This window comes from Spinacia oleracea, chromosome 6 (assembly GCF_020520425.1).
Source record: "Spinacia oleracea cultivar Varoflay chromosome 6, BTI_SOV_V1, whole genome shotgun sequence".
NCBI lineage: Eukaryota > Viridiplantae > Streptophyta > Magnoliopsida > Caryophyllales > Amaranthaceae > Spinacia > Spinacia oleracea.
The window spans coordinates 66,626,524-66,770,702 of NC_079492.1; the positions used below are offsets into that span (position 1 = coordinate 66,626,524).

General features: G+C 36.8%; 5 protein-coding genes and 4 long non-coding RNA genes across 11 annotated transcripts; 7 read left to right on the plus strand and 2 right to left on the minus strand.

Annotated features, from left to right (window-relative positions):
• Positions 1–33,762: 33,762 nt before the first annotated feature.
• LOC130462442 (uncharacterized) lies at positions 33,763–35,135 on the plus strand. Its single transcript, XR_008922661.1, has 2 exons — positions 33,763–34,001; positions 34,360–35,135. It is a non-coding gene; the product is annotated as an uncharacterized lncRNA (long non-coding RNA).
• A 505-nt stretch (positions 35,136–35,640) lies between these two features.
• On the minus strand, positions 35,641–36,210 carry LOC110793644 (uncharacterized). The gene has a single exon (XM_021998536.1). The coding sequence runs from the start codon at positions 36,208–36,210 to the stop codon at positions 35,641–35,643; it is 570 nt and encodes a 189-aa protein (XP_021854228.1).
• A 9,217-nt stretch (positions 36,211–45,427) lies between these two features.
• Positions 45,428–47,262, plus strand: LOC110793639 (uncharacterized). Its single transcript, XR_008923173.1, has 2 exons — positions 45,428–46,770; positions 47,014–47,262. It is a non-coding gene; the product is annotated as an uncharacterized lncRNA (long non-coding RNA).
• Positions 47,263–50,290: 3,028 nt separating this feature from the next.
• LOC110793643 (uncharacterized) lies at positions 50,291–50,698 on the plus strand. The gene has a single exon (XM_021998535.1). It carries the CDS (start codon positions 50,291–50,293, stop codon positions 50,696–50,698), a length of 408 nt encoding a protein of 135 aa, XP_021854227.1.
• A 23,366-nt stretch (positions 50,699–74,064) lies between these two features.
• LOC130462430 (uncharacterized) lies at positions 74,065–75,938 on the plus strand. Its single transcript, XR_008922617.1, has 2 exons — positions 74,065–74,185; positions 75,329–75,938. It is a non-coding gene; the product is annotated as an uncharacterized lncRNA (long non-coding RNA).
• Positions 75,939–91,617: 15,679 nt separating this feature from the next.
• LOC110793642 (uncharacterized) lies at positions 91,618–92,325 on the plus strand. The gene has a single exon (XM_021998534.1). The coding sequence runs from the start codon at positions 91,618–91,620 to the stop codon at positions 92,323–92,325; it is 708 nt and encodes a 235-aa protein (XP_021854226.1).
• A 1,894-nt stretch (positions 92,326–94,219) lies between these two features.
• On the plus strand, positions 94,220–98,500 carry LOC110793640 (uncharacterized). Of its 3 annotated transcripts, none has more exons than XR_008924258.1 (6): positions 94,221–94,449; positions 94,545–94,600; positions 95,298–95,489; positions 95,629–95,710; positions 96,216–97,095; positions 98,195–98,500. It is a non-coding gene; the product is annotated as an uncharacterized lncRNA (long non-coding RNA). The 3 variants fall into 3 exon arrangements; XR_002534744.2 differs by having other exon boundaries at positions 94,222–94,449; positions 95,629–96,303; positions 96,904–97,095; XR_008924257.1 differs by having other exon boundaries at positions 94,220–94,449; positions 95,629–97,095.
• Positions 98,501–107,602: 9,102 nt separating this feature from the next.
• Positions 107,603–108,088, minus strand: LOC110793641 (uncharacterized). The gene has a single exon (XM_021998532.1). The coding sequence runs from the start codon at positions 108,086–108,088 to the stop codon at positions 107,603–107,605; it is 486 nt and encodes a 161-aa protein (XP_021854224.1).
• A 5,021-nt stretch (positions 108,089–113,109) lies between these two features.
• On the plus strand, positions 113,110–115,210 carry LOC110793637 (uncharacterized). Its single transcript, XM_056833456.1, has 2 exons — positions 113,110–113,268; positions 114,828–115,210. The coding sequence occupies exons 1-2, from the start codon at positions 113,208–113,210 to the stop codon at positions 115,079–115,081; spliced, it is 315 nt and encodes a 104-aa protein (XP_056689434.1). The 5' UTR covers positions 113,110–113,207; the 3' UTR covers positions 115,082–115,210.
• Positions 115,211–144,179: the final 28,969 nt, after the last annotated feature.

A 144,179-nucleotide genomic window follows, 5' to 3' on the forward strand; every position in this document is an offset into this window, starting at 1 on the left:
TCTATCAAGCCTCGTCCGATGCTAATTCGTACGATGCGCTTCCGATTAAATTCCCGGTTCCGGAATTCATTTCCGATACGAACAATATTTAATATTTCCGATTCCGGAATTAATTTTCGTTTCGAACAAATATTTAATATTTCCGTTTCCGGAATTATTTTCCGATCCCGATAATATTTCCGATTCTGACAATATTTCCGTTTCCGGCAATATTTCCGATTCCGGTAATATTTCCATTTCCAATAATATTTTCCGATACGTACCATGTTTCCGTTTCCGGCAACATCTACGACTTGGATAATATTTATATTTCCGATACGATCCATATTTCCGTTTCCGGCAATATCATCGTTTCCGGAGTATTCATTTCTTTCTTGTGACGATCTCAGCTCCCACTGAAACCAAGATCCGTCGATTCCGAATATCCATAGATGGAGTATTTAATGCCATTAAATACTTGATCCGTTTACGTACTATTTGTGTGACCCTACGGGTTCAGCCAAGAGTAAGTTGTGGATTAATATCATTAATTCCACTTGAACTGAAGCGGCCTCTAGCTAGGCATTCAGCTCACTTGATCTCACTGAATTATTAACTTGTCAATTAATACTGAACCGCATTTATTAGACTTATCATTTAATGCATACTTGGACCAAGGGCATTATTTCCTTCAGTCTCCCACTTGTCCTTAGGGACAAGTGTGCATTTCCTAATTCCTTCGTCGCTCGATGCTTGCTCTTGAACATAAGGTAAGAGTTGTCATCCTTATTATGTCCAGAGGTGTTTCTCGGTTTCAGAGTTCAACTGATCAAATAAAACAGATAATCATAGCCTATGATTCATCTGAGCACGGCCATGCATTTTACAGTTTCTAGCTCTCCGAGTGGCCTTGTACAACTTTCAGCATCTCATCCCGATTTATGGGAGGACAATCCCAATCTTGCGATCTTGAGATTAGACTTCGTTTGATAGGTGATTGCATGAGCGTTGCCTTTATAGCCTCCTTTTACGGTGCGACGGTTGGTCAACGTCAAAGCAACCAGTTCTCAAACAAGTAATCTCAAATCACTCAGGTATTGAGGATTTAGTGTCTAATAATTTTAATGAAATTTACTTATGACAGATTTTCATCTCTTACATTAAAGTTTCATAGGTCTGTCCGATACTAGTCTTCCCAAAGTAAGTATCTATGCAAATGATTACGACATTGCCATGTCCACATAGTTCAAGAAACAGAACTACTAGTCATCTTGCATTCCAGTCGTCTAACGTTTTCTATGCGTCCAATTTTATAGAAAACTCCGACTAATAAAGGTAAAAACTAGGTCGTTACTAGTCTCTCCTAATCAAACAAATTACCTAAACTAACCACTAAACACAAGTAAAGCGGTAAGCAAGGGTCGGAATCCACAAGGACTATGGTGCGCTAATTTATGCTAATCGAACAACAAGCTAGGTCGGAAAGGGGTTTTGAAAAATCACTAATCGAATAAAACAAATTAAACTAAACTAAGAAATCAAAGCTTAACGAGATTAGGGAATGGGTCAAACAACAACAAATCATGGAATGGACATAAAAGAGCTAAAAACGGGGAAGATTCACGAGCACTACATGAATAGGCGTTGAATTCACAAATAGCTCCAACTATCTCCCGACATGCGAGCAATTTCCCTAAGCATCAAGGACGAAGTCCCGTTCTACCCTATCATACCCGGGGTAAATCAAAATCCAATTCAACCAAATAGTCAAGTTTAGGTCTTTAATCCCTTTCCAACCCAACTAGACTACTCCAATCAATCATGGAACACTTAATTGATCAAGTTAAATGCAACATGTATCGGAAATGCTTAAACATGTAATAATTTAATCATGAAAATCCCTAATTTCTAATCACAAACACCCAAACCAATCAATGTTGAGTTTTCACCAAACCTTAATCAATAAACTACTCCATAATCATAAAAACACAAAATTTATGGAAATTAACAACTAAAAACATGATTCTAAACAATAACAATAACTAATCTAAACATGGATAATTAAACTAAACATGAACAATTAAACTAAATAAAACAAAATAAATCAAGCAATAAATGAAAACAATAAATAAGGAGAGAGAGTAAGAAATTGCTCATTGATTAATTGGTTGATCCTTCAATACAAGTTGTCACCCTTGAATTTCAAAAGCCCCAATTTTTCATTAATTTTCCTCACTTTATCTCTCTAAAAGCTAAACCCTAAACCCTAAGAAAAAGAAGAACTAAGACTAATTATGTACATTATGGTTATCAAGTTATGACCTCCAAATTGGGTATTTATACTCAAGGCCTAAAAAGAAAATAAAGGAGGAAAATAATATTGGAAAAATAAAATCAGAAATTAATTAAAAGAAATAAGAAAAAAAAATGAAGAAAAAAAAAATAAGATAAGAAAAGAAAATGAAGAAAAGAAAACAAGAAAAGAAAATGAGTTAGAAAAAAAAGAAAAGAGAAAAAGGAAAAAAAACAAAAATCAAAATAGAAATAGAAATTAAAAGAACTCCTCCCACCAACTTATCAGAACCCCCTTTTCAAAACCAATCTGACGCCCCTCCTCCTTTCATCTTTGTGCTCCTCGTTTCCTTTTTTTTTTTCGCTGCGGCAAATTAAGGAGATGCGATCTCCTGCTTCGCAGCTCTCTCTCCTCTCATCAGCCGCTCACAATCATCGCCCATCTTCATCAGCAATCAACCATCATCCATCGATCATAACCGTTCACCATCAATTAAAAGCCGATCATTATCATCACCGTCCATCATCATATAATCCCAGCCCAATTCGTGCTCAACATCAGTCCAATCGCAACTCTCAAATTCGAACAGTACGGCGGTAAATCAAGGCCACCAACAAACACCAAGGCAAGCCGGCACGTGACCTTCATTAATTGCATACAAAAATCGAGCGCCCAAAAGTTCGGTCGAACGTTAATGGAGGTTCGAACGAACCCGTTTCTAGTTCGGGCAAACTCCGTAGTGGTTTGGGCGAACTTCAAATTTAGTAGCTTCTGTAAATTCCGAGTTCGGTCGAACTCAATTCGTGTTCGACCAAACATATTTGCTCTGTTTTTGTGGGTTCGGTTTTGATTGTATTTTGGGTTGTTGCGTAATTGACGTTGTTGTGTTGTTTTGGTGTTGTGGGTGGTGTCGCGTGTCTGCAGGTGTGGGGGATGGTTATGCTTGGTGTTACTGGTTTTGAGTAGGCTGGCAGGGGATGTGAGCTGAGGTGGTGTAGGATAAAGTGGGAAGGTGGTGTAGGCTAAGTTACTTGGTAAGGGAACTTTAAAAAGTTGATAATCAATGATATATGAAGTACTCCAGAATATAGGATAGATTTGAAGTTGTTACATCTTAGACATCAAAGCATCACCTTTCCAAACTCCAGTAAAGATACTTGTAAACTATGCCATCCCGATCACCTACACACAAAGAGACAAAGACAAGGGGAGAAACACGGAATAAAACTAAAATAAAACGAAAAATAAATAAATCAAATAATAAAAATAAAAATAAAAGTGATTAAAATGAAAATAAAATAGAAATTTAATTACAAACACCAAGTTAAATTAACTATAAAATTATTAAACAAAATAAAATAAATAAATTACAAAAATAAGACTTAAAATGCTAATAAAAATCGCTAAAATACTTAATTAATCTATAAAATATAAAAATACAAATAAAGAGAAAAAATGATAAAATTAGTTAAAATTATGAAAAATAAAGTCAAGAATAAGTTAAAAAACTACCCCTAGGAGTGACATAAATGTCACTCATCAAACTCCCCCAAGCTAAGCTTTTGCTTGTCCTCAAGCAAAACCAGATGAAAAACGGGAAGAGAATGAGATTTATTCAAATAAAACGAAAATAAAGAAAATCAAGGATGGGAATATACACTAACTCACTGTCGTAGGAATCACGATTGCATTTAAGCACATGCAATAAGCTCTTTAAACCCCTAAGTTGCTCTAGAGGGCAAGTGAGATCTCGCAAGGGTTTCCCACAAGATTAACCCATAACTCTTATTTAGCACAATTAAGACATTTCGCCCAAAGTCATCTCATCAAGCATGGTTCACCAAACACGGTCGATTCAAACAAGCTTTCAATTCATAACCATCATCAAGATGCATCCACAAGTTAGGAATATAGGGGATAGACTAATCTAAGGTGCAAGAGAATCACAATCAAAGCATTGAATCATCAATTAGGTTCACTAAGGCATCGAAAAGTCAAAAATTATTCTCAAATGGATAAATACGATCACGACCACCTAAAATGCACATTGACTTCCCCAAACTTGACTTTTGGTAAGAGAATCTTGGATTGTAAGATTAAAGAATTTGAGTAGTGGGTCTAGAGTCTCGATTCTTGAGCCGCAATGACATTCATCATCACTAGGGAAAACTTTACTTAATAAATCTTCAAGCTCCCACTCAATCATCTAAACTAACCCACTTTCTCAAGGACTTGTGGTATTTACCACTTATTGACTCTTTTTTTTTTCTTTTTGAAAACTTTAATAGGCTTATTATGCCTTGTGGGCTCATTGGCTCACTTATTGGACTCGAAACATTAATCACAATCTTTTTTGTTTTACCATCCAATTAACTCTTAGCATTGGTCTTACCTAAGGGAATGAAGTGTGCATCAAAGGGAATTAAGGTAGCAAAGAACATCCAAAAGAGAACAAAATTAACTCTTTTCAAACCAAAGATCACCATTAGAATTATCGAAAACTTTTTCAAGTAGAGACTCAAGCAACAAACATTAAGCTATCCATAATCGCCCTAACTCACACATGCAAATATCCAACGGAAATACATCTAATTGATTATCCAAATGACAAGCAAGGGAATCCACATTAAAAATCATCGAGATTCTTTCTTTGGACGAACAAATCATTTTTAGTGCTTTTATTCAATAACTTGAGACTTTTTTTTGGATTTTTTTTGGATTTTTTTCAAAAGTTTGAAAGAAAAGATAAATAAAAATAAATAAATAATGAAAATATTTTTGGATTTTGAATTTTATTAAAGAAAAGAAAATAAAGAAACGAAAAGAATGAAGCCTCCCCCAAGCTAGCGAAAAGCTATCCCCCCAAGCTAGAACTAAGCATTGTCCTCAATGCTTGAAACAAAGACTCAAGGGAAGGGAGGGGGGGAAAAGAAAACACGCATTCAAACAATATACATAGTTCCGCAAATCACAACACATTAGAGAAAGAGAAATGGAGGCAACCGAATCAACATTTTCAACCATCCAACCTCATGCCTCATCAATTCATATGCCCAATCAATCCATGGAGTAATAAAAAGAGGGAGAGGAAGGACACTACCGGATAGTAGGTGGGTGTAAATACCCGCAAATGATCCAATTTCTCCATTTGTAGTCAACTTTCTACAAAATCGTGTTTTGCTTTCCATATCCTATCGAGAATGAACGTTTATTCCACTTAGGTACCTAAAACAAAAATTGAAAAGAAACATAAGTAAGAACAAAAATAAAGAAAATGAAAGCAATAAAGCACGGGTTACTTCCCGAGAAAGGCTTGTTTAAGGTCCCAAGCACGACCTTTCTAGTAAATAACCCGACAAAGAACGCAAGAGTTTGTCAAATGCATCGGCACACATTTCAAGAAATAAAACATATGCAATGCTCAAAAGAAAAGCATGCACAAAGATTAGTGCCATTCTATGCCAACAAGGAGAAGGATGCCGAAAAGAAGTAGGGTCGAAAGGGAAAACAAGAAAATAAGAAGAAGAAAAATCAAAAGAATTAGAAAAAGAAGAAATAACCGGCAAACTCTCCTCAACAAACTCTTTTTGGGGGGCAATCTCACTCTTTTCCTTAAACATGATCGAATTGGGAACTTTGAGGACCATGGAGGCAAGATTATCATCTAATGGAGATGGTTTGAGAAAAGAAAAAGGGATTGAGATGGGAAATGAAGGAACTAGGCCAAGCTTTCTTGAAAATGGGACATAAGGGGAAGGGGTAGAAACAAGAGTTTCACAAACAACTTCTCCCGCATCACAAGACTCCAAAACATAAGCTTTTTCGACCAAAGGGTCCTCAATCAAGGATCTTTCCTCCAAATCACCATCATTCGCCTCAAAAACATCCTCAACCATCAAATAAGATGTCTTACTTCCACATTGACCAAAGAAATCACTCAAGGAAGAGGGGATATGAGAGTATTGATGCTCTAAAGATAGCGGAAAGGGAGTGAAATTAAGGTCACTTGAGATAGGAGTAAGAGACTCAAGAATCGAATCATCAATCAATAAGGGCTCATGATTTTCTACACCCTCAACTAACCAATCTCCAAAAGAGGCTACCTCACTCTCCTCAACATCATGCTCCTCATCTTCATCATCCCAAAAACCACCATCAAGATTTAGACTACTCTTTCCCAATTTATTTTCATTCTCAACATTCATCAAATCATCGTCAATAATAGCAAAATGATCTATGGGTTTCCGAATAGCATTGATTTTAGCCTCAAGAAAGGTCGTGTGATCGGCTATTTGGTTGGCCCTAGAATTAAATTCTTTGATGCAATTCTCAAGAAGAAGCTCTAAGTTAGGTTCCGATGATTTTGAATGCATAGAATTTTGAAAATCAACAAGAGAAGAAGAGTCACAATCAAGCATATGAGGGAGATCATGCGAATTCTTGCAAATAATTGAAGGACTTTGATAAGAAGCATAAAAAACATTTACATTAGAATGCAACTCATCAACATGAGAATAAGGGGAAACGGGATTAGAATCATGCATATTTGGCTCACTATTGAAAGCATGGGACATTTCAAGGGAATTCATGCAAAAACTAGAATCAACATTAGAAACATGAAAATCCCTAACACATGTCCCATGATTGGTCATTTCCCAATCATAGGTATCTCTAGCTAACCAATTATAAAATTCCAAGCTTCATCCAATGATTTAGCCCGAAATTCACCATGAAACATATTATCAACCATTCCCCTAGTACGTTCATTAAGACCATCATAAATCATTTCACATAACTCCCACAAATCAAACCTATGATCACTTCCAAGAGATTACTCAAGTCTTTCAAAATGCCTCCAAAACGGTTCACGCTCAAATTGAGGAAACGAGAAACTTGCCATTTTTTTTGAATTTTTCAAAATAAAACAAATAAATAAGAAAAACAAAAATAACTATGCACAATGACCTAGACTCATCTAACTAACACAAACTAATGCAAACCGTAGTCCCCGGCAACGACACCATTTTGATAAAGGTAAAAACTAGGTCGTTACTAGTCTCTCCTAATCAAACAAATTACCTAAACTAAACACTAAACACAAGTAAAGCGGTAAGCAAGAGTCGGAATCCACAAGGACTAAGGTGCGCTAATTTATGCTAATCGAACAACAAGCTAGGTCGGAACGGGGTTTTGAAAAATCACTAATCGAATAAAACTAATTAAACTAAACTAAGAAATCAAAGCTTAACGAGATTAGGGAATGGTTCAAACAACAACAAATCATGGAATGGACATAAAAGAGCTAAAAACGGGGAAGATTCACAAGCACTACATGAATAGGCGTTGAATTCACAAATAGCTCCAACTATCTCCCGACGTGCGAGCAATTTCCCTAAGCATCAAGGACGAAGTCCCGTTCTACCCTATCATACCCGGGGTAAATCAAAATCCAATTCAACCAAATAGTCAAGTTTAGGTCTTTAATCCCTTTCCAACCCAACTAGACTACTCCAATCAATCATGGAACACTTAATTGATCAAGTTAAATGCAACATGTATCGGAAATCCCTAATTTCTAATCACAAACACCCAAACCAATCAATGTTGAGTTTTCACCAAACCCTAATCAATAAACTACTCCATAATCATAAAAACACAAAATTTATGGAAATTAACAACTAAAAACATGATTCTAAACAATAACAATAACTAATCTAAACATGGATAATTAAACTAAACATGAACAATTAAACTAAATAAAACAAAATAAATCAAGCAATAAATGAAAACAATAAATAAGGAGAGAGAGTAAGAAATTGCTCATTGATTAATTGGTTGATCCTTCAATACAAGTTGTCACCCTTGAATTTCAAAAGCCCCAATTTTTCATTAATTTTCCTCACTTTATCTCTCTAAAAGCTAAACCCTAAACCCTAAGAAAAAGAAGAACTAAGACTAATTATGTACATGGTTATCAAGTTATGACCTCCAAATTGGGTATTTATACTCAAGGCCTAAAAAGAAAATAAAGGAGGAAAATAATATTGGAATAATAAAATCAGAAATTAATTAAAAGAAATAAGAAAAAAAAATGAAGAAAAAAAATAAGATAAGAAAAGAAAATGAAGAAAAGAAAACAAGAAAATAAAATGAGTTAGAAAAAAAAGAAAAGAGAAAAAGGAAAAAAAACAAAAATCAAAATAGAAATTAAAAGAACTCCTCCCACCAACTTATCAGAACCCCCTTTTCAAAACCAATCTGACCCCCCTCCTCCTTTCATCTTTGTGCTCCTCGTTTCCTTTTTTTTTCGCTGCGGCAAATTAAGGAGATGCGATCTCCTGCTTCGCAGCTCTCTCTCCTCTCATCAGCCGCTCACAATCATCGCCCATCTTCATCAGCAATCAACCATCATCCATCGATCATAACCGTTCACCATCAATTAAAAGCCGATCATTCATCATCACCGTCCATCATCATATAATCCCAGCCCAATTCGTGCTCAACATCAGTCCAATCGCAACCCTCAAATTCGAACAGTACGGCGGTAAATCAAGGCCACCAACAAACACCAAGGCAAGCCGGCACGTGACCTTCATTAATTCCGTACAAAAATCGAGCGCCCAAAAGTTCGGTCGAACGTTAATGGAGGTTCGAACGAACCCTTTTCTAGTTCGGGCGAACTCCGTAGTGGTTTGGGCGAACTTCAAATTTAGTAGCTTCTGTAAATTCCGAGTTCGGTCGAACTCAATTCGTGTTCGACCAAACATATTTGCTCTGTTTTTGTGGGTTCGGTTTTGATTGTATTTTGGGTTGTTGCGTAATTGATGTTGTTGTGTTGTTTGGTGTTGTGGGTGGTGTCGCGTGTCTGCAGGTGTGGGGGATGGTTGTGCTTGGTGTTACTGGTTTTGAGTAGGCTGGCAGGGGATGTGAGCTGAGGTGGTGTAGGATAAAGTGGGAAGGTGGTGTAGGCTAAGTTACTTGGTAAGGGAACTTTAAAAAGTTGATAATCAATGATATATGAAGTACTCCAGAATATAGGATAGATTTGAAGTTGTTACATCTTAGGCCTTATTTGGTTGGGAGGAATTGGAAGGAAAAGAAAAGAAAGGAAAGGAAAAATAATGTTTTCTGTGTTTGCTTTTAAAAGTTATATGGGAAGTGGAAGGAAATGAAAGGAATTGGAAGGAAAGCCCACTTAATAAATCTGTCACTTTCCTTTCCTCCCAAAATTGAAGGAATTTGGAAGGAAAGAAAAACCTTAAAATCTATCAACCCACGTTTTTACCACAAAACCACCTTCCACTTATATATGCAAACCTCAACTTCTCCCTCCCTCACGTTCCTTCTTCAACCTCTGCTTCATCTCTGCTATATCACGTAGCTTTATCACGAGGCTGTTTCATTATGCTTTCATTTGTGTTATTGGAAACAAAGGCTATGGTTTTATACTTTTATGATACATGTATATCCATGCTCCAATAATTCGATTAAAATTTAAAAAGATTTTGTTCAGCTAGATTTACAGTATTTAGGTATAAATTATGCTGAGAATGCTTTGGTAATTGCATTTTGGGTTCATATGCCAACATCAAATGTCACCAACAGTTGCTTTTATAATGTAATAATGCGAAGTACCTTGCCATGTAGCCGAACATATCTGCATTGTGCTGTTAATGGTTTGAGATGGAGAGGATAGGCAGGGGTGGGGGATGAGAATTACTTTGCTCTAATATTTTGGGCAAATTTGAGTATAATGTAAATTATATCGGTTGTAAGTTATTTTTCTTTTTAATTTTAATTTTAATTTTCTTTTCTTTCCCTTCCCTTCCTTTACTAGTATTGTACCAAATAAGGGATTCCTATCACTTCCTTTCACCAAACCAAACATGGAAAATATAATTTATTTCATTTCCTTTCTTTTCTTTTCCCTTCCCTTCCTTTCCCTTCTCTTCCTTTCCTTTACTAACATTGAACCAAACAGGGCCTTAGACATCAAAGCATCACCTTTCCAAACTCCAGTAAAGATACTTGTAAACTATGCCATCCCGATCACCTACACACAAAGAGACAAAGACAAGGGGAGAAACACGGAATAAAACTAAAATAAAACGAAAAATAAATAAATCAAATAATAAAATAAAAATAAAAGTGATTAAAATGAAAATAAAATAGAAATTTAATTACAAACACCAAGTTAAATTAACTATAAAATTATTAAACAAAATAAAATAAATAAATTACAAAAATAAGACTTAAAATGCTAATAAAAATCGCTAAAATACTTAATTAATCTATAAAATATAAAAATACAAATAAAGAGAAAAAATGATAAAATTAGTTAAAATTATGAAAAATAAAGTCAAGAATAAGTTAAAAAAACTACCCCTAGGATTGACATAAATGTCACTCATCACCGACCAGGGACCATTTTCAACCTTTGACATTCAAGTTCACTTGATAGACATTTCTTAGTCACACGACTGGTCCTGACAGTCTATCTTGAATATATCGTCAAATTGAAGGGACTCATCATTTAATAAACCACAAATTAAATGGAAAAATGAATTCTATTCATTTATTGTGAATGATTAACCAATAATGTTTTGCAAAGAATTAAACTCTAAAACTTTAAAACATTAAATAAGGACATCAAAGCCATTCTCCAATATGCTTGATTCCCGTAGCTGCAGTGTGCGAGTTGTGCTTCGCCTGCGGCAGAGGTTTAGTCAATGGATCTGATATGTTGTCATCAGTTCCAATCTTTTTTATCTCGACTTCTTTTCTTTCAACGAACTCTCGTAGAAGGTGAAATCTACGAAGTACATGCTTGACTCTTTGGTGGTGTCTAGGCTCCTTTGCCTGTGCAATAGCTCTGTTATTATCACAATACAGGGCTATTGGTCCTTTAATGGAGGGGACTACACCAAGTTCACCTATGAACTTCCTTAGCCGTATAGCTTCCTTTGCTGCTTCATGTGCAGCAATGTACTCCGCTTCAGTTGTAGAATCTGCAATGGTGCTTTGCTTAGCACTTTTTCAGCTTACTGCACCTCCGCTGAGGCAGAAGACAAACCCAGACTGTGATCTGAAATCATCTTTGTCGGTTTGGAAACTTGCGTCCGTATAGCCTTTAACAATTAATTCATCATCTCCACCATAGACCAGGAAGTCATCTTTGTGCCTTTTCAGGTACTTCAGAATATTCTTGGCAGCCGTCCAATGTGCCTCTCCTGGGTCTGACTGGTATCTGCTCGTAGCACTGAGTGCGTACGCAACATCCGGGCGTGTACATATCATAGCATACATTATTGAACCAATCAATGATGCATACGGAATCCCATTCATTCGTCTACGCTCATCAAGTGTTTTTGGGCACTGAGTCTTGCTTAGAGTCATTCCATGAGACATGGGTAGGTAGCCTCGCTTGGAGTCTGCCATCTTGAACCTATCAAGTACTTTATTGATATAAGTGCTTTGACTAAGTCCAATCATCTTTTTAGATCTATCTCTGTAAATCTTGATGCCCAATATGTACTGTGCTTCTCATAGATCCTTCATCGAAAAACATTTCCCAAGCCAAATCTTGACAGAGTTCAACATACGAATGTCATTTCCGATAAGTAATATGTCGTCGACATATAATACTAGAAAAGCAATTTTGCTCCCACTGACCTTCTTGTATACACAAGATTCGTCTGCGTTCTTGATGAAACCAAAGTCACTGACTGCTTCATCAAAACGTATATTCCAGCTCCTGGATGCCTGCTTCAATCCGTAGATTGATTTCTTTAGCTTGCATACCTTTTTAGCATTCTTTGGATCCTCAAAACCTTCAGGTTGTGTCATAAACACAGTTTCTGTTAAAACGCCGTTTAAGAAAGAGGTTTTGACATCCATCTGCCATATTTCGCAATCGTAATATGCAGCGATTGCTAACATTATCCGAATAGACTTTAGCATTGCAACTGGTGAAAAGGTTTCATCGTAATCCACACCGTGGACTTGCCTGTAACCTTTTGCAACCAATCTAGCTTTGAAAACTTCAAGTTTCCCATCCTTGTCTTTTTTCAGTTTGAAAACCCATTTGCTTCCAATGGCTTGGTAGCCATCTGGCAAATCGACCAAATTCCATACTTGGTTTTCAGACATGGAGTCTAATTCAGATTGCATGGCTTCTTGCCATTGCTTGGAGCTAGGGCTCGTCATAGCTTGCTTGTAAGTCGCAGGTTCATCACTTTCAAGTAATAGAACATCATAGCTCTCGTTCGTCAAAATACCTAAGTACCTTTCCGGTTGAGATCTATATCTCTGCGATCTACGCGGGGTTACATCTCTAGATTGACCATGATTCTCACCAGATACTTCTAAAGATCTCTGAGTTTCATCTTAAATGTCATCTTGAGAATTCTCTAGAGTTTGTTGTTCGACTCGAATTTCTTCGAGGTCTACTTTTCTCCCACTTGTCATTTTGGAAATGTGATTCTTTTCCAAAAAGATACCATCTCGAGCAACAAACACCTTGTTCTCAGATGTATTGTAGAAGTAATACCCCTTTGTTTCCTTTGGATATCCCACAAGGATACATTTGTCAGATTTTGGATGAAGTTTGTCTGAAATTAATCGCTTGACGTATACTTCACATCCCCAAATCTTAAGAAAAGACACATTTGGAGGCTCTCCAAACCATAACTCATATGGAGTCTTTTCAACAGCTTTAGACGGAGCTCTATTTATAGTGAGTGCAGCTGTATTTAGTGCATGTCCCTAAAATTCTACTGGAAGTTTGGCCTGACCCATCATTGACCTAACCATGTCTAGCAAGGTTCTGTTCCTCCGTTCCGACACACCGTTCCATTGTGGTGTTCCAGGAGGAGTCAATTCTGATAGAATTCCACATTCTTTCAGATGGTCATCAAATTCATAGCTCAGATATTCACCGCCTCTATCAGACCGCAGTTCTTTAATCTTCTTGCCTAATTGATTCTCTACTTCACTCTGAAATTCCTTGAATTTGTCAAAGGATTCAGACTTATGCTTCATTAGGTAGACATAACCATATCTACTGAAGTCATCAGTGAAAGTGATAAAGTAGCTGAAACCACCTCTAGCATTTGTACTCATTGGTCCACATACATCTGTATGGATTAAACCCAATAGTTCAGTTGCTCTTTCTCCAACTTTAGAGAAAGGTTGCTTTGTCATTTTGCCAAGTAAACATGATTCGCACTTACCATAATCCTCTAAGTCAAATGGTTCTAGAATTCCTTCCTTTTGAAGTCTTTCCATGCGTTTCAAGTTAATATGGCCTAATCGACAATGCCACAGATAGGTGAGATCTGAATCATCCTTTTTGGCCTTCTTGGTATTTATGTTATAAACTTGTTTGTCGTGATCTAATAAATAAATTCCATTGACTAATCTAGCAGATCCATAAAACATCTCTTTAAAATAAAACGAACAACTATTGTCTTTTATTAAAAAGGAAAATCCCTTAGCATCTAAGCAAGAAACAGAAATGATGTTTTTAGTAAGACTTGGAACATGGAAACACTCTTCCAGTTCCAAAACTAGCCCAGAGGGCAACGACAAATAATAAGTTCCTACAGCTAATGCAGCAATCCGTGCTCCATTTTCCACTCGTAGGTCATTAACTTTCTACTTCTTCTTAGTCCCTGTGGATTGGAACATAAGTGTGAGCCACAACCTGTATCTAATACCCAAGAAGTTGAATTAGCAAGTATACAGTCTATAACGAAAATACCTGAAGATGGAACGACTGTTCCGTACTTCTGATCTTCCTTTAGCTTCAAGCAATCTCTCTTCCAATGGCCCTTCTTCTTGCAGTAGAAGCATTCGGATTCAGAAGTGGGTTGACTGACCTTCCTCTTTTCAGACTTAGCGCCAGTTTGCTTAGTTGGGCTGGCTTTCTTGCTACCTTTCTTAGCATTCCTCTTCTTTCCAGATTTCTTGAATTTGCCCCCACGCACCATAAGCACATCTTGCTTATCACTTTTGAGCGTCTTTTCAGCGGTCTTCAGCATACCGTGAAGCTCAGTCAGCATTTTGTTAGGTTATGATACATATGACAATTCATAAATCATGCGGAAAAACCATAAAGCCAGGAAAACATATTATTTACACATAATCATTTAGCATAGTTTAGATGCGTACTCTTTGTTGCGTGCCTTCCCTAGCTGCGCCCGAACCGAATATGAACAAGTCTTTAGGACTCCAAGTGTCGTCCCTCCGTAGATAGTCCACAGCACGTCCGGATCCGCCTTAAGATTGACCAACTAGAATCGCCCTTAAGGTACTACTTATTTTCGGCTAAATGGGCAAGAGTTATGGCTGATTTTTCTGCTTAAAAATCCTAGTTTTGAATACTTGAAAACTTGTATATAAATAATGACCCTAGGCCCTTATTTATAGAGGTATGGAAAAGGAATTGGAATCCTATTAGGATACTAATTTATTTAATTAGAATCCTGCTAGGACTCTATTTAAATAAACTTTATCTAATAGGTTTAGGATTTAATCTTTTATCGAATCCCGATAGCTTTAGGATTCGCACACGAGCATCGCACGAGCACCGTATACCCGCGCAGGCCTTGCGGCCCACGCTGAGCGCACAGCGCTCGGCCCATGCTACTGTCCGCGCGCGCCCATGGCTTCGGCTGGGCCTGGCTTGCGCTGGGCCTGGTCGAGGCTTTGGCGTGTGTTGGTGATGCGTGTGGCTTGCTGAGCGATGGCCTGGCTTCGTGCTGGGCCTTCGTCTAGCGAGCCTCGTCCGATGCTAATTCGTACGATACGCTTTCGATTAAATTCCCGATTCCGGAATTTATTTCTGATACGAACAATATTTAATATTTCCGATTCCGGAATTAATTTCCGTTTCGAACAAATATTTAATATTTCCGTTTCCGGAATTATTTTCCGATTCCGATAATATTTCCGTTTCTGACAATATTTCCGTTTCCGGCAATATTTCCGATTCCGGCAATATTTCCATTTCCGATAATATTTTCCGATACGTACCATGTTTCCGTTTCCGGCAACATCTACGACTTGGATAATATTTATATTTCCGATACGATCCATATTTCCGTTTCCGGCAATATCATCGTTTCCGGAGTATTCATTTCTTGCCAGTGACGATCTCAGCTCCCACTGAAACCAAGATCCGTCGATTCCGAATATCCATAGATGGAGTATTTAATGCCATTAAATACTTGATCCGTTTACGTACTATTTGTGTGACCCTACGGGTTCAGTCAAGAGTAAGCTGTGGATTAATATCATTAATTCCACTTGAACTGAAGCGGCCTCTAGCTAGGCATTCAGCTCACTTGATCTCACTTAATTATTAACTTGTTAATTAATACTGAACCGCATTTATTAGACTTAACATAGAATGCATACTTGGACCAAGGGCATTATTTCCTTCAGTCTCCCACTTGTCCTTAGGGACAAGTGTGCATTTCCTAATTCCTTTGTCGCTCGATGCTTGCTCTTGAACATAAGGTAAGAGTTGTCATCCTTATTATGTCCAGAGGTGTTCCTCGGTTTCAGAGTTCAACTGATCAAATAAACAGATAATCATAGCCTATGATTCATCCGAGCACGGCCATGCATTTCATAGTTTCTAGCTCTCCGAGTGGCCTTGTACAACTTTTAAGCATCTCATCCCGATTTATGGGAGGACAATCCCAATCTTGCAATCTTGAGATTAGACTTCGTTTGATAGGTGATTACCTGAGCGTTGCCTTTATAGCCTCCTTTTACGGTGCGACGGTTGGTCAACGTCAAAGCAACCAGTTCTCAAACAAGTAATCTCAAATCACTCAGGTATTGAGGATTTAGTGTCTAATAATTTTAATGAAATTTACTTATGACAGATTTTCATCTCTTACAGTAAAGTTTCATAGGTCTTGTCCGATACTAGTCTTCCCAAAGTAAGTATCTATGCAAATGATTATGACATTGCCATGTCCACATAGTTCAAGAAACAGAACTACTAGTCATATTGCCTTCTAATCGTCTAACGTTTTCTATGCGTCCAATTTTATAGAAAACTCCGACTAGGGACCATTTTCAACCTTTGACATTCAAGTTCACTTGATAGACATTTCTTAGTCACAGGACTGGTCCTGACAGTCTATCTTGAATATATTGTCAAATTGAAGGGACTCATCATTTAATAAACCACAAATTAAATGGAAAAATGAATTCTTTTCATTTATTGTGAATGATTAACCAATAATGTTTTACAAAGATTTAAACTCTAAAACTTTAAACATTAAACAGGGATATCAAAGCCATTCTCCAATATGCTTGATTCCCATAGCTGCAGTGTGCGAGTTGTGCTTCGCCTGCGGCAGAGGTTTAGTCAATGGATCTGAAATGTTGTCATCAGTTCCAATCTTGTTTATCTCGACTTCTTTTCTTTCAACGAACTCTCGTAGAAGGTGAAATCTACGAAGTACATGCTTGACTCTCTGGTGGTGTCTAGGCTCCTTTGCCTGTGCAATAGCTCCGTTATTATCACAATACAGGGCTATTGGTCCTTTAATGGAGGGGACTACACCAAGTTCACCTATGAACTTCCTTAGCCATATAGCTTCCTTTGCTGCTTCATGTGCAGCAATGTACTCCGCTTCAGTTGTAGAATCCGCAATGGTGCTTTGCTTAGCACTTTTCCAGCTTACTGCACCCCCGTTGAGGCAGAAGACAAACCCAGACCTTGATCTGAAATCATCTTTATCGGTTTGGAAACTTGCGTCCGTATAGCCTTTAACAATTAATTCATCATCTCCACCATAGACCAGGAAGTCATCTTTGTGCCTTTTCAGGTACTTCAGAATATTCTTGGCAGCAGTCCAATGTGCCTCTCCTGGGTCTGACTGGTATCTGCTCGTAGCACTGAGTGCGTACGCAACATCCGGGCGTGTACATATCATAGCATACATTATTGAACCAATCAATGATGCATATGGAATCCCATTCATTCGTCAATGCTCATCAAGTGTTTTTGGGCACTGAGTCTTGCTTAGAGTTATTCCATGAGACATGGGTAGGTAGCCTCGCTTGGAGTCTGCCATCTTGAACCTATCAAGCACCTTATTGATATAAGTACTTTGACTAAGTCCAATCATCTTTTTAGATTTATCTCTGTAAATCTTGATGCCCAATATGTACTGTGCTTCTCCTAGATCTTTCATCGAAAAACATTTCCCAAGCCAAATCTTGACAGAGTTCAACATAGGAATGTCATTTCCGATAAGTAATATGTCATCGACATATAATACTAGGAAAGCAATTTTGCTCCCACTGACCTTCTTGTATACACAAGATTCATCTGCGTTCTTGATGAAACCAAAGTCACTGACTGCTTCATCAAAACGTATATTCCAGCTCCTGGATGCCTGCTTCAATCTGTAGATTGACTTCTTTAGCTTGCATACCTTTTTAGCATTCTTTGGATCCTCAAAACCTTCAGGCTGTGTCATAAACACAGTTTCTGTTAAAACGCCGTTTAAGAAAGCAGTTTTGACATCCATCTGCCATATTTCGTAATCGTAATATGCAGCGATTGCTAACATTATCCGAATAGACTTTAGCATTGCAACTGGTGAAAAGGTTTCATCGTAATCCACACCGTGGACTTGCCTGTAACCTTTTGCAACCAATCTAGCTTTGAAAACTTCAAGTTTCCCATCCTTGTCCTTTTTCAGTTTGAAAACCCATTTGCTTCCAATGGCTTGGTAGCCATCTGGCAAATCGACCAAATTCCATACTTGGTTTTCAGACATGGAGTCTAATTCAGATTGCATGGCTTCTTGCCATTGCTTGGAGCTAGGGCTTGTCATAGCTTGTTTGTAAGTCGCAGGTTCATCACTTTCAAGTAATAGAACGTCATAGCTCTCGTTCGTCAAAATACCTAAGTACCTTTCCGGTTGAGATCTATATCTTTGCGATCTACGCGGGGTAACATTTCTAGATTGACCATGATTCTCACCAGATTCTTCTAAAGATCTCTGAGTTTCATCCTGAATGTCATCTTGAGCATTCTCTAGAGTTTGTTGTTCGACTCGAATTTCTTCGAGGTCTACTTTTCTCCCACTTGTCATTTTGGAAATGTGATCTTTCTCCAAAAAGACACCATCTCGAGCAACAAACACCTTGTTCTCAGATGTATTGTAGAAGTAATACCCCTTTGTTTCCTTTGGATAGCCCACAAGGATACATTTGTCAGATTTTGGATGAAGTTTGTCTGAAATTAATCGTTTGACGTATACTTCACATCCCCAAATCTTAAGAAAAGACACATTTGGAGGCTTTCCAAACCATAATTCGTATGGAGTCTTTTCGACAGCTTTAGACGGAGCTCTATTTATAGTGAGTGCAGCTGTATTTAGTGTATGTCCCCAAAATTCTAATGGAAGTTTGGCCTGACCCATCATTGACCTGACCATGTCTAGCAAGGTTCTGTTCCTCCGTTCCGACACACCGTTCCATTGTGGTGTTCCAGGAGGAGTCAATTCTGATAGAATTCCACATTCTTTCAGATGGTCATCAAATTCATAGCTCAGATATTCACCGCCTCTATCAGACCGCAGTGCCTTAATCTTCTTGCCTAATTGATTCTCTACTTCTGAAATTCCTTGAATTTGTCAAAGGATTCAGACTTATGCTTCATTAGGTAGACATAACCATATCTACTGAAGTCATCAGTGAAAGTGATAAAGTAGCTGAAACCACCTCTAGCATTTGTACTCATTGGTCCACATACATCTGTATGGATTAAACCCAATAGTTCATTTGCTCTTTCTCCAACTTTAGAGAAAGGTTGCATTTACCACTGTTAGGTTATGATACATATGACAATTCATAAATCATGAGGAAAAACCATAAAGCCAGGAAAACATATTATTTACACATAATCATTTAGCATAGTTTAGATGCGTACTCTTTGTTGCGTGCCTTCCCTAGCTGCGCCCGAACCGAACAAGAACAAGTCTTTAGGACTCCAAGTGTCGTTCCTCCGTAGATAGTCCACAGCACGTCCAGATCCGCCTTAAGATTGACCAACTAGAATCGCCCTTAAGGTACTACTTATTTTCGGCTAAATGGGCAAGAGTTATGGCTGATTTTTCTGCTTAAAAATCCTAGTTTTGAATACTTGAAAACTTGTGTATAAATAATGACCCTAGGCCCTTATTTATAGAGGTATGGAAAAGGAATTGGAATCCTATTAGGATACTAATTTATTTAATTAGAATCCTGCTAGGACTCTATTTAAATAAACTTTATCTAATAGGTTTAGGATTTAATCTTTTATCGAATCCCGATAGCTTTAGGATTCGCACACGAGCATCGCACGAGCACCGTATACCCGCGCAGGCCTTGCGGCCCACGCTGAGCGCACAGCGCTCGGCCCATGCTACTGTCCGCGCGCGCCCATGGCTTCGGCTGGGCCTGGCTTGCGCTGGGCCTGGTCGAGGCTTTGGCGTGTGTTGGTGATGCGTGTGGCTTGCTGAGCGATGGCCTGGCTTCGTGCTGGGCCTTCGTCTAGCGAGCCTCGTCCGATGCTAATTCGTACGATACGCTTTCGATTAAATTCCCGATTCCGGAATTTATTTCCGATACGAACAATATTTAATATTTCCGATTCCGGAATTAATTTCCGTTTCGAACAAATATTTAATATTTCCGTTTCCGGAATTATTTTCCGATTCCGATAATATTTCCGTTTCTGACAATATTTCCGTTTCCGGCAATATTTCCGATTCCGGCAATATTTCCATTTCCGATAATATTTTCCGATACGTACCATGTTTCCGTTTCCGGCAATATCATCGTTTCCGGAGTATTCATTTCTTGCCTGTGACGATCTCAGCTCCCACTGAAACCATGATCAGTCGATTCCGAATATCCATAGATGGAGTATTTAATGCCATTAAATACTTGATCCGTTTACGTACTATTTGTGTGACCCTACGGGTTCAGTCAAGAGTAAGCTGTGGATTAATATCATTAATTCCACTTGAACTGAAGCGGCCTCTAGCTAGGCATTCAGCTCACTTGATCTCACTGAATTATTAACTTGTTAATTAATACTGAACCGCATTTATTAGACTTAACATAGAATGCATACTTGGACCAAGGGCATTATTTCCTTCACGTTTTGTCCAGACTATTCATACTGTAGTTCAGTTTGAACTGATCATACCCGTTATGAAGAGAATGGAGGATGGTGTCTACAGCCATTTCCTGAGAGAATTGCTGATCCAGCCGACTCATATTCTCAATGAGTCCAATCATTTTGAGAACATGTGCACTTATGGGCTCGCCTTTCTTAAGCTTGGTCTCAAGAATTTGCCTATGAGTCTCGAATCTTTCGACTCGAGCCAGATCTTGGAACATGTTCTTTAACTCACTGATGATCGTGAAAGCATCTGAGTTGATGAACGTTTTCTGCAGATCTGCACTCATGGTTGCGAGCATTAGACATTTCACATCCTTGTTGGCATCAATCCAACGATTGAGAGCTGCCTGAGTGACCCCGTCGCCTGCGGCTTCGGGCATCGCCTCTTCCAGGGCATACTCCTTTTCTTCCTGCATAAGAACTATTTGCAAGTTCCTTTGCCAGTCAAGGAAGTTTTTCCCGCTCAACTTCTCCTTTTCGAGAATTGATCGAATGTTGAATGAATTGTTGTTTGCCATAATTAAAACTACAATTGAAAAAGAATAAACAAATAAATAATCATTCACAGTTTCTCTTAATAAACTTAAATTCTAGCATACATGCATAATTGAATGTTCATTAAGCATTTTATTCAAGTTATGTGTTCCGGCAGGTGTGAATAAAATGATTACAAGATCCTAAAACCCATTGAAGAATTAAGCACATTATGTATTTAGACTCAATTCTAAAATCTTTTAGGTAAGCAAAAGCCTTTTTCTAATAGTCTAGTAACTACTCTTGGTTGATAGGTACGTCTAAGAACTTATTAGGTAAACCTATCGATTTTGCCACGACATAAAAGGACTCCTTACTTATATCGTTGAGTTTCACCAAAACTAACATGTACTCACAATTATTTGTGTACCTTACCCCTTTAGGACCAATAAGTAACACCTCGCTGAGCGAAAACTATTACTAGATTGATGTAAAGGATATCCAAGTAAGTATTTATTTTGGCATGGCACCTTTTAACTCAATTTTAAAGTTTGGAACTTAAGGCTCTTACTATGTTGGTTAGATTTTAAGTGAACTAAAATCCTTAATCATGCAACATAATCAGGCCACAATCTCATGCATAATTAAGACATATTTAAAGCAATAAATAACTTAAAGCATGTATAAGATAAATGTGATCTAGTATGGTCCGACTTCATCTTGAAGCTTCAACTTCAAAGTCCGTCATGAAAATGGATTGAAAACTCTGTCTTGAATTTCACCGTGGGAGGCGCCATTTTCTTCAAATAAGATAAGCTATATTTAAACTAATTACAACTATTTGATGGTACGCAGACCATATTTAAATTGAAAAACAAATTTGGTGCATTAGACCAATTACATTCAAATTAATGGTACGCAGACCATATTTTCTATCCTATTTGGGCCATACTAGTCACTCCATAACCTGCATAACAGTACATATACAATATATACCATTCATCAATTCATTATCATGAATGGCCCACATAGCTGGTTAGTGCAAAACATAAATATTTGCAGCAATTAATCAAGGGCACCAATAATCTACCAATTATTCAGTCCTTATTAATTCTAATCAAGTTGTTTAACCTTAAAGGATTTGTAGACCTAATCAAGAGTTTATGACTAAACGGCTCCCACTTAAACCAATAAATTCATATGCTTTACTAATTTTAAACATAAAAATGTATTTCTAGTCTAACCGGAAACATACAAATTTAATTAAAATTTACAGCTCATATATAATTTATAATCGAATCCATTAATTTAATTTATTTCAGTTGAATTAAACGAATTTAAATTAATTCAAGGTTTAATTTTAGTAAAATAATTAGTATAAATAAAATTTATAATAATTATAATATTCAAAATTATAATCCGAGAAAACAATTTAAATTATTAATTTTAAAATTAATTAAAATTATTTCCGAACTGAAAATTCATAATTAAATTTGAAACGACTCAATCGAGACACGACGAGGCACTTGGGCTTGCGCCCCAAGCCCCATCGAGTGCACGAGGCTTAGCGCCCCTTGATTGTTCGTACAACAACACGCAAGCAACCACACGCAACGCAACACTGCAGGCCACGCTGCGCGCGCGCTTGCTCGCACGTCGCGCCTGCAGGCCACACGCAACGCAGCACTGCAGGCCACGCTGCGAGCGCCCGCTTGCTCGTCGCCTTGCGTCTGCTTGCTTGCTGGGCGTGGTAGCGCGCGCTGTGGCGCAACACGCTTGCTGCCCACACGCGTCTGCCACTGGCTTGCGCCTTGCCCTTCGCCCTTGCCCACTCGCCCACATGCGCACAGCACTCGACACAGGGCAGCGTTTTTTCGAGTTTTAAAACCCTAATCTAATTGAAAAGGATTTTCTAAGATCAACTCATGTGAACGAAATTGCAAAAACAGGCCTCTAAGTGTCGTTTTTTGGGCGTTTTTGTTAATTTTTCATTAAAAATTAAAAGTTTCGGAAAGTAATTCAATTAACAGGTAAACCTAAACTACTCGGAATTGCTTGAAATTTTGACACAATGTTTCTGGGAATATTCTTGATCTATGGTAAAATTTTCAGATTTTTCCGATAAGTATAACCCCTAAAATTCAGAATTTTAATTAATTTTGGTTTAATAATTCGGTTAATTGGGAAAGGGGATATAATTTCATGGATCAGTGGCTAATTTTAAAAATTATTGGATTAAAATTTTGAATGGTTTCGTTAATTTTAATCGCACTTAAACCAAATTATTAAAAATCTGAAATTTAAATGTTAATGAACGATTTAAAGCTTCGGATTTTATTAATTAAAAGTTCAAACTTTAATGTTGATTCGTTCGTTCTTAAAAGTTTGAATAATGTTAGCCTTTGATTTAATGTTTTACGAAATTGGATTGTCGTTGGAATTTATTAAATCGTTAAAAATCGTTGTTTTTCGAAAATAAAAATCGTAACTTTTTTGAAAAATAATATTAATGCAAGTTCGTGAAATTAAATTTATTTTTAATTAAGTTGGTCCGTATCACGAACCAAAGGCACGGACACAAGTGTGATGGACGTATGGCTCGACGAGCCATACGGGCTACTATGCGATGGCCGAGCCGCAGCGACACGGGCAGCAGCAAGCGTGTTGCGTGCCTCGTGCGCGCTGGGCGAGGAAAGGGGCAGGCATATGCTTGCGGGGCTGCGACGAAGCAAGGCACAAGGCCCTACGACGTCCAGCACAGCGACGCACAACACGCAGCGCAGGGGCAGCGATAGTTGCGGGCACGCGCGCGCGCGAAGGATACGGGGTGTGCGAGCTTGCTCGTCGCCTCGTAGGCCACACGCAAGGGGTATGGGGCTGGGCGCAAGCCTAGCCCAACTACGTAATTGAAATTTTTCGTTGAAAATTGTTTATTTCGTTGGGCTTCGCATATTTGCATTAATTTGGGCTAACGGGATATTTAATTTAATATTTTATTTGTTTGGGTCGAGCCGCGAGTTTTAATTTAATATTTCATAATTAATTATCCAGAATAATTATTGGTTTGAGTAGGAGCCACTAAATGAAATTAAAATGAAATAATTATTTTCGTAGGTCGCATTATTTTAATTAAATTCAATTTTAATTAGAATAAAGTCTAAGGATTAATAATTTGGAAATTGATTAATCTTTTTGGACGCGTTTATGTGAACGTGAATTTTAATTAATTCACGTAAATGCTTGCATATTTACATGGGCCATTCGTTTTAGCACACGAATGGGTGAATGCATAGAATATATATTTTATGTAATGCAGGTACTCCAAGTGACTAGTATGGCCAATTTAGGATAGTTAAATACGGTCTGCGTACCGTTCTATCTTTGAATGTAAAGTTTTAAATATGGTCTGCGCACCATGGAAATTTTGATGTAATTTTATTATTTTCAAGTATTTCTAAATTTAGAACTTTAAGTTAGCAATTGAACGAAGATTCAAGACGATGCCAAGCTAACAAGGAGGTGATGAAGATTGGATGCTTCAAGACAAGATATTTTGGGCCATACTAGATCACCATTTATTTATGCAATTTGATATATATATATTATGCGTGAATGTATGAATGTATGTATGCTTTGCATGAATAGGTTGTTTCATATGACTCGATTAGATTAAGTTCACTAAATAATCGAACCAACATAGAAACAATTAGGTCCAAAGTAATATTGAGTTTAAAAATTTCCTTCCAAATCAAGCACTTACAAAAAATCTAAGGATCTAAGATAGTAGGTTTACGCTAAAGCGAGGTGCTATTTTAGTTGACTTAGGTGGTAAGGCGTCCTAAAGGAGCACGTTGATTGTGGTTTCAACTCAAACAACAATGGCATTATGTTGTGGCAATGGGATAAATTATGGCATTAATTTATTAACCAAGAGTAATTTGGAGATTACTAGCAATAGGTTTTGCTTACCTAAAATCTTAAACTACTTAAGACATGCTAAAGCTGCTTAAGGATTTAGGACTTTTGGGGTCTTGGAATCGTTTCATTCATTTTGGACCATGTTTTATTTTTTTGCATGAATGAAATGTTTAATAGCTTTGATGATTGCGTGAATGCTTTTATTTCAAGTTATTAATTATGATAAATGTTTTCTTTGCTAGTTCATTTTGTAGAATCGTAAATCTTCAACTTTATTGCGTTCGGACGATAGAACTGCGATATTTCCTCGGTCGATTGATAACTATTTTGAGAGCAATTCTCAAAGAAAAGGAGAGTGAGAGCGTATCTTGAATGCTATTTTCTTATAGTGATCTTCATGGTTGTTTTCAAACTAAAAATTTGAATGGTAGACCAATTGGACCTCATATATTCAGAATACTGGGTAGTTTTGAAATAATGAAGTATTGAGTTAAAGACTCATGTATAACCAATGGTTAACAACCAATTTTCTTTTGATTCGATAATGAACTAGACTCATTGGATGTGGTCATTCAAAGTAAATAAAAGAAAGGGACTTTGTACGCATAACAAAGTAAGAAGATCAAGCAAAGAGTAAAATCTTTAGGACTATAAGAAAACGTGCTGGAAAGGATAGGAAAGGGGAACAAAAGAAATGAATTCAATATTCAATTTCTACCTAAAAGTTTGTGTTAAAGAGAAACGACTTAGCAAATAAACTCCTATGGTATTAGATTACCGCTTGAGGTTCTAAACTCTTGTTAAGAACTCAAATTCCGGGAGCTAAGTCTGGTAATTGACCTACAAGTAGGAAATGAAGCAAAGATTGTGCTACATTAATTGTAGGGTCATTGTGTTTGTTTTAAAGTCCTTCTAAAGGCTGGAACTTAATGGTATTATGTTCCATTAATCATCATAATCAATTTCTGTTTGGACAACGGAAAGACTCACATTCAAAGTAAACAAAAACATTCGTTGAGTGTTTATTTGAATGAAATGGTCATTTAAGGGTTAAGTCATATGATTGATTAATAAACAAACGAATCTCTTCACACTCAAACTTCAGAAGGTTCAAATCAAACATTTTGATTTGTGTTCCACATGTCTTTGGCAATGTCATACGACCATATCAACAAGACAACATTTTAAGATTCCATGGCAGGATTTCAGAAAGTTGGTCAATTTAAGACACGTGGGTCTTGCTTGTTGAACATGACAAAGAAATGGACTATTGTTAGAAGTTTCTAGACAATGAAGTTCATGGGCCAAAGATGGATTTTATGACCTACCTATTTCACAAGAATTTGAGAAAATATGGCTATATTTACTCAAAGTGAAATATGTGTAATACTTCAATGTAATTCACAAAAGAGTATAAAATCAACTTGGCAAGAATATTGGAACATCTAGGCTGGGTCAGGGTGATGTTTGCATGAGCCAAGAAAAATTATCTAGATTGTTTATATGGCATTATGACAATCGAAGCTCCATAAGAATATGGTATGTCCAAATGGAGAAATCGGAATCTATTCGATTAACGATAATCACGACTATTTTCCTATATCTAATTACACTCTCAAGTGACTTTCACACTAAACAAAGTTGTCAAAGCTAAGGATAAGATGTCATAAGGATTGAACTTCGGTTCAGTACATCTTTTCAGTACATATATATCTAGGGTTGTCAAACCCAGTGGGAGTTAGTTTTTACATCAAACAAACTCAAGTATAGATATATGTTTCTTTATGAGTGACTCATAGAAACAAAAAGTATTAATTCTACCACAAATCTGAGAACATATGGTTGTTGCTCTAGATAATGTCTTTTAGGAAACCATCATATTTCCAAAAAGGCAAGTGGGAGAAAAATGACCTCGAATGAACTTCGAGTCAAGCAACAAACAAATGTAGGATACTTAGAAGCCTTTGGAAGAGCTTCGGGAAGACTTTAGAAGTGCTTCAAAAGAATCCTAATACTCAAAGGACTTGAGTAATGTCTTTATAGATACTAACGTTTGATGTTCAATACCTAGGTAAATCGTATAAGAAATAGAATTCAACCAAGATAGATACATAGATATCTTGAGGAATGAAAACTATGAAGACTTTGGAAAGTGCTTCAAAAACATACGACTTACAGGTTAGCTACGATGAAATAAAATTCCCAAGTATGGTTTGAGGCCATCAAAAACATAAGTATGGTTCGAGGCCATACAAAATGGTTTGAGGCCATTTCATCCAAAGTACCTTCATCTTGAAGAATCAAATCTATGATTTGGTTGATTTGCATAAAGGGTTCACTCCCATTAGTTGCAAACATGTTTTCTAAACATACAACGTTGATTTGCATAAAGGGTTTACTCCCATTGGTTGCAAACATGTTTTCACAACATACAAAGATGATATTGTATGCACATACAAAAGAGAAGCTAGATTGGTGGTTAAAGATTGTAAACAACTTCACGGCGTTGATAATGTTGAAATCTTTTTCACCAAGTCGGAATGCTTGAACTATTTTGGATAAATCTAGGAATCATTGCGTATGGAAATTGGAAAACGAAACACCTTACTCAATTGGACTTGTAGAAAGGAATTGTGTACATCACACAATATAAAAGTTTTGGATGCTAGATAAAAGAGCAAGCTTAAGAAATCTATTCGTAGATTAAAGCATGCAAGTGAGAATTGGACCATATTTGTCTAAAAGGCTATTGAGCAATCATAGCTTTATGAAAATATGGATCATCTTATAGATGAGGAGTTTAGTGGGAGCTAAGTCCAGTTTATTGGTTCTATATATGAGATACAAATCTCTCTATTGAAAATGACATTCAAATTCTAAATGGTTAGATTAAAAGTGTTTTTCAATATTAGAACCATGGCGAAACTTAGAACATACTGGGTTAAAGATCTATTCGATAGGATCTAAAGAGTTGTTTGAATTCTGTAAAAGTAATTACTAAATCAAACACAATGGAGAGACTCAAAAGAGACTCTCAACTCATATGAGTAAGTCTAAGTTATGAATGCTTTAACTAAGTATAAAGCTAGGCTGTTATCACTAGAGTTAAGCATGAAGGACCTTGAAGAGGTGCCTTCACCTTATATCACATGGTAATGCAAAGATTTTAGCAAGATAAAAGCTAAAAGTCACATGGATGGATTCAAAATGCGAATGGTTTTTGCATTACAATCAATCATGTATGATGTGATATATTGATCACCAAGATAACTCGTGAACATTGGATCGTGATGAGTTTATATCAATCTCTATTGATCTGGATCAAAGATCATTAGAACAGTATCAAGAACATCCAATGCATTTGGATATGTAGGATGAGCACTTGATAAGAGGAAGTGAAGATAACTAAAGTTTTATGCTACATGCATTTGCCTAAGCAAAAGTTGAATCTTGTTGTTAGGCAAACCATAAACAAACACGGGCAATTAGGCGTAGTGATTAAAAGGTGGTTACATAGGTTCTAAACCATATGTGATGCATGGGAAACTGAATCAATGATTAGTGTCCAAGTTCTCAGTTGAAATATGTATCTCCCACATCTATGTGAACTGGTTGGAGTATTCCAAAAGGAAAGCATCATTTGAAATTCTACATAATTAAAATGAATTCATTGTTGCCTAAGAAGCAATAAAAGGGAATTGTTTTTAGCGGGAGTTCTTCAATCATTCTAAACAGCAACGAAAGACTAGATCATTCTAGAAACATATTCAAAGAACTTTTCATCTTACATCGAAAGGCTTTCGATAGAAAAGATACTAAGGATAGCAAAGTATGATAAACTAAACCTCTGCATTGAATAATACACAACATTTATATGCAGATATGGAATCAAGTTTGAGTTCCATGAATGTTTTAAGTATTGGGTGAAAGGCCTATATCTGTAAAACATTAAATGCTTGATTTTGGGTTAGATGCCCACAAATTGGTAAGCATTTGGTTTAAACATTTATCATTTATGAAATTATATTTCATGGTTCATTTAATCTTGGTTTAGTATTAAATGATAAGTCCATGTGATTCAAATCATTCAAATGGGATGTCCAGATGGATTCTTCGACAAAGAAACACCCATAAGTGAACTTGAATATTGAAATCACAAAAGGATCCCTAATCCAGGTCATTGAAAGGTGGACGACCAATGACTAATGAAGATTAGATTGCAAGTAGATTTTTTAGTTCTGTTTCTTGAACTAGAGTGACTGGATGTCAGAATCTTTTGCATAGATACTTATTGGATCTTGTATCGGATTGACCATGAGAACACTTTAAGAGATTAAAGTCATGTCATAAGTAGTTCTCACTAATGGTGATTAGAACCATTCCTCAGAACATGAGCGATTATGTCTGCTCGGTTGAGAATTAGTTCGCTTTGATGCTAGCTAAACGTCGCACCGTAAAAGGAGGCTATAAAAGCAGTTATCAGGCGTACTATGAATCAAAGTGAGTGTTCATAGATTGCAAGAATGGATTGTCCTCCTATTTGATAGGATATGGTGTTGTTGTGTAACAAGGCCTCTCGGAGAGTTAGATACTGTAAAATGCATGGTCATGCTCAGAATGGTTAGGCTTAACCTTCTGCAAAAGTTTGACAGTTGAACTCTGTAATCCGAGAAACACTTCTGGACCTAATAAGGATGGCTTGGATCTTACCTTATGTTCAGTAAGTAACACTACGTGACAAAGGAATGTGAATGCACACTTGTCTGAATGACAAGTGGGAGATTGAAGGAAATATGTCCTTCACCCAAGGTGCATTAAGTCTAATACCAAAGGTTCAGATTAATTGCGAACAATTCATTCAGTGAGATCAAGTGATCGGAACAGCTAGCTGGAGCAATGCTTCCGATCAGTGAGTTCTAATGGATATTGAACTCACAGCTTACTCTTGACTGAACCTACAAGGTCACACCAATGACACGTAACAGATCACCAGATTAAATGAATCGGAAATTCATTTAATAGCTTTTCGGGAATTAGTTGGAAAACGTATTATACGATACGACCTTGCATCAGAATCGTATATCGTATCGCGAATATTCGTAAGCTAGGCGAAACGAATAAATCGTATCGTACGACGGTGATTCGTCGTATACGAAACGATAAATAATATATCGGAAATATATTTAATCGCGGATACTAAGAGCGGCCCATGAGCCGAGTTCACGAAGCACTCAAGGCCCATGGGCGCGCGCTGGGCAAGCAAGCAAGGCCGCGGCAACACGGCAGCGCTGGCCCATGGCCGAGCGAACTGCGCGTGTTCGCGTGGGCCGAAGCAGCGACACAGCCACAACAGTGAGGCCCATGGCCCAGCTCGCTGTGCTTGTCTCACGCGGGGCTTGCTGGCCGGCCTTGCCTTATGGCTTGGTCGGTTAGTAAGGTTATGTTAATAACCTTCTAACCCCTTTTCCAACATAACACAATTCATACACACAACCCTAGGAGAAAACAGAAAACCCTAATTCTCTCTGTGCCTCCAAAGTGTGTTCATCCCAAAAGCACAAACTCTTGATCGATTGTCTAAGCTACGATAATCAAGACGGATCTGATCGTGTCGGTGAACCAAGTAGAGGAACGACAACTGGAGTTCTAAGTTCGTGTTCGTTGACAGATTATTGTGGAAAACATGCTTCGAATGTAAGTTTGCTTAATCTGTGCTTTATACATGCTTCCTGGCTTTGGGAATTGTTTCCGCACATGTTATTATGTTTAACTGTATTCCCCTACAGGTTATACTTTGGTAATTCCTTTATTTTAAGTTGGAAAATGGTTTTATAAAAGCAAGGAATTATTAGGGTATTACACAATAGTCGTAGGGGCAATTTCTAACATATTTTATGTAATTGGATTCTGATTTTCAAAATGTTCAAACGGATTCAAATCAATTATTCGATCTTGGAATTTGGCTCCCCTTTGGGGGCGGGATCGCAAAAATCAAGTAAAATCCAAAGGTCGGATTCTTTAATACAATTGTCCAAGTTTATGCACCTGGCATTCCAAATGGAATGTGTCAAGTTCCTGAAACTTACATTTCGAAAATTGGAATATACAAGTGTACAAAATACGATAGAAATTCAAAACCTATTCGAGAAAAATAGCCCCTACTCATACACTAAACATCGCTTTTCTATATGGCATATCACTTCGAAATTTAGTGGTTTTCACATTTGCTTTATGCGGTAAATATCAAGACTAGTGAAAAGATTTTTACATGCCCTATAACTTAGAGAAGATTGAGGATTTTGAGAGGCAATGTCCCTTTGTTGTTGGAAAATATAACTTGCATGAAAATAAACATGTAACGGGTTTGCATCAGATCAAATAATTTTGGGCGCCATCCTATCTTTGTTGTTACAATTTCGGAGGCATGAGGACTACAAGATGGTATGAGTACATTAATGGTTCCATCTAGATATTTTTGTCGTCTACTTCAACATTAATAGATCTGAAAATAGGTTGGCGAAAACCTTTTTTATAAACAATATGGTGGAAATAAAGATAGTTTCTTCTTGTTCTAATTTATTCATACAGTATCATCCTTTACTATTTTGGCTTTTACATTGATATTAATCACTAATTTGATTAGGTGGATGTTGCAATTCGAGAGATTATTCAAAGACAATCACATGATAATATGTTAACTGTCACTAAGATAAGTGTTCTAAAATACAAGTCACCTTTGGAGAAACAAGCATGAGGACTACAAGATGGTATGAGTACATTAATGGTTCCATCTAGATATTTTTGTCGTCTACTTCAACATTAATAGATCTGAAAATAGGTTGGAGAAAACTTTTTTTTATAAACAATATGGTGGAAATAAAGATAGTTTCTTCTTGTTCTAATTTATTCATATAGTATCATCCTTTACTATTTTGGCATTATCATTCATTTTAATCACTAATTTGATTAGGTGGATGTTGCAATTCGAGAGATTATCCAAAGACAATCACATGATAATATGTTAGCTGTCACTAAGATAAGTGTTCTAAAATTCTCACTCCATTTGCTTTAAAGAAGTTTAAAGAAGAATGTTCTAGATCAACTCAATATTCAATCAGGTATTTTGATGGTATAATTTCATAGTTACATATTACGCGGGTGAAAATTAAGTAGTCTAATGTCACAATGTATTTTGGATGGAAAACACTACAACGTGCTCTTGCAAGCAATTTGAATTTTCAGGCATCATTTGCAAACACATTTTGCGAGTATTTCTTCAAATGGATTGTCATGAACTTCCACCAGTTTACTTGTCTACTCGATTGTGTCTTGATAAAATCACCATCATGACTCATATTTTAGGTTAGCAAAATATGAAATGTGATGAGTTCATTGATAATTTTTTAGTATTAATTGTCCTTTAAAGTAAAAACCAAAGGACATCCAGAGAATAAAGGACAACATGGAGGGAAAATTTGGCAAAGAAAACAAGACATTGTTCTAGATGCAAGAAACTCATGCATTGTGCAAATAATTGTTGGATATAAGAAGAATGCTACAGTATCTAAGATATACCAAAGAAGAAAACCAAAAATGGTACATCTAATGAAGATTTAAACCTTATTTTTTAAATCAAATTATAGATAATTTATTCCCTCAATTTTTAAACTTTTAATTCATTTGTTGTCTTAGAAACCGAAATGTTGTTTTGCTTTGTAGCTCGTACTTGATATAATATGTGTTTGACTTCTGTTTTTCCAATTGTCTTCATGCTCCTCAGGAGGCCCTGATTTGAAAGGATCCTTTTATCATGTGGAAATTTCTTCCTCTATATATTCTTTGTATCTCTACCTTCTGCCATTGATTCATCATGTACATCTTCCTCTCCCCGGCTCCCTCTATACTCATCGTTGGTAACCTAGGAAGCAAAAGGAATATGTGTGTAAATTTTCTAGCTTTATAGTTTCTTCTGGGGGCATGTCCCCTCTTCTTCACAAAAAAATTTAATTAATTGGGAAATGCTACATAAAAATTTTAGTTGTTATTTAAAGCCCCGAGGCGCTCGTTAATAATAATTAACTAGGTAACTATATATAAAATTATACTCCGTAGTTCTTATCTAAGACCGGTACCCCGGGGAGTTCACTAGAAATAATTAATTAGGTAACTATATACAAAATGATAGTTCTTATATAATGCCCTAGGGGGGCCGTTATCGGGTTGTTGTAAACTTATGTACCCGATATCTTAATTTTCTTTTTGAGAATTTGTCCATATTCCAGCTTACGTTTTATAACTATAGTTTTTGTATATTTTACTCTTATTTGAGTTCTTTGCCGAGTCTCAAATTTTGCTTCATCTTATTGTTTATATTATAGTATTTGGAAAATGTCTTATCGTCTTCACAAAATGAAAAATCATTTTAATTTTAAAAATTTGTGCAATTAAATAGGTCTGATATATATATTAACCTAATAAGAAATGAATTTGAGGCATGTGTTTGTTTTTTTACATTAGTGTTTTAATGAACTCGCATGCCTATCTCAATTTATTTACAGTGGTTGTTCATGAATGTGTTTTTATTATTTGAGAAAAAATTGCTTTCTAATTTTTTTTTTCTCTTGAAATTTATAATTCCTCCGTTTTGTAAAAATTGCAACACTTTACTTTTTGGGAAGTTTCAAAAAATTTGCAACACTTTCCAAATTTAGTAAGTATTTGTATGTAAATTACTATATTACCGTTATTTATGTTTTCACCCAAATCATTAAATACACACTAACTACTTCTCATAAAAGTGGTCATCTCCCGTAATTACTCCCTCCATTAAATAAAAAATTACCCCCCTAAAACCTTATCTCTTTTAGATTCATCTTACCAGTAGTTCCTCCTTCTTTCTCTTTCTTAGTGTTCTTGATATCCTTTTCTCTTATCAATGTTCACACATCATCCATGAAATTTCTGCCACTAATGTATTCTCCATCAAGTTTCTGATCGTATCTAGCCTAAACTTGTTCCATTTTTGTGTGATTTTGAAGTTATTCGGTCGATCTGATCTGGGTTGGTTGGATGTAAGCTCGTGTGTTGGGTTTGAAGGAAACCCATAATTGTCTCTATAAACATTCAATTCAGGTTAGATCTCATCTTCTCCCTTTATTTTCTCTTGCCTTTAGTTTAATTTTTTTTCCCTCCATGGATCTTATCCTCAAACCAGTGTCAAAGCTAGCTTTCTTAATTAGGTAAAATAAAAAGTTTCCGTTTTTTTTTACTTCATGATCTTGTTTACCAAAGTTTCTAAAAATTAACATTGTAATTTGAGAGATTAATTTCGTGTATTTTTGTTCTTTTTTTTTAGATTTATTGATTGATTTTTGGTTATTTTAATTTTTCTACCTAAATTTAAATGAAAATGTAGGTACTTCATTTCTTACATCTTGGTGTGTGGGAAAATTGTGTTAATATTGTCTGAATGTTGTTGTGACTTATGTAGGTACTTCATTTCTTCAGTTTGAGGGATTATTTCCATGGATAAACCCCTTATTGCCCTAGAAACCTATGAAGACTATTCAATGTTGGCCTCATCAATGGTGGTAGACATATATACAGAGAGTGATGAAGCTTATTTTTCACCACTACCTTCATATACTATAGTCCCAGAAACTTGCAATTATTCGTCGCCACCACCGCCAGATAAGGTGATCCCAAGTGTATATGCTCAGAGTAATGAAGTTGATTTCTCCGACTTATCTGACCTTGTGGTTCCAGAAACACCAGAACATGTATTTACTGAAGTGGAATGACAAATTCCAAGGAGCGTGTTAGGAGATTCGGTGAACTACCAAAGAGTGATTTCTCCAAGTTGGTTGATCAATCCCAAGAAAAAACCCCTCATGAGTCCACATTTTGAGAGTAATTTTGAACGGTGTTATGGTAATTCCGAGTATCTGGTGATGGTTGACTATCAGGTGTTTTGGAAGCACCAAGATTTCGTCTTGGAATATTATAAGTTGATGTGGCCAGAACACTTCCCTGGAGATTAATCTGAATAAGTCATTATGTCTCTCATTTTAAATTTAATCCTTATCTTGTCGTTTATGGTTGATTAAACATGACTATCCGTTAACTTATGGGGTTTAACAACTCTTGTGTTGTGTGATACTTTGTGTGTTCTTATGGGGTTTGTCAATGGTCTACATCTCAAGGATATTATGTTAGAGATGAGTCTTTACATAGAACTATATTAATACAAACTTGCATATGTACTCACCTTACAAAATGTGACCAGTTTCAATTTACCTAAATTTTACATGTCATCTTTACAGTAGTTTAAATGACTATTTCATTTCAGTACACAAAAGATTAATGAAATGCTTACAAATGTAGTTAGTTCATGCACAAAAGTGTTAATAACATCAGGCTAAGCTCTCAAATTAATTCCTTCACGTCAAAGTTTTTTTTATTGGTGCCTCCCATTTTGATATGGGTCTTCAACTCTCGCTCCCATATCATTCACTCTCTGCCTAAATTCATTGATATTTATTTGACCCTCCTGCATGTATTTCCGAATTGAAGTTAGCAGATCCTCTGGCACTTCAACCATGTCTGGTAATAACCCAAGATTGTCCATCTTAGCCTTCCCCTTGTGAGGGCTTTTGTAGTTATTACCCCCTTTCACGCCTAATATTTCAAGCATCACATATTGAAGTTGCAGCCATGTGTAGTTTATTAACTTTGGGTCATATGCTTCGTATGCTTCTTTAACCGCATTGACTCATGCTTCAACATCCCTTGGGAACTTTTGGTGTTGAAGGGATTGAATAGCCCTGAAAAATCCTAGGTCAAGGACATTAAACTCTGGGGATTGTGGGGTTTGGCATATAAGTTGAATATTAAACCCCTCTTGAGTGGCAACATCTAAAAACTCTGCATCATTTGGATTGATGTGTGGCCTAGCATTGTCTTGTTGAATCCAGATATCTTTGCTAGCAAACCAAGGCCATCTTCTTCTGATTGCTGGAAGCAACTCATCAATAATTTTCCTTCTCATAACTTCCTTTGTGACAGGTGTTATTGCTTTTATTTCAATTTTTCCCCTTTCCCTATTTTTACTGGATCTTTTTGTTGGAACCTCCTCTGTGAATGAGAAAATACCTAATTTTCCATCAAACAAAACTTCACCATCATACCCAATAATAGGTCTAGCAATACCACAAAGAAACATGACTTTGACTAAATAATTGTTGTCTTGAGTTGCTCTGTATGGTTCTTCTTCTCCTGTCAGTAGGTAGTATCTTTGTTTTTTTCTGCTCATATAGAACCATTTCTCTTCGATATGTATCATATTATAAAGTGAGCTAAATTTAGAACCACTATGCACAGTTCTTGGAATAATTTTACTCAATATCCATTGTATCCTTTGAGTCTTGTGTGCTGTCGTAACAGATGATTTTATGCTGTTTGTATGTGGTCTAAGAATTCCCTTCTTCAACAGTCTGTAAATGGTGCTTGGACTAGTTTGTAAAGCAATAGCAAAAGACCTTAGTGTGGTCCCATGTCATTTTGGGACATTCTTTATAAACTCCTATGTGAACTCTCTTGCTTTCCTCCCAACCCTTCCTTTTTTTTGTCTTCTTAGGCCCTGTTCTTTAGAGCTGAACTGAACTGAACTGAACTGAATATATTAACGAAATAAATAATAAATAATAAATGATAAATGATAAATGATAAATGATAAATGATAAATGATAAATGATAAATGATAAATGATAAATGATAAATGATAAATGATAAATGATAAATGATAAATGATAAATGATAAATGATAAATGATAAATAATAAATAATAAATAATAAATAATAAATAATAAATAATAAATAATAAATAATAAATAATAAATAATAAATAATAAATAATAAATAATAAATAATAAATAATAAATAATAAATAATAAATAATAAATAATAATAATAAATAATAAATAATAAATAATAAATAATAAATAATAAATAATAAATAATAAATAATAAATAATAAATAATAAATAATAAATAATAAATAATAAATAATAAATAATAAATAATAAATAATAAATGATAAATGATAAATGATAAATGATAAATGATAAATGATAAATGATAAATGATAAATGATAAATGATAAATGATAAATGATAAATAATAAATAATAAATAATAAATAATAAATGATAAATAAAAAATTAAATAATAAAAAATGTTAACTAATAACTAAATAATAATTAATAATTAATAATTAATAATTAAATAACTATATAACTATATAATAAATAATAATAAGTAATATAATAATATAAATATGAATATAAATAATAATATAAATATAATAATATAATAAGTAATAAGTAATACAATAATATAAATAATAATATAAGTAATATTAATAATAATAATAATAATAATAATATTATTATTATTATTATTATTATTATTATTTATTATTATTATTATTATTATTAAGTTAAATTGAATTGAATTAAACTGAACTGAACTGAACTGCCAAATAAGTCCTGAAACTGAAATTAAGCCAAAAAGAACAGGGCCTTACATCAATAACATCTTGTTGCATTTGATCTTTGGCCCTTCTCTAAATTCCGTGAACCGTGCTCTTATCTACACCATATTCAATAGCTAACTTCTTCGCTACACCCCATGATAATGTCATGTCTTCATTGGCTAATAACATGAGCTTGGCTACCATGACTGCTCCTTGACTGTCACGTAGCTCAAATGTTTTCTTTCCATGATTACGGTTAGTATTTGAGGTTTCACTTGGTTGCATGTTTTGAAAGTAAGTAGAAATTATGTCACTATGAATATGCTTATCATAAATATTATGCATAGCTTCATTTTCATATTCATAATCAAAATTATTATCATCATCACTCAAATACCATACCTCTACTAGTGAAGCATCCTCATCATGCAACTGATTCATTTGTTGCTCCATTGACAGAAAATCTATGGTTGGGATATTAACATCTAACAAGTCATCATCAGAAAGCTGTCCAAATTCCAGCAACTCTTCAAGCAATAGCAACTCTTCAAATGTGGGTGGTTGGTCGTCATCCTCTATAGCAGCAATTTTTTGTGTTTGGTGATGTATTTTGTGTTTTGTTGGATGAAGAACAGAATAGTCCCCCTCTTTTTTAGTTTTAGTATGGTGGTAAATCTTTCCTCCCATTTGAAATGTAAATTTTTAAAATTTAAATTTTCATGAAAAAGGTTGGAGGGAAAGTTGAAATATAGCCTAATTTTGCTGTTCAGAACCGTGGAATGACAAGTTGTGGGGACCATGTTCCTTCTTTTAATATCTTGCTTAAATACTCTAATCACATGGGTCATTTACCCTTGTAAATTCCTATGTATTTTTATTAATTTGCGTGCCACACAAAAATGTTGCAATTTTTACGAAACGGAGGAAGTAAATGCTATGTTGTCATGTTGTGTAAGTACTAATTTTTAATTTAGATTATTCACAAATCTTCCGAACTTGAGTTTATGTATTATATTGTCCTAATTTTCAAACTGTCTAATCTCAATTTCACTCTACTTAGCTACATTCAAAATTTTGAAATTGTGGATTTCTATCCTTACAATACCCCAATATCTTAACAATTATTTTGTTTATGTAAACAGTATAAGGGATATTATTTAACCCTTTGGCCTTAATAATTTTTGCTCCTATATTAGAATTCTAACATAAAGTTCTTAAACTTGTTTGTTCTCATAATATTAATAGACTATTTGACAAAGTTTTATTATCTGATGGCCGGTGGTTTAAAAAGAACGAGCCAAGAGATTTATTTCTACGATATTTATAAGTATCTCTTACCATTCCCTCGATACATTTTAAAAAATGAGTCAACTTTTGTTTATTGTTATTTCAAAATGTTTACGATGGGCATAATTTGAATGACATATACGTTAAATTTATTTTTTTGCGATAATACATTTTGATTTATTTACGAACTTTAATTTCAGGAGATACTGATGTAGCATCTTATATTTTGAAAACAAAACTTTTATTATATTTTGGTAGAAAAATATGAAATTCCTATCTGAAGTCAGAATCCAATATTTTCATTTTATTGTTTGGTATTCAAACATTTCAAACTTTTGGTCAAAACTTTTCAATTTATTGAATTCTTATGTACGTGAACTCCAAATTTTAATGCTTTTGAGGATTATTTTGTATATCAATTTAATGCTCTTTTATAAAGCATTTTAGAGGATTACTATGTTAGTAGTAAAATATATTGTCTTTTTTATGTTTCACTTGCTTTTTTCCGAGAAAAAAATACTAATAAGTATTTCTTGTTGATTTGATGAAAGTATACTTAGTTTTCAAAAGAATTACATGTTCCAAAAATCACTAGGAGTAAACTCTTCTAATTGGACTACCATCAAAATTCTAGTAGCCTTCTTAATTGAAAGTCAAATCCAATAAAACCGAGTACCCAACCAATAATATTTGTATAAGACCAGAATAGCTGAAAAAATAATGTTGACTTTGATTAATTGAAACCACAAAAGAAGTAAAAAAAATTAAATAAAAAAAGCTCTAGTTAGGGGCGATGGAAGAACCATGTTGATACACAACCAAAATAGTTGTTTTAAGAAAATTGACATGATTCAATCACTTCATATATCTCTCCATCCTCCTTTTCCTCTTCCTTCTTGTTCTTATCATCATCTTCATCCTCGATGAACCGAATGAAGTCCTTCAAGTATCCACTAAGATATACGTTACCCGTCTCATATGGAGAGAGCATCCTCATCGCATAACCAAAGTTGTTTTTTACTATAGAAAATTTACGACACCCTCTGCTTTTTTAACAACTTCTAAACTTATTTCCCCACCATGTTTAATAAAATTCAAACTATTGTATATGTCCTCCAATGCATGGTTAACATGCTCATCTTTATTATACAGTAGTCCATGATCATAAAATTTTTGAAGTGAATATGCCAACAAAACCAAACATTGGTGGGTGATGTCATGATCCACTAGATGAATTTTGTATAACTTACACTTTCCAACTTCATTTACTGTGATTACGAATCCAAATGGGTTGTCGTCATATGTGGAAGTAAGCAACACAAGTCTTTGATTTGTAAAAGATAAATGTAATTGATGGCTAGTCAATGAGAGTGGAAATCATAGTTTATCCCAATTCCTAATGGAGTTTAGTGAACTACCACAAAGGCACATGTAACAATTTCCTACCAACATCCTTCCTCTAACATGATCATCAAATTAAATACTTAGATCGGTTGTTGCTATTCATAATATTTGGAAAAATCTCTGGCTTTAACGTACATTTTTTTTTTATCATTGTCGTCTTATTAGGCACAAAATGGTAGAGTTTGTGCATCAAATTAATTTAGGCATCGAGAGACTTTGCTCCAAACATATTCTATCCAGGTGTAGAAGCGTTTTAAAGGTTGGCCACTAACTAAAAAACTTATGATTTGCAAAAACGTGGTGTGCATAATCATTGGCTGAAGCACGATTAGTAATTAATATAATATTTCCCTCCTAAAAAAGAATAGACTTATCTACAATGACCTTTACTCCAAGAGGATTATCTCTAATTAGCTCATCATTTTCTTCCACTTAGCCATTTCTATTTATGATATTGTTGAATGTCAGCACCAATTTTATCTTGATAAAATACGTTGATATTTTGAAGTTCAATAACGAGGTCTTCTAAACTACGTTACTAAATGACAGAGGATTTTGGTTCCATCTGACCATCCAATTGGTATTTTAATATCCTATTATGAAACTTTTTGTTGAGTTGGGAAATTGCAAGAATGGTAAACGCTCATAATCTCTATGCTCCAATAAAACATATATCATCAATTAAATTATGGTATTACATAAAAAAATGTATTTCGTAAATGATTTCATGTAACTTTTCTAGTTTGTAAATATTTTTATATATAGTTGTTACTACGTATTTCATAAATAAAAAATTATTATTATTATTGATATTTTGTTTTATACCAAACAAATGATTTAACGTAATTTGTTTTTTTTTTCTTGAAATTTTTCTTGCGTAAATGATTTAAAATGAAAAATGAATATGAAGATTTTTTTCTCATTTTTTAGCAAAAATACTCATGTATGTTAATAGAAGAAGAATACGAGACATCTCTCTTGTTCCTTCTTTGAATGCAAACCATACAAAAGCTTATATACTCCGTCCATATTTAATTAAAATATACACTTCCTATAATTATCCGTATTTAATTAAAAGATACACTTTATATTTTTGGTATGTCATGGTCCCCACTTTCAATTATATAATATTCTTCTCCCTCTTGTATGTAGTCTCAACACTTACTCACGTCCCCTTTTACTACAATAAAAAAATTTACTCACTATCAATTTCTTTACAATAAATAATAACTCAATACCCACTTTCATCTTATTTTAATAAATTTAACTGAGTTATATCAAAGATACAACCGGTAGTTATGACCCATTGCAATATCCTCTATTATTTCCATATGGTTCTTACAGTTGATATTTAAACAAAAAGTTAACATGGCAAATTTTTTATTCATACACGTTTCAAGTGCATATCTCTTATAACTCTTTTTGTGCATCTTAATCCTTAAAACTTTATATTCATACCTTTCTGTCCAAAAAAATTATTTTGTGATATAGACGCGACAACATCTTAATTCTCTAATCTTAAGAGGCGGTCGTCTACTCCAACAATTTGTTGTCGATAATTGTGTCAAAATGCAAGCATCTAATTTGAGGTGGATTGCACTCAACAAAGATTAGATACGTGCTTATTTATACATGGGTTTAGAGGATTCTTTAAATGTTGTAGAGCATAACACATGTTCATTTTGATTTAATTAAATCGACTGTATTACACTCACTATTGCATAAATTTTTTCTTACATGCAATAAATTTTGTATTCTTAATGTCCATTTGTAAAAAATGTTTGACGACTGACCATACCACCATATTCATTTGTAGGAAGTCCAAGAGATATGCACCATAGGTATCAAGATGCCATGGCATCGGTTCATAAGTTTGGAAAGGCCGATATGTTTCTTACAATGACATGCAATCTGTCTTGGCCAGAGATACAATAAGAATTATTTCCCAGTCAAGTTCCAAATGATTGTCCAGACCTGTTGGCAAGGGTTTTCCATGCCAGATTTGAAGAGTTAAAAAAGGATGTTCTAGAAAGGGGCACCCTCGGAATGGTTGTTGCGTATGTATATGTGATTGAATTCAAAAGAAGGGTATTCCACATGTTCATATGTTATTGATTCTAGATCAAAATGATAAGTTAACCACTCTGGACGACTTTGACGAGATTGTGAGAGTAGTAATTCCTATGAACAACAAGAACCAAAATTGTACAAGTGAGTTCTTAAACATGTGATTCATGACCCATGTGGTGTTCTCAACTGCAAATCCTCATGCATAAAATAAGGGAGTTGTAAGAAAGGATTCCCTAAGGAATTCTCCCATGATACAAAGCAAGGTAATGACTCATATCCTCTTTACCTTCTCCCAAGAGATTGGCCACCAGTACTATTACGTCAGAATTCATGAATAAATGTAGATAACCAGTGGGTAGTTCCATATAATTCATTTTTGATCCTAAAGTATGATTGCCACATCAATATTGAGATGTGTAGCATCATTAAGTGTGTCAAATATCTGAATAAGTACATTCATAAGGGTTCAGATAGAGTTTCCCTGGAAGTTCATAACGGAGATGAGATTGCACAATATGTCGGTGCACGGTAGATCCGTGCACCTGAAGCTATGTGGAAACTTTAGATATTTCCCATGACTAGAATGTGTCATTCTATAAACCGTTTGCAAATTCATTTTCTAAACATGCATCAAGTGAGGTTCGAAGGGAACCAACCAATCTCAAGCGTGTTAGCGAACCTAGAAAACTCCAAGACGATGCTTTAATGAATTTTAATGGTGCTTTATGATTAGGGTTTTGATTAAAGTATATGATTAATTAATTAGAATGATTAAACGAATATTTTTATTTTAATTTTCAGATTATATTAGAAGCATTAAGGCTTCAATTTTTAAAGTTTTAATGCATGAAATAATTAAATTTTCATGCTAAGATTTTAAGGAATAAATTAGGTTAATTAAATACTTTAATTACTAATAATTTCATATTAATTAAAGTGATTTAAGATTAATATCATATGTTGCTTGAAATTTATTAAAGTGGGTGATTAATTGAGCTTTATTATTTTGTTTTAGAAGGAGACTTTTAAGAGTTAAGTGAATCACAATGTGACTTATTTAATTAAGTACACAACGTATGTATAAGTCTAGGGTTAAATATTAATGAATGTGTATACATGTTAAGTTTGAATTTGATGTGTTATTCATGTTACTTGGATGTTGTTCATGTTTGATGTAAATCAAACATGTTTAGTAAGGTGTTTATATTTGTTGGTTTTAATAAGCAAGCATGTTATCCACATACGTTTATGTATGTATTATTTATATGCATGCAAGGAAGGATTGATTTATGTCTTGTACTTTTATGGCAAGTGTCACGGTCCGAGTGTTTTGAGGGAGACTTTGTTGAGTTTGTGAAAGCTTAAAAACGCGTGACAACAAAATATCTATAAAGGCTAAGAACAATGCAAGTGATTAAGCAAAGGCAAATTCTGATGCGAGGTATTGGTCCATACTTGTCGTAGAGGTTTATTTTGAATTAGCTAAGAACTGCAGTGAAAAATGGATTGACATAAACATAATAATTTTATCTAAAGCCTAGAAAACTATTAGAAAGCTCATAGAAATCAATATGTAATAAAAATAAAAGTAAAGGAATGTTGGATTCTAACATTCTCCCCTACTTAACTTATCGACGCCCTCATCGACTTACAAGAGTTACAATAGATTAAAAAAAAAAACTCTTATCCTAAATTCTGAAGTCTCTTTCGCGCCGTTGGTTTATGGCGGTTGCTGGAGTCTTATTGAATCTTGTTGTGTCTTGGTTGGTTAGTGAGTTTCTGTGGGAGTCTTGATGAGTGTTTCTTTCTACAGTTGGTTCTTCTTGTGAATCCAAGTCTTCCTTGTTTCTGGTTTCTTGCTCGGAGTTGTTGGGCTTGAGCTTGTATCTTGTTTCTTGTGTTTGTTGCCAGGGGGTTTCTGAGGTGTCGCCTTTCTGATTGGCTCCATCACTCTCTTTGTTGAGTAGTTGGTGTGAGGTTTCTTCTTGGATGTTGTCTTCTTCTAAGGCTCCATCACTCGCATTGCCGAAAGGTATCGACCCTTCTCTTTTTCTTTCTGTGGGAGTACCTGTACTTCGAATCAGACAAGTTTGTCCACCTGCTACTAGAAAAGAATTCAAGTGAGGCATTACAACTTCTTTGTTGGTGCGGAGGAACTCCAATCCAAGCACAAGGTTGAAGTCGTTCATGTTGATGACATTTAAGTTCATTCCTTCCCATTCTTCCAACTTTAATTGTTTCCACTTGCTTTTCCAGACCGAGAAACGGCTTGGCTTTATAGTTGACGGATTTCATGCTACCGCCTCCTTCCTTGAGTAGCAACACCAATCTTCGGGCTTATGTTTCGGTCACAAAGTTGTGAGAGGCTCCAGTCGACCATGGCTCGAGCCTTCCTCCCATTCACCAAGAGGTCCACATACATCATTTTCCCGGAGCCCTCTCTTGTCTTCGGGACCTCTTTCCCCATTGCATATTTCATGTATATGGAATTCATTCTGCGGGGCTCATCGTCCTCACTGCATGCTTCTTCTTCTGTCTCTTTTGGGGTTTCCACTACAGACATGGCCGAAAACTTCCTCTGTAAATTGTCGATCTCCCCTTTATGCTTTCACTCCCACCATTTGTGTGGGCCTCGAAATAAAAAACAGTTAAGTCTACTACTGTTTCATGAGGGCATGCTGATATTGGATTCCTTTGTGGATATGAAAGGTGATGACCAGAATTTTAGCGAGTTTCCTCCCCCGTTTGAATGCCTCGACTGAGTTGGACGACACCCTTGAGTCATTTCACGCACTCTTGGGCGAGCTTGGCGTCGGGCCCTCCAAACTTGTAGGCGTCCCCCTTGGTTCTTCTTCCGAGCGATGGCCTGCAACACCCCGCATTTTTTAAAAACATTTTATTAATACTAATTATTATTATTTGCTTAAAAACGTCCTAATTCAACTTTTATGCATTTATTTATTTATTTATTTCCAAAACGTATTACTAGTAGTATTATTTGCGACTTACGTTTATAAATTTAATATTTTGATGCTCATTAAGAAAATAATTTTCGAAATGTAATTGTATAATGTATGATTAATCTAATTCCGTATTTAACCTCATTAGCAACCAAAATTCTGAAATTGGCCCATTACTCCTAAAATTACGAAAATGCCCTTGCTCACCCAAGATAGCAAAACTCATACTTCTCTTCTACTCTTCTCTCACGTGTCAACCAAGTCAATGAGCAGAATGTTTTATTCTTACTCTCTTGAATTCTCTTTCTCCCTAATTCAGTCCAAGTGCATTTACTTGGTCTCCAAGTACTACAACTTCTTCCTCACTCTACTACCATGGTGAGCTCAAGAATGATGTCAATGGCATCACCATAACCTTATAAATAAAGGAAAATCTGCTCCCCATTTCCACAACAATTCAGTGAAGATTATCTAACAAAAATCCCAAGACCTCTAGCTTTTTCTCTGTTTCGAAATAAACCACCAACGCCACCTCTCGTGGCCACCATAAACACCGCAGCTCCGCCACTGCTGCTACTTACTGCCACCACCGTCGTAACCTCCTCTCACTCACTATACCATGTACGCACGACCTCTAAACTCAAACATCAAGTTCTAATTGTAGCCCTCCGTTGCCGAAACTAAAACCCGAACTAACACCATTTCTCTCTCCTCTGGCGCACCACCACTGTCACCATAACGGCTTTGCTCCGGTGCCGAACCACCACCCCACCTCCAGGTTTTGACCGCCTAATCTCCGACTACCTAAACCCCGCTTCACGCAAAGACCCCACTATGTTTTCTTCCGTCGTGCTCCTCTGCTTCGTGTTTGTTGGTGAGAACCGTGAGACCAAAGTTGGTCTTTCTAACTCGTGGGCTTGTAATCCAAAGTCAAACCCATTAAATATTTAACCCACTCACCAATTCTAGAAAGCTAATTAGGGTAAGATGACTTCCACTTGTTTTTATTCATTTCACTTGATTTATACGCATAAGTTTTCCTACTAATGTTTTCAAAGTACTAATGTTTTATTAAAATGTAATTATATTTTACTAAGAAATATTATTGTCATTATTTTACAAAGGAGATAATTAATTAAGGTTATTTTTTCATAGTTACTAACGGATAATATATTCCTAAATACAAGAGTACTTGGTCCTCGAAGTTTAGGAAGAACGGTCCATCAAACGGGAAAGATAAAACTATGGTTGAGGTAACATCTATTGCTAACTCTCACAATCCCCTTATGAACTGTGTTTTATGAGATTATGAAATATGTTTATAATATGATTTTTATTGGATTGTGGGATCTGAAATGTATTTATAAAGTGTGTTTTATGCATGATGATATTCAAATATGTTTATGAATGATTTTATAAGAATGTTATTTTATGAGTTATGAATAAGATACGAAACATGATAAATAAAAGTGTAACAGGTCCTGGCAGTTAGTGGGGTTACTATTTCTAGGTCGTGCACGTACCATCGTACAGCTGGACACCCAACAAGGGAGAATGATGCTTGAGGGTTACCGCAAACTAAAAGAGAAACTATTTAGGTACGAGCGTATGTCCAACAAGGGAGAGTGCTCCTTGAGAACTATCGCAAGGTGGGGGACGTTCCGCAAGGCTAACTTGTCAGTTACCAAGTAAAATGAATGTTTTATGAAAGATATTGGGAACTATTAAAGTTTCAAGACATAAATGATGTTTTATTGCAATGAGATTATTAAAGCATTTTACTATATTCTATTCTCCCTGATTGCAAATTAAATAAAATGAATTGAAATGCGTTTACGTTGTTATGGTAGTATGTTACTGGGCCTCGGCTCACGATATTGCTTTTGTTTTAGGTACGAAGAAGATCATGGGATGCCTTAGAGTGCGGATGCAACCATCAAATTCACGATCGATGTTTAGTAAAGATAACTATGTCTCACTAGTAATAATGTATGTATTAATTAAACTCTAAGTTTAATTTAAAGTATTGAGTTAGATTTTAATATTAATGTTTAACCAATGCTAAGAATATTTATTAAGGTTTATTTAGGTTACTATATAAATATTAAAGAATTAATTGAAGTTAAGTATGTTTACTGTTACTCAATAATATTTAGTAATTTATAGAGGTTACGTCGCCTCGAGGGAGACACGACATGTGACGCTCCGACTAAGCTAGGGTTTTCCACTGCTAATTAAAGATAAATAACCTAATTAATGGTGTCTAGAAGTTAGGGCTTTACATGGCCCTTCCCTACAGAGTAGTCCATTAGTCTTTCACGCTATGCAATAGTCATGGAGGCCATGAGGGTATCAACCTTCGCCCTCTAAACTTCATGTTACGCCCATTCTTTCACCCCATGAACAAAGTTGAACAACCGGTCCTTCTCATTCATGTTCTTGATGTCCAACATGCAAGCCGAGTATTCCTTCACATAGTCGCGTATGGACCCCTTGTGGCGGATCTCCTATAGCTTCATTCTTGCCACAAACTCGGTGTTCTCGGGGTAGAACTGATCTTTGAGTTCCTTCTTGAACTCTTCATAGGTATCTTTCTTTACTTTCCCTCTTCGATGTCAGCATGCTTTGAGCGCCACCATAGCTTTGCATCATCCAACAAATGCATGGTTGCGGTATCCACCTTTAGATTGTCACTCAGCTTACAAATTCTGATATTCTACTCCATGTCTAAGAGGAAGTTATCAACTTCCTTTGAGTCTCTATCACCGTTGTAGTCTCGAGGATTTGGGGTTTTGATCTTTATCGCACCACCTCCAACCGCATTCTCGAGTCTCTCTATTTCTTTGGCTTGGCCAATCATCATTTCCTCATGTCTGGTCTAGTTCTCTAACTTGCCCTCTAGTCAGGCTAGTCTTTCTTCGATTGATTCCATCTCAGATTTCTTGCTCAAGTCTCTTAATGCCTAGGTTTGAACCTTGGCTCTGATACATATTGTCATGGTCCAAGTGTTTTGACACCAGATCGTGCGGTACACTCTTGCCTATGGGGCGACAAGGGTGCAAGATTTGTGCGGAAAGTGAATCTCGAGGCTCGGAACACAAGCAGGTGCTTGCTTCAGACTGGCCACTCTTCCCTATTGGCGACAAGAGCGAGGGTCGAGAGTCAATTAGGACACTTGTGTGCGCACAACAGGCACAAGCAGGACCGACGACAAGAATATATCTGTTTTGAGGGAGACTTTGTTGAGTCTGGTAAAGATTAAAAATATGCGACAACATAAAATCTATAAAAGCTAAAAAACAAACAAGTGATTAAGCAAAGACAACTTCTGATGAGAGGTATTGGTCCATATCCCTTATAGAGGTTTATTTGAATTAGCTAAAAACTACCAATGAACACTGGATTGGCAGAAACATAATAATTTTATCTAAAGCCTAGAAAACTATTAGAAAGCTCCTAGAAAGCAATAGATAAGAAAAATACAAGTAAGGTTGGATTCCGACACCAAGCATTGTAAGGATGATGATGATGATGAGCTACAATGCTGGATATTTTTTGTTTCCTTTGGAGTTGAAGGTGTTATTGTCTAAAGTCGAAAAAACCACATCTCGTCTGAATCTTATTGAATTCAAAACCAAATCTAAATTAATGTTCATATCTAAATCTAGACCTGAAGGATCCTAACGTTTAAAATCAAGATTATAATCAAATTATGAGGTAGTTCATCCCTCTAAAGTAAAAAAAAACCTCATCTCTAGTTCTCTATTGGATCTTATTAGATCCAAAACCATATCTAAATATTCATACCTAAATCTAAATCCGAAGTATATTCATTTTTTTCCAGAACCGATAAGTCCACACATTTGGGTTTGCACCTGGTCCACATGTATATTAGGGACACATGGTCAGAATTTTAAACCTTTGGACCTAGCCCAAAAGTAATGCAACGAACTTGAATTTTTGTGAATTTAATTGTTATTAAAGATAAGACCTTACCGGACTATAACCTTGTATAAGTCAAACCGGGTTAGCAAGCAAGGCCTTTAAAAGTGTGTGTATGGGGAGGGGGGGTGTCAAGCCAATGTTGTACTCCCGCTGTCCCTTATTGTTTTCTCAATTTCACTTTCCATGGGCTCTAAGATGTAACTTATTGCTCATATATCTCCAATTCTTAGCTTAATAATTCTAAAAAGTTAATTTTCAAAAATATACATTGAACCCACCGTTAAAAACTTTTTTTATGCCTTATCAATATAGAAAACCATTCACTTGTACCGACTTCAATGAAGTATATACTACTACAAAACATGAACACATAGAATTATGATATTCATAGAACCCTAAAAATTTATGAAACAATTTTTTTTTGAAGCTTCTAGGCTAGAGGTCAATCTAGATAAGAGTAAAATTTATATGGGAGGAGTTACTAGTGAAGTTCAGGAGCAAATTCTTAACTCTTTGGGGATTCCTGTTGGTGATTTCCCTTTTAGATATCTGGGAGTGCCATTGACTACAAAGAAATTTTCTTATGTTCAGTGTAAACCTCTAGTGGAGAGGGTGCTTGCTAGAGCCAAAACTTGGACCTCAAGATTCCTATCTTATGCTGGTAGGTTGCAGCTAGTGAAGACTATCCTTCTTAGCTTGCAGTGTTATTGGTGCCAGTTGTTTGTTTTGCCTAAAAGGGTGATCAAAGAAATTCAGAGCTACTGCAGGATCTTTCTTTGGACTGGTGATATTTCACCCTCTAAGAAAGCTCTTGTCTCTTGGCACAATTTGTGTCTCCCTAGATGTACAGGTGGGTGGAATATAAAAAATTTGGAGATCTGGAACAAAGCAGCAGTGTGCAAATTGATGTGGGCTATCACCAATAAAAAAGACAAGTTATGGGTTAGATGGGTGGATAGCTATTATATGAAAGGAAGTGATGTTGCTGGTTTTCATTATCCAAGTACCATGTCTTGGTCACTTAAGAAAATCTTTGGCTGTTTGCATCTTGTTGATTCAGTTGGAGGTTGGCAGTCAGTTGTCAAGAATGGAGTCTTTTCAATTAAGTTCATGTAGCAGAACTTGCGTGAAGTTCAAAACAAGGTCCCCTGGAGAAGAATTGTCTGCAATAACAAAGCTACTCCTAAGAGTCTATTTGTTATGTGGTTGGCCCTGTGGAATAGAATGCCCACTCTAGACAGATTGTTGGAGTGGAAGGTTGTCAATGCTAATTCATCTCTGTTGTGTGGTTCATCTGAGGAAACTGTGGACCATCTGTTCTTCAAGTGTACTACCTCTAATCAAGTGTGGCAGAAAGTCTTGCAATTTCTTCATTTTAGCAGGCCTGCTGCTAGGTTTGCAGATGAACTTCAGTGGATGATCAAAAGTAGCAAAAGAGGTAGTGGAAGACATAAATTGTTGCTCATGTTCTTTTCTGAATGCATCTACTCTATGTGGTTGAATAGGAATGATAAACTATATAACAACCATTGTAAAGGTGTTGATGTTTTGTTTAAAGAAACTTTGTTTAGAGTTGTTGATAGAGCTCCTGCTGATCTCAGTGATTTTCTAAATGAGTTAAGTTGTACCTAGGGGTCTCTGTATAGCTTTTGGTTTTCTTTGGCTTTGTTGGCTTTGAGGTCAGTTTGTAAAGGCTGTGCCTAATTCTCTTCATTTGGTAATAAAATCACTTTATTTGCCAAAAAAAAAATTGAATTGGCCACATTGTCGAACTCTCTATCAACGATAGATGAACGGACGATGAAAAGGGAAATCAGCCGAGGAGACATCAAGGTTAGCGTATTGCATACTACGAAGTACTTTGTAGAGGAAATTGTTTTAACCCCAATCATGCTTTCCCCAAACCTCGAACACCGCCTTCTCCAAAACCAAAAACTCTCTTTCGAGTGAATGAATCGATGTATTGGACTCCCTCTCCAACGAAAAAACCATAATTTAGGAGCATGGATCTTTAGATGATGTTGACGTCTAAAACAGTTCAAGGACATAGATTAAACAATTTATTGTTTGTAATCTAAATATAAAATTTATATGAAATCTAAAATATAGTTGTAAAAAATAATCATCAAAATAGAGGTGAGATATCCTCTTAATTAAGTTAATGATAGATAATTTTGTTATTGCCCTATTCGTTGTCTTATTTATTAAAAAAATTAGTTAAACAAAAACTTGTACATAGACAAAATTATATTCATCCTCATTCATCATCTGTGTCAAGAATAAATTTATTTTCATCCACCATTCCCTTCGATAGTCATATCTACTTAATAATCGTCTCATCTGCCTCATTTTCCAACCACTTAACACATTACCCCACCATTTACTTTATTTAGCTAGAGATGATTTTGAGGCGGTGGGCGACCTTTACACCGTACCCGCCTAAAAATTTTCATCCTCATCCCCGCCACCAATGATAAGAACGATACACGCCCCTCCCAATCCCTGTCTTGAGGGGTCAAAAACAAAATTCGTCCCTGCTCCACCACTCACCCGTGTATCCACCCACCCCTAGACTCATCAATTTCTTCGATAAGAGAGTTTTGAATTAAATCTTTTTTCTAGAGTATTCGAGAATTCAGTTATCTGATTAGAGTAATTGAGTAAATAAACAAAACGTTATACTACATAATATGTAGGATAGTATTCTATTCGTCCAGTTTTAATCGTCACATTATGTTTTCACGGAGTTTTATACGATAAGTAGAATTTTTCTTATCTATTATTTAAACATAAAAGTATTTTAATTGAATGGGAGAATAAGTGGGACCTTAATTTTTGACAGTGAGAAGAGAGATGTAATATATTAGTGAGTCCATGCCATAAAAGAAGTATGAAAATTTAATTGGACGCTCGAAAAAAGAAAGTGTGACGATTAAATTGGAATAAAAGGAGGCATAAAAAAATGTTGATATATTTATAATGAATTAGATGAAGGATAATCAAGGAAGGCAGGTCCAATTTAAATTCATCATTGCTTGATCATCATCCACGGAGAATACAATTTTTAACCCCATCGCCCACCAAACTTTCCTCCATCCCCGCCCAACCATGAGACGAATCCGGGGGGGGGATCGATCTCTCAAAAACCCGCCCGCTAACAATCAATCTAACATCCCTATATTCGATAGATAATTTACTATTTTCCATCTAACTTTTGAATATATTGACATAAGTTTATTATGTGGTATTAAAATTAATTATGTTGATAAAATTATTTTTAAAAAGTGACATACATAATTAGGATTTAGTGAGTGTTTTGAAATCCAATAAATTTGAACTTGCTTCATCACCAAGGTGGGTACATGATATCCTTAAACTAGAGCTGATCAACATGGGTCTGGCCCGCAGGCCCGGCCCGACCTGACCCGAAATTATTGGGTTTTGGACAGTAGATTTTGTCTCGATTTTCGGGCCCGGCCCGCCCTGGCCTGAACTTTTTAAACATTTTGCGAGCTTTGGGCAACGTAAAACAACAATTTTTGTTATAAATTTGGTCCGGCCCGAAATTGGCCCGAATAGCCCCCTATTTTTTGCCCGAAATAGCGGGTTTTGGGCACAAAAATTGGCCCGATGCTTTTGCCCGGCCAGGCTCGACATAATAGGCAGATTTTTATGCCCCCGGCCCTTCCCGCATTTTGATTAGGTCTGCCTTAAACCCGCTCGTCAACACCAAACATTTATTTGTTAGTCAATATTAGTAAATCATCTATGGCTATTTTCGTCGTCAGTCTAAACCTAAAACCAAACTCGCTCGATCATAAAGTGTGATGCACGGTTTACATATCAAAATGTTAAATTTGCACGAAATTTTGGGATATTGCAATCCTTTACATTAACATATTCAAAATATTTATGTTGCTTCAAACATATTAATATATAATATTTTTATTATAATATGTTGGTTTTGTCCTTCCTTAATTTGTGGGATATGGAAAGTCGTAATGTGGCAAGTTTTAGGAGTTGAGGGGTATTTGGAACATGTCAAGATCAATGCATTTAATGGTGTTAACTTCACCCATTTATGTATGATGCTTGGTTTTTCTTCTAGCCAAATGATCTCCCGTGAACTAAAGCTAGGATGCCAAAGATCACTAATTAATTAGTGGTTTTATGAATATGTAGCTCTTAAGTGACCCCATTGTTCTCCTATGTATTGAAACTTTGGAAGGCTTTGTTAGATAGAACAGGAAAGCAAGTTCCTCCAAGTGAGGGGAAAATAGAGTGAGCAATTGTTGAGTGAGAATTGTAATTCATTATATCCCTATTAGTACATATAGTAAAAGGCAAGTTTTCACTAGACTTCTATCCCGCGGTTTTTCCCTTTTCAGAGGGTTTTCCGCGTCACCAAAATCTTCGTGTTTGATCTCATATTTATTTTCTTGATAATTTCCCTTTTCTCATTTTAATCACACAAAGAGGGAGAAGAGTATTATGCGTACTTCTCCAACAGTAGTATCTTTTAGGTTATGATACATATGACAATTCATAAATCATGCGGAAACAACCATTAAGCCAGGAATACATATTATTTACACATAATCATATAGCATAGTTTAGATGCATACTCTTTGTTGCGTGCCTTCCCTAGCTGCGCCCGAACCGAACAAGAACAAGTCTTTAGGACTCCAAGTGTCGTCCCTCCGTAGATAGTCCACAGCACGTCCGGATCCGCCTTAAGATTGACCAACTAGAATCGCCCTTAAGGTACTAGAATTTTCGGCACTCTTAGGTAAGAAATATGACTGAATTTTTCTCTCAAAACTCACTTTGAATACTTGAATTAATCTCTGAAAATATGTGACCCTAGGCACGTATTTATAGAGTTATGGAAAGGGAATTGGAATCCTAGTAGGATACGAATTAATTAAACTTAGAATCCTATACGAACTCTAATTAATTAATTTATCCTTTTAGGAATAGGAATTTAATCATATACCAAATCCTAATAGCTTTAGGAATCGTGCATGAACATAAACACACACACACACACGCGGCAGCCACGAGGGCCGCCCATGCGCGTGCGCGCGAGCAGCAGCCCACGCCACGAGGCCCACGCAGCCGTGGCCTTGGCGCGCGCTGGGCTTGCCTTGCGGTGGGCCTGGGCGCTGCCTTGGCTGGGCTTGTGGCGCGCGTTTGGCTTGCTGGGCGATGGCCCGACTTCGTGCTGGGCCTTCGTCCGGCAGGCCTCGTCCGATGCTAATTCGTACGATACGCTTCCGATTAAATTCCCGGTTCCGGAATTCATTTCCGATACGAACAATATTTAATATTTCCGATTCCGGAATCAATTTCCGTTTCGAACAAATATTTAATATTTCCGTTTCCGGAACTATTTTCCGATTCCGATAATATTTCCGATTCTGACAATATTTCCGTTTCCGGCAATATTTCCGATTCTGGCAATATTTCCATTTCCGATAATATTTTCCGATACGTACCATGTTTCCGTTTCCGGCAACATCTACGACTTGGATAATATTTATATTTCCGATACGATCCATATTTCCGTTTCCGGCAATATCATCGTTTCCGGAGTATTCATTTCTTGCCTGTGACGATCTCAGCTCCCACTGAAACCAAGATCCGTCGATTCCGAATATCCATAGATGGAGTATCTAATGCCATTAAATACTTGATCCGTTTACGTACTATTTGTGTGACCCTACGGGTTCAGTCAAGAGTAAGTTGTGGATTAATATCATTAATTCCACTTGAACTGAAGCGGCCTCTAGCTAGGCATTCAGCTCACTTGATCTCACTGAATTATTAACTTGTTAATTAATACTGAACCGCATTTATTAGACTTAACATAGAATGCATACTTGGACCAAGGGCATTATTTCCTTCAGTCTCCCACTTGTCCTTAGGGACAAGTGTGCATTTCCTAATTCCTTTGTCGCTCGATGCTTGCTCTTGAACATAAGGTAAGAGTTGTCATCCTTATTATGTCCAGAGGTGTTCCTCGGTTTCAGAGTTCAACTGATCAAATAAACAGATAATCATAGCCTATGATTCATCCGAGCACGGCCATGCATTTCACAGTTTCTAGCTCTCCGAGTGGCCTTGTACAACTTTTAAGCATCTCATCCTGATTTATGGGAGGACAATCCCAATCTTGCGATCTTGAGATTAGACTTCGTTTGATAGGTGATTACCTGAGCGTTGCCTTTATAGCCTCCTTTTACGGTGCGACGGTTGGTCAACGTCAAAGCAACCAGTTCTCAAACAAGTAATCTCAAATCACTCAGGTATTGAGGATTTAGTGTCTAATAATTTAATGAAATTTACTTATGACAGACTTTCATCTCTTACAGTAAAGTTTCATAGGTCTTGTCCGATACTAGTCTTCCCAAAGTAAGTATCTATGCAAATGATTATGACATTGCCATGTCCACATAGTTCAAGAAACAGAACTACTAGTCATCTTGCATTCTAATCGTCTAACGTTTTCTATGCGTCCAATTTTATAGAAAACTCCGACTAGGGACCATTTTCAACCTTTGACATTCAAGTTCACTTGATAGACATTTCTTAGTCACAGGACTGGTCCTGACAGTCTATCTTGAATATATCGTCAAATTGAAGGGACTCATCATTTAATAAACCACAAATTAAATGGAAAAATGAATTCTTTTCATTTATTGTGAATGATTAACCAATAATGTTTTACAAAGATTTAAACTCTAAAACTTTAAAACATTAAACAGAGACATCAAAGCCATTCTCCAATATGCTTGATTCCCATAGCTGCAGTGTGCGAGTTGTGCTTCGCCTGCGGCAGAGGTTTAGTCAATGGATCTGATATGTTGTCATCAGTTCCAATTTTGCTTATCTCGACTTCTTTTCTTTCAACGAACTCTCGTAGAAGGTGAAATCTACGAAGTACATGCTTGACTCTCTGGTGGTGTCTAGGCTCTTTTGCCTGTGCAATAGCTCCGTTATTGTCACAATACAGGGCTATTGGTCCTTTAATGGAGGGGACTACACCAAGTTCACCTATGAACTTCCTTAGCCATATAGCTTCCTTTGCTGCTTCATGTGCAGCAATGTACTCCGCTTCAGTTGTAGAATCCGCAATGGTGCTTTGCTTAGCACTTTTCCAGCTTACTGCTCCTCCGTTGAGGCAGAAGACAAACCCAGACTGTGATCTGAAATCATCTTTGTCGGTTTGGAAACTTGCGTCCGTATAGCCTTTAACAATTAATTCATCATCTCCACCATAGACCAGGAAGTCATCTTTGTGCCTTTTCAGGTACTTCAGAATGTTCTTGGCAGCAGTCCAATGCGCCTCTCCTGGGTCAGACTGGTATCTGCTCGTAGCACTGAGTGCGTACACAACATCCGGGCGTGTACATATCATAGCATACATTATTGAACCAATCAATGATGCATATGGAATCCCATTCATTCGTCTACGCTCATCAAGTGTTTTTGGGCACTGAGTCTTGCTTAGAGTCATTCCATGAGACATGGGTAGGTAGCCTCGCTTGGAGTCCGCCATCTTGAACCTATCAAGCACCTTATTGATATAAGTGCTTTGACTAAGTCCAATCATCCTTTTAGATCTATCTCTGTAAATCTTGATGCCCAATATGTACTGTGCTTCTCCTAGATCCTTCATCGAAAAACATTTCCCAAGCCAAATCTTGACAGAGTTCAACATAGGAATGTCATTTCCGATAAGTAATATGTCGTCGACATATAATACTAGGAAAGCAATTTTGCTCCCACTGACCTTCTTGTATACACAAGATTCGTCTGCGTTCTTGATGAAACCAAAGTCCTTGACTGCTTCATCAAAACGTATATTCCAGCTCCTGGATGCCTGCTTCAATCCGTAGATTGACTTCTTTAGCTTGCATACCTTTTTAGCATTCTTTGGATCCTCAAAACCTTCAGGCTGTGTCATAAACACAGTTTCTGTTAAAACGCCGTTTAAGAAAGCAGTTTTGACATCCATCTGCCATATTTCGTAATCGTAATATGCAGCGATTGCTAACATTATCCGAATAGACTTTAGCATTGCAACTGGTGAAAAGGTTTCATCGTAATCCACACCGTGGACTTGCCTGTAACCTTTTGCAACCAATCTAGCTTTGAAAACTTCAAGTTTCCCATCCTTGTCCTTTTTCAGTTTGAAAACCCATTTGCTTCCAATGGCTTGGTAGCCATCTGGCAAATCGACCAAATCCCATACTTGGTTTTCAGACATGGAGTCCAATTCAGATTGCATGGCTTCTTGCCATTGCTTGGAGCTAGGGCTCGTCATAGCTTGTTTGTAAGTCGCAGGTTCATCACTTTCAAGTAATAGAACGTCATAGCTCTCGTTCGTCAAAATACCTAAGTACCTTTCCGGTTGAGATCTGTATCTTTGCGATCTACGCGGGGTAACATTTCTAGATTGACCATGATTCTCACCAGATTCTTCTAAAGATCTCTGAGTTTCATCCTGAATGTCATCTTGAGCATTCTCTAGAGTTTGTTGTTCGACTCGAATTTCTTCGAGGTCTACTTTTCTCCCACTTGTCATTTTGGAAATGTGATCTTTCTCCAAAAAGACACCATCTCGAGCAACAAACACTTTGTTCTCAGATGTATTATAGAAGTAATACCCCTTTGTTTCCTTTGGATAGCCCACAAGGATACATTTGTCAGATTTTGGATGAAGTTTGTCTGAAATTAATCGTTTGACGTATACTTCACATCCCTAAATCTTAAGAAAAGACACATTTGGAGGCTTTCCAAACCATAATTCGTATGGAGTCTTTTCGACAGCTTTAGACGGAGCTCTATTTATAGTGAGTGCAGCTGTATTTAGTGCATGTCCCCAAAATTCTAATGGAAGTTCGGCCTGACCCATCATTGACCTGACCATGTCTAGCAAGGTTCTGTTCCTCCGTTCCGACACACCGTTCCATTGTGGTGTTCCAGGAGGAGTCAATTCTGATAGAATTCCACATTCTTTCAGATGGTCATCAAATTCATAGCTCAGATATTCACCGCCTCTATCAGACCGCAGTGCTTTAATCTTCTTGCCTAATTGATTCTCTACTTCACTCTGAAATTCCTTGAATTTGTCAAAGGATTCAGACTTATGCTTCATTAGGTAGACATAACCATGCCTACTGAAGTCATCAGTGAAAGTGATAAAGTAGCTGAAACCACCTCTAGCATTTGTACTCATTGGTCCACATACATCTGTATGGATTAAACCCAATAGTTCATTTGCTCTTTCTCCAACTTTAGAGAAAGGTTGCTTTGACATTTGCCAAGTAAACATGATTCGCATTTACCATAATCCTCTAAGTCAAATGGTTCTAGAATTCCTTCCTTTTGAAGTCTTTCTAAGCGTTTCAAGTTTATATGGCCTAATCGACAATGCCACAGATAGGTGAGATCTGAATCATCCTTTTTGGCCCTTTTGGTATTTATGTTATATACTTGTTTGTCGTGATCTAATAAATAAAGTCCATTGACTAATCTAGCAGATCCATAAAACATCTCTTTAAAATAAAACGAACAACTATTGTCTTTTATTAAAAAGGAAAATCCCTTAGCATCTAAACAAGAAACTGAAATGATGTTTTTAGTAAGACTTGGAACATGGAAACAATCTTCCAGTTCCAAAACTAGCCCGGAGGGCAACGACAAATAGTAAGTTCCTACAGCTAATGCAGCAATCCGTGCTCCATTTCCCACTCGTAGGTCGACTTCACCCTTGCTTAACTTTCTACTTCTTCTTAGTCCCTGTGGATTGGAACATAAGTGTGAGCCACAACCTGTATCTAATACCCAAGAAGTTGAATTAGCAAGTATACAGTCTATAACGAAAATACCTGAAGATGGAACGACTGTTCCGTTCTTCTGATCTTCCTTTAGCTTCAAGCAATCTCTCTTCCAATGCCCCTTCTTCTTGCAGTAGAAGCATTCGGATTCAGAAGTTGGTTGACTGACCTTCCTCTTTACAGATTTGGCGCCAGTTTGCTTAGTTGGGCTGGCCTTGTTGCCACCTTTCTTAGCATTCCTCTTCTTTCCAGATTTCTTGAACTTGCCCCCACGCACCATAAGCACATCCTGCTTATCACTTTTGAGCGTCTTTTCAGCGGTCTTCAGCATACCGTGAAGCTCAGTGAGCGTTTTGTCCAGACTATTCATACTGTAGTTCAGTTTGAACTGATTATACCCGCTATGAAGAGAATGGAGGATGGTGTCTATAGCCATTTCCTGAGAAAATTGCTGATCCAGCCGACTCATATTCTCAATGAGTCCAATCATTTTGAGAACATGTGGACTTACGGGCTCGCCTTTCTTAAGCTTGGTCTCAAGAATTTGCCTATGAGTCTCGAATCTTTCGACTCGAGCCAGATCTTGGAACATGTTCTTCAACTCACTGATGATTGTGAAAGCATCTGAGTTGATGAACGTTTTCTGCAGATCCGCACTCATGGTGGCGAGCATTAGACATTTCACATCCTTGTTGGCATCAATCCAACGATTGAGGGCTGCCTGAGTGACCCCGTCGCCTGCGGCTTCGGGCATCGCCTCATCTAGGACATACTCCTTTTCTTCCTGCATAAGAACTATTTGCAAGTTCCTTTGCCAGTCAAGGAAGTTTTTCCCGTTCAACTTCTCCTTTTCGAGAATTGATCGAATGTTGAATAAATTGTTGTTTGCCATATTAAAAACTACAATTGAAAAGAATAAACAAATAAATAACCATTCACAGTTTCTCTTAACAAACTTAAATTCTAGCATACATGCATAATTCAATGTTTATTAAGCATTTTATTCAAGTTATGTGTTCCGGCAGGTGTGAATAAAATGATTCCAAGATCCTAAAATCATTGAAGAACTAAGCACAGTTTGTCGACTTAATCCTAGAACATCTTTGTGTACCTTGCCCCTTTAGGACCAATAAGTAACACCTCGCTGAGCGAAAACTATTACTAGATTGATGTAAAGGATATCCAAGCAAGTGTATATTTTGGCATGGCACCTTTTAACTCAATTTTTAAGTTTGGAACTTAAGGCTCTTACTATGTTGGTTAGATTTTAAGTGAACTAAAATCCTTAATCATGAAACATAATCAAGCCACAATCTTACGCATAATTAAGACATATTTAAAGCAATAAATAACTTAAAGCATGCATAAGATAAATGTGATCTAGTATGGCCCGACTTCATCTTGAAGCTTTGACTTCAAAGTCCGTCTTGAAAATCTCCGTGGGAGGCACCATTTTCTTCAAATAGGATAAGCTATAACTAATTACAACTATTTGATGGTACGCAGACCATATTTGAATTGAAAAATAACTTTGGTACTTTAGACCAATTACATTCAAATTAATGGTACGCAGACCATATTTTCTATCCTATTTGGGCCATACTAGTCACTTCATAACCTGCAAAACAGTACATATACAATATATACCATTCACCCATTCATTATCATGAATGGCCCACATAGCTGGTTAGTAAAACACATTATGCATCACGTAAACATTTGCAGCAATTAATCAAGGGCACCAATAATCTACCAATTATTCAGTCCTTATTAATTCTAATCAAGTTGTTTTAACCTTAAGGATTCGTAGACCTAATCAAGAGTTTTATGACTAAAAGGGCTCCCACTTAAACCAATAAATTCATATGCTTTACTAATTTTAAACATAAAAATGTATTTCAAGTCTAACCGGAAACATACAAATTTAATTAAAATTTAAAGCTCATATAAATTTATAATTGAATCCAAAAAGTTTAATTTAATTTCAGTCGTATTTAAATTAATTCATGATTTTAATTTTAGTAAAATAATTAGAATAAATAAAATTTATTATAATTACAATATTCAAAATTAAAATCCAAGAAAATAATTTAAATTATTAATTTTAAAATTAATTAAAATTACGTAAACTGAAAAATTTCAAATTAAACATTCAAAACGATCTAATCGTAACGCAAACACCCTACGCATCGCACGCCCATGGGCCGCACGCACACAGCCATCGCTGGCCATGTGCGCGCAGCCCATGCGCTCGTCGCATAGCTGCTGCATCTACCATCGCAAGCCATCGCACGCTTTGGTGCTCGATGCGCGCGCTCCATCGCTCGCTGTGCGCGCGAGCCATTGCTCGCTGTGCGCGCGACATCGCTCGCTGTGCGCGCGAGCCATTGCTCGTTGTGCGCGCGACATCGCTCGCTGTGCGCGCGAGCCATTGCTCGCTGTGCGCGCGACATCGCTCGCTGTGCGCGCGACATCGCTCGCTGTGCGCGCGACATCGCTCGCTGTGCGCGCGAGCCATCGCGCGCGATCAACGCTGGGCGCAGCGCTCGTGGCACGCGAGCTTGCGCTCGCTGCGCGCGAGGCTGCGCTCGCTGCGCGCAAGGCTGCGCGCTCTTGCGCGAGGCAGTGCGCGTCGTGGCGCAGCTCGCTTGCTGCCCACACGCGACTGCCATGGCTCGCCTTTCACCCATGCCCATTCGTCCATAGCTCGTGGCCCACGACACAAGGCAGGGCTGCTGCCTTGTGCTCGTGCACCATGCCTTGCTCATTGCATTCGTGCCGCACGGGCGACGAGCTCCCTTGCTCGTCGTCGCATGCCCGCACTATACAACACCCCTTAAGGGTAACACGAAGCGTCCATTGCTTTGTGCGTGCAAGTTATATGAACGAATCGCATAAAAAATTAAAATTTATATTTAAAATTAATGACAAATTAATAAATAACATTAATTTCATAATTTTAGGGCGAAAAATCGAAAATTTATTATCCAATTGATTTCCGATTATTATGGATTCAAGTCTAGGTCATAAAAATTTAAAATTTATCATAAATTTACAATTTTTATGGTGGTTTTTAATCATAGGTTTCTAATTAAATTATAATTAATTATGAAAATCAAATTAATTCTAAATTATTCTAATTTTCAACAAATTAATCATAATTACAAATTAGATTGCATAATTAACAAGGCTAGGCATTCAAACTTGTTAAACATATACATTAGGTCAATCAAAAATTCAAGATTTATCAACAAGAATCGCAAATATTTAATTTAACATCTTAAATTTACGAAATTTTGCATTCGAAAAACTAAAACCTTCGAAAAGTCATAGTTAGGCTTCGAATTTGAGAATTCTAGGTTCGGCAGAAAAATATCTTTTTTTGTCAAAATTTTAGAATGCCTTTTACATGCGTAATTGACACAAAAATCACTCGATTTGGATGAGTAACGAAGAAACTGCCGAAAAACTGCGTACGTATAATTAAATAAACGCAATTTGCAATTAATTAACAATTACGAAAATTAATCACCCCTTTTAATTCTTGCAAATTTGTAATATTTAACCATGTTCATGCATTTTAGATTATGAAAATAATAAGGGGCTCGTGATACCACTGTTAGGTTATGATACATATGACAATTCATAAATCATGCGGAAACAACCATTAAGCCAGGAATACATATTATTTACACATAATCATATAGCATAGTTTAGATGCATACTCTTTGTTGCGTGCCTTCCCTAGCTGCGCCCGAACCGAACAAGAACAAGTCTTTAGGACTCCAAGTGTCGTCCCTCCGTAGATAGTCCACAGCACGTCCGGATCCGCCTTAAGATTGACCAACTAGAATCGCCCTTAAGGTACTAGAATTTTCGGCACTCTTAGGTAAGAAATATGACTGAATTTTCTCTCAAAACTCACTTTGAATACTTGAATTAATCTCTGAAAATATGTGACCCTAGGCACGTATTTATAGAGTTATGGAAAGGGAATTGGAATCCTAGTAGGATACGAATTAGTTAAACTTAGAATCCTATACGAACTCTAATTAATTAATTTATCCTTTTAGGAATAGGAATTTAATCATATACCAAATCCTAATAGCTTTAGGAATCGTGCATGAACACAAACACACACACACACACACGCGGCAGCCACGAGGGCCGCCCATGCGCGTGCGCGCGAGCAGCAGCCCACGCCACGAGGCCCACGCTGCCGTGGCCTTGGCGCGCGCTGGGCCTGCCTTGCGGTGGGCCTGGGCGCTGCCTTGGCTGGGCTTGTGGCGCGCGTTTGGCTTGCTGGGCGATGGCCCGACTTCGTGCTGGGCCTTCGTCCGGCAGGCCTCATCCGATGCTAATTCGTACGATACGCTTCCAATTAAATTCCCGGTTCCGGAATTCATTTCCGATACGAACAATATTTAATATTTCCGATTCCGGAATCAATTTTCGTTTCGAACAAATATTTAATATTTCCGTTTCCGGAATTATTTTCCGATTCCGATAATATTTCCGATTCTGACAATATTTCCGTTTCCGGCAATATTTCCGATTCTGGCAATATTTCCATTTCCGATAATATTTTCCGATACGTACCATGTTTCCGTTTCCGGCAACATCTACGACTTGGATAATATTTATATTTCCGATACGATCCATATTTCCGTTTCCGGCAATATCATCGTTTCCGGAGTATTCATTTCTTGCCTGTGACGATCTCAGCTCCCACTGAAACCAAGATCCGTCGATTCCGAATATCCATAGATGGAGTATCTAATGCCATTAAATACTTGATCCGTTTACGTACTATTTGTGTGACCCTACGGGTTCAGTCAAGAGTAAGCTGTGGATTAATATCATTAATTCCACTTGAACTGAAGCGGCCTCTAGCTAGGCATTCAACTCACTTGATCTCACTGAATTATTAACTTGTTAATTAATACTGAACCGCATTTATTAGACTTAACATAGAATGCATACTTGGACCAAGGGAATTATTTCCTTCAGTATCGGAGCCAGGTTAACAAAACTTATGTCAGAAATCTTGTGTTAATAAAATGGAGGGGAACATCACTCATGATGGTGACATGTTCAAGCTCACTGCTGAGAATTAATCCTACTAGAAGCCTATGATGGAAGATCACCTATATTGCAAGGATTTGAAAGAGCCTATCATAAATGAGACTATGTCTGAAGGAAAGGATGTCAAAGACTAGGAGCTGTTAAATCATAAGGCATTAGCCATGATCCGGAAGTATATCGATCGAAGTTTGTTCGACCATGTGTCCATGTACACCAATGCATACGAATTATGGAAAAAACTAGAGTCCATGATTCAAAATAAGACGCCTAGTAATAAGGCTAATATGATGAAACGCTTGGTTAAACTAGAGTATAAAGACGGTCAAAGCATGATAGGACATATAAACATATTTAAGGGGATTGTGAATCAACTAACCAAGATTGAGATGAAAATCGAAGATGATATACAGGCACTGTTGTTACTAAGTTCTCTACCAGAGAGTTGCGACACTCTTGTAGTTACACATAGCAACTCAGCTCCGGAGGGGAAGCTCACCATGGACACAGTTGCAGATAGTTTAATGAATGAATATGCTAGGAGAAAGGAAAGAGGTACATCTAGCCAATATGAAGCAAATATTGTGGAGAATCGTGGAAGAAACGAGACACGGGAAAGAATAGGACTCGAGTCCATGACAAGTCACGGGAGCGTTCCGAATCTCGCTCCAAGATCATATGTTACTACTTTGAAAACCAAATCACAAGAAGTCGGAGTGTCGGAATCTCAAAAGAGACCACAAAAATGGGTCAGTGAAGGCTGATCAAATCGACACTAAAAATAAAGAAGAAAAGAGCACCACCTCTATAGCATCAAAAGATGACGATGATGTCTTTCTCATTGAGGAAGATAATTATCTTAAAATTGCTCACGATTATTGCTCATGGATTGTAGACACTGGAGCATCATTCCATGTAACCCCACATAGAGAATTCTTCTCAACATACCAAATTGGTGATTTTGGTACTGCTAAAATGGGAAATAAAGTGTCCATCAAGATAGTGGGTATAGGCAATGTCATCTTAAAGACCAATACTAATTGTGAACTTATGTTAAAAGATGTAAGACATGTACCTGACATGCGTCTTAATCTTATTTCAGCTGGGAAGCTTGATGATGTTGCTTATTTGAATCGTTTTGGTGGAGGGATATGGAATCTCACCATAAGCATTATGATTATTTCTAGAGGAAGTAAGGAAGGTTCCTTGTATGTGACATAAGGAAAGTTGTGCATGGGAGAGGCTAATGTCAGTCATGATAACTCAAGCTTGGAGTTATGGCACAAGAGGCTAGGTCACACGAGTGAGAAAGGATTACAAATATTTTCCAAAAGGGCGCTACTTCCGGAAGTGAAAGGTATATCTCTTGAACCTTGCATTCACTGCTTAGTAGGCAAACAACATAGAGTTTCTTTTTATCGAAGTAATCATCCACATAGAAGAAAATATGCTCTTGATTTAGTGCACCCAAATGTTTGTTCAATGACTGAAACATCACTTGGAGGTGCAATATATTTTGTCACATTTATTGATGATCATTCAAGAAAGGTTTGGGCATTCTTATCGAAAACGAAAAATCAAGTACTTGAAGCATTCCAAGAATTTCACGCCATAATAGAAAGAGAGATCGGAAAGAAATTAAAGTGTGTGAGAGATGATAATGGAGGAGAGTACAGAGGTCCTTTTGAAGAATATTGCAAGTCTTATGGAATTAGGCTCGAAAAAACTCCTCCCAAGACCCCGCAACTGAATGGTGTGGATGAACGAATGAACCGAACAATTGAAGAAAGAGTTCGATGCATGTTATCTCATGCCAAGCTGCCAAAATCCTTTTAGGGTGAAGTAATGAAGACTGCGGTCAATATCATAAATCATTCCCCCTCAAAGGCTTTAGATGGATGTATCCCAGAGCAAGAATGGACAGGAAAGAAAGTGTTATATAAACACTTTAAAGTGTTTGGTTGTCAAGCCTTCGTCCATATCCCGAAGGACGAACGCTCCAAACTTGATTCATAGACAAAGCAATGCATCTACCTTTGTACACCTCAAGATGAGCTTGGTTATCGACTATGGGACCCAGTGAGCAAGAGAATTGTTAGAAGCCGAGATGTTGTGTTTTTCGAGGATAGGACCATCAAAGACACCAAGCAACCATGGGGCATCATGTCTAAGGTTAGTAATTCCCGTTATCCTGGCCCTTTTCCAGTAGTTAGACATAAGGAATATAGAGAAGCTGAAAATAAGATTGTTAATGATGAATCAACAATGGAGGAACATGTCAAGATCAATGCATTTTATTGTGTTAACTTCACCCATTTATGTATGATGCTTGGTTTTTCTTCTAGCCAAATGATCTCCCGTGAACTAAAGCTAGGATGCCAAAGATCACTAATTAATTAGTGGTTTTATGAAGCTAATTATGTAACTCATAAGTGACCCCATTGTTCTCCTATATATTGAGACTTTGAAAGGCTTTTTTAGATAGAACAGGCAAGCAAGTTCTTTCAAGTGAGAGAAAAATTTTGAGAGCCACTATTGAGTGAGAATTGTAATTCATTGTATCCCTACTAGTACATATAGTAGAAGGCAAGTTTGCACTGGACTTCCGTCCCGCGGTTTTTCTCTTTTAAGAGGGTTTTCCGCGTCACCAAAATCTTCGTGTTTGATCTAATATTTATTTTCTTTCTAATTTCACTTTGCTCATTTTAATCACACAAAGAGGGAGAAGAGTAGTCTGCATACTTCTCCAACATAATACTACCACTGTTTTAAATACTTGCACAAACTAATTGTTTTTAGTTCGAGAGGAATCTCAATATTAATTTTAATCTATGTTTTTTTTAGAAAATTTTATCATAAGTAGTTTTTATTAATTACGAAGTATTTCCTTTATTTCTTCTTTTTCTAAATTTTCAATTTGATCAACTTATTTACTTTGCTTATTTAAGTCTATTCCTTAAATAAATAATTACTTTCTTAACAATGTGATTTCATTTGAAATGACAATTTCATTGAATAAAATTTATAATCAATTATTTCTTTAATTAGCTTCATTCACGGTCAATTACAATTAAAAGTCAATTCAAAATTTACTTGAGTCCATACATGTTAGGTTCTTGCATTTTTTGTTTTTTGACGGATTGCATGTGCTTTGAAATTTATTGTTGGTTCTAAAATGCGGAATTTTAAGGATAAATTAAGTATTTATTCCCTTAATTACTTACATTGTAATTGTGACTCTTAAAGCATTAGCTTTATAAAAGAAGAAACGAATTTAATACGTATTAGTTTTATTAACTTTAGTAAACAAATTAATAATTGCATATTGAGATAAAATAAAAGAAGTTTGAAGTAAAATAAATGCATAAAAAAATTAGAAGAATTTCAAAGGAATAAAAAAGATGAAATTATTTGATGCCCTTATTTTCATGAATATGTGTTGATTTTCGAGTGTGCTATGCTATGCTATGCTTTGATTTATGGTATACCAAATTAGAAAATCAATCACAAATTTTAATTTCAACATTTACTATTACTCTAAGTTTTTTAGGGGGACCTTTGTAAGTTTTATTGATTATTTTCTTCTTTATACTGTCGACATGCTTATTTTTTTTCTTGATTTAAGTCATTTCCTTTTATAATAGAGGTAATGTAGTTTAGTAGTAGCTTAATGAGTGTATTTTAATCATTTTACCTGGACACCAAATCATCCCCTCTTCCCTTATATAATAGAGCTCAATATTTAGTGTTTTTGTTAAATGATGTAGATAGTCATATAAATCTAACTATATTTGGCAATTCAAATATCTTTAGATAGTCATATATGTGGGCAAGCTAAGCAGATTTTAGAAAAGAGTCGTGCAAATACTTTAAGATAGTCATGATTATTCACGGCAATATGAATTATCATTTAAGAATATATTTTACGTTTTATATAGTTTGATATTAATTACACACTTAGCTTATGTCAAAAAAAAAATTAATTACACACACTATTGGCAATGTATGCTATGATTGCAAATTTACGCATATAAATGCCTTTTTGAATATACATATTTAGATTGTCAATAGTAGATGATATACTTTGATAATCATTCTCCATATACGAATACTACCCAAAGTGTTACTATGTATATATTAGGGGTGTTCAATTTCGGATATCGGATCCAATCCGAAATTTTCCTATCGGGGAAATGTGATCCGAAAGTTTCGGATATCCAGAAAATCCGGATATCCGAAAATCCGAAAACTATCCGAATTTTAACAAAATTAGAAAAATAATCACGTTTTAAACTAAACTTTTTCGGATATCCGATCCGAAATACCAGTAACCTTAAAATCGGATCAAATATCCGAGAATTTGGATCGGATTATTGGATTTTTCTATTGTTTTTTTTAAATATTGAAATATTTTGGATATTTTGGATATTTTGGATATCCGAAATGAAAAGAAAAAAAAAATTGATCTGAATTCGGTACGAAAATCCAATTTATTTTTCGGATATCCGATCCGAAATATCCGAAATTTAAAACCAGATCGGATATCCAAAATTTCGGATCGGATCATCAGATTTTCTCATCGGGTCAAACGGATCGGATATTTTTGCACACCCCTAGTGTATATGACTATGCCATACCTCGAATAATGCACTCGTATCACTCATATTAATTATACTGGAGACCATTGTTTTATCTTATAATATATGACAAACGACATTAATAAAAAAATATTGTCTGCCAATATAAAAACTCTTTGGTTGTGACATTCATGATGATATATATATATATATATATACATATATATATATATATATATATATATATATACGTAGTATAGAAATTATAACTGTATTAAAAAAACCATAATTTTCAAATTTCATGGCTTAAGTAATCAAGTAACATATTAGCATTTTCATATTTGCAAGTTAATTTGTCATAATTTATTATATAATAGCGTAGATAATTGAAACATTTGTGCAATAATTACTTAAGTCTATGCTTACGTGTAGAAATATATGTCCATATACGCAACAACAATGGAGGGGACTGGAACCTATCCACCTAAAATTCGCCCCAAATCCGGATTAGCCCTAAGGATGAACCGGGTGCTAACACCAAAAAAAAATTATATTTTGTTAATATATTATCTAAGTCAAAATAGTAAAATGACATGGATATTATTTTATTAAAGGAATAATTGTTGGGAATAAGTCAACCTTTGTCCTATTTATTAATATTAAGTCTAACTTTTAATTATATTTGATTAAGTTAACCTTTTATATCAATTTACTTTTAACAAGTTGCATTACCGGTAACTGGCTAGTTTAATGATCAGCAGGTAAGCTTTCACTTTTCCCTCCAAAAATACATATACGTGGCATTAACTAATGACACATACCTTCCACTTCACAATTTCTTCACTTATAACACAAACATAGAAAAATAAAAATAAAATAAGGGTATTCAAAGTTTTGTCGCTCGACGCATTCAACAGTTTGGTAGATCGTTGTTCTCTGCAATTGCCATAACTGAGCTTACCTTCGTACCTTCCTCTTTATTGATGAAATCATCGAGGAAAATTGATAGAGACGCATCAATTCAAGGATTAAAGAGCAATTAATTCATTCTCCAAGAAAAATTCGCAGGTATGATTTGATAACCCTAATTTTTTGTATTATGAATTATGGGTTAGTTTTATTACTTTAAAATGCAATTTTCTTGAGTATAGGAATGAAATTCTTATTCTTGGGTAAATTTCGTTGTTGGTGGGAAGAATCATTAACAAAATTTCATAATTGAGTTGGGTTAATTGAATTGAATTGGGGCTCAATTGAAAATTGGAAACTGAAATTCGCTAATTTACCGGGTTAACTGAACTTTTTGAATTGAAGCAGTTGCTTAATTATTTTTTAGATAAAAGAGGTGTCATGAGGTGTATTTCTCACTGAAAGTGGCTTAATTTCCCAACTTTTAGCCAAATTGCAATAAACAGAGCACTAAAAGAATACCCATAAAAATGTTTAAAGTGCAAATTTTATTAAAATGGGCTTATGGATTGCAATTGGAGTATTTAGTTTATGGGTTTCTTAGGAGTACTCTTCGTATCTCCTTTTGGACGTTGATTGTACAAGTGTTGCGATTGGTTTTCTGGAATTTTTCGGGAATCCATGGAAGATTGGGAAGTTTGTTACGATTTCAGTGATTATTGCCCTGCATTTTGGTTTCTTATTTTGGGTAGTAACAAACTTTATGGGCTAAAGCCCTTGTAGTAAAGTAATATCATCTTCTTGTGTGCTAAGATTAGTGCAATAATTTCAATTAATTACCAAACTTGTAAGTTGGATAAGTATCCAATTGTAAGCTGGAAGCTTAATGTGTAATATCATATGTGGCTTATAATTCTCGTGGAGTACTACCGTAGTTACAGTGCTGACTGGTGGAGTGATACACAAATGACAAATCTATGTGTTTATTGAGTCTGGCTGTCACTAGAGAGGGGGGCAATTGGGGTTGGATGTGAGTCAACATACTGGATTTTCCATACAGAGAGGGGGGGATGGGTAGCTTTCTCTCTTATTCTGGGTTAACACTATCCGAGCATTAGATACAAGGACTTAAAATTTGGTGGTCCATCTCTCTTGAACAAAAAACAGGGGATTTGTCTCTTCCATTCTTGAATATATTTTACTTAATTAGATAAACTTACCTCCTTATATTACTGAATTGCAGGTTATCATGAAATCTGGTGTGTTTGCTGATATTACTATGAAGTTTTGGCATGGTGGGAGAATTATTAGAAGCCGAGATGTTGTGTTTTTCGAGGATAGGACCATCAAAGACACCAAGCAACCATGGGGCATCATGTCTAAGGTTAGTAATTCCCGTTATCCTGGCCCTTTTCCAGTAGTTAGACATAAGGAATATAGAGAAGCTGAAAATAAGATTGTTAATGATGAATCAACAATGGAGGAACATGTCAAGATCAATGCATTTTATTGTGTTAACTTCACCCATTTATGTATGATGCTTGGTTTTTCTTCTAGCCAAATGATCTCCCGTGAACTAAAGCTAGGATGCCAAAGATCACTAATTAATTAGTGGTTTTATGAAGCTAATTATGTAGCTCATAAGTGACCCCATTGTTCTCCTATATATTGAGACTTTGAAAGGCTTTTTTAGATAGAACAGGCAAGCAAGTTCTTCCAAGTGAGAGAAAAATTTTGAGAGCCACTATTGAGTGAGAATTGTAATTCATTGTATCCCTACTAGTACATATAGTAGAAGGCAAGTTTGCACTGGACTTCCGTCCCGCGGTTTTTCTCTTTTAAGAGGGTTTTCCGCGTCACCAAAATCTTCGTGTTTGATCTAATATTTATTTTCTTTCTAATTTCACTTTGCTCATTTTAATCACACAAAGAGGGAGAAGAGTAGTCTGCATACTTCTCCAACATAATACTACCACTGTTTTAAATACTTGCACAAACTAATTGTTTTTAGTTCGAGAGGAATCTCAATATTAATTTTAATCTATGTTTTTTTAGAAAATTTTATCATAAGTAGTTTTTATTAATTACGAAGTATTTCCTTTATTTCTTCTTTTTCTAAATTTTCAATTTGATCAACTTATTTACTTTGCTTATTTAAGTCTATTCCTTAAATAAATAATTACTTTCTTAACAATGTGATTTCATTTGAAATGACAATTTCATTGAATAAAATTTATAATCAATTATTTCTTTAATTAGCTTCATTCACAGTCAATTACAATTAAAAGTCAATTCAAAATTTACTTGAGTCCATACATGTTAGGTTCTTGCATTTTTTGTTTTTTGACGGATTGCATGTGCTTTGAAATTTATTGTTGGTTCTAAAATGCGGAATTTTAAGGATAAATTAAGTATTTATTCCCTTAATTACTTACATTGTAATTGTGACTCTTAAAGCATTAGCTTTATAAAAGAAGAAACGAATTTAATACGTATTAGTTTTATTAACTTTAGTAAACAAATTAATAATTGCATATTGAGATAAAATAAAAGAAGTTTGAAGTAAAATAAATGCATAAAAAAATTAGAAGAATTTCAAAGGAATAAAAAAGATGAAATTATTTGATGCCCTTATTTTCATGAATATGTGTTGATTTTCGAGTGTGCTATGCTATGCTATGCTTTGATTTATGGTATACCAAATTAGAAAATCAATCACAAATTTTAATTTCAACATTTACTATTACTCTAAGTTTTTTAGGGGGACCTTTGTAAGTTTTATTGATTATTTTCTTCTTTATACTGTCGACATGCTTTTTTTTTTTCTTGATTTAAGTCATTTCCTTTTATAATAGAGGTAATGTAGTTTAGTAGTAGCTTAATGAGTGTATTTTAATCATTTTACCTGGACACCAAATCATCCCCTCTTCCCTTATATAATAGAGCTCAATATTTAGTGTTTTTGTTAAATGATGTAGATAGTCATATAAATCTAACTATATTTGGCAATTCAAATATCTTTAGATAGTCATATATGTGGGCAAGCTAAGCAGATTTTAGAAAAGAGTCGTGCAAATACTTTAAGATAGTCATGATTATTCACGGCAATATGAATTATCATTTAAGAATATATTTTACGTTTTATATAGTTTGATATTAATTACACACTTAGCTTATGTCAAAAAAAAAAATTAATTACACACACTATTGGCAATGTATGCTATGATTGCAAATTTACGCATATAAATGCCTTTTTGAATATACATATTTAGATTGTCAATAGTAGATGATATACTTTGATAATCATTCTCCATATACGAATACTACCCAAAGTGTTACTATGTATATATTAGGGGTGTTCAATTTCGGATATCGGATCCAATCCGAAATTTTCCTATCGGGGAAATGTGATCCGAAAGTTTCGGATATCCAGAAAATCCGGATATCTGAAAATCCGAAAACTATCCGAATTTTAACAAAATTAGAAAAATAATCACGTTTTAAACTAAACTTTTTCGGATATCCGATCCGAAATACCAGTAACCTTAAAATCGGATCAAATATCCGATAATTTGGATCGGATTATTGGATTTTTCTATTGTTTTTTTTAAAATATTGAAATATTTTGGATATTTTGGATATCCGAAATGAAAAGAAAAAAAAAATTGATCTGAATTCGGTACGAAAATCCAATTTATTTTTCGGATATCCGATCCGAAATATCCGAAATTTAAAACCAGATCGGATATCCAAAATTTCGGATCGGATCATCAGATTTTCTCATCGGGTCAAACGGATCGGATATTTTTGCACACCCCTAGTGTATATGACTATGCCATACCTCGAATAATGCACTCGTATCACTCATATTAATTATACTGGAGACCATTGTTTTATCTTATAATATATGACAAACGACATTAATAAAAAAATATTGTCTGCCAATATAAAAACTCTTTGGTTGTGACATTCATGATGATATATATATATATATATATATATATATATATATATATATATATATACATATATATATATACGTAGTATAGAAATTATAACTGTATTAAAAAAACCATAATTTTCAAATTTCATGGCTTAAGTAATCAAGTAACATATTAGCATTTTCATATTTGCAAGTTAATTTGTCATAATTTATTATATAATAGCGTAGATAATTGAAACATTTGTGCAATAATTACTTAAGTCTATGCTTACGTGCAGAAATATATGTCCATATACGCAACAACAATGGAGGGGACTGGAACCTATCCACCTAAAATTCGCCCCAAATCCGGATTAGCCCTAAGGATGAACCGGGTGCTAACACCAAAAAAAAATTATATTTTGTTAATATATTATCTAAGTCAAAATAGTAAAATGACATGGATATTATTTTATTAAATAACATATAATCAACTTTTTAGGTTTAATAGAGAATATTTATCATGTTACGATATGTAATATGGATGCCCATTATACCCCGTCAGTATCTCCGGAATATTTTAGGGTTCAGTAAAACCCTAACTATTATACCATATATATACCCGGTACTATATGGAATAATACACACAACACTATTTTCTCTCTTATCTCTCTTGTGTATTCACAACACGTTATCAACACCATTGTCAATTCATTGTCGGGAAAATAAAGCAAATTTTCTTCGACGGAATAAAGTGGAAATAGCATGAAACGCCATTGCAATTGTAAGTCAATATCTATCGTTTAATTAATAATCAATTGATATTGTTATGTGATTCTTTGTTTTGGTCACTTAATACCTTGCGGCAATTGTTTTTGCGGTATTAGTATACAAGTAGTATGAAAGTACTAATTGTGTTAAGTTTGGGGATAGAATTGCAAGTGTATTGTTTGATTTCTCTAACTTGTGTTCAATTATATATTAATGGTAATTTCATATTGAAAGAATATTATGCATTAGGACTGTCAATATTATGTGTCCCGATTGCAAGCAGTTACTCCGTAATTATCAATTCGATACCAAGTTGCTATTAATTTAAATAAATTTTTATTGTATTCACAATTCTTATAATTTGCGGTTACTATGTAAATTTGTCATAGTTTGATTTTTTATGTTCATCGTGAATTCTTGTGAATAGCAACTTGGTCACAATTATTGTGAATAGCAACTCCGTAATTATCAATTTGTTACTCCGGAAGTTACTATTGAATTTTGTTTGTATTTAAAATTCTTATAATTTTTGTTCATCCGCTATTATCCTTGAAAAGAAAACTATTCAATTAATAGTATTATTATTTTGTATTGTGAATTATGTCGAATCTTACAAAACTTGAATTTGCGGCCTTTGATATTACTGGAAAGAACTATTTGTCTTGGGTGTTAGATGCTGAAATTCATCTAGATGCGAAAGACCTTGGTGATACAATCAAAGTAGGAAATAAAGCAACAAGTCAAAACAAAGCTAAGGCTATGATATTTTTTCGCGATCACCTCATCAGGGCCTTAAGATTGCATACTTGACTATAAAAGATCCACAAGTCCTTTGGAGTAACCTAAAGGAAAATATGACCACCAGAAAACTGTGATATTACCTAAAGCTCGTTATGACTGTTTACATTTAAGACTACAAGAGTTTAAGTTTGTAAGTGAATATAACTCAGCTATGTTTAGAATTACTTCACAATTGAAACTATGTGGAGAGAAAATCACTAATGAAGAAATGCTGGAGAAAACATATTATACTTTTCACGCAAACAATGTTGTCCTGCAGACACAATACCGTGAAAAGGGATTTAAGAAATATTCTGAATTTATATCTTGTCTCCTTGTGGCTGAGCAAAATAACGAGCTATTGATGAAAAATCAGGAATCACATCCAACTAGTTATGCTCCATTCCCTGAAGCGAATGCGACATCCCATAATGGGAAAGACAAATACCACACCAACAATAGTGGTAGAGGACATGGTCACGAAAGTGGTCATGGACGTGGACGTGGATACGTGTATGGTCGTGGCCGAGGTGGTTCATTCAAGAACGCGTATTCCCACCAGAAGTGGGACAATAAAGATGGTAACAAACAAGAAAAAGATAGAAATGAGAATGTGACCAATGTATGTTACCGTTGTGGAGGAAAAGGTCATTGGTCTCGTACATGTCGTACACCAAAACACTTGGTTGAGCTCTATCAACAATCATTGAAGCAAAAGGAAAAGAAATTTGAAACAAATCTTGTGTACGAAGATGGCGAAGGTGACTTTGATTGTGGCAATACAACACACATGGAAGTTGTTAATTTCTTCACTACCTCTGAAGGGAATAATTAGTTCCTAGATTCGATTATGGTCATTTAAAGAATAAAACTTTGTTTCCTTGGATTCATGTTATTTTATTTTGAATTTTACTTGTTTAAACTATGATTTCATATGACATTGTTAAATTTTGATTATTAAGTTATTCTTATTGTTATTTCATTTATTTAAAGAACATGAATACTCCTCAAGTTCAGTTAGCAATGAATGGTGAAGATTTATGCCTAGAAGACATGCAACTTCTCATACCATACTGAAAAGCAAGATATATTTCTCTCATTTGACAATGAAAGAAACTATTGTGAGTACTATATCTGGTATTACAAAGATAATTGAAGGCTCCGGAAGATCAAATATATTATTGCCTATGGGAACGAAATTTTAAATTGTTGATTCATTATATTCTCCCAAGTCTCGAAGAAATTTATTGAGCTTTAAAGATTTTCTACATAATAGATATCACGTTGAGACAATAAGTGAAGGAAATGTTGAATACCTTCACATCACGAGTATTACCCAAGGCACTAAGCATATTTTGGAGAAATTACCTGCATTCTCCACTGGTTTGTACTACACTAAAATCAATACAATTGAAACATATGCTACAATAAACCAGAAGTTTACAAATAATTTCACTATTTGGCATGACCAGTTGGGCCACCCCGGTTCAATAATGATGCGAAAAATACTTGAATGTTCTTGTGGACATTCATTGAAGAACCAGAAGATTCTTCCTAATTATTTCTCATGTGATTCTTTCTCACAAAGCAAGTTGATAATACGACCTTCACCAGCCAAAATAAATTTTGCATCAATCATTTTTCTAGAACGTATACAAGGAGATATTTGTGGGCCAATTCACCCACCATGTGGAACATTTAGATATTTTATAGTTTTAATTGACGCATCGAGTAGATGGTCACATGTATCCTTGTTATCAACTCGCAACCTGGCGTTTGCGAGACCACTTGCTCAGTTGATTAGATTATGAGCACATTTTCCAGACTTCCCTATGAAATCAATTCGTCTTGATAATGCTAGTGAATTTACTTCTCATGATTTTGATGATTATTTCATGTCCGTTGGGATAAGGTGTTGAACATCTTGTAGCTCATGTTCATACACAGAATGGCCTAGCTGAATCATTAATCAAGTGTCTCCAGTTGATTGCTAGACCATTACTTATGAAGTCCAAACTCCCAATCTCTGCTTAGGGACATGATATATTACGTGCAGCAGCATTAATTCGCATCAGGCCAACGAGTAATCAAAACTTCTCCCCATCACAATTGGTTTTTTGGTCAGGAACCAAATATTTCCCATCCGAAATTTTTTGGATGTGTTGTATATGTTCCAATTGCTCCACCATAGCGTTCTAAGATGGGTCCTTAAAGGAGGTTAGGAGTATATGTTGGATTTGAATCTGTTAGGTTATGATACATATAAATCATATATATTTCATGCGGAAAAACCATAAAGCCAGGAATCCAAATTAATTGTCACATAACAATTAGCATAATTTAGGATGCATACTCTTTGTAGCGTGCCCTCCCTAGCTGCTCTCGAACCGAACAAGAACAAGTTTAGGACTCCAAATGTCGTCCCTCCGTAGATAGTCCACAGCACGTTCGGATCCGCCTTAGATTTAATTAACTAGAATTGCACCTAAGGTATTATGATTTATTAGAATATTTGAGGCAATATTATTGTTAGTTTTAATCCTTAAAACTAGGTGAATACTTGAAATTATGTGTTCATAAATTATGAAAGCCATTACATATTTATAGGGTAGGGATAATGGAATTAGAAGTCTACTAGGTTTCAAGTAATCTAAATCTATTAAATCTATTAGAATTAGACTTTACTTAAAACTAGTAACTTTAGGAAATTAATCTTTTTAATCTAATCCTAATTTCTTAAGGATTGGATGCATGCACGAACTTCAACACACACACGCGCACGGCCCACAAGAGTGCAGGCCATGTCCGCGCGCAGAGAAGCCCACGAACGGCTCGCAGCCCACGAGTGCTCGCAGCCCGCGTCTGCTCGCAGCACATGGCGCGCTGGGCCTGGCCTTGCGCTGGGCCTTGCGTGCCTTTGGCTGTTGCTGCTTATGCCTTGCGCGCTGGGCTTGCTAGGCGTGGGCCTGGCTTCGTGCTGGGCCTTGCGTCTAGCAAGCTCGTCCGATGTTTATTTCGTACGACGCGCTTCCGATTAATTTTCCGATTCCGGAATTCATTTCCGATTCGAACAATATTTAATATTTCCGATTCCAGAATTAATTTCCGTTTCGAACAAATATTTAATATTTCCGATTCCGGAATTATTTTCCGATTCCGATAATATTTCCGATTCAGACAATATTTCCGTTTCCGGCAATATTTCCGATTCCGGCAATATTTCCATTTCCAATAATATTTTCCGATATGTACCATGTTTCCGTTTCCGGCAACATCTACGACTTGGATAATATTTATATTTCCGATACGATCCATATTTCCGTTTCCGGCAATATCATCGCTTCTGGAGTATTCATAATTTGCCTTTGATGATCTCAGCTCCCACTGGAACCGAGATCCGTCGATTCCGAATATCCATAAATAGAGTATTTAATTCCTTTAAATACTTGATCCGTTCACGCACTATTTGTGTGACCCTAAGGGTTCAGTCAAGAGTAAGATGTGGATTAATATTATTAATTTCACTTGAACTGAAGCGGCCTCTAGCTAGGCATTCAGCTCACTTGATCTCACTAAATTATTAACTTGTATAATTAATACTGAACCGCATTTATTAGACTTAGCATTGAATGCATACTTGGACCAAGGGCATTATTTCCTTCAGAATCTCCATCAATAATTAAATATCTAGAGCCATCCATATGGGATCTATTTAAGGCTCAATTTGTAGACTATCATTTTAATGAGTCGGTCTTTCCAACATTAGGGGGAGAAAATTAACAGCTAGAGAAGGAAATCGGTTGAAATGAATTATCATTGTCTCAACTTGATCCTCGTACTAAACAATGTGAATTAGAAGTACAAAGGATAATTCATTTACAAAGCTTAGCAAATAAATTTCTAGACGCATTTACTAACCCAAATAGAGTGACCAAGTCACATATACCAGCTGTAAATTCTCCAATTAAAATTGATGTCCTAGCAGGACAATACCAAACTGCTACTAAGTCTACAACACGCATGAAGCGTGGTAGACCTATTGGTTCCAAAGATAAGAATCCTCGAAAAAGAAAAGGAGCGGCGATTCATAATGGCCAGACCGAGGAAGCAAAGAATTTTAAAGGATCTCCAAAAGAGACTTTAGACATGACGAATGAAGAAATGCAGGTACCTGACAATGAAGAGATATCAACTAATTATGTCATGTCTTGAATAAAACGGAACCGAAATAAAATCGACGTTGATGAAATTTTTGCATGCAATGTAGCAGTTGACGTTATGGATGAAAATGAGGATCAAGAACCAAAGTCTATTGAAGAGTGTACACAAAGTGATAATTGGCCAAAATGGAAGGAAGCAATTGAGGAAGAATTAAAATCTCTTGCAAAGAGATAAGTATTTGGACCAGTAGTCCTTACACCTAAAGGTGTAAAACCAGTGGGACGTAAATGGGTCTTTGTGCGAAAGAAGAATGAAGATGGAGAAATTTTGCAATACAAAGCATGTTTAGTTGCACAAGAATTCTCACAGAGACCTGGAATTGATTATGAAGAAACATACTCCCCTGTGGTGGATGTAACTACTTTCAGATTCCTTATCAGTCTGGCAATAAGAAAAGGACTTGACTTACGTTTCATGGATGTAGTCACAACCTACTTATATGGACCACTGGACAATGACATTTATACGAAAGTCCTAGAAGGATATAAACTGCCAGAAGCAGCGAATTCTAGTTCTCGAGAACATTACTGCATAAAATTAAATAGATCTCTTTCTGGATTGAAACAATCGGGGCGTATATGGTATAATCGCCTGAGTGAGTACTGTTAGGTTATGATACATATGACAATTCATAAATCATGCGGAAAAACCATAAAGCCAGGAAAACATATTATTTACACATAATCATTTAGCATTGTTTAGATGCATACTCTTTGTTGCGTGCCTTCCCTAGCTGCGCCCGAACCGAACAAGAACAAGTCTTTAGGACTCCAAGTGTCGTCCCTCCGTAGATAGTCCACAGCACGTCCGGATCCGCTTTAAGATTGACCAACTAGAATCGCCTTTAAGGTGCTACTTATTTTCGGCTAAATGGGCAAGAGTTATGGCTGATTTTTGTGCTTAAAAATCCTAGCTTTGAATACTTGAAAACTTATGTATAAACAATGACCCTAGGCCCTTATTTATAGAGGTATGGAAAGAGAATTGGAATCCTATTAGGATACTTATTTATTTAATTAGAATCCTGCTAGGACTCTATTTAAATAAACTTTATCTAATAGGTTTAGGATTTAATCTTTTATTGAATCCCGATAGCTTTAGGATTCGCACACGAGCATCGCACGAGCACCGTACACCCGCGCAGGCCTTGCGGCCCACGCTAAGCGCACAGCGCTCGGCCCATGCTACTATCCGCGCGCGCCCATGGCTTCGGCTGGGCCTGGCTTGCGCTGGGCCTGGTCGAGGCTTTGGCGTGTGTTGGTGATGCGTGTGGCTTGCTGGGCGATGGCCTGGCTTCGTGCTGGGCCTTCGTCTAGCGAGCCTCGTCCGATGCTAATTCGTACGATACGCTTTCGATTAAATTCCCGATTCCGGAATTTATTTCCGATACGAACAATATTTAATATTTTCGATTTCGGAATTAATTTCCGTTTCGAACAAATATTTAATATTTCCGTTTCCGGAATTATTTTCCGATTCCGATAATATTTCCGTTTCTGACAATATTTCCGTTTCCGGCAATATTTCCGATTCCGGCAATATTTCCATTTCCGATAATATTTTCCGATACGTACCATGTTTCCGTTTCCGGCAACATCTACGACTTGGATAATATTTATATTTCCGATACGATCCATATTTCCGTTTCCGGCAATATCATCGTTTCCGGAGTATTCATTTCTTGCCTGTGACGATCTCAGCTCCCACTGAAACCAAGATCCGTCGATTCCGAATATCCATAGATGGAGTATTTAATGCCATTAAATACTTGATCCGTTTACGTACTATTTGTGTGACCCTACGGGTTCAGTCAAGAGTAAGTTGTGGATTAATATCATTAATTCCACTTGAACTGAAGCGGCCTCTAGCTAGGCATTCAGCTCACTTGATCTCACTGAATTATTAACTTGTTAATTAATACTGAACCGCATTTATTAGACTTAACATTGAATGCATACTTGGACCAAGGGCATTATTTCCTTAAGTCTCCCACTTGTCCTTAGGGACAAGTGTGCATTTCCTAATTCCTTTGTCGCTCGATGCTTGCTCTTGAACATAAGGTAAGAGTTGTCATCCTTATTATGTCCAGAGGGGTTCCTCGGTTTCAGAGTTCAACTGATCAAATAAACAGATAATCATAGCCTATGATTCATCCGAGCACGGCCATGCATTTCACAGTTTCTAGCTCTCCGAGTGGCCTTGTACAACTTTTAAGCATCTCATCCCGGTTTATGGGAGGACAATCCCAATCTTGCGATCTTGAGATTAGACTTCGTTTGATAGGTGATTACCTGAGCGTTGCCTTTATAGCCTCCTTTTACGGTGCGACGGTTGGTCAACGTCAAAGTAACCAGTTCTCAAACAAGTAATCTCAAATCACTCAGTTATTGAGGATTTAGTGTCTAATACTTTTAATGAAATTTACTTATGACAGATTTTCATCTCTTACAGTAAAGTTTCATAGGTCTTGTCCGATACTAGTCTTCCCAAAGTAAGTATCTATGCAAATGCTTATGACATTGCCATGTCCACATAGTTCAAGAAACAGAACTACTAGTCATCTTGCATTCTAATCGTCTAACGTTTTCTATGCGTCCAATTTTATAAAAAACTCCCACTAGGGACCATTTTCAACCTTTGACATTCAAGTTCACTTGATAGACATTTCTTAGTCACAGGACTGGTCCTGACAGTCTATCTTGAATATATTGTCAAATTGAAGGGACTCATCATTTAATAAACCACAAATTAAATGGAAAAATGAATTCTTTTCATTTATTGTGAATGATTAACCAATAATGTTTTACAAAGATTTAAACTCTAAAGCTTTAAAACATTAAACAGGAATATCAAAGCCATTCTCCAATATGCTTGATTCCCATAGCTGCAGTGTGCGAGTTGTGCTTCGCCTGCGGCAGAGGTTTAGTCAATGGATCTGATATGTTGTCATCAGTTCCAATCTTGTTTATCTCGACTTCTTTTCTTTCAACGAACTCTCGTAGAAGGTGAAATCTACGAAGTACATGCTTGACTCTCTGGTGGTGTCTAGGCTCTTTTGCCTGTGCAATAGCTCCGTTATTATCACAATACAGGGCTATTGGTCCTTTAATGGAGGGGACTACACCAAGTTCACTTATGAACTTCCTTAGCCATAGAGCTTCCTTTGCTGCTTCATATGCAGCAATGTACTCCGCTTCAGTTGTAGAATCCGCAATGGTGCTTTGCTTAGCACTTTTCCAGCTTAATGCACCCCCGTTGAGGCAGAAGACAAACCCAGACTGTGATCTGAAATCATCTTTGTCGGTTTGGAAACTTGCGTCCGTATAGCCTTTAACAATTAATTCATCATCTCCACCATAGACCAGGAAGTAATCTTTGTGCCTTTTCAGGTACTTCAGAATATTCTTGGCAGCAGTCCAATGTGCCTCTCCTGGGTCTGACTGGTATCTGCTCGTAGCACTGAGTGCGTACGCAACATCCGGGCGTGTACATATCATAGCAAACATTATTGAACCAATCAATGATGCATATGGAATCCCATTCATTCGTCTACGCTCATCAAGTGTTTTTGGGCACTGAGTGTTGCTTAGAGTTATTCCATGAGACATGGGTAGGTAGCCTCGCTTGGAGTCTGCCATCTTGAACCTATCAAGCACCTTATTGATATAAGTGCTTTGACTAAGTCCAATCATCTTTTTAGATCTATCTCTGTAAATCTTGATGCCCAATATGTACTGTGCTTCTCCTAGATCTTTCATCGAAAAACATTTCCCAAGCCAAATCTTGACAGAGTTCAACATAGGAATGTCATTTCCGATAAGTAATATGTCATCGACATATAATACTAGGAAAGCAATTTTGCTCCCACTGACCTTCTTGTATACACAAGATTCGTCTGCGTTCTTGATGAAACCAAAGTCACTGACTGCTTCATCAAAACGTATATTCCAGCTCTTGGATGCCTGCTTCAATCCGTAGATTGACTTCTTTAGCTTGCATACCTTTTTAGCATTTTTTGGATCCTCAAAACCTTCAAGCTGTGTCATAAACACAGTTTCTGTTAAAACGCCGTTTAAGAAAGCAGTTTTGACATCCATCTGCCATATTTCGTAATCGTAATATGCAGCGATTGCTAACATTATCCGAATAGACTTTAGCATTGCAACTGGTGAAAAGGTTTCATCGTAATCCACACCGTGGACTTGCCTGTAACCTTTTGCAACCAATCTAGCTTTGAAAACTTCAAGTTTCCCATCCTTGTCCTTTTTCAGTTTGAAAACCCATTTGCTTCCAATGGCTTGGTCGCCATCTGGAAAATCGACCAAATCCCATACTTGGTTTTCAGACATGGAGTCTAATTCAGATTGCATGGCTTCTTGCCATTGCTTGGAGCTAGGGCTCGTCATAGCTTGTTTGTAAGTCGCAGGTTCATCACTTTCAAGTAATAGAACGTCATAGCTCTCGTTCGTCAAAATACCTAAGTACCTTTCCGGTTGAGATCTATATCTTTGCGATATACGCGGGGTAACATTTCTAGATTGACCATGATTCTCACCAGATTCTTCTAAAGATCTCTGAGTTTCATCCTGAATGTCATCTTGAGCATTCTCTAGAGTTTGTTGTTCGACTCGAATTTCTTCGAGGTCTACTTTTCTCCCACTTGTCATTTTGGAAATGTGATCTTTCTCCAAAAAGACACCATCTCGAGCAACAAACACCTTGTTCTCAGATGTATTGTAGAAGTAATACCCCTTTGTTTCCTTTGGATAGCCCACAAGGATACATTTGTCAGATTTTGGATGAAGTTTGTCTGAAATTAATCGTTTGACGTATACCTCACATCCCCAAATCTTAAGAAAAGACACATTTGGAGGCTTTCCAAACCATAATTCGTATGGAGTCTTTTCGACAGCTTTAGACGGAGCTCTATTTATAGTGAGTGCAGCTGTATTTAGTGCATGTCCCCAAAATTCTAATGGAAGTTTGGCCTGACCCATCATTGACCTGACCATGTCTAGCAAGGTTATGTTCCTCCGTTCCGACACACCGTTCCATTGTGGTGTTCCAGGAGGAGTCAATTCTGATAGAATTCCACATTCTTTCAGATGGTCATCAAATTCATAGCTCAGATATTCACCGCCTCTATCAGACCGCAGTGCCTTAATCTTCTTGCCTAATTGATTCTCTACTTCACTCTGAAATTCCTTGAATTTGTCAAAGGATTCAGACTTATGCTTCATTAGGTAGACATAACCATATCTACTGAAGTCATCAGTGAAAGTGATAAAGTAGCTGAAACCACCTCTAGCATTTGTACTCATTGGTCCACATACATCTGTATAGATTAAACCCAATAGTTCATTTGCTCTTTCTCCAACTTTAGAGAAAGGTTTCTTTGTCATTTTGCCAAGTAAACATGATTCGCATTTACCATAATCCTCTAAGTCAAATGGTTCTAGAATTCCTTCCTTTTTGAAGTCTTTCTAAGCGTTTCAAGTTTATATGGCCTAATCGACAATGCCACAGATAGGTGAGATCTGAATCATCCTTTTTGGCCTTTTTGGTATTTATGTTATATACTTCTTTGTCGTGATCTAATAAATAAAGTCCATTGACTAATCTAGCAGATCCATAAAACATCTGTTTAAAATAAAACGAACAACTATTGTCTTTTATTAAAAAGGAAAATCCCTTTGCATCTAAGCAAGAAACTGAAATGATGTTTTTAGTAAGACTTGGAACATGGAAACACTCTTCCAGTTCCAAAACTAGCGCGGAGGGCAACGACAAATAATAAGTTCCTACAGCTAATGCAGCAATCCGTGCTCCATTTCCCACTCGTAGGTCGACTTCACCCTTGCTTAACTTTCTACTTCTTCTTAGTCCCTGTGGATTGGAACATAAGTGTGAGCCACAACCTGTATCTAATACCCAAGAAGTTGAATTAGCAAGTATACAGTCTATAACGAAAATACCTGAAGATGGAACGACTGTTCCGTTCTTCTGATCTTCCTTTAGCTTTGGACATTCTCTTTTGTAATGGCCTATTCCATCACAATAAAGACAGCTTGATGTGGACTTGTCCTGCTTTGATTTAGCATCGCCCTTGGACTTTCCACTTTTCTTGAACGGTCTCCTTCTAGCCTTGAGTAAATCTTTGGCTTCACAGTCCAGTATTATTTCAGCCTTTCTGACAAGGTGAACAAATTCTGCAACTGTTTCTTCTCTTGGTTCACTTAGGTATAGTTGCTTGAAGCGACCAAACCCACTGTGTAGTGAATTGAGCAAGATAGAGACTGCCATCCTTTCGCTTATTGGTGTTCCTAGTAGACTTAGGCGATCAAAGTATGAACGCATAAGATCCACATGGTACCTCAGTGGGACGCCTACCCTCTGTTTAGTGCGAAAGAGCTGAACATGTGTTTCTTGGACCTCCATCCTATAACACCTGTTGGGAGAACTAACCTTTAGACCAGACATTGATTCAATCAACTCATGGACGTTCAGGTCCCTGTCCTCCGTGCTTCCACGACAGATATCCCTCAGATTCTTGATGAGCGTAAAAGGTTCATAGGCTACAAACCTTCTAGCCCAATCATCAGGGATATTGTTCAGCATGAGACTCATAAACCTTTTTGAGATCCGCATCCCAGGCGTAAAATCTCTCAGGGGTCATGTCTCTGGCATAGTAGCTTGGCATGGGATGTGATAGTACATACTCAATCAAGTCCATTGAGTTTGACTATTTCAACTAGCTTAGCTTCCCATTCAAGAAAATTTGCCAGGTTCAGCTTGACCATAAGCTCAGAACCCATGATGATGTTTTGATTGTTGTTTGCCATATTTAAAACTACAATTGAAAAGAATAAACAAATAAATAACCATTCACAGTTTCTCTTAATAAACTTAAATTCTAGCATACATGCATAATTCAATGTTCATTAAGCATTTTATTCAAGTTATGTGTTCCGGCAGGTGTGAATAAAATGATTCCAAGATCCTAAAATCATTGAAGAACTAAGCACAGTTTGTCGACTTAATCCTAAAACATCTTAGGTAAGCAAAAGCCTTTTGCTAATAGTTTAGAAACTATTCTTGGTTGATAGGTACGTCTAAGAACTTATTAGGTAAACCTATCGATTTTGCCACGACATAAAAGGACTCCTTACTTATATCGTTGAGTTTCACCAAAACTAACATGTACTCACAATTATTTGTGTACCTTGCCCCTTTAGGACCAATAAGTAACACCTCGCTGAGCGAAAACTATTCCTAGATTGATGTAAAGGATATCCAAGCAAGTGTATATTTTGGCATGGAACCTTTTAACTCAATTTTTAAGTTTGGAACTTAAGGCTCTTGATGTTCAGGTCCCTGTCCTCCGTGCTTCCACGACAGATATCCCTCAGATTCTTGATGAGCGTAAAAGGTTCATAGGCTACAAACCTTCTAGCCCAATCATCAGGGATATTGTTCAGCATGAGACTCATAAACTTTTTGAGATCCGCATCCCAGGCGTAAAATCTCTCAGGGGTCATGTCTCTGGCATAGTAGCTTGGCATGGGATGTGATAGTACATACTCAATCAAGTCCATTGAGTTTGACTATTTCAACTAGCTTAGCTTCCCATTCAAGAAAATTTGCCAGGTTCAGCTTGACCATAAGCTCAGAACCCATGATGATGTTTTGATTGTTGTTTGCCATATTTAAAACTACAATTGAAAAGAATAAACAAATAAATAACCATTCACAGTTTCTCTTAATAAACTTAAATTCTAGCATACATGCATAATTCAATGTTCATTAAGCATTTTATTCAAGTTATGTGTTCCGGCAGGTGTGAATAAAATGATTCCAAGATCCTAAAATCATTGAAGAACTAAGCACAGTTTGTCGACTTAATCCTAAAACATCTTAGGTAAGCAAAAGCCTTTTGCTAATAGTTTAGAAACTATTCTTGGTTGATAGGTACGTCTAAGAACTTATTAGGTAAACCTATCGATTTTGCCACGACATAAAAGGACTCCTTACTTATATCGTTGAGTTTCACCAAAACTAACATGTACTCACAATTATTTGTGTACCTTGCCCCTTTAGGACCAATAAGTAACACCTCGCTGAGCGAAAACTATTCCTAGATTGATGTAAAGGATATCCAAGCAAGTGTATATTTTGGCATGGCTTCTGCTGGGCCTGGCTTGCGCTGGGCCTGGTCGAGGCTTTGGCGTGTGTTGGTGATGCGTGTGGCTTGCTGGGCGATGGCCTGGCTTCGTGTTGGGCCTTCGTCTAACGAGCCTCGTCCGATGCTCATTCGTACGATACGCTTTCGATTAAATTCCCGATTCCGGAATTTATTTCCGATACGAACAATATTTAATATTTCCGATTCCGGAATTAATTTCCATTTCGAACAAATATTTAATATTTCCATTTCCGGAATTATTTTCCGATTCCGATAATATTTCCGTTTCTGACAATATTTCCGTTTCCGGCAATATTTCCGATTCCGGCAATATTTCCATTTCCGATAATATTTTCCGATACGTACCATGTTTCCGTTTCCGGCAACATCTACGACTTGGATAATATTTATATTTCCGATACGATCCATATTTCCGTTTCCGGCAATATCATCGTTTCCGGAGTATTCATTTCTTGCCTGTGACGATCTCAGCTCCCACTGAAACCAAGATCTGTCGATTCCGAATATCCATAGATGGGGTATTTAATGCCATTAAATACTTGATCCGTTTACGTACTATTTGTGTGACCCTACGGGTTCAATCAAGAGTAAGCTGTGGATTAATATCATTAATTCCACTTGAACTGAAGCGGCCTCTAGCTAGGCATTCAGCTCACTTGATCTCACTGAATTATTAACTTGTTAATTAATACTGAACCGCATTTATTAGACTTAACATTGAATGCATACTTGGACCAAGGGCATTATTTCCTTCAAGTACTTGTTAAAAGAAGGCTATAAGAATGACCCCATCAGTCCATGCATATTTATAAAGAGAGTTGGGACGGGATTTGTAATAATTGCAGTGTATGTTGATGACTTAAACATCGTTGGGACTCCTGAAGAGATTTCACAGACAGTGGAATGTTTGAAGAAAGAATTTGAGATGAAAGATCTTGGAAACACAAATTTTGCTTAGGGCTACAAATTGAGCACCTAAAGAATGGAATCCTTGTGCATCAAACAACATACATAAAAAATGTGCTAAAAAGGTTCTCTTTTGATCAAGCACATCCGCTGAGTAGTCCAATGGTTGTAATATCACTAGATGTGGATAAAGACTCATTTCGCCCTCGGGAAAACGATGAACAAATCCTTGGTCCTGAAGTACCATACTTAAGTGCAATGGGGCATTGATGTACCTTGCTAGTCATACGAGACCTGACATATCATTTTCTGTGAATTTGTTAGTAAGGTTTAGCTAATGTCCAACTCGAAGGTATTGGAATGGGATAAAACATGTATTTCGTTACCTCCAAAGAACGAAAGATATGGGTTTATTATTTTCTAACCAGTCCAAAGAAGACTTAATTGGTTTTGCAGATGCAAGGTATTTGTCTGATCCCCATAATGCTCGATCACAAACAGGATATGTTTTCACATGTGGTGGTACTGTCATTTCTTGGCGTTCCATGAAGCAAACTATTGCAGCTACTTCTTCTAACCATGCAGAAATTTTATCTATCCACGAAGCTAGTCGTGAATGTGTATGGTTCTTTTTTTTTGCTAAAGGTAATAATTGAAATAAACAATAGGCGCAAAACAAGAACATGTCTACGAGGCCAAAGCCCAAATAGACACGAACAACAACGTTTTACAACAAAAACCAAGCAGCCGAACAACTGCCAAAACCAAAACTAATGTGTATGGTTAAGGTCTGTAATTCAGCATATACGAGAAGATTGTGGTCTATCCACAGGGAATAAAGCTCGAACAGTTATGTGTGAGGATAATGCAGCATGCATTGCACAGCACAAGGATGGATACATCAAATGTGATATAACAAAACACATTTTACCAAAATTCTTCTTCACCCATTGGCTGCAAAAGAATGGTGATGTACAGGTTCTACAGATTGTTCAAGTGAAAATTTGGCATACCTGTTTACGAAGGCGCTTCCAACTACTACTTTCAAGAAACTAGTTTACCATATTGGATTGCGTCGTCTGAAAGATCTCAAGTTATGTAACCATGAGGGGGAGTAGATGCGCGCTGCACTCTTTTTCCCTTAACCATGGTTTTTTCCAACTAGGTTTTCCTGATAAGGTTTTTATTGAGGCAGCATGGTACGCGCATTTGGAAATATTTTATTTTTTAAGAGAGAAATTATATTATTGTATAATAATGGACATCCAAGGAGGAGTGTTATGAAATATAATTTTTATGTCCATTATACCCCCGTTAGTATCTCCGGAGTATTCTAGGGTATAGGAAACCTTAACTATTGTATCATATATATACCCAGTACTATATTGAATAATACACACAACAATATTCTCTCTCTCTTATCTCTCTTGTTTATTCACAAGATAGCATAACATACGAGTCTTTAAGAATGAAATTCTTGGTAGTTTGCAATTTTACTACGTATGTAATATTTTAGGATATGTATTATCAACATAATCTTTAAACTTTATAATGACAATCAATAATATCTTCTATGATTCTTCCTAGACAAAATAAATTAGACTAATAATTACTTTTTTTTATAAATTTAAAGAGAGGTCAATCAGTGAGTGACATTTGTCATCACCACATTGATTTCCTCTCTTTTAGTATATTACTAGATTTTAGCCCGTGCGATGCACAGATTCTATTAAATTGTTATGTTAAAATAAAATTCCTGTATATATACCAATTGCTATATTTTATATATTAGATTAGATTGGTTTTTTATTTTGATTTTGATTTTGGATTAAATTTCGTTTTAGATTTATTTTTTAATTATTAGAGTGTTTGATTTTGGATGAAGTTGTATATACGTAATATTAGTAATTAATTAATAAAAATATCTACGTGGCACCTAATTATTTATCTACGTGGCACTCGACTTTTTAATTCAAAAATAATTTCGAAATCTTATTTTTCATTGGCCGAAACCATTAGATTTCCTACTTAACGCTTTAATATTGGATTAGTGTTTGATTTTGGATTGAATTTTATTTTAGGTTAGTGTTTGATTTTGGATAAATTTTATTTTAGATTTATTTTTTAATTATCAGAGTGTTTGATTTTGGATGTAGTTGTATATATTAGTAATTAATTGATTTTGGATGTAGTTGTATATCTACATGAAACTTGATTTTTTTATTCAAAAATAAATTAGAAATCTTATTTTTTATATATATATATTAGGTTATATAGATAGATAGATATACAGAAGCTTACCAAAAGGCCAAAAATTAGTCTTAAGTACGTATCCCAATGTATCTATTTGGGCCATAGATCGAAACTGAAAGTTACTTATCTCTATTAATATCTAGCCTTGTTAATTTGGGCTATGATGGTCACTTTCAAAGTTAAATAAAAGAGGCTAGTCATTCCATAATACTACATCCTACGCCTGCAAGATGGTGGGCTGGGCCGCAAGTTAAATATGCTTCCCAATATACTGGGCCGGACTGAGAAGCGAGCAAATTTTGTACCTATTTTCCAGAGGGGTCCAAATTTATACGGGTAACTAAACTTAAGTATTTTAGATGTCCAAAAAATAAATCAGAACCGGTATGAAAAATGGGTCTAAGAATTCTGTCTAAACCAGTCATTTTCATGTCGGTCAGGCCAATGGGCCCATGAACAGGTCTATTACATCCGTGACTGAGTTTTTGCCAGACATTATTTTGGACAAACTTAAATAGTTCTGCATAAGGGTTTGTATCTCATAAAAATCACAACCTAAAATTAATTAATTAATCAAATTTAGTTACTTAGAATTGTTGAACCTTTATGTTGGACGAGCTTGGCGAGGCGGCATGCTGTGATATGTGAGCAAACACGTCACAGTGCCAAACATGTACCATTGTTTAAAAAAGAATACCATTTCGTTAAACAGAGTACCGTTTCGATAAAAACATGTACCATTTAGTAAAAAAGAGTACCATTTCATTTAAAACATAATACCATTTCGATTAAAGCATGTACCATTTCATTGATTTTTTGCTGTTATGTTTTTGATAGAATATGTATTTAATATTCTTTCCTATATTCTGTAAAGATAGATTCAGTGTAATTAGTGTTCTCGTAGAATTAGGATTGTAGCATTGAACACCTATAAATATCAATTAATGAGAATACCCAAATCGGGGAGAATTACACTATTCAACATGGTATCAAGAGCCTAAAGAAAATCTCTTTAATCTTTTTCTCTTCTCCTTCTTTGATCTTGCCTAACCCTCGTGCACCATACTCCAACTCCCGCAGCTATGGTGCACTCAAAATCCTCGTCTGCCTCTGATGACGAGGCCATACTGACCCTTCCTCCTCCTCCTCCAACCACCTTCCACCCAGCCTTTGCCGTTAACAACATCAAGAACGCCATACCCACGGTTCTTGATCAAGAAACCTGTCACTATGCGGCGTGGGTGGAGTATTTCCAAATTCATGTGTGTGCGTTTAACGTCAGTGATCACATCGATATTACTGTCCCCAAACCCACAGATGTTGATGACCGTACATGGACGAGGCTAGACGCAATTGTAAAGCAGTGGATTTACGGCACAATCTCTCAAGACCTTGCCCATACAATCATGAAATCCGGAGCAACGACATACCAATTATGGAAAAGATTGGAGGATTTATTTCACGACAATAAAACAACCCGGGCAGTTTACTTGGAGGATCAGTTCACAAACACAAAACTGATCGATTTCGCCAATACAACTGAATATTGTCAACAAATCAAGCTTCTTGCCGACCAATTAGCGGACGTAGATAATCCGATCTCGGAAAAACGGATGGTGTTACAGTTGGTCAAGGGGTTAGCAAAGGGTGAGTATGACACAATAGCAACCATGATTCAGCAAAGGGCCAATCAAGACGACAGCCTCGACACAGCACTCGTTTCCCCACAACCACCGTCGTCCGGCAACGGTACGGCAACCCAGCCGCACAATCAGCCACAAACCGGCTGAGGAGGCGGTGGCAATCGCGGCGGCAGGACAGGACGGGGCCGCGGTTATGGCCGTGGTGGCAGAGGAAAAGGGAGAGGGGGAGGTCGTGGCCCTAACAATTCCAATAACCAGAATCACAATAATCACAATACTCGTTCATCCAACAATGGTCAACCACAACAGGCCCAATCTTCTCAAGCCCAATGACAACCAAATTGGAACCAGCAACAAACATGGGCCAGACCACAACAAAGCTGGACTCAGCCCCCCTATTGGGCCACAGCACCCTGCCCTTACCCAAGTGCTGGACCAAAAAACCAGTTCAGACCCTCTCCTAGCATTCTTGGGCCTGGTCCACGTGGCCCAACACCTCAGCAGGCCTATTCAGTCCATAATTATGAGTACGGGCAGCCCATGCCACTCACCGATCTCGGAGCCGCCTTTAATTCCATGACTATGCAACCTCCCGATGATCAATGGTACATGGACACCGGGGCCTCATCTCATCTCACCCGAAACTCAGGTAATCTCCCTCGTATGTTGCATTCTAATAATTCTCAGTTTATTTTGGTTGGTAATGGCAATCGTATTCCAGTTAAAGGTATTGGCACCACCACCACACCACCACCACACCCGCCCTTTACCCTAAACAATGTCCTATATGCACCAAATATTATAACTAACCTTATCTCAGTTAGAAAATTTGCTAGTGACAATAATGTATCCATTGAATTTGACCCTTTTGGTTTTTCTGTGAAGGACCTCAATACGGGGACAACTCTTACGAGATGCAATAGTGTGGGGGATCTCTATCCATTCTCCAAGTCTTCCGCAGTCAACCAACCAACCGCACTCTCCGTTGTGTCTCCATTCACCTGGCACAGTCGTCTTGGGCATCCTGGCACCTCAGTTCTTAATTACCTTAGACTTAATAATTTTATTTCTTGTAATAAAAGACTCGATCATATATCGTGTCCGTCTTTCCCTCTCGGGAAACATGTTAGACTTCCTTTTTATACATCAATGAATAATACAGTTAGTGCTTTTGACATTATTCACTCAGATTTGTGGACATCTCCAGTTCTAAGTCAATCTGGTCATAAATATTATTTATTGCTTCTAGATGATTTCACTCATTTCACTTGGGTTTTTCCTCTAAAGTTTAAATTTCAAGCATTTTCATGTTTCCTAAGCTTTAAGAATTATGTTAAAACTCAATTTGAAAAGGATATAAAAGCTTTTCAATGCGACAATGGCCGTGAGTTCTATAATGCCCCATTTCTTAAGCTTGCACCAGATCACGGTATGATTTTTCGTTTCTCTTGCCCTCATACCTCCTCTCAAAACGGAAAAGCAGAAAGAGCAATTAGAACCACAAATAATATCGTTCGAACCATTCTCATTCATGCAAACTTACCCCCATCTTTTTGGGTTCATGGGCTGGACATGGCCATCTACCTATTAAACATCTTGCCCACTCGAACTCTCAATAACAAAACTCCAATGGAAATCTTGTTCCATAAAATCCCATCATATAGTCACCTACGGGTCTTTGGTTGTTTAGGTTATCCAAACCTCACCTCAACCACCAAACACAAACTCGAGCCTCACTCCACACTTGTGTGTTTTTGGGATTTCCGACAAGCCACAGGGGGTACAAGTGCTATGATTTGTCGAAAAACAAAATCATACTTTCTAGGCATGTCACGTTTATGGAACACCAATTCCCTTTCATGAATCTGGCCCAATTCCAGACCAAATCATTTGACTTCCTCCACTCTCCTGGACCGTCACCCTTGTTGTCTCATATGTTGGCCCAACCTGCCATGCTTCGGCCCAACAACCATCACACTACTACAAAAGCCTTGCTTTATGGACGCCAGGATGTCGACGCTTGGATATGAGCGTTGGGGGAAAAAAATAATTTTTGCTTATCCACGACGCTTTTTATCGTCCTTGGTTATGTAGACAGTATTATGCGTTGAGAATACACGTGCAATCCGCGTGATATTGTCTAATTGGTTACTATTGCCCGCAACACTTCACCTTTTTGGGAAACCCGAAAAACCTCCCCACTCAATACCCCTCACCGCCTCTCTATCGCCTGCTAAGAAATATCAGTTTTACTCTCTTATCATTGAAATTGTAAGCTCTTTCACACTGTTTCCTCATTTGTTGCTTATATTTCTCTGTTTCACCTCTCGCAATTTTTTTTATTAATTCATTATCTGAACTTGTAGATCTTGTTTGGCATGACAATGGCTATTTATCATCTTCTACCTTGGTCTTGTGAAAGGTAACATAGTTTTTTTGTTTACAATTTCCATATCTTTGTTTTATTTTTATTTTCAATTTTCGTTCGTCTTTTTTGGAATCTAATTTATAGGGTTTTAGGTTTTTTTTTTGCAATTGAATCATATTGTTTGATTTCGTTCTTCTAATATAATTGGTTTAGACCCGAGTAATTCTGAGTACACTCTTTACATTAGGGTTAGATTTATCTATGTTGAGTAGAAATTTGCGATTCTAGCCCTAATTTGTGTTAATTTTTTCGTTTTTTTACTATTGTTGAAATCTTTGTTCTTTTCATTTTGATAATCTATCATGATTGAACGGTAATGTGTGTTGGATTTAAGGGATTTAATAAGCTTAAGATGTTGACAGAATGTTTTGCACTACATGTTCTTAGTGTTGGCTATAACTGAGTTGATTTTATGTGGACCAATGTACTGCGGAATATGAACCAATGGTGGTTCAAACTTCTATGAGTTTTCTTTTTCTTGGATTTTATATCCATACAATTAAATGAATGATTAAGACTAATCAGCAAACAATTACTCTCCAAAGAGGTTGTTGTCTGCCCAAAATTATGGGGTCATCTCGAACTTGGGAGCATGATGATGTGGAATTCTTTACTGCTTGTATGTTGTTTGATACTTTGATTAGCATCTGTTGGTACTAAAATTTGCTGCTTTATTTCCTTTTTCATGTAGGTTCCCTCGACAAGTTAGAGGTATTTACAAGCTTCAATGGACCTGATTTCTATGGTATTCCAAGGAACACATCAAAGATCAAGTTGAAAAAAGAGCCATGGAAAGTTTCAGAGCATATATCTTACCCTTTCTGAGAAATCATCCCAATTTCTATTGGACAAATGCTTGACTGGAGGCCATCTTTTTGATACAGTATGATCTCTCATTCATCTTAAACTTGTGTTTCCGTTTCAAAACTTCAGGCTTCAGAATGTGTTTGCTTCACATTGATGATAAGTATTACGTCTGCTAAAACGTGATTTTCGATTAATTCTATTGGTTTTACCCGTAGATTGCAAAGCCATTGCAGAAGTATGGTGGCAGGCTTTAGCACAATGAAACGTATTGCGGGTTCATGTTATGGAGAAGAAATGGTAGTTTCCCTTGTTTAACAACTCTGGTGCACACAATATCATTCATATGGCTACTCTTTTCATAGTGAACCTGCAGGGGTATAAATTAGTAGTTTCTCTACTTGAATTATTCTACTTATGAAGGGTTAAACTACCTCTTATGCAAATCTGTAGCATGAAAGAGACCTTAATTATTTCAACCTTTGTTTATTCTTCATTTGCTCATGCACAAGGAGAGTGTGAGGTCATATATTACTTTTCTAAACCTTGGTTCCATAACATATTAAACAACAAAGTTTTTAGTATAGATTTAATACATCAATTATAAGCTGAATATATGATTCACTAGATCCCCTCTTGATGCATTTGTTAATTGATCCTCCTCTTGATTGTTTGTGGAAGACTGGTAGCTGAATGTCTACCCTACAAATGTTACGAACAAGCGCTTCATAGTTTTATTTTTAGTATGATTATTTCTTGAATGCCTGCTGATTACATGGCCTTGTGTTCATACTACTTTACTAAGGGAGAAATTGTGTTTCGAGGATTACAAGAAATATTCAGTAGGAGGAATCTGATGTTCGGAAGGTTATTGAGGATGAATATGAGTAATGGTATGTTCAGCTGTAATTTGATTCTATTTCTTCTGAAGTATAGGGCTAGATTTTACCTTTCCATTGATGGACTTAAAGAAAAACACCGGCCTCTACATTTCTTGGCTAAATATCTGTTATATGTAGATTTGATCTTCCATATCCTGTCGTTGCTGGGAGTCATTTTAGATTATTGGGGCACTGGTGTGATGTATTGCGCTGATGTTGGATTTTTTGCTGTTTTGTATATGCTTTATGCTTGGGGATAGGGGTTGAATGGGGGATGTAGACTGTAGGAGACAATTGACAAAGCAACTCTAAAAAAAATGCAAGAAATAAGGTAACTCTCACATAACACTATGGGAGTATTTTTTTTAATAAACATAAAGATTTTGCCTTCATATGATTGAGCTTTTTACTGTTTCAATTCAAGGTCTCAAGTTCCCAAACATGATATCGTCCATTCTTATACTCTCATTTGCTTATTATTCTCTTAGTTTCTAATGATTTGTCTTGCTCAAAAATCATATTTATCCTGTATACATATTTCTACACTTTAAGGAAAAAATATGATGTCCAGCCTTGCCTTTTCCTAACAATTCCGATGTTTTTTTTTTCAAGGAGAGAAGTCAATACTAGCCAATATAAATTTGGATATATCTGTTGGAAGCTTAGGTGCAAGAGTAGGCGGTACTGGAGAAGGAAAAACCTCACTAATATTTGCAATGCTTAGGGAGCTTCCTCCGACGTCTGCTGTCTTTTGATACCAGTGCTATCATTAGAGGGACATTTGCTTGGATATTCAATGCAACTGTGAGTTATTTGACTTTGTGTTTTTAATAAATTTATTTATTTATTTATTTATTTATTTATGGTTTCAATATTATTGTCTATGACATCAGTGATACTGTCTAGAACTCAGACTGGTCTGCCTTTGACCAATGAACTAAAAAATAGGATCAGTAGTGTTTCTTAGTGTTCTTTGCGGTTAGGTGTTGAATTGTTTGGTTACTTCAAATAGGATCAGTAGTGTTTCTTAGGATCAGTGTTTCTTAGTGTTCTTTGCGGTTAGGATGAGTAGTCTTTCTTAGTGTGAATTGCGGTTAAGGTCTGATTCTACTGCAAAGAAGAATTGTTGTTCTAGCATATTGGTAGTCTGGTAGCTATATAAATACAAGGTAAACGAGCTAAGTCTCTTAATAGACAACTTGAATTTCTCTGCCTATGGCTATGGATCAACCACTTCGACGTTCCTTCTCCAGATTTGACTGTAAACTTCCAGATTTATCGTGTTGTCTATCAGCACATGCATTGTAGCTTCCAGTGTCTTAAATAATATTCCTTGTAGAGTTTAGGAATCATCTACTATTAGTTTGTTACCATTCTCAAGATAAAACAAAAGAGATACACCAAATCCAACTTATTTACAGAACTTGTATGCCTTCCCTATGCAATACAAAGCACACAATGGATTTCTCTCTTTCTCTAGTACTTATGCACTAGAATCTGCTCCTACTACAGTTCATTTGATGAATTGTTGTTGTCCTAAATCTGCTAGCAGTAGTGGAAAGTTGGAAACGACCCTTGCTTGGTGCCCTGTAGATCATCATACTGAACTTTCAAATGCTTCCTGGAGATCTCTAAGACCTTGCATCTAATCCTCATGATGACTTCCTATACCAAACTTTCCTGTTTTGATGTTTCCCCAGATAACTTTATCTTCAGCTTAGGATATGATGAAACGAATTTTGTTATTCGACTCCCTAGTGCTAAAGTCCAAAGATAGGTAAACAATTTGCGTGATTAAACAATTTATATGAAATTCTCCTCATGTTGTATTTAATTTCCTTCGTGGTTTTGGTTTCCGACTTATTATGTACTTATTGCATTTTAATTGTATTTTTCTTTGAAGGTTGTCCAACGTGATAAGGTGCAAAAGAAGCATGAAGTCCAATCCAGTTAAGCTTCATATGAGCTACTACCATCGATATATATATTTAGTATATATAGTACATCCTAGCTAGTTAGTTTTTCTAGGTTTTAGTTTTAATTTCTTGGGTTTGATTTATGATGTTGTTTAGGACTGTTTGGTTAGGATTTCGGTTAGTGATATAGATGCATGTATGTTTGGATTCTGGTTAGTAACATACGTGTACGTACTATGAAATTTAACTACTTAAGTTTTTGTAAGTTAATTGAAGACCAATTATTCAAAATTCGATCAGGTTGATCTAGCTTGTGTTGCAGTTATTAATTTTTAAATTTATAATAGGATTGAATAATGTTTTATTATGTATATATATATTATATTATATGCGATACAGGAACAGGTACGTAGAATAAAAAGAGCATGTAATGCGATACACGAATACGTGGAAAAAAAAAGCTTATACAAACAAATGTGGACGCTTTTTAGAGTCGTGTATAAAGCTCATTTAATTAGATTAAAACTCACGCCAACAGAAAATTATGGACGCCGACAAGCGTAGATAATCCAAAATTTTCGACGCTTTGGAGCGTGGAGAACATTAACTAGTTAAAAGGTGGGCATAGCAGGAAAACTATGTTGTCGACAGCAATATAAAAATTCTGGACGCCTAAAAGCGTCGAGGGTCTCGACGCCAAAACTGAAATAAGGTCCGCAAAAAGTGTCGAAAATCTCGACGCAAAAGAGCGTCGAGAAAATTGACTTTAATTCTCTTGACGCTTCAGGAGAGCGTCGAGGGCAAAATTCTCGACACTTTTAGGCGTCGTTAAAAGGTCTAAACAGCGTCTTTAAAGGGCGGGATTTGTAGTACTGTCAGCAATCCCCACTGCCCAATGTCACTACTTCCCCTGCCACTCAGCATGTGGAATCTCCCACCACACCAAACCACACGGCCCACGCACCAACCGGCCCAACTCCCTCGCCTGCCAGGCCTGTCACGCCAGTGGGCTCGGTACACCAAACCAGTCCAATACAGTTTGGTTCTTTACCACCCAATACTCCCATTGCCCAAATAAATCCCATGACTACACCCACACAGCAGACTCAACGCATGCAAACCCGAGCAAGCCACGGGATATTCAAGCCCAAACAAATCTTTAACCTCACCTCCTTAGCTACTCAAACTCAGTCCATCTCACCTTTGCCGAAAAATCCAAAACTAGCCATGCTAGACCCTAACTGGAATGCGGCCATGACTGAGGAATATAATGCTATCATGTCTCAACATACTTGGGATCTTATCCCGAGACCACCTGAGGGGGTTAATATTATTCGTTGCATGTGGTTGTTTCGTCATAAGTACAGGGATAACAAGGTATTTGAAAGACACAAGGCTAGAATTATGGTGAATGGAACGTCTCAACAAGTAGGTATTGATTGCGACGAAACTTTCAATCCGGTGGTAAAACCGTCCACCATTCGCACAGTGTTGAGTATTTCTATGGGTAAACATTGGCCTATCCACCAACTTGATGTAAAGAATGCATTTCTTCATGGGGATTTAAAAGAGACAGTATACATGCATCAACCACCCGGATTTGTCAATCGCACCACTCCAACTCATGTATGTCGCCTTCGAAAGGCTCTTTATGGTCTTAAACAGGCACCTAGGGCATGGTACCAACGATTTGCGACATTTATACTCGGCATTGGATTTGTTTGTCCTAAAAGCGACACCTCTTTGTTTATCTATCGCCGAGGTAACGACACTGCTTATTTACTGTTGTATGTGGATTATATTGTACTAACATCTTCCTCTGACGATTTGAAAACAAAGATAATTGAGTTATTAAATTCCGAGTTCGCAATGACAGACTTAGGCAAGTTAAGCTACTTCTTGGGAATCTCAGTCACTCGTACCTCAACGAGTATGTTTTTAAATCAACAAAAATATGCCGAAGAAATTATCCATCGAGCCAATATGGACAATTGCAAGCCCATGCCTACGCCAGTGGACGCCAAGTCCAAGCTCAGCGCCAATGACGACGACCCGGTTCTCGACCCTTCTCTGTATCGGAGCCTAGCAGGTGCCCTACAATATCTCACATTCACTCGCCCGGATATTGCGTATGCAGTACAACAGTGTTGCCTGTTCATGCATGCACCGCGAGAACCACATTTCAATGCCCTGAAACGCATTCTCCGGTATATTAAGGGTACTCTTCATCTTGGATTACATCTTTATCCTTCTGCACCCTCCAGGTTAATTGTTAGGTTATGATACATATGACAATTCATAAATCATGCGGAAAAAACCATTAAGCCAGGAATACATATTATTTACACATAATCATATAGCATAATTTAGATGCATACTCTTTGTTGCGTGCCTTCCCTAGCTGCGCCCGAACCGAACAAGAACAAGTCTTTAGGACTCCAAGTGTCGTCCCTCCGTAGATAGTCCACAGCACGTCCGGATCCGCCTTAAGATTGACCAACTAGAATCGCCCTTAAGGTACTAGAATTTTCGGCACTCTTAGGTAAGAAATATGGCTGAATTTTTCTCTCAAAACTCACTTTGAATACTTGAATTAATCTCTGAAAATATGTGACCCTAGGCACGTATTTATAGAGTTATGGAAAGGGAATTGGAATCCTAGTAGGATACGAATTAATTAAACTTAGAATCCTACAAGAACTCTAATTAATTAATTTATCCTTTTAGGAATAGGAATTTAATCATATACTAATTCTAATAGTTTTAGGAATCATGCATGAACACAAACTCACACACACACGGCAGCCACGAGGGCCGCCCATGCGTGTGCGTGCGAGCAGCAGCCCACGCAGCGAGGCCATGGCCTTGGCGCGCGCTGGGCCTGCCTTGCGGTGGGCCTGGGCGCTGCCTTGGCTGGGCGCGCGTTTGGCTTGCTGGGCGATGGCCCGACTTCGTGGTGGGCCTTCGTCCGGCAGGCCTCGTCCGATGCTAATTCGTACGATACGCTTCCGATTAAATTCTTGGTTCCGGAATTCATTTCCGATACGAACAATATTTAATATTTCCGATTCCGGAATCAATTTCCGTTTCGAACAAATATTTAATATTTCCGTTTCCGGAATTATTTTCCGATTCCGATAATATTTCCGATTCTGACAATATTTCCGTTTCCGGCAATATTTCCGATTCTGGCAATATTTCCATTTCCGATAATATTTTCCGATACGTACCATGTTTCCGTTTCCGGCAACATCTACGACTTGGATAATATTTATATTTCCGATACGATCCATATTTCCGTTTCCGGCAATATCATCGTTTCCGGAGTATTCATTTCTTGCCTGTGACGATCTCAGCTCCCACTGAAACCAAGATCCGTCGATTCCGAATATCCATAGATGGAGTATCTAATGCCATTAAATACTTGATCCTGTTTACGTACTATTTGTGTGACCCTACGGGTTCAGTCAAGAGTAAGCTGTGGATTAATATCATTAATTCCACTTGAACTGAAGCGGCCTCTAGCTAGGCATTCAGCTCACTTGATCTCACTGAATTATTAACTTGTTAATTAATACTGAACCGCATTTATTAGACTTAACATAGAATGCATACTTGGACCAAGGGCATTATTTCCTTCATTAATCACATATACGGACGCCGATTGGGGCGGATCTCCGGACACACGTCGCTCTACGTCTGGGTATTGCGTATTTTTGGGTGATAATCTGATTTCCTGGTCTTCAAAACGGCAGGCTACACTCTCCCGTTCGAGTGCAGAGGCAGAACATAGGGGCGTTGCGAACGTCGTTGCCGAAACATGCTGGTTACGGAACTTACTTGTGGAACTCCATTGTCCTCTACGTAAGGCCACGCTAGTTTACTGTGATAATATTTCTGCGGTTTATTTGTCTGTTAATCCAGTCCAACATCAACGCACTAAACACGTCGAGTTGGATATTCATTTTGTGCGCGAAAAAGTGGCTTTAGGGCATATTCGAGTATTACATGTTCCATCCGCTTATCAATATGCAGACATTTTCACCAAAGGCTTACCCCGGCAACTGTTCCTCGAGTTTAGATCCAGTCTGAGCGTCCATCCTCCTCCCACTCCGACTGCGGGGGTGTGATAGAATATGTATTTAATATTCTTTCCTATATTCTGTAAAGATAGATTTAGTGTAATTAGTGTTCTCATAGAATTAGGATTGTAGCATTGTACACCTATAAATATCAATTAATGAGAATACCCAAATCAGGGAGAATTACACTATTCAACAGTTTTTACAAAAACATAACAGCCTGCGATTTTGACTTCCTCTGCAATTGGACACGTCTAAATTACTCCCTCCGTCCCGGAATAGTTGTTACCCTCTCTTGGGCACACAGTTTAATGAGATAAGTATTAGTGTGGTTATCAATTGTTATTTTATTGAAAAAGTAGATGTGATAGGAGTTAGTGGGGTATTTTTTTTAAGTGAATGAGAGAGGGTGAGGGGACAAAAAATTTAGTGGGAAGAGAGAGACAATATAATAATTGTGGGGTCATTCCTAATTTAGAAGTGTAACAACTAATCTGGAACGGACGAAAAAGAAAAGTGTAACAACTAATCTGGGACTGAGGGAGTATCTTATATCGGAGAAAATGAACTAATAATCCTAAAAAAAAAAAAGGTTGACGATGATTACGTTTTTCACGTGTATGCTCACGGCTAAACTAATACCACACCACCTACCTTTATTATTAAGTTTTATTTTTATTTTTTTAAAGATAAGATATTTTATAAAGGGCTCTATCGGGCCAAAATTCTTATCGTACTTAATTCGATAAGGAATATCAAGTGAGACAATTTGGGAGGAGGGGAAAAGATAAGGGATAACTCCCCGAAGTGCCGTAGTGGGGACCAAATCACAATCTTTCACAGGTGTTACTGATCATATTTGTTTAAATTTTTAAATTATCTTTAAATGTGGAATTTCAAAAACAACAAATTGATACAGCTAATTAATGTTCAGCTGTGTGGTTAAAATCATCCCTGATAATCCAGATTGGATTTATTGAATTATAATTTTTATCATCTTTTCGAGTTTTTTCTAGCACTTGTCTTTTGACTATGATCTACTTTGTACTAGAGCTATTAAAATAGATCATCGGGTCGGGTTTAGGTCGGGTTTGGGTCGAATTTCGGGTTATGATCAGGTCGGGTCGTGTTGGGTCGGGTTCGGCCGGGTTCGGTCAGGTCGATTTCAGGTCGGATCATGTCGGGTTTTTACATATTTCGGGTTCAGGTCGGGTTCGGATCGGGTCACATTTCGTTCAGGTTTGATTTCAGGTTCTGGTCTTATCGGGTCGGGTTTACGCCGGATTGTAGCAGGTAATTTTGGTTTCGGGTCTTATCAAGTCAGGTAAAAGTCGGTTTGCAACACAGTTATTTTCAGGTTCGGGTCTTGGTTTGGATCGGATAATAATCGGATCATATAGAATTTAGGTCGGGTCACTTTCGGGGACGGGTCAAATTCGGGTCTGATAATTAACCTATACATTTTAATTATTTTATATTGTTTAACTTATTTTAGAGTTAAATTTTATATAGACTAAATAATCGTGTGTTTTTGTCAAGTCAATACATATATAAAGTGAATATGGATTATGAACCAATGATCAATTTGCTCATCGATCTCAAAATGTGAAAGTGAAAAACATTTACTCCCGCAACTCGAATTTCATTTTTGGAATGCGATGTAAGTGAGTGGGTCTCCTGTGTGATAGTGTAACCATTTTTCTCGTTGTTAAGCACATCGACATAGGTGCGCAGGCAAAGAGAAACACTGTTAGTTAGGATGTTAGATTAAATTCCTACCTTTCATCTCATCCAAATTGCAAAAAATAATTCCAAATTATTGTAAAAGCAAAACAAGTTTTACTTTACTTTTGTTTATTTATATAAAAACGTTAAGTTGTTCAACACGTTTTAAATTTTTCGCATTTTAATTTTTCAGTATTTAGTAATAAATAATTAAAATAGATCTATCGTTGAAGTTAATATTTGGTCGTGTTAATGACAAGTCGGGTTATCAACAGGTCGGGTAAATCGAGTTGTGGGTTGTCACAGGTCGGGTCAATAGCAGGTTTCATCGAGTTACAATCGGTTTCGGGTTGACATCGGGTTGGGTATCGAATCGGGTTCGGGTCACTGTTCGGTCGGGCTAGTTCGGTTATCGGTCATCTTCGGGTCGGGTGCCGGGTTCGGGTTCAGGTGTTACAACATCGGGTTAAAATCGGTTATCGGTTTTTTGGGGTCGGGTACAGGTCGGATTTCGGGTTACCTGTTTTACCATAATTTCGGGTCATGGTCGGTCACGGGTTCGGTCGGTTCAGGTCGGGTTTTCGGGTCTGGTCAGTTTTTGACAGCTCTACTTTGTACTTTCTTCATCTCAAATTAACGGCCACATTTGACTCTTAAAAGCCAAAATTTATATACTTTAATCACAATTATAATTTATTTATAATGATTTTTTCGCAAATTTTCTAAAAATGACATTTTATAACCCAAATTTTGCGAGAAAGGATCTTATATAATTTCTTTTGTGAAATCACACCTTAATTAAAATTTTTTTTGCTAGAAAGGACCTTATATAATTTGTTTTTGTGAAATCACACCTTAGTGTAAATTTTTTTTTTTTCGCATAAGACAACCAAAAGTAAGTTTTCGGCATTGACTGAGCTTTTTCGGCCATTGACTTGCACGTGAGAAGCACGTGCGACTTTATTTTGCTAACCACCCTCAATTTTCCTCCAAAATTCTAAGCTTCTAAAGTTGAAAATATAATCGAAACAAAATCAAGTTTGGAAATTCAAGACTCAGGGAAATCAGTGTCTTTAGCCAACTTAAGCCACACGTGCTACTCACGTGCAAGTCAATGGCGGAAAAGCTCAGTCAATGCCAGAAACTACCCTAAGGTCTTTTCTCGCATAAAAATTTACATTAAGGTGTGATTTCACAAAAAAATTATATAAAGTCCTTTCACGCAAAATTGGAGTTTTAAAAGGTCCTTTTTGGCCAATTTGCCATTTTTTTTAGCAAAAGTGATATTTTAGATATAATTAATTGTATCTTCAAAACCATAAACAGGCAAATATCAAATTTGCTAAAAATGACCTTTTATAACTCAAATTTTGCGAGAAAGGACCTTATATAATTTATTTTTGTGAAATCACACCTTAATGTAATTTTTTTGCGAGAAAGGATCTAAGGGAAGTTTCCGGCATTGATTGAGCTTTTTCGGCCATTGACTTGCGCGTGAGCAGCACGTGTGGCTTAGCTTGGCTAAAGGCACTGATTTTTCCGAGTCTTGAATTTTCAAACTTGATTTTTTTTCGATTTTATTTTTCAACTTTAGGTTTTAAAGCTTAGAATTTTTCTTTACAAATTTCAAACATAAAATTGTATTTCCTAGTCCAACCGGAAACTTACAAATTTAATTAAAATTTAAAGCTCACATAAAATAAATTTTAAATCCCTTTTTATTATTTTCAGTTGATTAAAATTAATTAATTATAATTTTACCGAGGTTTTAATTTTACCAAGGTTTTAATTTTATTAAAATAATTAGTATAAAATAAAGTATAATAATTAAATTAATCAAAATTAAATTCCGAGAAAAATTAAATTACGAAATTAAATTTAATTAAAATTGTTTTTCAACCGAAAATTAAAAACAAAAAGAAACAAGTTATTCGGTCAAGGCAAGGCATGTGGGCGCAAGGCCCATGCCTCGCCAAGGCTTGCAGTGTCGCAAGAGATGGCTGCACGCATGGCCGAGGCCATCGCACAGCCAGGCCCTCGCCAGAGCCCATTGGCTCGACGCAATCGTTGGCTTGCTTGGTTTGCGCGCAAGGCACGAGGGCATCCATCGATGCCTCGTTGCCATCGCTGCTGGGCACAACGCGGGCTGGCAGACGCGCATGGCTCGAAAGCCATCGCACGTTGCCTCGACGTCAGCACTGTTGGGCGTGTGCAGCGTTGCCCTTTCGCCTTGCTTGATCACTCGCACAGCACACACTGCACAGGGGTTGTGCCCGCGCGTGCTCGTGCATTGCTCGCTGCCTTTTACCGCATGGGCGACGAGCTCCCTTGCTCGTCTTCGCATTCCCGCACAATGCAACACCCCTTAAGGGTAGCACTTAGCTTCCATTGCTTCGTGCGTGCAAGATTGTGAACGATTCATAAAAATCAAAACTTTTATATTTAAATTTAACGACAAATTAATAATCCATATTAATTTCACTAAATTTAGGCGAAAAAGCGAAAATTTATTATTCAAATTAATTTCCGATTACATGATTTCTTAGGAATTAAAATCTAGGTCATACAATTTTAAAATATTTCAATTTTAACAAATTTTATGGTGGTTTTTAATCATAGGGTCCTAATTAAATTATCAATTAATTATGAAAATCAAAACAAATTCTAAATATTTGAAATTCAACAAATTAATTATAATTACAAATTAGGTTGTATAATTAACAAAATTAGACCTTAAAAATTGTTAAACATATACAGTACGCAATTTGGATTATACACCCGGGTGCACAGTGCTCATTGTGCACCCTGTTGAACATTTAGTGAAAATGTAATGAACATTGAGAACGATTTCAATATACATGTACTAGTGAAATATTTAAACTATATGTTCTATGGATTTGAACTATATGTTCATTTGCTATATATTCTTTGGGTATGAACAATATGTTCTTTGTATTTGAACTATATGTTCTTTGTAAATCAGGGTGCACAGTGAGCATTGTGCACCCGGGTGCATAAACCATAGATTGTATACAGTAGGTTAATCATAAATTCAAGATTTACATACAAGATTCGCAAATATTTAATTTAACATCATAAAAATTACAAATTTTGCATTCGAAAAATTAAAACCTCAGAAAAGTCATAGTTAGGCTTCGAATTTGGGAATCCTAGGTTCGGCACAAAATCTTTGATTTTTATCAAAATTTTAAAACGCCGTATACATGCGGAATTTACTATAAAAACATAATATTCCAACCATTATTGACAAAACTGCCAAAAATCGTACGAACATATAATCAAATAATCGCACAAATTTGCAATTAATTACATCCACGAATTAATCACCCCTTTAATTCTTTGCAAATTTATAAAATTTAATCCATGTTAAATATAATTGATTATGGAATTAATTAGAGGCTCGTGATACCACTGTTTTTTTTTTTTTTTTTTTTTGCTAAGAAAGCAAGATCGAATAATATTAAAGCACAAAACATATGTTACAACCTAAGCTAACTCAGAGGTGAAACAAACCAACTAGGTTGGACCATTTCACCAAAGAGCTAGAAAACAGACCAAGCATAAAGCTTACAAAGTAGCAAACCACAAGCTATCTCTCCTACTTACATTCTTAGGCATAACAAACAAGATTCGATCTCTAACATTCTGCTTAATCCTAACTACAATATTCTGAACAGTTGGGATTGAAGAGTTCCAAATACTACTATTTCTGCTTGACCAAACAGGATAAACTGCAGCAGCTAACGTTGCAAAAACAACTTGCCTCCTGAATTTAGACAGTCTGCCATGACTAATGAACCTCATAAGCTGCTTCAACTTACAAGAAGGAAAAGAGATTCCCAACCAGGCTTTAAGTACAATGATGCACCTGCTACTGTAAGGGCACTCAAAAAACAAGTGAGTATGATCTTCATCAGCTTGACCACAGAGCAAACAAGCTGCAGTATTGCTTACACCAAATTTTGCCAATTTTGTAGTGGTTTGGAGCCTACCCTGCACTGCCAACCAGCATATAAATCTATGCTTCGGAATATTCAACCAATTCCAAACCATGGTATCCCAATGAATTAGAGGTTTTGGCCCAATAGTATTCTCATAAACTGTTTTCACAGAATAATGAGGCATACCACTGTTAGGTTATGAATAATACAAACAATATAATTCATGCGGAAAAACCATAAAGCCAGAATTCAAATTAATTTCCACACAGTCAATTAGCATAATTTAGGTTACATACAATGTGATGCATGCCTTTCCTAGATGCTCCCAAACTGAACAAGAACAAGTCTTTAGAGCCCCAAATGTTGCCCCTCCGTAGAAAGTCCACAGCACGTTCGGATCCGCCTTAGGTTCAACCAACTAGGATTTTGCTTAAGGTTTTATGTATTCGGGTTAGGCTATAAATTATGTTCTCCTTTGAACACAATTCTAAGTAAAGAATGTTGTTTTGATGTACTCCCTCCGTTCCTATTTGTTGTATCTGTTTCCATTTTAAGTGTTCCCTTTTGTTGTATCCGTTTCTATTTTTGGACATATATTTTATCCTAAAATACTCTTACTTTTCTATCTAATTACCAAAATACCTAAAGATTCTACCCATATTCCCACCTAAATTTCCCACCCATAATATTTAATTATTTTTCCTTCCCCATATACCCACTCTCTCACCTCCTTTATCACCCATCATTATCACTCCTCTCTCTTACCTAATTTCTTTATTATTTTCTCTTTTTTTTTATTATAATCTCTTACATACAATCATTTTTCTTACACCCTATCATTACACTTATACCAATACAAACCAAGATTCCAATTTTCTTAAAAACCCCCCACTTTCCCAGATGAATACAACATTTAGGAACAGAGGGAGTATAAAATTATGAGGGCCTAGCCTCATATTTATAGGGTAGGAAATAAGGAGTTTGAGTCTTACTAGGAAAAGAATTACCAACCCTACTAGGATTGAAATTCTTATCCAATTTTAATTGTAACAATAATTAAAATCTTAATTAATCCAATTCTAGTAGGACTAGGAAAACTAATACTCCCTCCGTCCCAGATTAGTTGTTACACTTACCTTTGCACAAAGTTTTAGGTGATAAGTGGTTGTTTGGTTATCAATTGATATTTTAATGAAAAAGTAGATGTGATAGGAGTTAGTGGGTTATTTTTTTAATTGAATGAGAGAGGGTGTGGGGACAAAAAAATATTTAGTGGGAAGAGAGAGACAATATAATAATTGTAGACTCATTCCTAAATTAGAAATGTAACAACTAATCTGGGACGGACGAAAAAGGAAAGTGTAACAACTAATCTGGGACGGAGGGAGTACTTAATCCCAAATTTATTTGGCAACTAAGTAATCGGACTTTTCTTGGAGCCCAAGACGAAGCAACCAACGCAGCCACAATGGGCCACGCTGGCGCGCGTGCCTGCCTAGGCCCAACCGCAGCTGGCCAAAGGCCCAGCGCGCTGCAGTCTGGCCTTGGCGGGCTGCTGCTTCCTTGGCTTGCTGCTCGTGGCTTGGCGGGCTGCTCGCTGCTGGTGCCTTGCCTTGCTGCTCGCGACCCACATCGCTCCAGGCCCATCCGTTGGACTTAGCATTAAATGCATTAAATGGAGTACTTAATGAATAATAAGATATTGCCGGAAACGGAAATATGGTTCATGACGGAAATATAAATATTATCCAAGTCGTAGATATTGCCGGAAACGGAAATATGGTTCATATCGAAAAATATTATCGAAAATAGAAATATGGCTGGAATCGGAAATATTGCCGAAAACGGAAATCTTACCGAAATCGGAAATGTAGTCGAAATCGGAAAATGTTATCGGAATCAGAAATATTAACAGAAACGTAAATATTTTTCGAATCGAAAAACGAATCGTAAGCACGACGAGCGACATGCCGATAAGCGATCCAGCCCATCAGTCGACGAGCAAGGCCCGCGAGCTCGACAAGCCAGCGCCAAGCACAAGGCCTAGCGCCAACACCGAACACGAAGCCCGGCGCCAGCGCTAGGCCCAGCGCCTAGCGTAGGCAGCGAGGCTACAACGATGGGGATGGGCCAAGCCAAGCGTGGCGTACAGTGCGCATGCCAGCAGCCAAGCATGGCCTGCAAGGCTACGTGGGCGGCAAGCAAGCTTGCGCGCCAAGGCCCATTGCCCACACCCACATGAATTAGGCGCCAAGTTACTTGGGGCCGTAAGTTATTCATTTTCCTAATCCTACAATAATTAGATATCTAAGATAGATCTGAAATACTTAGTATTTGATTATCCCTAGAGTTCTAATATTACTAACTAAGTAGAGTCCTAATAGATTTAGTTAATTGATTCCTAGTAGGATTATACTTCCCTATTTCTACCTTATAAATATGTGATTAATGATCACAATTTATATACATCACAATACATTAAATTCAAGGGAGAATTTAATATTTGCCTATCACCTTTGTGAGTTTCCCGAGTGCATAAAATCTTAGAGAATATTCTAGTTGGTTGAATCTAAGGCGGATCTAAACGTGTTGTGGACTATCTACGGATGGACGACACTTGGAGTCCTGTACTTGTTCTTGTTCGGTTCGAGAGCAGCTAGGGAAGGCACACATCATATAGAACATATACTAAATTTTGCTAATTGGCTATGTACAATTAACTTGGATTCATGGCTTTATAGTTCTTCCGCATGAATTATATTGTTCATAACCTAACACCGCCGACGTCTATCCCTTGGTGTTGTGACTTCCACACTCCAATTGGTTTCAAATCCTTCTCTTTTCACGTTCAGTTTTTAATGATTAAACTCTATTAAATTAATGCAGTAATTTTTAAAAAGTGTATTTCTACACCATGAGTTCTAAATTTGATTAATAATGCTGTATTATGCATGCATAACTCATGAATTAAATTTAAGTCCATTAGAGTTATTTTTATTAATTTAATTGTTCAATCAGGAATTAATTAAGGTTTTTGCTTATTAATTGTTAGGATCTCGTGAGTGATCTATAGAAGGATCAAATTAATCTTTGTGTGAGGTGTTATTTAATCAAGGTACGTATATGTGGTTAGATTATTATATGATTGAAATCTATGTATGGTTTGGCTATTAATTTTGAATTATTAATTGTTTTGAAATTGAAATTGTGAATTACCAATTTTGAATTGATTTTGGATTTGCGAAAATTGTTTGAGGATTTTAGAAAGGTCAAATATTTTTATTGATTTTCAAATGATGATGGATTTTTTTTTCAAGTGGTGTTCGAAATATTTTGTTTGGTTTTGATGAGTTTTAAATCTTTATTTAAAAATACGTTGTTTTCTTTAAAAATACGCTTGATTAAATAAAAGGAGGATTGTTGGTTTATCATATGGTTGGAATTGGATGGTCTTTCATGAGATTATTGTATTTGTGTAAAGGCTCAAAGTGGAATAGATTTTCATGGAACTTTTATGTACATACGCATCACTTGTTGTGTAAGTCGAGGGTCACTTGATGAAATCATTTGGTTAGTAATCCAATGCATAGATTTATGATGGAATACTAGCTTGGGGGTGTGCACATTTAGGAAGGGAGATAAGAAGAGGTGTTTGATTTTCATATTCTAATTGGAATCTATTTTTTGGAAAGTTTCTACTTTTGCAATATTGTTATATTTGGAAAGTTTATATATTTGGAATATTTCTATTAATTGAATGTTTATACTTTTGTAAAGTTTCTATTTTGAAAATATTTATTCTTGAAATGTTTATACTTTTGAAAAGTTACTATATTTGGAAAGTTACTATTTATGGAAAGTTTCTAATTTTGGAAAATGAATCTTCTATGATTTCAGTAAAGCAAGTTTGAATTAAATGGTTTGTGAAAGTATGTTCAACTATATATAAATGTTTTACATGTCTTGCATATGTTCGTTCACCTTTTGGTGAGTAGTTTTCAGAAACGGAATGTGATGAGATGACATGCTTACATACGGGATTAAGGGAGAGTTTCACCTAGTTAGGATTTTGTTGAAGTTTGTTTTATTTAAGGATTTCACTTATTGAGGTTTTGATTTCAAATTTATTTAGGAAATGCGTTATTATTGTTATTTCAATTACTATTATATAATAAAGAGAAGTATTTTGATTTATTCTGCTGCATTAGTTGAGTTAGTTAGCCTTTAACGTAATTACGTGTCAGTAATACTCCTAAGTTTCTCTCAAGGTTGGTTTTATTTGATTAAATGTTGGTTTTAAACAGAAAGAAATTTGGGGTGTTACGTCAGTCCTACACTTACCACTATCTTTACCCCACAATAAATAATTCACTTGCGATCAATTTCTTACAATAAATAATTAACCAACTGCTCCATTTGCAATTAGTTACTGTATTAAATTCAACTCAAACCCCTTAAAACTTTGTGGCTGTCAAAGTGCAACTCATACTACCTCCGTTCTTAAAAGATCTTTACGTTTTCCATTTTAGTCCATTGTTAAAAGGTCTTTACACTTTGCTTTATTCCATTTTTAACATATACTACCTCCGTTTCAGAAAGTTCTTTATGCTTTGGAAAATGTGTCCAAAGTATAAAAACTTTGACCGTAAATTCTCACCATTATATACATCAAAACGTTACATGTAAGATCTTGTTAGATGGGTCTCAGGATGTATTTTCAGAATATCAAATTTTTATAATTTTTTTACATACAAAATTAGATATATTAGTAGTTAAATATTGCATTGGAGTCTGTACAAATAGTAAATGTAAAGATTTTTTTAAAACGGAGGTAGTATAAGTATATTTTACATTTATACCCTCATTAGTTTTCACCTATTATATTATTGAACAATTTATAATCATTTAATTTTCTACTTGTTATCCGGCCTCAGCATCACATACTCACAAAAATTCCTTAATTATTGTGCAAATAGTAAACATAAAAGCTTTTAGAAACGGATGTAATAATACGAGGGAGTACCGTCTATGAAATTACGTACACCGATGAATGTAACTCCATTATTCATATGAATTCGTTTTTCACGTGTATGGTAAAAACAAAACTATCACCCTCACGTGTATGGTAAAAACAAAACTATCACCCTCATAACCTACGTGTACAGTCATGAACTCATGGCCTCATGCTATTATAAATTACAGGACTCAGAGTTCAAGTTCTTATACAAGAAATGGAGAATTCATCCACTTTTAAGTTGGTTTTCTTTGCAATTTTGTTGCTCAATTTTTCAGGTTTGGTTTATCTTTCCGATTCATATTTTATTACCTTACTCTATTAATGTATTTAATTAAAGGTTGTATTACCTCCGTTTCATTAAGTTCTTTACGCTTTGAAAAATGTGTCAAACAATTAAAATTTTGACCATAAATTTTCACTATTATATCTATCAAAAATTATTATGAGATATTTTGTTAGATTCGCCTCAAAATGTATTTTACAAATATCAACTTTTTATAATTATTTGCCATACAAGATTGGATATAATATGTAATGGTCAAGTATTGCTCCGAATTCCGTGCAAATAATAAGTGTAAAGATTTTTTTGAAACGGATGTATTATTAATTTATGACCATATAATTCAAAAGTTGATAACATTATTAGCATGTCTACAAATTTTTTTTTTCTTTGAGGGAAGCATGTCTACAATTTTTTTTGTTAACATTCACATAATTTACTCTAACTAGTTTATAATGTACCTTTTTTTATGTCGTGATTGGTTAAATTGGTTCCTGTTCAGGTAAATTTTAGTTTGGTTCAACTAGATCTAGCAAATGTTTTGAGTATGGGCCACCAAAATTCATTATTAAAATGCAAGTATTGGTTTCCCAAATTGATTTATAGTGGCCTTTTAAAGTTTGAATTGATTTTATTTGAGGGAAGCATGTCTTCATTTTTTTTGTTAACATTCACATAATTTACTCTAACTAGTTTATAATGTACCTCTTTTATGTTGTGATTGGTTAAATGGGTTTCGGTTTAGGTAAATTTTAGTTTGGTTTAACTAGATCTAGCAAAAATTTTGAGTTTTGGTCACCAAAATTTATTATTAAAAATTCAAGTATTGGTTTTCCAAATTGATTGGTTGTGGCCTTTTAATGTTTGAATTGATGAAATCTGAATTATTACTTTATCCGTTTTACAATAGATGAATCATTTTGACTTTTTACACTATTCATTTGCTAATGTTTACCATTTTTATTACTGATACGTAAAGACACATTTTCTTTTTTCTTTAATTGTTGTTGGGTTAATCTTAATACTTTGTATATATATTTTCAAAATATCTAATTGTTATAAATTTTATTAATATGTAATAAAGATATTGATGGTGAAAATTAATATATAAATAGTATATGAAGTTAGGACGATGATAAAGGTCGCAAGTTGTGACAACATTTTTGTTGTCGCAATCTTACGTGTCGCAGTTTAATTGGTACATATAAGCGCCACGTAGGCTACGCGTCATCATAATATTTTTACTATTAATTCAATATTTCTACTACGAAAATATGTAAATAAGGTAGCCGATATAAAAAAGGAAAAAAATTAAAATATTAAGATTTTCCTACCTTTTTTTATAGCATGTATAATAAAAAATATAAGTTAAATATTTTAATTTCCAATTTAAGGTCATGTCACGTCATCATTGTGACACGGCTTAAAGGTCGCAACATGCGACCTTTATCATTTTCGATAAAGTTAAAATGATGCATATAATTTGAAACAGAGGGAATATATGTAGTTAACCCCGACTTATATCTTTTAATTGACGATTATGTATGAAAACAGTTTCAACCCTCGCGAGGATACAACCAACCACTATAATGGTCGAACAACTTAATGATGCTCACAACAAGAACATAATGACATCATTAGGAACAAGAAAATTGGAGTTATTGAAAATGGTGGGAGGTGATGAAGATGAACACGAATGCGGCGGGCGAGGCGCTTACTGTAAGAATGACGAAGATTGTTGTCCTGGGAGGACTTGTAGAGAAGACGATGATCAAGATTATTACACTGGCTTTACTACCTGTGTTTAATTGATCTTTTAGGCTTTATCTTTAATTGGCCTTTTAATTAAGGTCAATTTGTTTGGTGGTTAATTTGTGTGTGTCTTATGTAGACACTTTGTGCACTTTTAATAATACACCACCCGTCTCTTTTTATTATTCTTAGAATACGTTCTTTTCACACTACAAGAATTTGTATCTTTAACGACAACCTAATTACGACGGGTCAAAAATCCCGTCGCAAAAGCCTTTTGCGACGGACCTAAAAAACAAACAATGACGGGAATAACTGTCGCAAATGTCTTTTACGACGGGTTTACGACGGATTTACGACGGGATTTCTATTAACGACGGCCCCCTTTTATGACGGGTTCGCGACAGGAAATCCCGTCGTTAATCAACGATTATTGGCCTTTCGCGACGGGATTTCCCGTCGTTAATAGTACAATTTCTTGTAGTGTCATCTTAAAAAAAATAAGTTCAGATAAGTAATTACAATCAGATCATATCACGTTAATATGCTTCAATTAATAAGTTTCAATCAGGTTTTATAAGTTGACTCTCTTAAACTGCATGTGCACTTTGATTTTAATAACACACCACACGTCTCTTTTTATTATTCTTAGAGTACGTTCTTTTCATCTGAAAAAAATAAGTTCAGATAAGTTATAATTAAGTCATATCAAGTTAATATGCTTCAACAAGCTTCTATAAGTTTCAATCAGGTCTTATAAGTTCACTCTCTCAAACTGCATGTGCACTTTTAATAATACACCGCCCGTCTCTTTTTATAGGTTCTGTTCATCCGGAAAAAAATAAGTTTAGATAAATTACAATTATATCATATCAAGTTAATATGCTTTAATTAGCTTCTAGAAGTTTCAATTAGGTAGTTAGACTCTCTTAAACTTACTTTCTTACAATCAAGTGTGATCGGGTATAATAATTTCAATAAAACTTAATTAGATTAATCCGACGTAATCAATTTTTAATAAGTTCAATTAGATAAGTTTGGGTTTACTCCAGCAAAGAAAACACATACTTTGATAATAATGTCGAACTTGACTTTCAAATAGATATTTAAATCATTAAGAATCTTTTATCAATAAATACTATTGACTATTTGACTATTTGACGATGTCCTTGATGTAATAGGACTTTCATACGTAGATTTGACTATTTGACGATGTCTATAGTTTAGAAAATGCTACCACTAAAATCATTATTTATTTTAGGCTTGTTCATATCTTATACTCGATTTGTTTTGACTTTTTTACATATTCACATAATTTACTTTAACCCTATTTTATTTCTAGTATATGAAAACAAATGTTAGTATATAATATATTGTTGGATTCATCTTAATATATATTTTTAAAATATTAATAATTTTATAAGTTTTTATAATATGTAGTTAAAGAAATTGGCCTGGTGGTCAAAATTGTACATTAACAAACGTATCCGGTCAAAATAGGTCGAGTATTAAGGGACGGAGGAAGTAACTCTTATGAAAAGGGATATCTATCCATCGAATTCAGATTGGTTTCACTAATTGTTACGCAGTATTGGTTGTTGGCTTGTTTGCAAATAGGTGCATTACTCTCCAAATCTCCTGTGTATGTGGCCAATCAGGGGTGGACCTATATGGTCCTGGAAGGGTTTAAAGGGTCTCTCATTATTAAAAAAAAACTAATTGTTAAACCGATATTTAGGTAATTAATTGTACTTGAATATTTAATATATTACTCCCTCCGTTTCTTTTTGTTTGTTACGTATTCTTTTTAGGGTGTTTCACAATGTTTGTTACGTGGGAAAATCTTTCCTTTTATAAACTTACTACCTCCGTTCCTAAATGATCTTTACGGTTACTATTTACACGGTAATTAAGGAACTTTAGTGAATATGTGATGGTGCCATGGTGGGGTAACAAATGGGAAAATAAGTGGCCATAAATTGTCAAACATTGTGAGTGGGTAAGTTAGTGGGTAAAATGAGGGTATAAATGTAAAATTTATATGCTAAAAATGGAATAAAGTTAAGTGTAAAGAACTTTCAGGAACGGACTAAAACGGAAAGCGTAAAGAACTTTCAGGAACGGAGGTAGTATTATACTATAATTTTTTGTGCCAACTTTTAATTTTAATTGGTCCACTTTTTTCAATTCATTAAATTTCTTTACAATTTCCTAAGTATGTTAAGTTAGCAATCTTTGTGTTTTTTTTTATTATTGGTTCATTTTGATAAATAAAACAATCTTATTGGTTGTTGTAATGATTAGTGGATTGAATTTTGCTTTGGTTTATTTTTTTAATAAAAAGCAAAAGAATCTTTATTATACGTTAATAAACGTGTAAAAATCCAAATGTAACAAACAAAAAGAAACGGAGGGAGTAGTAATTAACGTATATTAAAGACAATAAAATTGACTTCTAGCTTAGTGGTTTCTTGTTCGAAATCCTTGTTAGAGGATGATGTTGAATATTTTTTTTTTCTACCTTTTGCCTTTTACTTAGTTCTTAATTGATCCTCTAAATTCTTCATGTTTTTTCCTCCTTTGTTTGTCGTTTTTTCTTCATCGGTTTTATTTATTTATTCTTTTGTTGTTTCTATATTGATTCATGATTTTTCTTTTAGAAAAATACAAAATATTAGTAGCGTTATTTTTTTTCTTCAAAATGATTTTGTAATTTCCATAAGATATATAAGTAGTATATTTTATACTCCATTTTATAGACTTAAGTTGCATGTTTCTTTGAAATTTTAAGAGGCCTAATTATATAATAGCATAATGCCTCATACATATATTGAAAATGATGTTCCTGTTTTTTTTTTCATTAGTGTCGTTGTGACTTGTGTGAAATTTATTCAACGACAATTTTAACAAAAAATCTCAAAGTATGAAAACTTATTGTATATACTCTTATTTTTTAATCATTTTATTTGAAATCGCGCCAAGTTAACCCTATAATTTGGATTAGGTATTGAATTTTATTGTTATGAAACCCAAAAGCTAAAGTTCCTAAACCTTCCACATATTTTATTATAGTGTATATAATATTTTAACTACTTGTCTTTCAACTTTAACTCCCTAAAATTAGCAAATAGAAAAATTATAAAGCATATTATAAATTTTTTTGGGACCCCATTTGTAAATTCCTGAATCCACCCATGTGGCCAATATCGCTGTTTATCATCTTATCTATAACTTAGAATTTAGCTTTCATTCAAGCCTTGCTGGCAAGAAGCATACTTTGGGAATTGGGAAGAAATTTGGGCTGGCCTAATTGGTAGGCCTTTAGACATCAAATTTAGGCCTTATGTTAGAACCAAAACCCTCCAGCTCAATTCGGACCAAAAAACTATTGTCCCAGTATATAAGCTCGAAAAGGCCCTTTTTATGGTATTGGCTAGGCCCAATATATGATCAGGGAAAGTGGCAGGATTATATTCAACTTTTTTTCAAATATTAACAAAATACAAAAAATTATAAAGGATGCTCTTATACATAAGACCAACTTCTTACCAAATAGTTTAACATTTTCAATTACACAGTTACACATTGTGATCAAATAATTACTCTCTACGTCCCTTAATTCTCGTCATGTATTCCTTATCGGATCGTCCCTTAATACTCGACCTATTTCTATAAATGAATTTTTTTTACCAATATTATATTATTTCTCACCTTAACCTATTAACCCACCTACTCATTACAAAAGAAATTTAAAATTTCAAAAAAATACCCACTATAGTATCCACTATCCCTTAAACTTCCCACTATATTAAAAAAAATACCCACTATCAACTATCGCCTATTAAATTAATAAGGCAATTCAAGTGTCTTAAACTCTGTGCCGATTAAATCGTGGCGAGTATTAAGGGATAGGGGAATATGTTCTATTATTATAAATAATAAATGAGAAGCTTCACTTTTTAAAGTTTTAATGTATGTAATAATTACATTTTCATGCTAAGATTTTAAGGAATTAATTAGGTAAATCAATTACTTTAGTTACTAATAATTTCATATTAATTAAAGTAATTTAAGATTAAATAATATATGTTGGTTGAAATTTATTAAAGTAGGTGATTAATTAAGGTTTATTATTTTATTTTAGGAGGAGACTTTTAAGAGTTAAGTGAATCACAAGGTGGCCACTCTAATTAAGTACATTAGGTACGTATAAGTCTAGGGTTAACTATTTATGCATGTGTATACATGTTAAGTTTGGATTTGATGTGCAATTCATGTTACTTGGATGTTGTTCATGTTTGATGTAAAGCAAGCATGTTTAGGAAGGTGTTTATGTTTGTTGAATTTAATAAGCATGCATTTTATCCAAGTACATTTATGTATGTATTATTTATATGCATGCAAGGAATGATTGATTTATGTCTTGTACCTTTATGCCAAGCGTGGTAATTAAGTAGGATTGAACTATGGTTTGTACTTTTATGTCAAGCATGTTAAGAAGGATGGTTTATGTCTTGTATTTTAATGTCACGAAAAAGTTTAAGTTTATTCGTATAGGGGCACAACCCTCGTGTTAACTCAATCATGAAGGGAGCTATATTATTAATATAAGAGGATTATTAATTAATATTGTAATTAGTAAAATGGACAGAAAGCATAATTTGAGTGGGGCATAATAATTGTTGCATGAGACTGTGCGTTTATGGAAGAAGAAGATGATGACGATGAGCTGCAATACTGGATATATTTTGTTTCCTTTTGAGTGGAAGGTGCTATTGTCTAAAGTCGAGAAAACCGCATCTAAACGTATAAAATCAGAATTGTAATCAAATTATGAGGTAGTTCATCCCTCTAAAGTAAAAACAACCGCATATCTAATTCTCTATTGCACCTTATTAGATTCAAAACCATATCTAAATGTGGCTCATTCGCACCAAAAAGATTTATCTAAATGTTTATACCTAAAACTAAATCCTAAGTATATTTTTTTTTTCAGAATTGGCTTCATTGTCGAACTCTCTATCAACGATAGATGAACGGACGATGAAAAAGGAAACCAGCCGAGGAGACATCAAGATATCTAGCGTATTGCATACTACAAAGTACCTGATCGATAAAATCGTTGTAACCCCAATCATGGTTTCCCCAAACCTCGAACACCGCCTTCTCCAAAAACCGGAAACTCTCTTTCGAGTGAATGAATTGATGTATTGGACTCCCTCTCCAATGAAAAAACCGCAATTTAGGAGCATGGATCTTTACATGATGTTGAAATATAAAACAGTTCAAGAACTTGGCTCGATCGATAAACAATGTTTGAAGGTTTTCACATTTAATAGTTATCTCACAAGAAGCAATAGTACCCTCGAACTCGATATTCCTTATAGTTAGACGTTGGAGAGACGGGCACAAGATCTTAAGACGGAAGTTTGTATCAAACCTCTTGTTTTCTTGCCCCGAAACTTCGATTTCTTCGAGATCCGGACATTCAATGATCACCATGTGTTTCTTGTTATACACGCAACGTTCGAAGTGTACGATGAGTTTTTTAAGGTTAGGGCAGTTCGATGAAATCCAATCTCCAAACCATGAATTAGAACCTTTGGTTTTTACTAGTTCGACCTCGAAATATCTTAGTACCAATGTTCGAAGAGACGATAGAATTAAGCCTTTAGGTAAGGCTTGGGGACAGTACATTGTCTTGCGTAGTTTCCCCCTACGCCAAATTAGGGTTAAGGTTTCGAAAGGGTTTTCTTGTTTTGTACTTTTCGAAAGGAAATCTTCGAGAAATTTACGAAATTGGAGGGTTGATGAAGAAGATCGATGGAGATTTGCGGCGAATGTTAAGGTTGAACTTGATAAACACAAGTTTTGTAGCTTCTTTGACACTTTGATGATCTTGTTCATCTCGTTTTCGTTAAATAACGAGTAGATATGGTGAATCAGATGGTTCGGAAGATTGCTTAGCCGATCGATTGCTTCGTTTTCCATTGATAAAAAGTTCTTCGATGAAAGTAGAGATTTAGTTGTGGAAATTAGTATATACGTAGTATTTGTTTTTTTTTTTTTTTAATAGGTAAGAAGAAGGGACCCTAACTGAACCAACACCTAGCACAGGTTAACAAGTCCAACTTCGCAGGTCATTGTTTCGTAGTATTTGTTACATTGAAGGTAAAGTGAAGATTTTGATTTCTTTGACGAGTTTATATAATATGGGAAAGGAACTATATTATTATTGTCCATACATTATTTAGCAGTAGTATTATAGTATGATTATGATAGTATTAAAGAATTATACTTGTTATAATATTCCTCGATGTAGTTTATGGCAAGTGATTTTGTATGTTTATAAATCATTGTGAATTTTAAACATGTAGTGCCGTGCACGAGTCGTATTTTGTAAAAAAAAATCGGTTTTTTCATGAAATACCCCTGAGGTTTCACAAAACGCACCAAATACACCTGCGCGTTTCAAATCACATAATATACCCCTATTTAAACTTAAATGCACCAAATGCCCCTAGACTTAACGGAAGTCTAACTCCGTTAACATTAACTCTTAATTTATCCGACTAATCCTAATTAAATACTAATTAGCCTAATTAATCCTAAATAACACCTAAAGAACCCTAATTAACTCTAAATCCCCTCTCTTCTCTCACTCTCCTCTCAATCTCAAGTCCCTTTTTTTCTGGGTATCAAAATGGTGAAACCAACCACAATTTTTCCTTTCTTCAAACCATCTTCATCAAATATCAATTGCTAACTCAAACCCCCAAATATTCGAACCCAGATTTTCGAGTGAATTGAAATCGTGAACATGAATTGAAGTTTGATGAAGAAGGAAAAGATTAAGACGATGACGAATGGTGATGATGATACTGTAACGGCGGAGGTTGCGGCGGAAGTAACAGATGAGGGAAAGGGTTGCGGCGGTGGGGGCGGCTCCTTTTCTCTCTTCTGTTCCTTTCTCTCTCCTTATCTTTCATTGCTTTCTTTGCAGCCTTAATTGAATCAATTTCTGGGTTTTAAGCCCCAATTCTTCGATTTCAGCCATAATGGAATGCAAAATTAAATTGAAAAATCAAACAAGAATGCAAAAATCATCCTGGGTTATAATAGAATTAACGGTTTCTTCATCTGAATAAATCAGATTAAAGTCGACCCTCTATCCGCGATTCTAATTTGCATACGCAATTCTAATCCTCTTCTCCTCCCACAACATGCATCTCCATTAACAAATGAAAGGTCATACCTTTGGTTTATACCAGACTCAATCATCTTCAAAAACATACAAAATGTCAGATTATCAATCTTGTCAACAACAATGAAATTTCTCTTTGCAGGTTGTCAATTGCAAAAATTCAATGATACCAATAACTTAATTTCCAAAAATGGAAATAATAATAAAGTGGGCTGCAGATTAAAGAGATCGAGTCATCGAGAGAGCTTGACACTAGCTTACTACTTTTCTCTAACTTTTTTTTTTTTGGTAATCTACAACTTCTATCTCTCATACCCTTTGTGTTGTTGCATACTTGCAAATATCAAAAGAAAGAATCGAGAAGAAAAATGGCAGAAGAAGAGGAGGAGAGGAGAGAGAAGAAGAAGAAGAGGAGGAGAGGAGGAATTTTGTTTTAAAAAAAAAAAGTTAAATGTAAAATATTGGGTGAGTAAGGGTATAAAGGTACAATAATGCTAACGGAATATTAACGGCGTTAAGTCTAGGGGCATTTGGTGCACTTTAAGTTTAAATAGGGGTGTATTATGTGATTCGAAACGCGCGGGTGTATTTGGTGCGTTTCGTGAAACCTCAGGGGCATTTCATGAAAAAACCGAAAAAAAATTACATTAGGTTTATACCGTAATCTTTCTTATATTAGATTTCCTAATACAATAGAACTATGTTTGTAAAGTTTCCTATAAAACAGGATGAGCTTGGGAATTTTAGGACTCTTAGACTAATAAGAAGTATATATATACACTATTTTGGTGAAGGTGTTATGCGTCTATCACAATACTTAGTACAGAGTGCTACGTACTACGTATATCACAAGATGTCAAGTTTTATCACAATAGTGAAGGTGTTATGCGTCTACCACAATACTTAGTACAGGTGTTATCCGTTTTAATCTTTTCTGGATAGTTTTTTATCTTCTACTTTATTCTAGTTTTAGCTCATATATATTGTATAACTTTTATACTCTTGTTTGACCTTCCGTAACTTTAATATTAATGTTCATCTACTCACATTTTTTGAGAATTTATAACCACTCATTTTTCCACTTGTTACCCATCATCATATAGTAATAGACAGCAAAGTTCCTTAACTATCGTGCAAATAATAAATGTGAAAATCATTTAAGAACAATGTAGTATTTCATTAATCTTGTCTACACTCGTTATTTTGGGTGATGATAAAGGTCTCAAGTTGCGACAATATTTATTTGTCGCAATCTTAATTGTCGAAGTTAAGGAACTTCCAGCAGGTTCGACCGAACTTACCAGCAGGTTCGACCAATCTAAGAGTTCGGCCGAAATTCCAGCAGGTTCGACCGAACTTACCCAAAGTTCGGGCAAACCTCCAAAATCTCAAAGTTCCTGACTCTCTTCAGGTTCGGTCGAACCACCTAAGAGTTCGGCCGAACTTCCCCTGCTGCATGACAGCTTCTCGTAAAATAGTCATAACTCCCTCATTTCTCATCCAAAATGAGCTTATGACCAGGCGTTGGAAAGGTATTGAGCCAAGCTTTCACCTCCAACTTGAATCAACTCAATCTAATGAGTATATCATGAGATATGTCCATTTTAAGTCAGACCATCCACTATAACACCCTAAAATCCTTAAAGGAAGATTCGAGGCACACATAACAGATGGCACATAAAAGCCTTCGATCTACTTGAATTTTTTGCCAGGGAAATGAGAGAATACAATCAATATATTGATTATGTTGTTTGTTTCGAAGTCAGATCAGACCCTCGAACTATTATCGAATTTGTGCGGACACGTTACTCCCTCCGTCCCAGATTAGTTGTTACACTTTCCTTTTTCGTCCGTCCCAGATTAGTTGTTACACTTATAAATTAGGAATGACCCCGCAATTATTATATTGTCTCTCTCTTCCCACTAAATATTTTTTTTGTCCCCACACCCTCTCTCATTCAATTAAAAAAATACTCCACTAACTCCTATCACATCTACTTTTTCAATAAAATAATAATTGATAACCAAACAACCACTTATCACCTAAAACTTTTTGCAAAGGTAAGTGTAACGACTAATCTGGGACGTGGGGAGTACTAATTAGCTAAATGTATGTACGTGAATTTGTCTAACAAGTGCAGGAAAATATTGTCTTCATTTTTCTCCTTATTCCCTTTGATCGAGCACCATCAATTGTCTTCCTTCTCTTCCGGAAAGCGAATAATAAGCTCAACAAATCCTCCACTATACTTAATTCAACCAAAATTAGTGTTTACTCCCACCGTTCATGAATACTTGCAAAGTTTGACTTTTGCACTATTCATACATTAACTTTGATTAAATTTTCTTAATAGTAGTAGCTCGAACGCGCGCGTTGCGCGCGGTATATCTTGGAGCAGCAGATTGGCATCAGTCTTGGTCTAGTACTCTATGCGCCTTTGTATTAGTGATAAGTAGTTTCGGTTTAGAAAGTTATTTTCCAAAATGGATACTCGGATGACAAGGTAATGAAAAACTACATACTTATACAAAGATAAATCGATAGATAGAAAAAAGTATAGGACTTGTACTCTCCAACGTGCACATCGTTTTGGCAAAATAACAACCAGTCCTATATTTTTCCTTTGGTAGCACTAAGATTTCTTATTACTTTGAAACAGAGCACATGGTGTCATGGTGAAGCAAGTACAATATAACACATTATACTATTACACATTATGATAGATAGCTAGGTTTGCAACAACCCTTTTGTGCTTTTGTGAACATCCTCGTTAATTAAGGGTCCGTTCGGGAACGTTGCAGTTTTCAGTTTTTTCGTTTTTTTACATAAAAAGCAAAACGCACTTGTTCGGAAAAAGTGATTTTAAAATCAAACTTCACTCAGTTTTTGTATAAAAAAACGGAAAAGCAGCATCCACTAAAAGTGGTTTCAGAATTTTTGTTATGTTTTGGGAAAAGCATCTATCTCAGTCTCTCTCTCTCCTCTGTCCTCTTTTTAACTTCCTCCATAGACTTTCTCTCTCCTCCCTCCTCCTAGTTTGCATCGTTAGAGACCAAACCTTTTTCCAGAAATTTCTACCTTACTCTTCCCTAATCTTTATATTCCACAATTCCTTTTTCACCTCGATTTAATATGTTTTTTTTATATAACTCAACTATTGCTATTATCATTATAATATTTTCCAGCCTTAAAAATCAAGCACTTTTCATCAAAAAAGGTTGAGAAATTTTGATGATGATGTTGAAATTGAAGAAATTTTTGAGAGAAATTGATGCGCTATTGGAGCGAGACAAAGAACCATATGGGGTAATTTATTTATTTTAAAAAATGAAAATCTGCAAAATTGCAAATACAATCAAGCCTCTAGTTAATTGTGAAATTCTGGAGTATCTTCAGTAGAAGAGAAAGAGGGAGGGGGTTTAATACTATATCCCTTCTTTGTCAGAAGATGTAGATAAAAAAGGTAGATGTACGGGGTGTCCTACCGGCACCACCTGGTACCGGCAGAACTCCCCGTATGTAAACTTAACCTGCAGGTAATCTGGTCATCTTAGGTAAATATCCTCTACCGGCATTATTTGCAAGACCCCCTACCGGCATTATCATGAAGACAACCAACCAAGGGTCACTATCAACGGGTCGCTATCTAACCACAAGAGACCTACCAGATCGTACCCTTGGATTGGTCTATATAAGGAGCACCTCATTTATTGCTATGAGGTACACAAACACTTAAACACACTTCTTTCTTACTCTCTAATCATCTCTTAATCATCTCTTAATCTCTCAGTAATCTTACTTAAGCATCGGAGGGGGGATCCTCGAACCACCCCCGAGGCTAGTTAATCCATTCTGTTGTGCAGATACCAACCGGCACTCTCAACAGGAATCCAGTATCCCACAGTCAGCTGTTCTCATTCCACACCCGGAACAATTGGCGCTAGAAGGAGGGGACCTTATCCCTTGAAACGGTAGAACAGTCAGCATGAATTTCTCACAGAAAGACGGTAAAAAATCAAAGAAAGGTCAAGAAAAAGCAACAACCCCGCAACCGGCGACAACCTCCAAGTTCCAACCCTCACTTCTAAACCCCGCCCATCCGTCACAAGCACAATCAGTTATAAGCCCAGCAACAAAAAACACCTCGATACCGGCACAAAAGGAATTCACAGTGGAGGACGATGATGAGTTAGAAATAGAAAGCCCTGCCAGAGAGCAACCGAAAACTCCGCTGGAGCAGACGCTGCAGGAGCGCCTGTCTCCCCTGTCGGAAGTATTCACGGGAGAGCAATTGAAAACACTGTCAGCGGTGATGGCTGCTTTGTCAGAGCTACCAGCCTCGCAGCAGCTAGGGTCAGTCGGCAGTCTAAGAAAGACCAGGTCGGCAGTTCCCCAGCTACCTGTTAGGGATCTCCTAACCGCCCTGAATCAAGAAAACACCCCAGAAAAAAGAAAGCGCTCGGATCCGGCGGAAACAGAATGGCCTGAAACAGAGCAAGTCCCAATCACGGAATATGAACGAAGAGCGCCGGTTCTACAGATAGCTAGGCGGCAGACAATCCAGCCAAAGGATTCTCCTCTGTGCCGAGAAATCCTAGAAGAAAGGATGGAAAGGATAAAAATCCCGACAGGGAGATACGATGGGACGACGGATCCGGAGGATCACTGCACCACATTCGAACAACACATGATGCTGTACACAGATTCTGATGCCATGTGGTGCAAAGTATTCCCATCTACACTCTTAGGAGTTGCAGCGAGCTGGTATAAGGGCATAGAGGCACACTCCATATACAGTTTCCGACAGCTGCAGGCGTCGTTTTTGTCACGATTTGTGAGCAAACAGAAGAGAAAGAAATCATCGGGAGAGTTGATGTCGTTCGCTCAAAGAGATAGAGAGCCGTTAAGAGATTATCTCACCCGCTTTAACAACGAATCAATCACTATTCCCAATTTGCAGCAGGAGGTTGCTGTTCTGGCTCTGATGAGGGGAATGCAAGAGTGCGAATTCAAGAAATATCTCAGCCGGAAGTCATACACCAATCTGGGTGACGTCCTGCACAAGGCCAACGAGTACATCAGGGGGGATGAAATGATGAAGATCTCCAATGTGGTAGTGGCAACCGGCGGAAATGTCGGGTACAATCCAGGCTATAACCCACAGGCGGGAAAAGGAGGAAACAATTTATATCAGAGCAATAATCAGCAAGGGGCAGGCCAGAGAAACCAGAATAACAGAAATGCCAATCCACAAGGGCAGAGAAGCCGGCAAGACAGAAGGGAGTCCAGAGGACTCTTTGATAACTACACTCCGCTGAACACACTGCGGACGGCAATTTATAACATAAACAACAAGATGGACGGCTGGAGAAGGCCGCCACCAATGCAGAGTAGGGAAAGGAATGTCAAGAAATTCTGTGACTTCCATAATGAGCACGGCCACCTAACAGAGGACTGCAGAGACCTCAAAGACAACATTGAGGATATGGTCAGAAAGGTGTATTTCTCACAGTATAGGGCGAGGCAAGGAAATGGTAACAACAACTCGGTGGGGGGAAACCCTACCAATTCATACCGGCCACAACAGCAAAATCAACAACAATACCCTAGAATCGAGCAGCCATATCAGCCGCCTAGAATCGAGCAAAAACAGCCGGAAACCAGTGCCAGAGCAGAACAGAGGGATGGCGGGAAAAAATCACCCATGTATGTAATTTCTGGCGGTCCAGTCCACGGAGGGACAATAAGCGGCGCCAGTAGAAGCTTGGAGGAACACAGGCACATGGTAAACTATCATAACACAAGAGTGTGGCCTAACCCACCCAGCATACCAGTGATGACGTTCTCGGAATCGGATTGCAGAGGCATCATTTTCCCGCATGATGACCCACTAGTTCTTACAATTGATATAGCAAATGCCGATGTGAACAGAGTACTGGTAGACGGCGGCAGCTCAGCAAACATCATCTTCTGGGAAGCCTTCAAACAATTGCACATACCAGAGGACGAGCTTCAAAGGGTGAGCTACCCAGTAATCGGTTTCTCAGGATCTACAGTGTACCCAGAGGGTAGTATAAGGCTGCCGGTGAAAATCGGAGAAGGATCTGAAATGCGAGATCTCATGGTGGATTTCCTAGTCATTAAAGTACCAGCGGCCTACAATGTGATCATCGGTCGCCCATTCATACATGACGTGCAGGCGGTAGTCTCCACCTATCACCTGACAATGATATATATGTCGAACCTGGAAAGGCCGGCAAAGATAAGGGGAAGTCAGTTGGCGGCAAGGTCCTGTTACTTGACTGCTTTGAGAACACCGGGAAGAATGGTCCCAGAAGTAAACTTGACTACTGAGCCGGCAAGGCAAGAGGTACACTTGACTACTAAGCCGGCAAGACAAGAACAACTGCCAAAAAGAAAGAGCTGCACAAAAAGGGGTCGAACCGACCTGAACATGGAACACTTTGATGAGAGGCCGGTATCAGCACCTAGACCAATGCCAGATGGTCTGACAGAAAATATCGAGCTGGAGGTTGGAAACATGGATAGAACAGTCGTGATCGGTACAGAAATGGGGAGTGACATGAAGGTTAACCTCATAAGCTTGCTGAGAGAGCACGCGGACATCTTCGCATTCTCGGCGGATGAGATGCCTGGTATCGATCCAGAGATAATGGTCCACCGATTAAACGCCGACAGAAATGTTAGGCCTGTACGGCAGAAAAAAACGTAATTTCTCCACGGAAAAAATGACAGCAATACAAGAAGAGGTGGATAAACTGCTGGCGGCAGGTTTCATTGAGCCATGTGACTACCCTGAATGGTTGGCAAACGTAGTAATGGTAAAAAAGTCAAGTGGGTCATGGAGAATGTGCGTAGATTTCACCAACCTTAACAGAGCATGTCCGAAAGATTTCTACCCACTACCACGGATTGATAGGCTGGTAGACTCCACTAGCGGCCATGCAATGCTCAGTTTCCTAGATGCTTTCTCAGGGTATCATCAGGTCAGCCTGCATAAATCAGACAGGAAGAAGGCGGCCTTTATCACGGATGCAGGAGTTTTCTGTTATAAGGCGATGCCATTCGGGTTGAAAAATGCAGGGGCAACGTATCAAAGGCTGGTCGACAAGGTGTTTGCCGACCAAAAAGGCAGAAACGTGGAGGTCTATGTAGATGACTCTATCGTAAAAAGCCGGAAGGAGGAGGATCATGTTAGCGACCTCCGAGAAACTTTCGAAACTTTGAGAAAATACAGGATGAAATTGAACCCAAAAAAATGCGTCTACGGAGTAAGGTCGGGAAAATTCCTGGGTTTCTTGGTCAGCGAGCGTGGCATAGACGCTAACCCCGAAAAAGTAGAAGCAATCATCAGTCTGCCGCAACCCAAAAGCGTAAAAGACATACAGCGGTTGACAGGAAAAATGGCCGCCTTAAACAGATTCGTGAGCAAGTCGGTAGATAAGCAAATGCCCTTCTTCACAACCTTGAGGCAAAACAAGAAGTTCAAATGGGGGCCAGCAGAGGAAGAGGCTTTTGAAGCTCTAAAAAGTCACTTAAAGAACCTGCCAACAATAGCAAGGGCAAAAGAGGGCGGCAAATTACAATTGTACATATCGGCGTCGCCAAAAACAGTTGCAGCAGTACTGGTAGCCGAAACAGAAAACAAAGGGCAGCAACCGGTATATTTTGTGAGCCATGTGCTAAACGGCCCAGAAACAAGGTACACGTTGGTGGAAAAAATGGCATATGCAGTCCTCATCGCGGCTAGAAAGTTAAGACCATACTTTGATGCGCATACAATCGAAGTGCTAACAAACTTTCCTCTCGAAAAAGCCATCAGCAAGCTAGATACATCAGGCCAGTTGCTAAAATGGGCAATAGAGTTGTCCGAGTTTGACTTGAAATTCCGGCCAAGAACTGCAATCAAAGCCCAGGCATTGGCGGACTTCATAGTTGAAGCGTCATACCAAGAAGATGAAGTACAGGCTGAAGTATGGGATGTGTCAGTGGATGGTTCAGCTGCACAAACAGGCAGTGGGGCTGGAATAATCATGAAATCGCCAACAGGAGACATTTTTGAGTATGCTATAAAATTTATGTTCAACGCGTCAAATAACGAGGCAGAATACGAGGCAGCAATTGCCGGCATCCAAATATGCCTCGCAGCAGATGCCAAAAGAGTAATACTGACAACAGACTCCCAGCTGGTAGCAAGTCAATTCAGCGGAGAATATGAGGCCAAAGAACCTTCAATGGTCAAATACCTGGAGAAGCTGAGGTCAGTGTCGGCTCAGCTAGAGAAATTCAGCATTAATCTGGTACCCCGAGCAGAAAACACACTGGCAGACGCACTATCAAAGTTAGCAAGTTCGAATGTCGCCGACTTGAAAAGAACAGTCATGATGGAAGTCATGAATAAGCGAAGTACGGAGTCGGAGGTAATACGAGTCATGGCCATCACAACTACCTCAGAATGGTACGATAATATCCAAACATACATACAGACTGGAGCCCTACCAGCAGATTTGGCAGAAGCCAAAAAGACAAAAAGGGACGCGGTTTGGTACATCATCCTGTGGGGACGGTTGTACAAAAAGTCATTTAGCCTACCATTCTTAAGGTGCCTGACAGCATTCGAGTGAGCAAGGCTGATCGAAGAGATGCACGAAGGAACATGTGGGAACCATGCCGGTGGAAAACCCCTTGCCATCATCTGTCAAAGGCAAGGCTATTACTGGCCAACAATGTTAGAAGATTGTCGAGCTTATGTAAAAAAGTGCGAGAAATGTCAAAAGTTTTCAGCTGTGATAAACTTGCCAGCCAATGATTTGATGCCCATTCTGAACCCAATCCCATTCGCACAGTGGGGAATGGATATTGTTGGACCATTCCCAATGGCGGCTGGAGGGCGCAAGTTCTTAATAGTAGCAGTGGACTACTTCACCAAGTGGATAGAAGCAGAGCCGGTAGCAAAGATAACGGCAAACCAGGTGAAAAAGTTCATATGGAAAAATATAATAACAAGATTCGGGCTGCCGCAGGCAATAGTTTTTTTATCATGGATCACAGTTTGATTGTGCACCCATACAATGCTTCCTGGGATTATACAGAGTAAAGTTAGCTCACTCGTCAGTATGTCACCCACAGGCAAATGGGCAAGCAGAGGCGGCGAATAAGCAAATCCTGGCTGCACTGAAAAAGAAGCTAGAAGACTGTAAAGGCAAATGGGCAGATCTTATGCCAGAAATTCTGTGGTGCAACAGAACTGCTATCAAGGAGGCTACCGGCGAGAGTCCATTTAAGTTAAGCTTCGGGTCTGAGGCTGTCATACTGGCAGAAATGGCTCTGCCAACCATGCGAATCCAGCATTACGATGAGGAGAGAAACGATCAGCTGCTGCGACATCAGCTGGATCTCATGCCTGAAATCCGCATGAAAGCAGAAATCACTTCGGCAGCATACAAAAGCAGAATGAGCAGAGCATACAACAAGAAAGTGAAACACCGGCCTCTAGGAGTAGGAGACCTGGTACTGCGGAGAACGGCGGCAACAGGAAAAGGAAATGCTCAAGGAAAGCTGACAGCCAATTGGGAAGGACCATACCAGATATGGGAGGAAATTGTTCCTGGATCATACCGGTTAATGCAAATGGATGTTACCGCGCTCAAAAACTCCTGGAACGCCAGTACTCTGAGAAAGTACTATATTTGAAAAACTGTAATGATGATGTATGAGCAGACTGATTGCAATAGCAGTCTGCATTTTGCTATTATGTATAATTAGGGCGGTCCTCAAATACGGCCAGTCCATAAATGAAGGAAGAAAAAAACAAAAAACAAACGCGGCACAAATCAACACGCAAAGGTAATGTATGGATGTGATCAGTAACAGTAAAGAAAATAAATGTCGTTTGGGCACTTTACTGTGAAGCGTAGCAGTCCATAATAAAGTTGTTGTGATTAGTAGCTTTGGAGAAAATAAATGCCGTTAAGGGGCACTCCATTGTGAAGCGTAGCATTCAACGAAGTGTATGGATGTGATCAGTAACAGTAAAGAAAATAAATGCCGTTTGGGCACTTTACTGTGAAGCGTAGCAGTCCATAATAAAGTTGTTGTGATTATTAGCTTTGGAGAAAATAAATGCCGTTAAGGGGCACTCCAATGTGAAGCGTAGCATTCAACGAAGTGTATGGATGTGATCAGTAACAGTAAAGAAAATAAATGTCGTTTGGGCACTTTACTGTGAAGCGTAGCAGTCCATAATAAAGTTGTTGTGATTAGTAGCTTTGGAGAAAATAAATGCCGTTAAGGGGCACTCCATTGTGAAGCGTAGCATTCAACGAAGTGTATGGATGTGATCAGTAACAGTAAAGAAAATAAATGCCGTTTGGGCACTTTACTGTGAAGCGTAGCAGTCCATAATAAAGTTGTTGTGATTAGTAGCTTTGGAGAAAATAAATGCCGTTAAGGGGTGTTAGGTTATGATACATATGACAATTCATAAATCATGCGGAAAAACCATTTAGCCAGGAATACATATTATTTACACATAATCATATAGCATAGTTTAGATGCATACTCTTTGTTGCGTGCCTTCCCTAGCTGCGCCCGAACCGAACAAGAACAAGTCTTTAGGACTCCAAGTGTCGTCCCTCCGTAGATAGTCCACAGCACGTCCGGATCCGCCTTAAGATTGACCAACTAGAATCGCCCTTAAGGTACTAAAGATTTTCGGCACTTATAGTCAAGAAATGTGTGTGAATTTTCTCTCAAAAACTCAGTTTGAATACTTGAATAATCTATTAAAATATGTGACCCTAGGCACCTATTTATAGAGTTATGGAAAGGGTTTTGGAATCCTATTAGGATACTAATTTATTTAATTATAACCCTACTAGGACTCTAATTAAATAATCATTATCTAATAGTTTTAGGATTTAATCACACTTCGAATCCTGATTGCTTCAGGATTCCCGCACAAGCATTGCACGAGCACCGTACACCCGCGCAAGCCTTGCGGCCCACGCTAGGCGCACAACGCTCGGCCCACTGCTGTGCTCCCGCGCGCGCGCCCAAGGCCTTGGCTGGGCCTGGCCTTGCGCTGGGCCTGGTCGAGGCTTGGCGTGCGCTGGTGCGCGTTGGCTCGCTGGGCGACGGCCTGGCTTCGTGCTGGGCCTTCGTCTAGCGGGCCTCGTCCGATGCTAATTCGTACGATACGCTTCCGATTAAATTCCCGATTCCGGAATTCATTTCCGATACGAACAATATTTAATATTTCCGATTCCGGAATCAATTTCCGTTTCGAACAAATATTTAATATTTTCGTTTCCGGAATTATTTTCCGATTCCGATAATATTTCCGATTCTGACAATATTTCCGTTTCCGGCAATATTTCCGATTCTGGCAATATTTCCATTTCCGATAATATTTTCCGATACGTACCATGTTTCCGTTTCCGGCAACATCTACGACTTGGATAATATTTATATTTCCGATACGATCCATATTTCCGTTTCCGGCAATATCATCGTTTCCGGAGTATTCATTTCTTGCTTGTGACGATCTCAGCTCCCACTGAAACCAAGATCCGTCGATTTCGAATATCCATAGATGGAGTATTTAATGCCATTAAATACTTGATCCGTTTACGTACTATTTGTGTGACCCTATGGGTTCAGTCAAGAGTAAGTTGTGGATTAATATCATTAATTCCACTTGAACTGAAGCGGCCTCTAGCTAGGCATTCAGCTCACTTGATCTCACTGAATTATTAACTTGTTAATTAATACTGAACCGCATTTATTAGACTTAACATAGAATGCATACTTGGACCAAGGGCATTATTTCCTTCAGTCTCCCACTTGTCCTTAGGGACAAGTGTGCATTTCCTAATTCCTTTGTCGCTCGATGCTTGCTCTTGAACATAAGGTAAGAGTTGTCATCCTTATTATGTCCAGAGGTGTTTCTCGGTTTCAGAGTTCAACTGATCAAATAAACAGATAATCATAGCCTATGATTCATCCGAGCACGGCCATGCATTTCACAGTTTCTAGCTCTCCGAGTGGCCTTGTACAACTTTTAAGCATCTCATCCCGATTTATGGGAGGACAATCCCAATCTTGTGATCTTTAGATTAGACTTCGTTTGATAGGTGATTACCTGAGCGTTGCCTTTATAGCCTCCTTTTACGGTGCGACGGTTGGTCAACGTCAAAGCAACCAGTTCTCAAACAAGTAATCTCAAATCACTCAGGTATTGAGGATTTAGTGTCTAATAATTTTAATGAAATTTACTTATGACAGATTTTCATCTCTTACAGTAAAGTTTCATAGGTCTTGTCCGATACTAGTCTTCACAAAGTAAGTATCTATGCAAATGATTATGACATTGCCATGTCCACATAGTTCAAGAAACAGAACTACTAGTCATCTTGCATTCTAATCGTCTAACGTTTTCTATGCGTCCAATTTTATAGAAAACTCCGACCAGGGACCATTTTCAACCTTTGACATTCAAGTTCACTTGATAGACATTTCTTAGTCACAGGACTGGTCCTGACAGTCTATCTTGAATATATCGTCAAATTGAAGGGACTCATCATTTAATAAACCACAAATTAAATGGAAAAATAAATTCTTTTCATTTATTGTGAATGATTAACCAATAATGTTTTACAAAGATTTAAACTCTAAAACTTTAAAACATTAAACAGAGACATCAAAGCCATTCTCCAATATGCTTGATTCCCATAGCTGCAGTGTGCGAGTTGTGCTTCGCTTGCGGCAGAGGTTTAGTCAATGGATCTGATATGTTGTCATCAGTTCCAATTTTGCTTATCTCGACTTCTTTTCTTTCAACGAACTCTCGTAGAAGGTGAAATCTACGAAGTACATGCTTGACTCTCTGGTGGTGTCTAGGCTCCTTTGCCTGTGCAATACCTCCGTTATTGTCACAATATAGGGCTATTGGTCCTTTAATGGAGGGGACTACACCAAGTTCACCTATGAACTTCCTTAGCCATATAGCTTCCTTTGCTGCTTCATGTGCAGCAATGTGCTCCGCTTCAGTTGTAGAATCCGCAATGGTGCTTTGTTTAGCACTTTTCCAGCTTACTGCTCCTCCGTTGAGGCAGAAGACAAACCCAGACAATGATCTGAAATCATCTTTGTCGGTTTGGAAACTTGCGTCCGTATAGCCTTTAACAATTAATTCATCATCTTTACCATAGACCAGGAAGTCATCTTTGTGCCTTTTCAGGTACTTCAGAATGTTCTTGGCAGCAGTCCAATGCGCCTCTCCTGGGTCTGACTGGTATCTGCTCGTAGCACTGAGTGCGTACGCAACATCCGGGCGTGTACATATCATAGCATACATTATTGAACCAATCAATGATGCATATGGAATCCCATTCATTCGTCTACGCTCATCAAGTGTTTTTGGGCACTGAGTCTTGCTTAGAGTCATTCCATGAGACATGGGTAGGTAGCCTCGCTTGGAGTCCGCCATCTTGAACCTATCAAGCACCTTATTGATATAAGTGCTTTGACTAAGTCCAATCATCTTTTTAGATCTATCTCTGTAAATCTTGATGCCCAATATGTACTGTGCTTCTCCTAGATCTTTCATCGAAAAACATTTCCCAAGCCAAATCTTGACAGAGTTCAACATAGGAATGTCATTTCCGATAAGTAATATGTCGTCGACATATAATACTAGGAAAGCAATTTTGCTCCCACTGACCTTCTTGTATACACAAGATTCGTCTGCGTTCTTGATGAAACCAAAGTCACTGACTGCTTCATCAAAACGTATATTCCATCTCCTGGATGCCTGCTTCAATCTGTAGATTGACTTCTTTAGCTTGCATACCTTTTTAGCATTCTTTGGATCCTCAAAACCTTCAGGCTGTGTCATAAACACAGTTTCTGTTAAAACGCCGTTTAAGAAAGCAGTTTTGACATCCATCTGCCATATTTCGTAATCGTAATATGCAGCGATTGCTAACATTATCCGAATAGACTTTAGCATTGCAACTGGTGAAAAGGTTTCATCGTAATCCACACCGTGGACTTTCCTGTAACCTTTTGCAACCAATCTAGCTTTGAAAACTTCAAGTTTCCCATCCTTGTCCTTTTTCAGTTTGAAAACCCATTTGCTTCCAATGGCTTGGTAGCCATCTGGCAAATCGACCAAATCCCATACTTGGTTTTCAGACATGGAGTCTAATTCTGATTGCATGGCTTCTTGCCATTGCTTGGAGCTAGGGCTCGTCATAGCTTGTTTGTAAGTCGCAGGTTCATCACTTTCAAGTAATAGAACGTCATAGCTCTCGTTCGTCAAAATACCTAAGTACCTTTCCGGTTGAGATCTATATCTTTGCGATCTACGCGGGGTAACATTTCTAGATTGACCATGATTCTCACCAGATTCTTCTAAAGATCTCTGAGTTTCATCCTGAATGTCATCTTGAGCATTCTCTAGAGTTTGTTGTTCGACTCGAATTTCTTCGAGGTCTACTTTTCTCCCACTTGTCATTTTGGAAATGTGATCTTTCTCCAAAAAGACACCATCTCGAGCAACAAACACCTTGTTCTCAGATGTATTGTAGAAGTAATACCCCTTTGTTTCCTTTGGATAGCCCACAAGGATACATTTGTCAGATTTTGGATGAAGTTTGTCTGAAGTTAATCGTTTCACGTATACTTCACATCCCCAAATCTTAAGAAAAGACACATTTGGAGGCTTTCCAAACCATAATTCGTATGGAGTCTTTTCGACAGCTTTAGACGGAGCTCTATTTATAGTGAGTGCAGCTGTATTTAGTGCATGTCCCCAAAATTCTAATGGAAGTTCGGCCTGACCCATCATTGATCTGACCATGTCTAGCAAGGTTCTGTTCCTCCGTTCCGACACACCGTTCCATTGTGGTGTTCCTGGAGGAGTCAATTCTGATAGAATTCCACATTCTTTCAGATGGTCATCAAATTCATAGCTCAGATATTCACCGCCTCTATCAGATCGCAGTGCCTTAATCTTCTTGCCTAATTGATTCTCTACTTCACTATGAAATTCCTTGAATTTGTCAAAGGATTCAGACTTATGCTTCATTAGGTAGACATAACCTTATCTACTGAAGTCATCAGTGAAAGTGATAAAGTAGCTGAAACCACCTCTAGCATTTGTACTCATTGGTCCACATACATCTGTATGGATTAAACCCAATAGTTCATTTGCTCTTTCTCCAACTTTAGAGAAAGGTTGCTTTGTCATTTTGCCAAGTAAACATGATTCGCATTTACCATAATCCTCTAAGTCAAATGTAGACCTGGTTATCGGGCGGGGCGGGTCAGGGTCGGTGCGCGTCAAAAGAGGGTCGGGTATTGAAAGGGTCATTTTTAGCGGGTCGATAATGGGCGGGTCAAAAGCGGGTCGCGGGTCAATAGCGGGTCATTAGTGGGCGGGTCAATAAACGAGCAATGAAAAATGAAAAACAAAAGAGCCATGTACAAGTACAAGTAAATACGAAGCTATACACGTAATTTTTTGTATCATTACTATTTTAATTTTCAAAATAATTGTAGTATAAGTTTGACCCTATAATGACCCTGTCCAATAAAGGCCCTGTCCAATAAGAGCCCTGCCCAATAAAAGCCCTATTAACTTGACCCTAACCCAATATCCATTGGACTACCCTGTCCAATAACCAGGTCTAGTCAAATGGTTCTAGAATTCCTTCCTTTTGAAGTCTTTCTAAGCGTTTCAAGTTTATATGGCCTAATCGACAATGCCACAGATAGGTGAGATCTGAATCATCCTTTTTGGCCTTTTTGGTATTTATGTTATATACTTGTTTGTCGTGATCTAATAAATAAAGTCCATTGACTAATCTAGCAGATCCATAAAACATCTCTTTAAAATAAAACGAACAACTATTGTCTTTTATTAAAAAGGAAAATCCCTTAGCATCTAAGCAAGAAACTGAAATGATGTTTTTAGTAAGACTTGGAACATGGAAACATTCTTCCAGTTCCAAAACTAGCTCGGAGGGCAACGACAAATAGTAAGTTCCTACAGCTAATGCAGCAATCCGTGCTCCATTTCCCACTCGTAGGTCGACTTCACCCTTGCTTAACTTTCTACTTCTTCTTAGTCCCTGTGGATTGGAACATAAGTGTGAGCCACAACCTGTATCTAATACCCAAGAAGTTGAATTAGCAAGTATACAGTCTATGACGAAATACATGAAGATGGAACGACTGTTCCGTTCTTCTGATCTTCCTTCTTCAAGCAATCTCTCTTCCAATGCCCCTTCTTCTTGAAGTAGAAGCATTCGGATTCAGAAGTGGGTTGACTGACCTTCCTCTTTACAGATTTGGCGCCAGTTTGCTTAGTTGGGCTGGCCTTGTCGCCACCTTTCTTAGCATTCCTCTTCTTTCCAGATTTCTTGAACTTGCCCCCACGCACCATAAGCACATCCTGCTTATCACTTTTGAGCGTCTTTTCAGCGGTCTTTAGCATACCGTGAAGCTCAGTGAGCGTTTTGTCCAGACTATTCATACTGTAGTTCAGTTTGAACTGATCATACCCGCTATGAAGAGAATGGAGGATGGTGTCTATAGCCATTTCCTGAGAAAATTGCTGATCCAGCCAACTCATATTCTCAATGAGTCCAATCATTTTGAGAACATGTGGACTTACGGGCTCGCCTCTCTTAAGCTTGGTCTCAAGAATTTGCCTATGAGTCTCGAATCTTTCGACTCGAGCCAGATCTTGGAACATGTTCTTCAACTCACTGATGATTGTGAAAGCATCTGAGTTGATGAACGTTTTCTGCAGATCCGCACTCATGGTGGCGAGCATTAGACATTTCACATCCTTGTTGGCATCAATCCAACGATTGAGGGCTGCCTGAGTGACCCCGTCGCCTGCGGCTTCGGGCATCGCCTCATCTAGGACATACTCCTTTTCTTCCTGCATAAGAACTATTTGCAAGTTCCTTTGCCAGTCAAGGAAGTTTTTCCCGTTCAACTTCTCCTTTTCGAGAATTGATCGAATGTTGAATGAATTGTTGTTTGCCATATTAAAAACTACAATTGAAAAGAATAAACAAATAAATAACCATTCACAGTTTCTCTTAATAAACTTAAATTCTAGCATACATGCATAATTCAATGTTTATTAAGCATTTTATTCAAGTTATGTGTTCCGGCAGGTGTGAATAAAATGATTCCAAGATCCTAAAATCATTGAAGAACTAAGCACAGTTTGTCGACTTAATCCTAGAACATCTTAGGTAAGCAAAAAGCCTTTTTGCTAATAGTCTAGAAACTATTCTTGGTTGATAGGTACGTCTAAGAACTTATTAGGTAAACCTATCGATTTTGCCACGACATAAAAGGACTCCTTACTTATATCGTTGAGTTTCACCAAAACTAACATGTACTCACAATTATTTGTGTACCTTGCCCCTTTAGGACCAATAAGTAACACCTCGCTGAGCGAAAACTATTACTAGATTGATGTAAAGGATATCCAAGCAAGTGTATATTTTGGCATGGCACCTTTTAACTCAATTTTTTAAGTTTGGAACTTAAGGCTCTTACTATGTTGGTTAGATTTTAAGTGAACTAAAATCCTTAATCATGCAACATAATCAAGCCACAATCTTATGCATAATTAAGACATATTTAAAGCAATAAATAACTTAAAGCATGCATAAGATAAATGTGATCTAGTATGGCCCGACTTCATCTTGAAGCTTTGACTTCAAAGTCCGTCTTGAAAATCTCCGTGGGAGGCACCATTTTCTTCAAATAGGATAAGCTATAATTAAAACTAATTACAACTATTTGATGGTACGCAGACCATATTTGAATTGAAAAATAACTTTGGTACTTTAGACCAATTACATTCAAATTAATGGTGCGCAGACCATATTTTCTATCCTATTTGGGCCATACTAGTCACTTCATAACCTGCAAAACAGTACATATACAATATATACCATTCACCCATTCATTATCATGAATGGCCCACTTAGCTGGTTAGTAAAACACATTATGCATCACGTAAACATTTGCAGCAATTAATCAAGGGCACCAATAATCTACCAATTATTCAGTCCTTATTAATTCTAATCAAGTTGTTTTAACCTTAAGGATTTGTAGACCTAATCAAGAGTTTATGACTAAAAGGGCTCCCACTTAAACCAATAAATTCATATGCTTTACTAATTTTAAACATAAAAATGTATTTCTAGTCTAACCGGAAACATACAAATTTAATTAAAATTTAAAGCTCATATAAATTTATAATTGAATCCAAAAAGTTTAATTTAATTTCAGTCGTATTTAAATTAATTCATGATTTTAATTTTAGTAAAATAATTAGAATAAATAAAATTTATTATAATTACAATATTCAAAATTAAAATCCAAGAAAATAATTTAAATTATTAATTTTAAATTTAATTAAAATTACGTAAACTGAAAATTTCAAATTAAACATTCAAAACGATCTAATTGCAACGCAAACACCCTACGCATCACACGCCCATGGGCCACACGCACACAGCCATCGCTGGCCATGTGCGCGCAGCCCATGCGCTCGTCGCATAGCTGCTGCATCTTCCCATCGCAAGCCATCGCACAAGTGGTGCTCGCTGCGCGCGCGCCAGCGCTCGATGCACGCGAGCCATCGCTCGCTGTGCGCGCTCGCCAGCGCTTGATGCACGCGAGCCATCGCTCGCTGTGCGCGAGCAATTGCGTGCGATCAACGCTGGGCGCAGCGCTCGTGGCACGCGAGCTTGCGCTCGCTGCGCGCGAGGCTGTGGCGCTTGCGCGAGGCAGTGCGCGTTGTGGCGCAGCTCGCTTGCTGCCAACACGCGACTGCCATGCCTTGCCTTCGCCCATGCCCATTCATCCATAGCTCGTGGCCCACGACACAAGGCAGGGCTGCTGCCTTGTGCTCGTGCACCATGCCCCTGCTCATTGCATTCGTGCCGCACGGGCGACGAGCTCCCTTGCTCGTCGTCGCATGCCCGCACTATACAACACCCCTTAAGGGTAACACGAAGCGTCCATTGCTTTGTGCGTGCAAGTTATATGAACGAATCGCATAAAAATTTAAAATTTATATTTAAAATTAATGACAAATTAATAAGTTAATATTAATTTCACAATTTTATGGCGAAAAATCGAGAATTTATTATTCAATTGATTTCCGATTATCATGGATTCAAGCCTAGGTCATAAAAATTTAAAATTTATCATAAATTTACAATTTTTATGGTGGTTTTTAATCATAGGTTTCTAATTAAATTATAATTAATTATGAAAATCAAATTAATTCTAAATTATTCTAATTTTCAACAAATTAATCATAATTACAAATTAGATTGCATAATTAACAAGGCTAGGCATTCAAACTTGTTAAACATATACAGTAGGTCAATCAAAAAATTCAAGATTTATCAACAAGAATCGCAAATATTTAATTTAACATCTTAAATTTACGAAATTTTGCATTCGAAAAACTAAAACCTTCGAAATGTCATAGTTAGGCTTCGAATTTGAGAATTCTGGGTTCGGCAGAAAAATAATTATTTTTGTCAAAATTTTAGAATGCCTTTTACATGCGGAATTGACACAAAAATCACTCGATTTGGATGAGTAACGAAGAAACTGCCGAAAAACTGCGTACGTATAATTAAATAAACGCAATTTGCAATTAATTAACAATTACGAAAATTAATCACCCCTTTTAATTCTTGTAAATTTGTAATATTTAACCATGTTCATGCAATTTAGATTATGAAAATAATAAGAGGCTCGTGATACCACTGTTAGGTTATGATACATATGACAATTCATAAATCATGCGGAAAAACCATTTAGCCAGGAATACATATTATTTACACATAATCATATAGCATAGTTTAGATGCATACTCTTTGTTGCGTGCCTTCCCTAGCTGCGCCCGAACCGAACAAGAACAAGTCTTTAGGACTCCAAGTGTCGTCCCTCCGTAGATAGTCCACAGCACGTCCGGATCCGCCTTAAGATTGACCAACTAGAATCGCCCTTAAGGTACTAAAGATTTTCGGCACTTATAGTCAAGAAATGTGTCTGAATTTTCTCTCAAAAACTCACTTTGAATACTTGAATAATCTATGAAAATATGTGACCCTAGGCACCTATTTATAGAGTTATGGAAAGGGTTTTGGAATCCTATTAGGATACTAATTTATTTAATTATAACCCTACTAGGACTCTAATTAAATAATCATTATCTAATAGTTTTAGGATTTAATCACACTTCGAATCCTGATTGCTTCAGGATTCCCGCACAAGCATTGCACGAGCACCGTACACCCGCGCAAGCCTTGCGGCCCACGCTAGGCGCACAGCGCTCGGCCCACTGCTGTGCTCCCGCGCGCGCGCCCAAGGCCTTGGCTGGGCCTGGCCTTGCGCTGGGCCTGGTCGAGGCTTGGCGTGCCCTGGTGCGCGTTGGCTCGCTGGGCGACGGCCTGGCTTCGTGCTGGGCCTTCGTCTAGCGGGCCTCGTCCGATGCTAATTCGTACGATACGCTTCCGATTAAATTCCCGATTCCGGAATTCATTTCCGATACGAACAATATTTAATATTTCCGATTCCGGAATCAATTTCCGTTTCGAACAAATATTTAATATTTCCGTTTCCGGAATTATTTTCCGATTCCGATAATATTTCCGATTCTGACAATATTTCCGTTTCCGGCAATATTTCCGATTCTGGCAATATTTCCATTTCCGATAATATTTTCCGATACGTACCATGTTTCCGTTTCCGGCAACATCTACGACTTGGATAATATTTATATTTCCGATACGATCCATATTTCCGTTTCCGGCAATATCATCGTTTCCGGAGTATTCATTTCTTGCTTGTGACGATCTCAGCTCCCACTGAAACCAAGATCCGTCGATTCCGAATATCCATAGATGGAGTATTTAATGCCATTAAATACTTGATCCGTTTACGTACTATTTGTGTGACCCTACGGGTTCAGTCAAGAGTAAGTTGTGGATTAATATCATTAATTCCACTTGAAGTGAAGCGGCCTCTAGCTAGGCATTCAGCTCACTTGATCTCACTGAATTATTAACTTGTTAATTAATACTGAACCGCATTTATTAGACTTAACATAGAATGCATACTTGGACCAAGGGCATTATTTCCTTCAAGGGGCACTCCATTGTGAAGCGTAGCATTCAACGAAGTGTATGGATGTGATCAGTAACAGTAAAGAAAATAAATGCCGTTTGGGCACTTTACTGTGAAGCGTAGCAGTCCATAATAAAGTTGTTGTGATTATTAGCTTTGGAGAAAATAAATGCCGTTAAGGGGCACTCCATTGTGAAGCGTAGCATTCAACGAAGTGTATGGATGTGATCAGTAACAGTAAAGAAAATAAATGCCGTTTGGGCACTTTACCGTGAAGCGTAGCAGTCCATAATAAAGTTGTTGTGATTAGTAGCTTTGGAGAAAATAAATGCCTTTAAGGGGCACTCCATTGTGAAGCGTAGCATTCAACGAAGTGTATGGATGTGATCAGTAACAGTAAAGAAAATAAATGCCGTTTGGGCACTTTACCGTGAAGCGTAGCAGTCCATAATAAAGTTGTTGTGATTAGTAGCTTTGGAGAAAATAAATGCCGTTAAGGGGCACTCCATTGTGAAGCGTAGCATTCAACGAAGTGTATGGATGTGATCAGTAACAGTAAAGAAAATAAATGCCGTTTGGGCACTTTACTGTGAAGCGTAGCAGTCCATAATAAAGTTGTTGTGATTAGTAGCTTTGGAGAAAATAAATGCCGTTAAGGGGGCACTCCATTGTGAAGTGTAGCATTCAACGAAATGTATGGATGTGAGTCAGTAACAGTAAAGAAAATAAATGTCGTTTGGGC

Coding starts and splice junctions, on each gene's coding strand:
- LOC110793637 (XM_056833456.1), top strand. CDS start 113,208: ATGGAGAATTCATCCACTTTTAAGTTGGTTTTCTTTGCAATTTTGTTG. Junction 113,269..114,827: donor TTTGTTGCTCAATTTTTCAG/GTTTGGTTTATC, acceptor GTATGAAAACAG/TTTCAACCCTCGCGAGGATA.
- LOC110793641 (XM_021998532.1), bottom strand. CDS start 108,088: ATGGTTTGGAATTGGTTGAATATTCCGAAGCATAGATTTATATGCTGG.
- LOC110793643 (XM_021998535.1), top strand. CDS start 50,291: ATGCCCACTCTAGACAGATTGTTGGAGTGGAAGGTTGTCAATGCTAAT.
- LOC110793642 (XM_021998534.1), top strand. CDS start 91,618: ATGGTGCACTCAAAATCCTCGTCTGCCTCTGATGACGAGGCCATACTG.
- LOC110793644 (XM_021998536.1), bottom strand. CDS start 36,210: ATGATACATATCGAAGAGAAATGGTTCTATATGAGCAGAAAAAAACAA.